The following is a 144,179-nucleotide window of genomic DNA, read 5'->3' as shown; positions in this document are numbered from 1 at the left end:
AATGGTCATAAATGCCGTTTAAAGCTGATTGTCAGAACTCAGGTACTGGAAAGTTGTATCTACATTTTCGAATTTATTCATTTATTTGGTTTTGTAAAATTTACATCGCAAATACATTTAAAAGCTTGTTTCAAATCTTAATACATTCTTAGTCTGAACGGGACATGAAACTTGAATTTTCCTAATAATTTAGAACGATTCTTGTATCTTGAGTTACGTGTTAGCTACTATGAGTTTGAATACGATGAGATGAGTGTGTAAGTAGTGTGGGCTATAGGGCATGAGGAGCAGAATAAAGTTGAAAGTGAAGGCCGCTAACGATATGTTTCCACAACAAGTACGCCATCGCACGACATCACATTGAAAATATCACGCGTTTTTTTTTTTTTTTTGAGAACGGCCAATAAGCCATCCATCAACATTGACTTTGAAGTGTAATTTCGAAAGACTCGGCACTAGCTGAGAGTAAGTCATAATAGTAAACGGCAGAGAAAAGTTTTCTCTTTCGTCTGATGTAAAATTTAATACACTATCTTTCATAGCTCGCTTGCAATTTCTTTCAAAACTTTAAGTTGACAGGTGGCTTATTGGCCGTTCTAGAAAAATACGCGTGATATCATGTCAATTGTATGGGAGCGCAGTGGTGCTATTTTGGCGCGCACGAGTTTGACATTTCTCTCACCTGCTTGTATGTACAAGATTCGATGCAGATTTGCCTGTGGGCGCCGTGCTCGCAAAAAAATGTCGCTTACGATTTGTTCGTAAAATGTAAGAGCAGGATATCTTGATAATATAATGTTATTGGATATGGAGAATACCACATAGATTTTATTAACTAACACTCTCGATTATTCTAAGGTGCTGTTAGGTATATTTTGTAGTCGAGATCAGTTGAACGACGTAAACGAGAATATGAGAAAACACTAGGCCATCAGGGCAGTAGTAGCTTAGGACATTTTAACGCTTTGACAGTGGATCAGGATGACTTTCTTGAAAGCACTGGTTTCAGGCTAGTATGTCTAAATCCATTTTTTGAAGCTTCTAAATCTTTTTTTTCGATTGAATTAAAGATATACCTTATGATCAAAAAAGAACCGGAATTTTAATTTTGAAATTCCCGCGCTTGTCCAATCGGTAAACTTTTATTCTCTCAACGTTGGCAACACTTTTATACACATTCTGTCAAATTTTGACGCATATCGTACGATTAGTTTTTGTTTGGCGTCTATACAAAGAAGTTGAAAAATTTTCGTGTGGCGATTTTTATAATGGATGAAAATTTAGAACAACGTGCGTGCATCAAATTTTGTGTTGCAAATGGTTTTAAGTGTTCCGAAACGTTGAAAATGTTAGAAAAGGCCTTTGGTGAATCGTGTCTAGGAAAAACACAGGCATACGAGTGGTATAAACGCTTCAAAGGTGGTCGTACAAGCTTGGATCATGATGAGATCCCTGGCCGCCCAACAACATCTGTTACTGAAGAAAACATTGAATCGGCGAAGCAAATCGTGTTTCAAAATCGTTCTGTACCGATTAGAGAGATTGCTGTGTTGTTGGGCATCTCTTATGGATCAGCCGAGCACATTTTAACTGATGTTTTGGGTTTTACTTTGAAAATAAATGAACGACTTTCAAAAAAATTGGACGGTTCTGACGACCAAATGTACATCAAATTTAAGTGTTTTTTTTTGAATTGATGATTCATATTTCCAAAACATTTGCTCAACAATTACCTTACAAAAGTGTAATTTTTTGATTCCATTAAAAAAACGTCAAAGATAATTGTTTCAATAACCAACGTAACATAAAGATAGTCGAAGTATTCCTCACAAAAAAGCGATATGAAACAGCAGCCCACGAGAAATAAAGAAAATAGCGAAAATTTTGCGAATGAAATTTCGTCTATTAGTACTAAACTTGAATAGGTTTGAGTTGCATGTTCAAGTTTGTTGTGAAATTATGCATTAAAACTACTGTTTAGTTTCAATACCATCCCCTCCGAGACCTTTAAGCGGAACTGTAATCGTTCGTATTTACCGTCTTTCAATGGAAAATAAAAAAAATATGAGGCATTCTTAGATGTGATAAAATTTATTACGAAAAAATAAGTGTTTTCGAATTTTTGAAAATATTCTGGGAAGAATCCAAATAATATAATACACCGAAACCTCCATTTACGAACAAAACGGGGTTTCGTAAATGGAGGTAGTTCGTAAAAAAAGTTTACGTTATTTGGGATTTGGTTCGTAAAAAAAGTTTACGTTATTTGGAATTTGGTTCGTAAAAAAAGTTTACGTTATTTGGAATTTACTTCGTAAAACAAGTTTGAAGTGGTTCGGAAATCCAAGATGACGTCTTTCGGTTTGACGATATTCCTTAAAAACCTTTACAATGTAGATTTTTTGGACCGGCATTGATGAGTAGATGACGAAAAACGATGTTTGAGGTGATTCGGAAATCCAAGATGGCGACTTCCGGTTTGTCGATATTCCTTAAAAAAAACTTTACAATGTGGGTATTTTCGAAACGGGATTTATGAGTAGATGACGGAAAACGATGTTTGAAGTAGTTAAGAAATCCAAGATGGGGCGACTTCCGGTTTCTTCGATATTCCTTAAAAACCTTTAAAATGTGGGTATTTTCGAACCGGAATTGATGAGTAGATGACGGAAAACGATGTTTGAAGTGGTTAGTTACGGTTTTAAATTTCGACATTCTAAAAATTAACATTGAGTCGAAAAGGTTCCTTTATCAGGAAGAAGCGATTGCCATACTGAAGAGGTGTACATTGTTTCATCCGATTCGTAGAAAGTTGATCCTGCCAGTTTATCTGCTATTTATTTCTAGAATTGCTCATAAATGTTAGAAATTCAGTGTCATGTGGTTGTCTAACTGACTCTTATCACTTGAGCCAAATAATATCCCATTTTCTCAATGGCTTACAAAATGTTAAATCATATTCCGACGAGCCAGTTGACATGAGATTTTGACAAGTTTAAATAAAAACAAATGTGTCGTGATGAGAATAACAGTACTTTTTTCGACTTTATCACGTACACCAAAACAACTGAAATTCTAAGTGTAACACTGAAAATAATAAAAAAATGAAGAACACGGTCTTTAATTTGAAACCAAATTTTAATGTTTGCTTCCAAATATTAGATTGATATTTCGAGTTGTTCAATAAAATATTGAAGGCATACAAAATAACTATAACAATATAAAATTATTATAGCTGTTCAGACGTCTACTTGTTATGGTCATTTCGAAAATATAGTACAATATTCAAACAATAATGATTAGCAGGAAACACCTTTGTCAGAAGCATAACTTTTTTTTAAACTATATATAGTCATATCGTAATGATCGTCAAAGAATACCGATACAACTGAATCCACCATTTTGATTTTTGAAGCGCTTTCAAACATAATTTCCCGGTATATACTCATTAATCCCGTTCCGAAAATACCCATATTGTAAGGGTTTTTAAACAAGTCGCCATCTTGTATTTCCGAACCATCTTAAACATCGTTTTCCGTCATCTACTCATCAATTCCGGTCCAAAAATATCTACATTGTAAAGGTTTTTAAGGAATATCGACAAACCGAAAGTAACTATCTTGGATTTCCGAACCACTTCAAACATCGATTTCCGTCATCCACTCATCAATCCCGTTCCGAAAATAGCCATATTGTAGTAATTTCCATGGAGCCGGAAATTGTTTTCATTGGATGCAAAAACCTCTTTTTACGATGTTGGTTCGTAAAAAAGTTTACGTTATTTGGGATTTGGTTCGTAAAAAAAGATTACGTTATTTGGGATTTAGTTCGTAAAAAGAGTTACGTAAAAAGAGGTAACGTAAAAAAAGTGTTCGTAAACGGAGGTTTGGGTGTAATGGTTTGTGTCAATATAATACTCAAGTTGTCGTTTTCCAAACTTATGTGTCCTTACTTCCGTGGATACTATACAATTTTAAAAAATAGAGTGTAAATATATTTTCAGCGAACAAAATCAATTTTAAAGGAGAAGATCCGCGGAGTGATATAAAAAGATTGTGAATTACCGATCTAGATAATACGTGACGAATTAATATAATTTAAACTCACATTAATAAAATTAAGTAAATAAGTAAGATTTACATAACGAAGACCAATGAATAGAATCAAGATTAATGAAAATGTTATCTGTTACTCAATAGTTGCACTATTTATGTACCATTTAATTCTACTATTTCACTGTCACGTTATTACACTTTCACAAAGTCACTATACTTTAATGAAGCTTAACAAACGTTACAATACAGATACGCGTATTTCGGAATGTTATTTACATCATTCTTCAGTGTATCGGTTTTATAAGTTTGTTTAATATTAATAGTATCTGTTACTGTTATCCGAACCGAGTTGAAACCTTTCCTACAAGCTTTTAGAAATTTGCGTTCAAAACAAATTTTAATTGCGCGAAAATCAACACAAAAGTTTTTCTGATTTTTTTATGGTATCATAAATTGAAGAACATCAATCGGAAAGGTGAGTGGATTAAATATTTATGAGGTGAAATCGATCTATTTCGTGATTTTATACCGGATGCTATCAAAATTTTCGCAACCAAAGATTGTTCTTGTCATTTTCAAAATGTCTACCGATTTCGGTTACCGGCACACCAAGGTTTTCGGTTACCGGCACTCCATTTTTTTCATCAAATCGTGAAAAATTGTCAGTGGTTTGCAGGCTGCTGTCGAGACAAAGTAACTCAAAGTTTTGGACAAACACCTAGCTGCTCATACAGCAGATGGATCGGCTAAGAAAAAACGTGGAACCTTACAAATCATCGACCAAGAGAGCCAAGGCGAAGTCACCATCGGACAATGAAGACTTTTGTCCAAAACGATTCCAAAAAGAAAAAAATCTGTTTTTTCTTTGAATAACTGCAGTCTTTACTTATACTTTTTCCATTTTTAGTGAAATTTCGTGAGGTGCCGGTAACCGAACATTTTTTTGGAATGGCCAAAATTTATCGCTTTACTAAATTACTAATTTACTGCTTTACTACTTTACTAATTACATTTATCAGGATTTCTGTGATTTCTTCGATTATGTGCAAGATAATTTATTTGAAATGTAGAGTAAAGAGTAAGTTCTATGGTATTCAGAAAATATGTTAAGTTCGACAATTGTGTAATACTGCTGTTATAGCGACGTGAAAACTTGAAGCGAAATCACCAATTTCCATCTTACCCTCAGAGTCGAAAAGATGCAGCATATGGTTTTAGTATATGAGATGAATAGTGGAGCTGAGATGACTGGGAGTACACAGGCCCGTACCCAGGATTTCGTTTCGGGAGGGGCCCAAAGATTAAAAAAATAATGTTACTGAAAATTGCTTATGTACCTAATTCTCGGTGTGCCTTTTACGGGTGTTTTTAACAGACACTTTAAACTTTCCCACTGGAACTGTTATTGTATTACATTTTTTTACGTTCCTGTCTTGTTATATCTGTAACACATGTCTGAGACCTTCTAAATAATTATATATCTGTTTTTGATTTCGAGAGGAGCCAGGGCCCCTCGGGCCTCCCTCTGGGTACGTGACGTAAGCTGAATGTGATCCAATAATTTCATGTTCACCCTTTAAGTATCTCGTAACTCTTACTGGAATATTTATCAATTATTAAGTCATTCCATTAAAAACTACGATAAAAATCACCAATTATTCTGAGGGGACGTGTCACTTGAATCAATCACATCACATGTGCAAACTCGACGAAATGTTTCGAATGATATGACACTCGACGGGTTTTTTCTATATTTTTGCTGCTATAGTTACTTAGAAATATTACGGTACCCTGGGAAGATGAAGAAGTTCAAACGATAAGAATCATTTCCGGCAACTCGTTTAACTTTACTCACTGCTCTGCCTGTCGCAGTATCTGTCGTAGTTTTCATTCGGATTAGCGCGAAAAAATATTGAAATCAAGCATTTTTCTGCTGATCAAGAACCGCCTACTTATTTAAGTTGCGTTCGTGCGTTTGACGCATCTAATTGAAATTAGTTTCATGTCATGGTGGCACAGCAAGGATCTGACGCAAATGAGGCGAAATCGTGTTTTTCCGGATTTCAATGAAAGTTCCAAATTTGTATTCAATAAAAGTAGTTTTTTTTCTTGTCCCAGGTGTGCCAAAAAAAAGACTGTGATATAGTTTGACTTGGATTAGAGGTAGAAAAGGGAAAACTTGAGAAAATTTATTATGGTCACGCTCATCCCTTCGTCGAGGTTTTCGATTTGTTTACTCTCACTTTAAACCTCCAATTCTGGGCACATGTAGGAAAGTTGGTCACGTCGCACGTAAAGTATATCGGTGATTGCAACAACGGCGACGGTCACTGACTTTGCCATCCATATTCCACTACTCTTCCGAAAAGTGCGACAAAACGCAACGAAATGCGCCCTAATGCGATACTGAAAAGGAAATCAGACGCCAGTCCTCGAGTTATGTCTACAGAAAGTAATTAAAATCCTAATAAATATTTGAGCCCGAGGTTTGTTGAATTATTCATGCTAAATCCATCCATCAGCCGGAGCCGGACGAACGGGCAAACAGCGACGGTATGCCGAAAGGTGTGGCAAATGCGACAGCAATCGAAGGCACCAATTAAAAACGCATAACGCTAACTACTGAAAAGTGCATCATCGATGTTGCCTATCTGCGATACGGATTCAAAGATTAAGACACATTAGTAGGAAATCGAAATTTGTGCTTCGTTATGGCTTAATTTTCAAATTCATTAATATCAAACGAATTATAGATTGAAGGTAGTGGCAAAAGGATACCTCGAGTTCCGGAGTATCGATTCGGCTAGAAAATTCTCATTTGAATGAAATTTTATTACATATCCGCTAAACCGCTTCTATTCGTAGGACTTGACAATTGGTGATTGAATAAAGTTCTGTGGGCCCCATCCATGAGGTGAATACTGATGCAACTTGTCGGTCATGGTCGAAGGTGTGCAAAACCTTCTGTTCAAAAACACCAAGGGGGTGTTGGTACTCCACGAGCATAGTGCAGATCTCGTAACCGTAGAGAACTACCGTTAATCAGCATATTGTAGATAGTCAACTTCGTGTAACGACGAATTTTGTTCGACCGGATTGTCCGCTGGATTCAAAACTGTGCCCGATTTCCCGCCATGATCCACATCTGAATTTCTCTACTGATATCATTGCCGGCAGTTAAGAGATCCGAACTTGGGAAAAGAGGTTGACATTTTCGTCTCTTGAACTTCTTCCACTCGTGTAATTTGTCTTCGAAATGTTGATGACAAGTCCAATCCTGCTGGCTTCAGTTTTCAGTCTGATGTTACGACTTCGTGTCAAAGTTCCGTGCAATTATGTCAATGCCGTCGTCGAAACCTAAAAGTTGGACGGACGTGCTACTCGTGTCCATCCCAGCTCTCCTTTTCTCACTTTCTAACGCAACGTTGAACTGCAGGCACGACAGACCATCACCTTGTTGTAAACCTCTTCGAGATTCAAAAGGGCTCGAGAGTGTCTCCGATACTCGAGCGACGCATATCGTCCGATCTATTGTCCCTTTATTAGTTTGCCCGGAAAGCCGTATCTGGTCTCGATCGTCGTCGACGAACAAGGTATGGACGCGTTGAAGTAGCGGAACCAGCCGAATTAAGAATATTTGGTCCGTAGTGGCGCGGGAGATCATGAATCTCGCTTGGTAATGTTTCACGAACTTGCTTGCGAAGCTAGGTGACTGTCGGCGGCAAAGAATTTGAGAGAGAACCTTGGAGTCGGCGCTTAATAGTGTGATCGCGAGGTCCCCTTCCACCTAAATCTTGGCAATAACCGAGTGCAGTGTGTGTAAGTATGAGCACTTTTCAGATTGTTTTACCGCTCATTTTCCTTGGAGTTGGCCTAACCGATTTCAAGAAGCTTAGGCTGGTTTGAAAGTGTATTGATCAAGTTCAAAGATCAAAGATTTATTCCGTATTTCAAAAATATGTCGTATTTCTACATGTCGGTTTTGTACGATACGCTTTGTGCGATGATTCGTTCAATTCAAGGGTTTGAAAATTTAGTGTGCCCTATTTTGGAACTGAATTTCACCTTACTGCTCGTTCATAAAAAAACTTTTCAGAAAACTTCGGAAATATATTAATAGCTCTAGGAAGAACCGATTTATAGAATTCAGGAACTGAACCCGAGACAGGCTCAAAATTCAGTAGCAATTTAATTCCAGAACTGAATTCTAAATTTAAATTTCAAAACTGAACTAAGCTCCGAAATCTAGTTCCAGAATCTAACTTCAGAAAATCAATTCCATCATGCAGGCTCTGAAATCTGGAACTAAATTCTGAAAGAATTTCGAAGCTAAATTCTAAAACTGAAATGAAGTTCAGAATTCATAATAACCAGTAAAGACTCGGAACCCAAATGTGAGCACGACCTGAGCGTTTCATGCTTTATACCTGGTTTGTTTTACTGATTTTTTTCAAGAAGAAAAGAAATCTTGACGTTTCATGCAATTCTAAGACTTGACATCAAACAATATTTTCGATTTCTGGACAGACATTATCACGCCACTAGGTGGATTAACAAGGATTTTTTACATATGAAATTGGTCCCTTTCTGAAAAAAGTGTTTGGGTAGATAAAACTGTGATTTGTCGCTTCCGTCACTTATACGATTATATCTCCGAAGGTGAGAGAGACAATCAATCTTAGGAAAAGTAGTTGCCATCACTAGGAGTGCGATGTGGTGCTGCACTCAAAAAAGTCTAATTTCGATGTGTTGTTTGATACGTATAGGTTGCAATATTTCAAAACCCTTGTGTGGAGCTTTCACAGACATTTTCATAGACACAAATTATACAAAGGCAAAGACATCATATTAACAAGATATCCAGCTCTCACATTTCCCGAACAAATCGTTGGCAACATCTTTTTTTGCGAGCATGGCGCCCTCAGGCCTCAATTGTTCAATGTGATGCCGTGCGATGGCGTTGCTGGACTGAAGATTGATTTCGCTCCAAGCTGACAGGGTCTGACAAAGGTTATATGCACATAGTTAGAATGAACGGTAATCGTAAAATGATTCTATCGCAATTATCAACTGCCTGTATAGAATCGGATCGCGAAACGAGAATAAGCGACCGTTTGTTGCTTCAGAGAGGATCCCCACAGCAGCGTGCTAACCTTTGATTCTCAGAAATGTCATCGAAAGAAATTCGCTCTCGCACTGGTGTCTATTCTATGTTAAATGAGCCAGGTCGGGTTTTTGTTGTTGCGATGATATCCGTCTCTCTTTGATGACACTGATTCAATCGTGTGGAGAGTTGCTGGTGAGCGTTCTTGGATACGATAAAAGCCATCCTTGGTGATAGGATTCCGACACAGGTGTGGCAAATATGTGGTTAGGAGTGAGAATGCTATCAATGGAATAGTGTTGATTCGCAAAAGTATAAATGATCAAGCGGCGGAAACTGAGAATTTACCGCTCCAGAATTCAACGGTATTAACCGATCGAGGCACCGTCTGCATATCATTGTCGGTGTTATCAGATTTCTATGGAATGTGTGAGGATTTACAGGTCAATTGGCACATTGTCGCAAAACTGAATTACCGGTAGTGACACCTGCAAATGAAAAATGGAACCAAGAAAAGTCCCAAAAAAAAGGTTCTTCCGAAAATGTTCGTATCGGCAGTAGTGATTTGCAATATATTTTTCGTTTATTTAATAGTACAAATAGATATCAGCAATAACTCGAAGTAGAAGAAAATCGATTTCAAAGTGATTACTACTACTTTTTTATGTAAACTACGATCAAACATGGGAAATCTTCAGAAGTTGTGAAATAGGGTAAGGTTAGTTTTTTTTCGGAACATTTTTTTAAATAGTAACCAGTGTAAGACTGATTCTCTGGCATTTGAAAAATGGTATTGAACCAAGTATAATGCTTCATTCTAAATATACGTTAGTCTTCGCACAAAAAATTAAGATCAACATTACCACCTCAGAGTAAAAACTTTTTCTTCAACTTCCACTATGATTTTTCAAATGAATTTGCCCGTTTTTATAAGAAATTGTTGAAAAGGTGAAGTAATTAAAAATTTTACTACCAATTTGACAGCTCTTGCTGAAATATCATCTCTAATCAAGCAGCGCCTCTAAATTTCATTTTTGCGTCATTGTGCCAATGTTATTCAGACTGAAGATCTATAGGATTGGTCTGCGGCAGGCCCATTTACGGGTGTTTATTGTTGAAAGGGGGGTTATGTGGATGGTATTTCAAAGAAATTATTGTTAGGGGACGTAGACCGAGCGGAGAGACAGAATTGCTTAAGGAATATCTCCTTCAAGCAATTCTTCTCGAAGCGGACAGTCTTCCAGTGAAATACTTCACCTGGAAGACTATTACCTCTTTCGGATAACCTGCTGGAGAAAACCTCCACAGCAGACCAGAAATGGGCTAGTTCGGTGTCAAAGTAAAATTACTACTGACACTAGATATCATATGGTATATTCACATATTGTAATCATAAAGGAAAGAATGATAACATTATAGGCATAACTGCTACCCTACTACCTATCGCGTACATACTACTCTAGCGATTGATATTCTATGTGTGTTTCGTTGTGACTTCTAAGCTGCGCGGTGTACCTAAGTATCATATCTGTTATGAAGTAACACGCTGCGACGGTGACTGACTACCTGCTATTTCTGTTCTCTCCCGCCTTCTAAAGGGTGATTTTTTAAGAGCTTGAGAACTTTTTTAAACAATAAAACGCATAAAATTTGCAAAATCTCATCGGTTCTTTATTTTAAACGTTAGATTGGTACATGACATTTACTTTTTGAAGATAATTTCATTTAAATGTTGACCGCGGCTGCGTCTTAGGTGGTCCATTCGGAAAGTCCAATTTTGGGCAACTTTTTCGAGCATTTCGGCCGGAATAGCCCGAATTTCTTCGGAAATGTTGTCTTCCAAAGCTGGAATAGTTACTGGCTTATTTCTGTAGACTTTAGACTTGACGTAGCCCCACAAAAAATAGTCTAAAGGCGTCAAATCGCATGATCTTGGTGGCCAACTTACCGGTCCATTTCTTGAGATGAATTGTTCTCCGAAGTTTTCCCTCAAAATGGCCATAGAATCGCGAGCTGTGTGGCATGTAGCGCCATCTTGTTGAAACCACATGTCTACCAAGTTCAGTTCTTCCATTTTTGGCAACAAAAAGTTTGTTAGCATCGAACGATAGCGATCGCCATTCACTGTAACGTTGCGTCCAACAGCATCTTTGAAAAAATACGGTCCAATGATTCCACCAGCGTACAAACCACACCAAACAGTGCATTTTTCGGGATGCATGGGCAGTTCTTGAACGGCTTCTGGTTGCTCTTCACTCCAAATGCGGCAATTTTGCTTATTTACGTAGCCATTCAACCAGAAATGAGCCTCATCGCTGAACAAAATTTGTCGATAAAAAAGCGGATTTTCCGAATGGACCACCTAAGACGCAGCCGCGGTCAACATTTAAATGAAATTATCTTCAAAAAGTAAATGTCATGTACCAATCTAACGTTTAAAATAAAGAACCGATGAGATTTTGCAAATTTTATGCGTTTTATTGTTTAAAAAAGTTCTCAAGCTCTTAAAAAATCACCCTTTAGAAATATCTCTGCGTGAGAGAGGCGTGTGGCAGTGCGCCCAGTTAGACGGGAAAATTGCTAATATTAACATTTATTTCATTTTATTTTTTCAGTAATCGTGTTTCATCTCGCGTTGTTAACAGCAATGCGAATGGAAGGGGAGGGATACTGGTGGGATCGTTCCAAAACATATCCGGATCTCTTTCCCTCCCTAGTAACACATCTCCTATCCCGTGATGCTCGTGGAGATACAGTGGTACCCGCGGTCTCTAGAAACAGCGAGTATCGGACTAACATTCCTATTCATCAGTAGCCTTTGGTCGGTGCCGGCGTCGTAATTGATCATTTCGGTAGTAACATGTGATTAGGGCATATCGTACGATAGGCCCTTGCGAATGTTACAAAATATAATGCTCATTGCTCGGCTCTACAACCACCATTTACACAATAATCGATATAATCTCGTAGATAGAAGGCCAATCTACGAAATTGTGCGCAATATGCTTGAATTTCATTTTTAAAACTTGAGTAATGAGCATTATTTTTCGTAACTTTCAAAAGGGCATACCGCACGATATGCCCTAATCACATGTTAGTACCGATTTAATGGAAAGTTAGGCATGGGTGGGTAAGTACAGTGAAAATGATTTGCTTCTCCCAAGCTTCGTCTTCTTGGTTCATTGTACATTTCCACTCATTCGGTCAATCACGAAGTGCAACTACGGGCGATCTACTTCAGCTCAGCTTAGGTGAGAGAGACACCCGAAACGACAGCCAATTGATCTTAGAATTCGATTCACAACCGAAAATAGCTTTATCTTTGAGATAATTGTGCGGAGAGAAAATCTTTGATAAGCGCACACACGGACATTTCACGATCTCTGGAGCTCTAATCAAAAGTCGGGATTTTCAGCAAGTCTATTACCATACTATAGAGAAAAGCCAAACGTTCGTTGCGTTGTCTTTGCATAGTAGAACAGGGATTTCATTTCGGCATAAATGTATTTAATCACCTTCGCCGAGTTTAGAGATTTTAAATACGATTTATATTACAAATAGCACTTTGCGAATGATACAATTTAAAACGAAGCTTAAAATAAGAAATAGAAAATCTTGTGATGCGTCACGATGCAGTGTCAGAACGAAAAAGAAACTATTGCAATACAACTAATAACTCGAACAGAAAAGATGTCGTTTGGTTGAAATGTACGTCACTATTGAGTTGATTGTCTTTCTTAATGGATAACTAAATAACCTATATCGCGCATGGTGCAAACCGTAGAATTGACTGATGAGAACCGTTGTGTTCGCTTGTATGAAAAACTGTACGGGGTCCTAATAATAATGGCATTAGCAAAAGGAGCACGGAAAACTAGTTGTGGGAAGCTTTATGGACCAATTCCAGAACTGGGTTAGTAATATCACATTTCCGTTTCCTCGTTTTAAATCCGTTCGATCTGTTCGAAGTAAAGATATGCAAAGCGTCAAGTAGGGAAGGGAAATTAGCATTAGAGTTGACTGTACATTTGGGGAGCTCGTGTCATCGATTAAAGTAGCACAAAATCGCTGATATTTTTCTTTGGTTGACACAGGTTCTCTGGAAGCAGGTCCACGAGTTTGTTGTACAATAGACAACGTCTAATTTTGAGCTCAAACAGTTGATCGTTTCCTTTTCCTGCGCGGGATGACAAGCTCGACGAACTTGACGGGATTGCTCGAGCCGTTTGCGAACTAGAACATTCACTACTGAGGGAGCTGATACTGGAAGCGTCTGCCTCGTCCGCACTTTTCGGTGACTCCACGCGCATCATTTTAGCACTCTCTTCATTCGGTTCATGCTCATTCGGGTGCTTTTGACTGTTTGGCTTTAAGTTTCCACCGAGCGGACAAGAGAGAAGACTAGTTGGTTCGGTTTCACAATCCATACTGTCTGATTTGAACAGAAGTGAGGCCAGTTTGTGAAACTCTTTCAGTTGTACCGGATCGTTGTGATCGATGATATCATACAGTTTTGTTTGCAGATAGGAAATAGCCGACAGTGGATTTGTTTTGGCTATTTCTTCGAACTCTTGTTTTCTGAGCAGGTATTTACAGTAGCGCAGTATGTGGTCCCTCGTTGGTTTCTCTAGCCGAAGCATCCAAAAATCATCCAACCGGAAGTGCGAGTTCATGCCAGGGTTTCCACCGAACAAGAAATGAACCTGATTCGCTGCGTCGTACACGATTTGATGTGCGTACCTTGGGCATGGTTCGGGGCAAGCATTCTGATTTTTCAGGTAGCAATTCTCACCGATCGAGTGATCGCTTTTATACACGCAGCACCATTCCTTCTTCGTAAGCGAAAACAACCAAAACGAATTGATGTTCAAATCGCGCCGTTCCTTTTCCTTACTCAAACTAGTCAGTACATAAATTTCGTCCTTCGTACAATCGATGGTTGCCCGCTGCGTGAAGCCCGACTGGGGAACATTTTTCGAATCCGTGCCGACGTTTTCCGGTGTCATGTTCGTTAGTTCCCCACTGTCCACGTCGTAGATCAGAAAATCCGTCATATAATCTTTGCCACGCTGACCGCCGAAGATGTACAACTTGCGGTGTTTCTGGGAAAGACAGAGAAATTATATTGACAGTGATGCCACACATGATTAGAAAAAAACAAATGTGCAAAAAATGAATGTATTTTCTATTAGTCGCACATTGATACAGTTAAATTTACGGATCAAAACTACTTTCGTACATCACGATCTAAAACTTCAATATTTTTTAAATAACGATAACATTTCCCTTATTTCCATTCCAAACATTGACTTTGACTGTTCTCTGGATGAGGTTACCTTCTTACCCGAACACGATGAATTTGTCGACAAAATCGAAAGTGCAGAATTTGTTGGTTTGTACTTTTTGAATAAGGGAGCAAATATCATTCAATTCTAAGGCTTCTGAGCAATATAAGGCTTTCAATCAATGCAGGACTTTTAATCTTTAACTGTTTTTGAAACTAAAACCAATTGACGTGAAGCTCTCATAATAACTAGCGACTGCTGGACATTGGAACGTCAGTTTATCATCCAGTTGTTCTCGAAGATTACACATCTGAGTCACTTTTAACAGAAATGTTCCCTCAATGTTATAGTCTACTATAATAGGGCTTGATATCCGGTGGAATGTGATAACTTGGAATTTGATTACATTGAAGGTAATCTTATTTTTCTTGTACCAATCCACGAACAATGTTAGCGAACATTACAGTAATCAACAATCCTCTATAGGTACTACGAATCACAATCTACAACCATCTTCCAAGTGCAAAGCAAAATCATTGAATAATAACACGTGTAAAAAGGTCCTAAGTTATTACCTTGTATATCACATGATTTATTTCATTCAGGTCGGATTTCTAATTGGTGAAAGTATTTCCGGTCACCGAGGTACATCGGCATACCTAGAAAAATGTTCGCCCGGAGCAAAATTTGATTTGCCGACCCCATCGTTGGTTTAGTGAGCAAAAAACTCCATATCTGGTTGGATTGGTTTGGTGATAGAAAAGGTCCCAAGAATTGCTTTGCCTTGCCATCTTCGCCCCATATTAAGGACGTTTTTTGTCGTGAATACGACTTACTTTACTATGGGGTGCCTTTTCAAAATTAGCCATATGGAAGAATGGGCAGAACTTAATCGTGAATATCTAGACTTGTATTAATGGTAGCAACATAATTCTTTCACCATTTCGTCAAAAATATGATATGAGATAACCACAAACAACTCAAAAATTAAGTTTTCTCAAAATTTGAAAAAAATGCGGAAAACTCTTCACTTTCGCTTGGGTTTTTCGCGCAAGGACGACGATTTTGAGGTAGTCAGGCACATATCTTCAACTGAATGCATATAAAAGGGGAACCGTGGTGAAAATCGATCATTTCTTTTCGTGCGTTCGATGGTAGCAGACGTAGTGGGAGTTAAACCTTCAACCAGCAGCGACGGAGAGTGCACCTTCTGCATGGGTAAAACCTCAAACGCTCAGGTAGCAACTCTCATTCGCTTGCTGGCCATCAAGGCGAGAAGACTGCCATCGCGAGAGTTAAATCATCAACCAGCAGCGACGGAGAGTGCACCTTCTGCGTGGTTAAAAGCTCAATCGCTCAGGACGCAACTCTCATTTGCTTCTCGGTAGTCGTAACGAGAAGTTCAAATTTCAGATATTAGTTCCGCAATATAGGTTTAGTATTCAGAGCCTGCGTGCTGAAACTGGATTCTGGAACTGTATTCCGGAACTAATTTCAGTATCGAAATTGCAGTTCTAGAATTAAAACTGGATTCTGAGTCTGTTATTGATTCTAAATTTAGTTCTTGAACTCAGGGTCCAGTTCTTTATTCCAGACTTCTTCTTTTCGGTTCTTTTTAGAACCATAATAACACACCTAATGAATCATGCGGAAATTTACTTTATTGTACTCTATACAACCCATTCTCGTAGTCATGGCGGTCTTCAAGTTTCAGAGCTTAGTTCCGGAATATGGGTTTAGAATTCAGAGTCTGCGTGCTCAACTCGTCACTCTTCATCACGAACACTTTCATAAAAAGTTCTTTTCAGAGCCACCATTTTTTATTATAAAGAACTATACTGCTTATTTCATAATATTTAATTGCGTTTCAGAATGTTTAATGTAACTAATCTGTAATTTAGTCTAGGCACATCGTTTAAATTTCTAGTAATGAAAGAGGGGAAAGTTGCACAATTCAAACAATCGATCAACTACAGTTCGAATTCGGAAGCATAAATAAAGCGTGTCATATTCGTATTCACGACATCCAGTTATGTCTCTGACATTACACACCCGTACTTTTTCTAATTTATGACCACCCCCTTAACATGTATTTGACCAAATACTTTGACCATAACATCAATAATATTATGTTATAATGACATAAATTGATAGATCATAACACTTACATGATGAAACAGCATCGAGTGAGTCACACGGGACTTTATACTTTGCACATGCGGGCTCGCCGCCGACGGATGGCCACAATCTACCAGGATGTGGTTCCACGTGTTAGTGTCGATGTGGTACGAATACAGACCCGAATACTTGTAGTCACCCGTTGTCTCTTCCTCATTTCTAAAGGAGAAAGAAAATCTGTAAGTTGCAAGGGAATGTGGATAAAAAGAAAACAAAGGAAACAATGATTATCGAACTAAACATCAAAGCCAACACAATGTCAGTAGGAACTCGAACTCACTTGGGCTCCAAAATGCGCCCGCCGAAAACATAAATTGTCTGTTTGTCGACATCGATGCACATCTGATGGTCGTAAACCAGCTGCGGTCCACCGACTTGGGCAGTGTCACTACAGATCAAGAACCAGGATTTAATTGTAGTGTGGTACAGATAGAAATCGCTGTTAGTGTTCTCCTCGGTTCGGGAAGCGCTGTCCAGATAACGTCCAATCATAAAAATCTGCGAATTCTGATCGTACACCATTTTGTGGCAAGCCCGAGGCGTCGGTCCATCTTTTAGTTCTGACTTCTCGTGAATTAATGTCCACCGGTTATTTTTCACGTCGTACGACCAAAGATCACTCAAATCTTCACTGCCATCCCATCCTCCGAACAAATAGATTGTGCTAGTCAACGGATCAATAATCAATTGGTGACCTCCACGCCGACCGGGTCGTGGCTCATGCTCTGGCGTCAACTGTAAATTCCAATGCGGTTTATAATCCTGTTTCGAGAGGTAGTCATCCATTAGACCAGCTATTTGGAGAAGAAAACAAAACATTCAGACAATTAAGATTGCATTTTACATCTTGTATGCGAAACACTTACTTTTAATAAACTCGACCAGCATTTCCTCAGTCTTCTTAAAATCTCCTTTACTGACCAAAATATCGTGTAAATCGGTCATCTTTTCGTCCTCTAGCCGGACGCCCGTTTCTTCCTGCAGAGCATTGAATGCTTTCACATATCCCTGCTGGCGGCAGTGCTTCATAAAAAGCCGTACAATTTCAACCTCACGTAGCATGTTGTATTTACGCAGATTGGAGAGTATAAATATCGAATCCTCAATACCAAGAAGCTCGATGTACCAGATGCAGAAATTGAAGCTCGGTCCCCAGGAAAGCAATGGAACGATTTGAACAAACTTGATTGGCAGTAGTTCACCCGAATTCGTTCGATGCTTTAAATTAAAAGTTTCCGGAATCGAGTCGTTTTTGAGACCGCTGTAAACGAACAACAAATTTTGATTTCAAATATCTTAAAAAAGAAACAGTAAATGACTACTAAACGACGACTATCTAAACTGAAAATTAGAAAGCATAAAAACTGCGGGTCGGATTAGCACAGTAAATTAGTTGCACGACTTTCACGTCACCTGTCTGTATCAAATTTTCAACCCACATACAAAGGGTTAGAAAGTTCTCCTGACCAGAGACGGTGAATGGCTTCAGGAGTTGTAAATTCTTCAACAGAAACAAAAAAAAAACACTTACCCTTCAAACAACAGCACCATCCTTTCCTCTTCCAATCCGCCAAGGATTTTAAACTTGCGCAGATTACAAACGTGAGTTTTCTCGTACTTTCCGAACTTGATCTTGGTGACGATTGCCGGTCGTTCCAGTTTCAGAATTAAAAATTGCGGCGGACTGTTCGTATTCGAGGACCATCGAGAAGTTTGGTTGGTGGGATTATCTTCGCGAATGTTCCTGTTAAGAATAAGTTGCCATATTTACTTTAGTAGAATAGAATTGAAATTGAAAAAAGACATTTTATTTACAAACGATACCACATCGTTGCCTCAAGGACGCCGACTACATTTTCGTTACTATTTGTATACCACTCAAGCGTGAATTTGTCTACAGTTTACAAAAGAACTGCCTAATGTCGAAATAATTTTTTTAACATAGATATTGTGAAACGCCGAACACAAGAAATGTCAACATTTGTAATGCAAATTCTCTTCAGTTAATCATCAAAACATGTTCACCATTCAATATGTTACTGCCTTTTTTCATCGGAATGCGGGAAGCAAGTAGCGAAAGTGCTAATTTTAAATTCTTTGCAAGCAATCTTAATGCGACATTTTTGACGATGAACAATATCTCTCGATATACGTTCGCGAACAGTACTATATTGAAGGTAAATTGATGTTCCATACCGAAATGCTTAAAAACAGTACTTACTCCGGCAAATATGATGATGAGTAGCTAGAATACTTGTAGATTTCATATTCGAGCTTCTTGATGTCGCTGATTCCTCCAGCCATTTTTGATCGACTCTGATTCTCTGCTGATGGAAGGATAGAAGGGATAGAAGAGTGTTGAGACATTTGCGGTGACAGCACTGTGACCAGGAGTGCCAGACGTTTTTAATGGTGCAAATGTTTCCACGAGGGGTCTACAAATGTTCACTGCTATTTCAAGAGTTTGATATAGTTTAAAGGGTTTGCTAAATAAAACAGCTTAATACAATTCAACTTATTTGATTTTCGACACCGCGTTATGTATCAAGCAAAGTTAATTGTGTAGACAATGTAAAAAGATCCAAATCAATGGTAGTTAGCAAACATCGAAGCCAGGCGCGACATCTAAGGGGGGGTATGCCCCCCTCCTATTATTTTGGCAACTGGAATAAATATTAGAAAGTTGCTAGAAATATTTGATGATATAACAATTTTTTTCCGTTATCCCTGTAGTTCGTCTCTGTAATCCTTCACATTTCTTAGCTGAGTTACAAAAATTTTCAAACTAATTTACTACAATGTGAAATGTGCTATACTTCACCACTTTTGAATATTGGTTATTACTGAAATAGTAGGGAAAATGTTTGTGGTTTTTACTTGGTTGCTTTTTATTTGCTTTAACCTCTCCGTTTCCTTCATTAAAATGCTTTATATATTGCAAAGTTCAATGATCTGTAGTAATGATTTCGTGTAGCTTCCCCCAATATTTCATAGAACTTGCCACCCCTGTATGAAGCGTTTTTGAACTTGAACGACTTAACTCATGTTTACAAATGAATGTGCTACCAAATACAAATAATACCCCTAAGTCCCATATAAACGAATCGTCAATGTTTGGTTCACAGGTGTATTTGGTGCTACTTTTTTATCCAGCCATCTCTTCTGCGATTGCTGCGCTGCCCAAGTGACAAGCCTAAATTTTTCTCTCATCAATCGTATGCTAATATACAAAATTTGGTAAAAAACTCGATCATTGATGTGGAGGATTCGAAGAAAGAAATATCAAATACGAAGAACTTTACGAAGCTGAGACATTTTTATTTTTTATTGTTGGATTCAGGAATTAATTGATAAATTATTATTGAAATTGATTTCATTCGTTTGCTTGAACATGTATTATCATAGAACTTATATTTGTATGCCTACTAGTAGTTGAAAATTTCATCCGAGATTTTAAAATATGTTTGGCAGGTTTTTAGTCATATGATAATACGTGAATAATCATTTTTACTAATATTTGTAAGGATCTATAATCAGTTATCGTTCAAACTCAAACTTCAAGAAAAATTGAAAAATTTTGCGCTATTTCGTGGTAAATACGCAGATTGCAGTCTTCCACTAAAACAAAAGGTTCGTTAAGATCGACGCCTATAAGGTTAAACCACAGACTAACAGACATGACAGTATGAGTAAATTCTTATAAAAATAATTTTTCGTGATGCACTAGTTCCACCTATATTGTACTACGCGAACTATTTACTATCGGTACACCCCTTGTGTTATGTAAAAGTTAATTTACTAGTTGGTTCCCCCTCGTTTGTCAACACCGATCAGCTGCATGCAGGGATGCCTGATTTCATCATAATATTTGGAAATGAATCGTCACAGTAAATTATTATATTACGTTAATAATATATTAAACTTTTTAGCGATGTTGGAAGGTAACCATTTATTTTTCTCAACATTGTTCATCTAGACTATTTTTTATTGTGTTGGTAATTTTCACCCGAAATTAAGTGGCGGCAGATCAGAAGCAAGTAAATATTGCCACTAAACGGGTTCGATTTTGTATTGCGTTGAAGGATGAGAGGTAGGCACAATTTTGTATATAGTTTTGGCAATATGTATTAAATCTTTTTCCTGCATGAAATTCGCATACAAATGCAAATACATATCAATACATTACAGGTAATTCTGTATAAATGGCAACTCTGTTGGTAAATGAAAAAAATAAACACAGTCTAGATGACAGACAGGATGTTTTTGATAGGGTAACGTGGCGCCATCATGACACATGTGAGTACTGTCCCAAATAAAGGAATATTCGAAATGACAGTTAAAATGATTGAAGAATCTAATTTGAGTGTCCTGTCTGTTAGTCTGTGGTTAAACCCCTTTAGAACGTTTCTTAATCATTAAACAATCATTTTGATTCAATGTTTCAAATAAAACCATTTCAAAAAAAGAATGAATTGAAATGAAATAGCAGACCATTCTTGCTTTAGAACACGATTTGTGGAGCGAAATTTTTCAATTGAGTCGAGACTGGTGTTAGATACAAAATATCACATAGCAAGTGTAAGTTATGGTTGAAGATGATTTTAGAAGTGTTTGAATACTACAAGTATCAAGAAATTTCAATTAAAGCAACAATTTTAAACCCTGGTCTCATCGCAATTAGAAAATGTCCCAAAGAGTTATATCTGACTACTACAGAAAAGTCTTGAATAGTTCAGTAAGGAGATCGAACTAGAGCTCAGTTTTGCCGGATTAAGTCTCTTCAAACTACTCGCAAACTACAAAGTTAATAAAATTACTAAGTTCCACTTGGCTCATTTTTATTCAATATTCAGTTTCATGAAAAGTTATGTTGTTCAAAAGCGGTCATACAAATCCGATTGGTAGATTTCACAGCGTACAGAATCATTGCATGGCTAGTGCTACGATCCTACTGACACTGAGAATCCTTCCAGGTCGAGGCTTGAACATACAACTAGTTTGTGAGACCAAAGTCCTTTGCATTGAACCGCCAACCCGGCTTGTTTACGCAGGGTCTTTAAAACTACACTATTACCAAAGACATCATATTAACAAGATATCCAGCTCTCACATTTCCCGAACAAATCATTGGCAACATCCTTTCTTGCGAGCATGTCGCCCTCAGGTGAGTCCGCATCGAATCTCATACATATAAGTAGGGGAGAGAAATGTCAAATTCGTGCGCGCCAAAATAGCAGGGCTGCGCACCCATACAATTGACATGCTATGTTGAATGTGATGCCATGCGATGGCGTTGCTGAACTGAAGATTGATTTCACTCCAAGCTGACAGGGTCTGCTATTACTGAGCTCACTGGTTCACGATTACTGACCCAATGAAATGTTGAGTTTATCTTTGATGAAACAAGCAAAAATGTTGACATTTTGTTTCACTCGTGGATCACTTTTGGTCGAATCTTACAACACAATAAACCTAGCGCTCCACCAATTAATTTCCGTAGACACATGAATGTTTTCTTTTTTCATCTTTGGTAATTTTCTGTGTACTGTTACGTCCTGAAAACAATTTGTGCAGAATTTGTTAATTTTTGTTGAGCGTGTATATGTTTGTTGTGATTGGGCTTTTGAGTTCTACTGCTGATTTTTGTTTTAATTTTATGCAGTCTCGGAACCCGAATGCCGGACACTTAAGAGATGACCGTTTTCAATTTGGACCGATTTCCCAACGTTTGCCGGATGTGTGTGCAGTCGAAGCCTCGGGAGGAGCTGATATATATCGAAAGCAGTTCTCTGGATAACAGTAATTGCACTCTGCTTGAGCTGCTTAACGAGTTGACTTTTGAGGTTTCGAAGGTATGTACTTTTAATAGATTGAATTCGGAGACTAATTTGATTGCTACTTGTAGAATATAGCCGATTTACTGCCAAAAGCAATGTGTCCGGCTTGTTTTGCCGTGTTGGAGTTTGTATGGCAGTATAGGCAGAAAATCAATCTGCTGACCCAGTTTCTAGTTGCTCTGGCTCATCTCAAATCTGGAAATGAAACTGTAGTTTTAAATCTCTTTGCTACTGAATCTGCTGCTCTTACTGGCCTTATTAAGGAGTTGAATCTTTGCACCCAGGACGAGGTGAAGGTTGAAGACTTACTTAATGATTTCCGACAGATGAAAGTCGTTGAATTTGTTGAGCAAATCAAAGTTGAAGATAAAGGTATAACTGATTTACCCGGAAGTAGGAGTGAGTATGTTCAATATTACAATGTGGAATATATAGAAGATGATACCGAGCAAAAACTCAGCCAAGATGGCAAGCAGCAAGATGAATCTTTTACAGAATTTCTCGATGAAATTGTAGAAGAGGTTGACGAACCAATGGTTGAACCATGCAAGGCTATAACAAATGATCATAATATACCAACTAAAATGAAACCGAAAATTAGAATGCTCCAATGTCACTACTGTACGTATCGAACAACGTCCAAAGATATGTTTCAAAATCATGTTGATCGACACGAAAAACCGGATGATGATAATCCTTGGATCTGTTCATTCGCCAAGTGCAACGCAGTTTTTCCCACTAAAGAAGAACTGCTGAAGCACAAGAAAGAGATTCATTCCAAATATGTGTGCGACATTTGTGGCATGGTTTTGAAACATAAATATACCCTGGAGGTGCATCTGAGAAGACATACGGGCGAAAGCAAGTATCCTTGTCAGTATTGTTCGAATTCCTTTTTTACATCCAATGAGCTGAAGCTGCATATGTCGGTGGTGCACCTTAACGTTGCAGATTATCATTGTAATAACTGCGGTTTGGCGTTCAAAAGGTAAAAACGAATATTTCGTTAGAATTGATTTTCAACATATAATTTGTTGCAGTAAAAAATCTTTAGCTCTTCACGAGAAAACTCATTCCGAATTGCGAGGATTTATTTGTGACGAGTGTGCAATGACATTCAAAACATCAGCACATCTTCGTCGTCATCAAAACACGATTCACCGAGCGATCAAATTCAGTTGTTCGATGTGTTCTATGAGCTATGGCCGCAAAGACAAACTTAGGATGCACATTGAGAAAGCTCATAAGGTATGATCGGTCGTATTCCATGAGAATAAAAATTTTAATTCGATTTTATTTCACAGATTCAAACATATTTTCCATGTGACATTTGTTTGAAATCGTTTACGACAGCCGATGAATTGAGTGAGCACAACCAGCACCACAGACACCCTAGGAATTTGGAGTGCCCAACTTGCCTTGCGGCATTCACTAGTCAGCAAGAATTTGACAGCCATCTCTGCATAACCTACCGCAGTGATTACGTTTGCTGTAATCGTGATTTCAAGTACCATTTACACTTCAACAGGCATATGTTTCTCGAACATGGCTTGAAAACAAATGTTCGTGTGAAACCCGTTGCCAATCAGTTGCTGGGAGCGGCTAGAGCTTCTCGCAAGCCAGTTGAACGCTGTACCAAATGTCAACAGACATTTGCAACGAGGAAGATGAAGAAACAACACATGACAATCTGTGGGCTATCTCAACTTACCGGTTCATCGGATTTGCGGCAGCAGCATAACCTGGAAGGAGAAATAACAATATCGGTGGATGATGGGAGCGTCGCGATTGCTGACCAACTTTCGTACTCTGATGCGTGACAGTAGCTGTAGCATATACTTATTTAATTTATGCTGGTCATTTTTTCACATTATTGATTCATTTGATATGGTTCAAGACAGATCAATAAAAGCTTTTTACAAGATTGGATCACATCGTGTTTGTTGATACACACAAGGTCGTTGAAAGGTGAGTTAACAAAGTGCTCAATAGCTCCCATCTCATGCCTTGCCGTGTGTCAAAAATTATATTGGGCCAATTGAACGGCGTCAACTGGGTGCTATCGCCTTCTGCGTTAGTAGTAGAAAGAGAGGGTGCGAATTGGCTTGTACGTAATCACTCATTTTAAACGCAAAAAAAGAAAAATCATTCAATTAGGTTAAGTATTTTGGCTTGTTTTGTTAAAGTATATTTAAACCCCTTATTGTAGTTTTAAATTGCCTTCAAATTAACCACACTTTTAGTCCACTTGTTTTGATAAAAACCGTCTGTAACATTCCTTGCATTATTCATAGATTAGCATTTTTCATCTCATTTTTAAATAATTCGAAGTATAAAGAAAAAGAAAAGTTTTATGAGAAAGAGTAACTAGATAATTTGGGTATAAATAATTTTTCTATTCTCATTAATAGTTTTTCATGTAGGAGCGTCTGTGGGAAAAATATTCTGATGTGTACAATATCATACTATGTCCTAGGAGTGTAATATGTTGTTTCCGTTAAGTGAATATTTGGACACGATTGGTAAGAAATAGGACATCGGATGTACATTGGAGTATTGGTAAGGTCAGAAAATATTATTCGTACATACAAAACTGAAAACTAACTAAATACGCATCGATTACTTGCCATTTGCCAGAGTTCGAAGGTCTTTATGTAATATTGAATTCATTTGATGCAAACATCGCATTGAGGCGGGGCTGGTCGATGGACCCCAACCGCTTAAAAATTGAACAGAAGAAACCGAGTGTGAAAGAGACACTTTCTTTTCACTGGGCTACAGGCGAAAATTTCGCTGTGTGGCTACGTCGAGTCAAAGTTCGGATAATTTTTTTTCTTCGCGAAGTACTCAAATTTTATCCGCACGGTACAACGTGCTCACCCGTTGAGAAGTGTTTTCATTGTTCTTCTTCTTATTTCTTCTGGTTGGCGTCACCTCACTTTAGATGACGCCGATTGATGGCAAAGCAACTTAGGCTACAATGCTAATTAATTTTCGTTTATAGTCCAATGGATTTTCTTTTCCCTGGACTACAAGCTAAAATCTCGCCGTGTGGTTACGTCGAGTTACCAAAGTACGGATAAAAATTCTTTTTTTTCGTGAAGTAACAAAAGAACACTCGAAATCAAAATCTTCGTCGAAAATATCTGTTTGTCGAAAAGTCAAAAATTTAGCGAATAAAATGTATTTTGTTTTCATTGGCATTGGTTACAATGTCGGTTGATGATTGATTCATGTATTATCGAATAAAAAAATACCATTGAGAAATTAAAAAATCTGTTTTAATCCACCTACTGGTGTAATGATGCCTTTCTCATGCCAATTATACTATCATATATAATACTGTGGTTTTCTTCAAAATAATTGTCTTCGATTCCTAAAAAAAATAACCGAAATCGGTTTGTTTGACCGTCTACTGATCAAAAATAATAATTGGAGATGGCTGAACCGATTTTCACAAATTTTAGTTCAAATGAAAGGTCTTGAGGTCCCATACAAAATCCTGAATATTATTTGGATCCGGCTTCCGGTTCGGGAGTTATGGGGTAAAATGTGCAAAAAAAGAAAATATATGTTCTAACTTTTCTCATAGATGGCGAGACCGATTTTCACAAACTTAGGTTCAAATGAAAGGTCCTGTGATCCAATGCGTTATTCTTGAATTTCATACGGATCCGACTTCCGGATCCGGAAATATAGGGTAAAGTGGGTGAAAAATTGTATACCATCACTGAAAATGGGGAAAAACCTTAAAAAAATTTCTAAATCGACCTCAAATCTTTTCCAATTGATAGTTTTTATCAGTAGACGGTCAAACAAATCTATTTCGGTTATTCTTTTAAGAATCGAAGAAATATGAGAAAGGCATCATTACACCACTAGGTGGATTAAAACAAGTTTTCATTTTATATTTATCGAACAGAGACAGCAAATCTCACTCTTACTATTTCGTATATGCACAGATAACAGATATACAGGCTCAAATAAAAATTTTCAAAATCCTGTGTAAATTTCAAATTTGCTTTACGTTGGAAACTCTACTGCCACCTACTCGACTATTCGCCGCGATCTTTCAAAACGTTCCACTATGCTCCGGAACGATAACAAAATCCTCCTGTCTGTTACATAAATAATCGATCTATAACAATTTTAACACTTATCACAAGATTTCACTAAGTGTTAGAGACAAATTTATTCCTATGACGCATTAATCACACGAGAATTCGATCGGAATACATCCAAAATAAACTTGATATTTTAACCAACAGCAAAACAAAAATCTAGCATGAAGTGAATGTTGCACCCATAATTGTGGCTCATGTGAAAGCGGCACCCAAATCGTGGTGGCATCTCGGGTCGATCGAGGTGACATCTGCAAGTGTTCGCCACGCTGATTGAGCAAATTTTACACCCAGTTCATATGTGAGCCTGTATATCTCTTATCTGTGGTATATGATATGACTACTGAAGTCGTTACCGGTAAAGTTGTTTTCGAAAATTTCGAAGTAAATGGAAAGCTGAATATTGTAATTGGTGAAGATCATAATGTTTATTATATGGAGAATTTTTTAAGTGAGACAATGATTTTGACAATGAGGCAATTCTCGCATAAGCCAATATTATACAGCATTAAATTCCAGAATATGGTTTGGATTATATGTGGAATAATTTATTGCGCTGATCAACTGGTACTTTCACATGCGGGATGTGTCATAATATATTATTTTAGCTATTCCTTGGTAGCGGAGTTCTCCACATCTCAATTTGTGTTTGAGAATGCATTTTTTCAGTACTATCGACAAACATTGGTAAATAAGGATAAATTTAGACTAACTTCAAATTAAGGTACTAATTTACTTTTCATCAACACTATGGCATTGATGTAATATTGCAATTTAATTTCATTGAACTGTTATAATTTTGCCTGGCATCTCTACCAGGAGTTGGACAGTTGTTTTAACCCTTTCGCTGTCTGTTGTACTGAAGTGTACAGAATTTTTATATCAAGTGTTAGATTAAAGGCAATTACAGATTCAAATCGTAATATCGTCGGTAACCTTATTTAGCGACAAGAATTATTCGTTTGATCATTAAAAGCATTAACAAGTATGCATCTGTCAAAGACGACTGACGGTCCATTTAAAAAACGGTCCATTTAAAAAAAATCTGGTTTGTGGTCTCGAAAGGGTTTAATCGATGCGAATGACAGTTTCGCCAAATACAAATAATAATACCCCTAAGTCCCATACAAATGTATCGCTATTGTTTGGTTCACCGAATGATCGATTTAGCCTAGCCTGTTTTACAGTTTTGTGTTGACAGCTGTTAAGTTGTTGAAAAAGGTAAAACTGGCAACGTTAGCTGGGGTTGCTACACTGAGAAAAAAACCATAGTAACCGCAAACTGTTTTTCATTGTCATTTCTACTATACGCTAAAATAGTAGCAAAGACCATGATATATGACTATTCGCCATCTGTATTGTATAAATTACTAGACAACAAAGACTACGACTTGACTAAACTATTTGTATTTATGACTTTTCTGGCATGGTCATACTGACAATGGTAGTCATCTCAAATATAAGAACAAATAGTTAAACTCACAATTTCTAGTAAGGTGAAATTGCTCTTGAGCCTTGATATATGAAAAGCGAAATAGTTATTGCTACCATGTGAATATGTTCACAGTATAATAATGTTACCATAAATAGATACATGGTTTGATAGACGATTATGAAGTTTGAAAACACTATTCATGTAGTCCATATCAACAGAATTTATGTAGTAATCACATTATCGTGTATTTTTTGTTTTTTAACCGACTATGTATTTCATTTGTGCTGACTATACAAATTGTCAATAAACGAATGTTCTATGTTATTGTCACATAAAGTTACAATATAACAGAAAATTTCGTACGTGGCTAACACAACAGTGATTGATATGAAAAAAATATTTTATATTATGACTTTGTGTAATTTGGTAGGTCTTGCAGGTGAGTAAAGTTTGTAGCCTTAATAGTTTCCGTCATTGAAATTCAATTTTTCAACCATTTTCCCGGCAACGGCTACGTTTTCCAGTGAAATCAACGTCTCGTATACGATTTATTATTCATTATCGGTCGCTGTAGAAATAACATCCTCAGTGTCCACGTTGCTATTCAACATTTCACTAGGCATGTCATCATTTAATATGATGTGAAAATAAAATAAAATTCCATGAAACTATTTTGTTGTTCTTGTTCTAGAATTCAAATTCATAAAACTTTTTAACATTAGCTCATGTTCTGCTGATCTTCAGCATTGTTGAATCAACCACTGCCTTTAGTTTCGAAATAACTAGAAGTGAAATGTTAAAAATACCATGGCTCTGGTTATAGCGAAAACTACAATGTAAATAAAGATTCGGTCATGGTTAGCCTAACCATCTCAATCGTATTAGTTATTCATACAGTATACTGTTCAATATTACTATTCTAGAGCCGATACCATTTATAGTAAACATGAACTTGACTATTGTTGAAATCATCTGATTTAATAGTCGGCTGAAAACCACTATACTCGCATGGTCAGGTTGGCCCTCTATATAGTAACTGTTACCATAATATTTTTCTGAGTGTAGGTTTAAATTTGCTTGTTTATGTGGTCATAACAAAATTGAAAATATAATCTTACAAACAAGTGTTTCGGGCGATTTACGAGGTTTGCTTGACGAATCCGAAATTTTTTTTAAAAATCCGCCAAACAAGTACGTTTGTAAGTTCATTTAAAGTGTGTTCAACTTATTATAGCTTTCGAAATTCCTAGATTCGAAACATTGCGAACCTATAGAACAGTCATATGACTCGGACCTTAAGAATTTACCTAATATCACTGATCAAGTTTGCAGACCTCACTTTGGACCGCCCACTCGAAGCCAATCTTTCTAGACAATGTGTATACTTAAATAGAATGAAAGGAAGTACACCTCAACTGTATTGTTCAGGCTTATTGTAACTAACCATTCTGTTCCAGAGTCCAATAAATTGTCCATATGAAGTGATAAAATAACTTAATGCTATGTATTTCGAACGAAGCGTAAATTTAGTATCCGTTTCGAACCCGACAAACATTCTGTTTCTGAACCCGAACTTGAACCGTACCCATCAGATTATGGTCGGAGCTCGGATGCAAATACCTGAAACCCGACCATCTATAATGCAAAATATATGCTTCCCCGATCGTTCAATGTTTAACTTGTAACAAAGTTTTATTGATTGTAAATGTAGTTATGGAAAATATCGTTTTACATCATCTATTTATTTGACTTGGTTCAAACTCAACTACGTATTTTTACAATGAAATTTGGGTGGGATGTATCTCTTAATTTCAGCTATGGATTGGCCATACTGCTTTACGAAATAAAACTCGACCTTCGATTTTTTTCCTTCTTGGTGTATCTGGTCTGTATCTAGTACAATTCGAACTGCTTACGTACCCCCGAACTATTCGTTCATTTTGTCTGAACTTACCAAAGTGACTATCATTAAAGTCTTCGATTGTCAGCACACCAAAGCGTTCATTGATCACTCATTTACGGGAAATAGATAGTCCCCACAGGTAATGCATCATTTCGGTATTAAGAAGTTCTGCTCATGTAATTGATGAAATAACAAAGACCGAAGATTGATTGAACCATTTGACTGACCAATTGATTTGAATTTTCTGTGATCCGATGATTCTATACAAGTAGAAATTCTTGTAAGCTTCACGGAAATTGCTGCATCTTCGCTTTCCAACCTGAAGAATATTGCACGATATTTTGAGTATTAAACAAATCGTATCGTACCTACGCATTGTTTGTCGTGTCCAGTTTAATCTTTGTATCATCGATACCACCTGATATACGTATAAAACGTAATTTTCGGCGGTGGCATAAAACAGTAATGTATGGTTGTAGTAACTTTGTTTGTTTACAAATAATAAACAGTATCTATGGTAATACTGATTTTCTGCTTGAAGCGTTGCCAGTTTTAAGGATAATCATAAAAAGTACATTGTCACTTTGACAGTGTATCGTGACAGTGTACCATATATAGTAAAATGTGTCCTCGGAAATATGACGGAGTATTCCGTATTATAATTTGTATTTGGTTTCGCTATCTTTACGGCATTTTGTCGCTATCTTGTCGCATCGCAATTTTTGTTGACCGCCAGTGAAAATTACAATAATTGCTTCAAAATCATACAATTCGACGTAAACATTTCAAAAGGGTCTAAAATCCATTGAAAGATTCTGTTTTTTAACCTTCTCGTTCGACTATATCTGCGTTACCATACAAATGTTCGTTACATATCTGGTATTGTTAGAAAAATGGAAATATTATCTTTCATTCTCCATGAATATTTTGTAAGTAAACGTGAAAATTAAGGAGTTATTAACAGAAGAGAAAGTGAACAAATAGAAACTCTCATTGGTTTATGAGACCTTATGAAACGTTTACGTCGAATTATGCCTAAAAATTTGGATTCTACGAAAATCTCAATCTTAGTAATACAAAGAGTTATAAAGGGCGAAACTGTCATTCCATTTGTTTACGTAAGTTCCACTCTCCATGTTCCATGCCATCCTACAGGGCGCTACTTCAATTGCTAGATAAAAAGGGTGTAACTATTTATATTCGTTATTTTAGATGGTTTCCGAACTATTTACTACTGGAAATAGTAAATGAGACGAAAAAATTACCCGCAGATTTCTATTGGTCGCAGAAACCAACCAAATTCATGAAAAAATGTGCGAGGGCGTAACTTCATTAAAGGGCGAAGCTCTTTTTATGTTGATTTATTTAGTGGATATAGAAGCAAGGTGGAAAAAATTGAATACCTTTTAAAGATAAACCAACAGTTCATCGACTTATCAAAAATTGATCAGAGAACATATGATAATTTTTAAATGGGAATTGAAATCAAAGGCTCAACATTTATTGATGTTTTTCGCCATTTGCTGTCAATGTTATTTTAGCCGACGACACGACCTGCCACTCGCTTTTGAAACTGTATCGCAAATCGAGCTACCCCTCAGTAACTGCTAATGTCAAAATGATATCTTATGAAAAATGTTTAAAATTGGGAACGCGGTTAGAGAAATTGTTGTTTTCAAAATAACAGTTACAGTAACCCTAGTTACCATTGTTTACCTTTTCAAGGTAATCGTTCTCGGTTTCATTATTGTACATGCCCAATCTAGAGCATCTCAAAAGTTCTCATCATCGACTGCAGATCTAAATCGGAATTGAGAGTTTTTATGGCTTGCTAATTTTGTATTTAATTATATATTCTGTTCACTAATAATATTTATTCTTGTAGCCTCTCTTCAAAGTGTGTAAAGACCCGAAATTAATCGCTTTTGCGTTTATCTACGGCGTGATGCTTAGAGGGTAAAGAAAATCCCACCGTGAGACCAGAATGATCTTCAACCCATTGCATTGTAGTACTCAGATGAACAGTATGACCGCGAATGTCGGTGTTATGCTGCAATTTTGATGATGTTGCTACTTATTAGAATCATTTCGATCGCGATTGCATCAGCATTCACAAAATTTATATGACTTCTTCACCAATATTTCAATTATATAAAAGTCCTACAAAAAATAAATGTTTAGTTACCGGTGAAATATGCTGCGATTACAATTTCAGTCAACTGTGATCTGCGCTTCGCTCATATGAAGGAACCAAAATAAGTGGACGAAACCGTAAGTCGAGTGGCCTACGCTAAAATGCGGAAACGGAGTGTCCCTTATATCGAATTCATATAATGAGGCCCTTATTACAGGTATCACTACACGGTGAAAACCCTTATTATAGGTAGCACTTCACGTTGAAAATCAAGTGAAGTGAATGTAGGTATTTATCACGAAAGTCGCTTTAGAGGAAAAAGTAATTACTTTTTTGAGCTTGTGGTTATTAAGAACATCACCTCATTTTTTTTTGGAAAAATGATTTTTTTCACTACAGTGACTACTTCAGTGTGCGTGATACTGGTAACAGGGAAAATCAAGTGAAGTGATATAAGTGTGAAGTGAAAGTGGAAGTGAGAATGGTTATTAGGGCCTGAAACTCTTCTTAAACGCCAGTAGAAGACGATACAATCAGTGGGAACGACTTGACAGAGTATTTTGATTATTAGAATGAAACGCAAAATCGCGGTTCTGCACATTAAGGAAAAAAACCAACATCCCGAAACGACATTACCACTCCTGTTGTCATTCAAATATTGTTGATAGATACGTAGATTGCAAACGAAAAATTCAGTGGCAAATATATACGGATATGTTCCAATTTGCTCGATCACCATTACATCGCCGTATTGTTAGTGCCATGAAAACTGGTTTATTCCTGCAATCAATATAATTAGCCTAACTTGAACTGTTTTACTTATTATACTTATAATCTTTTAAAGTATTACCTGTTTGTTTATTATGCTGTGCATGGTGACTATTTCGTAGCAACCACAGCAGTGATGCTTGTAAAATATATTTTTATTATTACCTAGGGGTCTTTCAATACTTCGGTAATTGACAGTGATCGCGCATAAACAATTTTTATTGCGATTTTTCTTCGAAGTGCCTGGTCGTGTCGTCGTTTTAGCCGTCCTATATAAAAACGTATAGTTACTGTCCCCTCGTGTGAATAAATGGTATGCCCCTTTTTATTATTCAAACACCGTGCAGACGTCTCTGTTCTATAGAAATATAATCAAAGAAATGTCAAAACGTCACAAAATTATACAAAAGTGACGGGAAAGAAAAAGCAGAGAAAATTGCATTCCGGTTTTGTCTACGTGTTTTTCGCTACAACTCTTCTAGAGAAAGAAAAATAAACATCTAGCTAGTGAGAAAATAATTGAAATTTTTAGTTTCTCACTTTGCTAGCATTGCTATTTGTGTATATTGTTTGATATAGCATTAGGCATGTTTTAGTTGCTGGTGGACGATTCTTGGTCGACAAAAATCTTGCTGAAAAGGCTCTTGTCAAAATCTAACAATGAAATTTTCGATATTGGCTTCTGTATTGGCACTGGTGTTGTCCCGTACGAATGCCGACGAACATAGTCACACGGTGAGTGCGGTTATTGATACGATTCTGCGAAAATTGTTCCACACTAATGTGCATTTTGTTGTTACTCTACAGTATGAAGACCACGAAGAGGTGGTTCTATGGATGAATACGGTCGGACCGTACCACAATCGACAGGAAACGTACGCTTATTTCTCGTTGCCGTTCTGTGTTGGAACCAAACAGGCAATCAGTCACTACCATGAGACGATGAGCGAAGCCCTGCAGGGAGTGGAGTTCGAATTCAGTGGCTACGAAATCGACTTCAAGGGTAAAGCCAATCTGTTATTTACACAGCTTTAGCTAGAAAATCGCAGTTATGTGGCAAATATTGTGCATATTTTCAAGATGTGACACGTTTTTTAATCTAGTTTTAAGATCAATTTTCGAATGTTGTTTGTATAATTTGATGGAAGCTTTACTTACTAAAACTTTTATTTTCTGTACGTCACACTTCCAACAGACGACATCTCTCCAACCGAAATCTGTATGGTTGAGTTAACGGAGAAGAAGTACAAAGCGTTTGTGTATGCCGTTATGAATCAATACTGGTATCAGATGTACATTGACGATCTTCCTATTTGGGGGGTGGTCGGAAAGGAAGACGATAAGAAGTATTACATCTACACTCACAAAAAGTTCGATATCAGCTACAACGGAAAGCAGATTGTGGACGTTACGCTGACACCGGAAAAGAAGGAACTGCTGAAAGTCGGTGCCAGGATAAAGTTCACCTACGAAGTCAACTGGAAGCCTAGCAATGTAAAATTTGAGGATCGGTTCGATAAATATCTGGATCCGAACTTTTTCCAGCATCGTATCCATTGGTTCAGTATATTCAACAGTTTTATGATGGTCATTTTTCTGGTTGGATTGGTGTCGATGATTCTGATGCGCACGCTACGGAAGGATTATGCCAGATACAGTAAGGACGAAGAAGCTGATGATATGGTAAATGGGTCTAGGAGAATGATTGCAGAACACTTTTGTTGACGCATTGTTTCTTCCTAGGAACGTGATTTAGGTGACGAGTACGGATGGAAACAGATTCACGGTGATGTCTTTAGACCGGCTTCCAATGCAATGCTATTTTCGGCGCTGATAGGTGCGGGTTATCAACTTACTTCAGTTGTGCTATGTGTCATTACATTTGCTATTCTTGGAGAATTGTATACAGAGTAAGAGAAAAAATAATTTTGTTGGTTTTGGTGGATGAAGGAAGTATGCACCAATAATAATTGAACACGGTTTTTTTTCAGACGAGGATCTTTATTATCAACATCAATATTCGTGTACGCAGCCACGTCTCCCATCAATGGGTACTTCGGTGGATCTCTGTATGCCCGAATGGGGGGTAAATTGTGGATAAAACAAATGATGCTGTCTGCTTTTATCATCCCGGCTTTGGTGTGTGGAACGGCGTTCTTCATCAACTTCATTGCCATCTACTATCATGCATCGCGTGCGATTCCGTTCGGAACAATGGTTTGTGATGCACTAATTAATAGGTAATGAAAATTGTAACTCATTGTTTCAAAAACCCTTTCCTCAGGTGGCCGTCACTTGCATTTGTATCTTTGTGATACTGCCGCTCACGCTTATAGGCACCATTGTTGGCCGCAACCTTGACGGACAACCGGATTATCCATGTCGAGTTAATGCTGTTCCTCGACCCATCCCGGAGAAGAAATGGTTCATGGAACCGGCTGTGATTATTCTTCTCGGCGGAGTTCTTCCCTTTGGATCGATATTTATTGAAATGTAAACCGGCACCGACCATTGGGCCAGTGGTTGCGAGACTTCATTTTCTGCTCTGTTCTCAGGTACTTCATCTTCACCTCGTTCTGGGCCTACAAAATCTACTACGTGTACGGGTTTATGTTGCTCGTTTTTCTGATCCTGATTATCGTTACCGTGTGCGTGACGATCGTTTGCACATACTTTCTGCTCAACGCTGAAGACTACCGATGGCAATGGACCAGCTTCATGTCGGCGGCATCCACGTCGATCTACGTTTACATCTATTCGTTCTACTATTTCTTCTTTAAAACAAAGTAAGTATTACGTGGAAGAGCTCAGGTAATCTCACAACACTATATGAAAGCAACATATTACAAAAAAAAAACCACAAGTATTAGCCCCAAGGGGTTGTTTGAGCTATTGATGTGGAACAAGGCAACCCAAATTTTAAACGATTGTTGTTTTCTGTCAAACAGCTCCAACAATTGTAATCCTTCTGCATTATTGATGTGCAATGCTGCGTGCCGTGAATATGGAATCGCAAAGAAAAGCGTTTCATTTTCTTGTGTTAATTCGAAGAACATCGAACACGCGAACCAAGAACATAGACTCTATTTGCCTTGGTTTTATATTTGTCTTGCATCCGAAAAAAAATATCAATAACCCAGATGTATGCAATTATATGTATAATGCTTACAGGTTTGAAAAGTTCAATGTAGTGATTCGAGGTCACGGTAAAACCAAATGCAAACTTGTATTTAGTAAAACCTAGGACAGGATCTGACAACTGGCTTCTGTTTCTTGAAAAATATTTGTTTTCTTATTTCGGTATACTTTCCGACAAGCTTCTTCCCTTATAAAATTATCTATCATTTGAAAGCATTGAGAGAAATGTTACATACATTTATTTGCACTACATCACATTTAAGATAACACATAATCAACAATAGTGCGCCACAATACTCGGTTTGTGGCTGCCTCTCTCGATCCTCGATCACGCCCAATACTCGCCAGATCACGTTCTACTTGGTCCACCCATCTTGCCCGCCTTCTTGTTCCAAACGGATTTGTAGCAAACACCAGTTTCGCAGGGTTGTCCGGCATTCTTGCAACATGTCCTGCCCACCGCATTCTTCCGGCGTTGGCCACCTTCTGGATGCTGGGTTCGCCGTAGAGTGCAGCGAGCTCGTGGTTCATTCCTTGCCGCCTCACTCCGTTCTCCTGCACACCGCCGAAGATCGTCCTTAGCACGCGTCGCTCGAAAACTTCAAGTGTTTGCAGGTTCTCCTTAAGCATGATCCATGCTTCGTATCCGTAGAGGTTGAGCGTTTTGTACGTGGTACATTTGTGTGGAGATGAATCTTTTTCGACCGCAGATTTTTTTGGAGCACGTAGTAGGCACGACTTCCACTGATGATGCGTCTTTGTATTTCACGACTCACATTGTTGTCAGCCGTTAGTAAGGATCGGAGGTAAACAAATTCTTCCACTAGCTCGAAGGTATCTCCGTCTATCGTGACATTACTTCTTAGACGAATCCTGTCGTGCTCGGTTCCGCCTACTAGCATGTACTTTGTTTTCGACGCATTCACCACCAGTCCAACCTTTGCTGCTTCGCGTTTCAGGCGTGTGTACAAGTCTGCCACCGTTCCAAAGTTTCTCGCGATAATGTCCATGTCATCCGCAAAGTACACCAATTGACTGGATTTCGTGAAAGTCGTACCCGGCTCGTCGCATTACTCCTTCCAAGGCGATGTTGAATAGTAGGCATGATTCCGTCACTTTGTCGCAGTCCCCGGTAAGATCCGAATGAACTGGATAGTTCACCCGAGACTCTTACGTAGTTTTACACACCGTCCATCGTCGCTTTGATCATTCTAGTCAGCTTCCCAGGAAAGCTGTTCTCGTCCATAATTTTCCACAGCTCTATGCGGTCGATACTATCATATGTCGCTTTGAAGTCGATGAAGAGGGGATGCGTTGGAACCTGGTATTCACGGCATTTTTGGAAGATTTGCCGCACTGTAAAGATCTGGTCCGTTGTCGATCGACCATCGACGAAGCCGGCTTGATAACTTCCCAAGAACTCATTCGTTTTAGATGATAGACGACGGAAGATGATCTGGGATAGCACTTCGTATGCGGCATTCAGAATTGTGATCTTTCGGAAGTTCTCGCATTCCAAATGATCGCCTTTCATGTGAATGGGGCAAATTACCCCTTCCTTCCACTCCTCCGGTAGCTGTTCGGTTTCCCAGATCCTGACTATTAATCGGTGCAAACGGTGTTCTGGATTTATTTTGATCGGATGTATGCTTGAAAGAAATCGTTTAGTGTGACAAAATTATTAACTAAAGTATGCAGTAGGCAATTTGCAAAAAAAAAAACTTCAATCCACCTAGTTGTGTAATAAGGCTTTTCTCATATTACTTATATTTACAAAAATACCCCTAGAAGATTTTGCCAAGAATTTTTTTTTCAATCTTGAATAAATAAACTTTCTTTGAGTATGAATTAACATAACCTTTTCAATTTGTAAACAGTTATGTCAAGTTAATATGAATTTTTCTTTATTTTGCATCGTCGCACTAAATGATTAAACACATTTTACCCTATAGTTCTGGAACCGGAAGTCGGACCCGGATGAAATTAAACAGTAGCCTATGATACTTTTATTTGAGATTAAGTTTGTCGAAATCGATCAAATCATCTCTGAGAAAATTGAGTGAGTCTCGTTTTTGAGTTTTTGGCCACTATCTTCGGTACTTCTGGAACCGGAAACTTGGAATCAGTATAGCCGAAGTCGGTTCGTTTAGTAAGTATCTAATATAGCCTACAAATCGAATCAGTTTTGAGCTAAATCTAGAAGAATTTTACCCTCTTTTGCATTATCGCTCTAAATGACGGTGTGCAATTTTAAACCCCCTTTTACCCTATGAAAGTACACCTTAGTTTTACACGTTTTTTTCGCGCGGGTTTTATACACGGATTCCGGAATTAACGCGGTTTTCGCAATTAACACGTTTTCTGACGAGAGTTTAAAAAGCACTGTCATTTGTTTTTTGAGAAAAATTAAAAAAAAAGGAAAAGCACTGCAATGGGTCGTTACCAAGATCTAGGAGGACGAGATTTTACCGGAGGTATGGATAGAAGGAATCGTGTGTCCCATCTACAAAAAGGGCGACAAGCTGGATTGCTGCAATTACCGCGCGATCACTCTGTTGAACGCCGCCTATAAGGTACTCTCTCAAATCTTATGCCGTCGACTTTCACCGATTGCAAACGAATTCGTGGGACAATATCAGGCAGGATTTATGGGCGAACGCACTACCACGGACCAAATGTTCGCGATCCGCCAGGTGTTGCAAAAGTGCCGCGAATACAATGTTCCCACACATCACTTATTCATAGATTTCAAATCAGCCTACGACACAATCGATCGAGAACAGCTATGGAAAATCATGCACGACTACGGATTCCCGGACAAACTGATACGATTGGTCAAGGCTACGATGGATCGAGTGATGTGCGTTGTTCGAGTATCGGGGATAAACTCGAGTCCCTTCGAAACTCGCAGAGGACTACGGCAAGGTGATGGCCTTTCGTGTCTGCTATTCAACATTGCTTTGGAGGGTGTGATAAGAAGAGCGAGGATAGATACGAGTGGAACGATTTTTAGAAAGTCCGTCCAGTTACTTTATTTCGCTGATGATATTGATATTATAGCACGCAACTTTGAGAAGATGGAAGATACGTACATCGGACTAAAAGCTGAGGCCGAGCGGATCGGACTAGACATCAATGTGTCAAAGACAATGTACATGAAAGGCAGGGGCTCGAGAGAAGATAATGTCAGCCACCCATTACGAGTTCTGATTGGCGGTGATGAAATCTAAATGGTCGACGAGTTCGTGTACTTGGGCTCACTGGTGACTGCCGATAATGACACCAGCAGAGAAATTCAGAGACGCATATTGTCAGGAAATCGTGCTTACTTTGGACTGCGCAGGACGCTTCGATCGAGCAAAATTCGCCGTCGTACGAAGTTAACTATCTACAAACTGCTGATTAGATCGGTTATCCTCTACGGGTACGAGTCCTGGACAATGCTTGCGGAGGATCAACGCGCACTAGGTGTTTTTGAACGGACGGTGTTGCGAACCATCTTCGGGGGAGTGCGGATGGAAGACGGTACGTGGAGAAGGCGAATGAACCATGAACTGCACCAGTTGCTGGGAGGACCAACCCTCGTCCAAACGGCCAAGGCCGGGCGGTTACGGTGGGCCGGGCATGTTGTTAGAATGTCGGAGAACAACCCGGTTTGTATACAGCAGAGACCCGCTTGGTCTACGACTGAAAAAGTTAGAGTTAGTTTAAAAAAGGGAACAGATTGTCTGTAAGAAAACGATTATGAGAGTCATTTAGGGGTTAGCCGATGAAATGAGTTGCTTCAGTATGACACATAGTATCTTTTCTAATTTGATCCATATTCATCTATATGAATAGTATAGATCTTCATCTAATACCCATGGTAGCCAAGAGGGGAGGGGAAAAGGGAGGAATCCCCCCGAGTTCGGACTTTTTCAGGGAGTCCGGAAACTCAAAATTGTTTTTTTCATTCTTCATAACGAAACAGAATATCAAAACTCGAAACAATTTCAGCTTACAAATTATTTTGTTAAAATAATGTATTTAAAAATCTCTTGATACGATGATATTCTTATACTCAAAATGTTTCTTCATTTTCATGTTTAGGGTCCTGTTCGCGAAGAAATCGTTCGCTCTGGAAATTAATTATAATCAGTAACCATAGTATCAACATGAACAGCGATCCGTCCTATAAAAACAGCCTACATAGCATGTAAAAACTTTAGTATTAAATTAGACCTCGAAGCGTTAACATAATAAATAGCAAGATACAGCAAGAGTTTTTCTGTTTTCGTTGCTATGACGATGGCACTTGGTTGTTGATCGAGAAAATAATTATCGTCATTTACCGTTGGAAAAGTTCACCTCCTTGGCCCCGAAAAACGCGCCAACATATGGTCCTTCGAGCCGGATGTCCACCTATCAGATGCAAGTCATCAAGAACCAGTAATCAGAGAAAAGAAGGAGAATGCCACCGAAGGAGCACCATACTCCCAAGGCAGAGCCCATCATCAGCACTGAGAAGGTAGATTCCAAAGCATGTTTAATGCATCAACGTACCAAGATCCAGAATAGAGTAAGCACGATAAGCCGAACGCTGGAGGAAGCAAATAACGATCCCAGTAAAATAAGTGCATCACTGCTAAAAGTATTCGCGAAGAAACTAGAATTGCCCTATAACGAGTTTATTACGATTCACCAAGCAATTGTTGAGGTTACCCCTTCCGATGAAATTGAAGATGAAGATGAAGCCCTGGACATTTTCGACGCTCTTCATACGGACACGCTTTCTTTAATTGAGCACCTCGTCGAAAACCTTTCTCCTGCTGCTGTTCGAGATATAAGTTCTTCCGCAACCATTCAACAGCAATCACTTAGAGCTCCAGTTCCCACTTTCGATGGGAAGGTGGAAAATTGGCCGAAATTCCGAACAATGTTTGAAGACATTATCGGGCGTAGTTGTAATTCCGATGCAGTAAAGTTACATCACCTTGATAAGGCGCTGATAGATGATGCTTCTGGATTAATTACGGCAAAAATGATAGTTGAAATTTTCAACAAACATGGAAGCAGCTGAGCGACCAATTTGAAAACCCAAGAGTAATCGTCGATACTCATCTTGAAGGACTGCTCGAGATGAAACCGATGACCAAACGCAACCATAAGGATTTACTCGAGCTACTAAAAACATTTAACCGACATGTTGGTGGTCTCGAGTACCAAGGACTAGTAGTTGATGAACTTTCTGGTCTTATTCTCACGAAGATCCTTACCACGCGATTAGATGAACAAACTCTTCAACTGTGGGAGAGAACCCAGCAACATGCCAAATTGCCCAAATATGAAGAAACCGCACTGTTTTTACGAAACGAATGCCAAGTTTTGGAAAGGTTCCAAAATCGGCACCAGATTACACCAAGAGAAGCCGTACCAAAACAGCAATCCAGTTCAAGAACACTCAATCAAAAATCACATGCTGTAACTACTGTCACTGGTGCAAGTTCCTGTCAGGTATGTGGCGGCAACCATCGTCATTTTGAGTGCCCGGAGTTCAACAAACTGTCAACAACTCAACGAATTGAGAAAGTGAAGGAGCTGAACATTTGTTTCAATTGCCTTCGGCTCGGTCACAGGTCACTGGACTGCTCATCAAAAAAATCCTGCAATCGCTGCCATAAAAGACATCACACTCTACTACATGAAGAGAGTGTTTTTACAGAAGCCCCATCAACAAGCCAGACTCCAGATCCAATGAACAAAACCGGCAAGGACAGTTTGAAGTATCCGCGAACTGTTGTAGCTTGCAGCAATTCTAATTCCAAAACCGTGATGCTTATGACTGCTGTTGTGCTAATCAAGGATCAGTGTAAACGGACAATACCATGTCGAGTTCTATTAGATTGCGATTCGCAAGTGAATTTCATTTGCAAGATCTTGGCAGATCGTTTGAAGTTTGAAAAACAGGCTGTGTATGTTCCTATTGCTGGAATTGGAGGAGCCAAAGCTTGTGCCAACGAAAAACTAGTGGTGAAGGTGGAATCCAGATTATCCGATTTCACAACATGCATCGAATGCTTAGTGGTTCCCAAAATTACCGGACCTATTCCATCTGCAAAAATCGATATTTCTTCGTGGCCAATGGACCTATGGCAGATCCAAAATTTAACATCCCTTCTGATATCGACATGCTAATCGGTGCTTCACAGTTTTTGCGGTTGCTGGAAACAGGTCGAATGCAGTTAAAGAATAATTTGCCAGAACTTCAAGAAACACACTTCGGATGGGTAGTTGCAGGTGATTTCGACGGTGCAATTACTTCTCAGCAGTGCTTAGTATCCACAACCGACTCCATTTCCGATATTCTTCGCCAATTTTGGGAGCTGGAGGAAATTGCAGAGTCTGCTACTTTAAGTTTCGAGCAAGATGAGTGCGAAAAAATATTCCAATCCAGTCATGCTCGAGACGTGACCGGTCGTTATATGGTTAGTTTACCGTTTCGAGATTCTGTACAGGAGTTGGGAAACAATCGTAGCTTGGCTATGCGAAGATTCCTTGCGTTGGAAAGAAGATTTCGAAAAAAAACCTGTCTTAATGCAGGAATATTGCAAGTTTATCGAGGAATACGAGCAGCTAGGTCATTGCCAAGAAGTGGTTGAATCTGATGATGATATCAGTTGTAGCGGTTATTATCTGCCGCATCATGCCATTTTCCGCCTATCAAGTTCAACTACCAAAATTCGGGTTGTCTTTGACGCTTCTGCCAAATCATCGCGAGCTGAGAAGTCACTGAACGATGTTCTACAAGTCGGAGCAACACTTCAGAGTGACATTTTCAGCATTCTACTACGGTTTCGAAACCATCAAGTGGTGTTTACTGCCGACATTACAAAAATGTACCGGCAAATACGCGTTATACCTGAGCATACAAGGTTTCAACGAATATTTTGGCGTTCAAACCCAGACGACCCTCTTCGTATTTTGGAACTTACAACAGTTACCTATGGGACATCTGCAGCTCCTTATTTGGCTACCCGATGTTTAATGCAGCTTTGCGAAGATGAAGGCGATTCATTCCAACTCGCTGAACGAATTATCCGTCTAGATTGTTACGTAGATGACGTCATTTCAGGTGCGAATACTGTAAGAGAGGCGATTGAATGTCAATCTCAAATACAGCAACTACTCGAGCGAGGTAGTTTTCCTGTTCACAAATGGTGTTCCAATGCCATAGAAGTTCTCAACCAAATTCCCGAATCCGATCGTGAGAAATTAGTGCATCTTGATAACAGTTCAGTTAACGTAATGAAAACATTGGGTTTGATGTGGAGCCCACAACAGGACGAATTTGTGTTCAACGTCAATATTACCAACAGAGAAGAAAACCCACATACGAAGCGCTCGGTACTATCCGAGATTAGCAGGCTGTTCGACCCGCTTGGTCTCATATCTCCAGTTACCATTATTGCCAAAATAATTATGCAGAGGATTTGGAAAGCTGGACTCGCTTGGGATGATCCATTAAAAGAAGAGTTACTTGCGTCATGGCTGCAATTTCGTAAATCGTTATTCCATGTTAACAGTATAAAGATTCCCCGATGTACTATAACTAATGGTGTCAAAAATATCGAATTTCATGGTTTCTCAGATGCATCTGCTGCTGCATATGGTGCAGTCATCTATACTCGTTGCATCCTGTCTGATGGTACAATTCGACTGAATATGCTGTGCAGTAAATCCAAGGTATCTCCGATTGCAGAAATGACTATTCCACGTAAAGAATTGCTTGGTGCTCGATTACTGTCTCGTCTATTGGTGAAAGTCCTGGATTCCTTCCAATTAAAAATATAAGATGTGATTCTGTGGAGTGACAGTCAGGTAGTTCTAGCATGGCTTAAAAACCTTTACCATCACTTGAATTGTTCGTTCGAAACCGAGTAATGGAAATTGTAAAAAACACTCAAGGTTGCACATGCAATTACATCAGATCTAAACAAAATCCTGCCGATATTATCGCCCTTATTCTGAATAACGTCGTATCGTTTTTTCGCTCGTATTTCATTTGTATTCCCCATAACGCTAGCAAAATCAAAGGTAGCTATGATTCGATCGAACCACATTCGATCGAAAAATCAATACGTCGTTATTCAGAATAAGGGCGTATATCCAGAGGTCAACTGCCACTCGCTTTGAGTACAAATGAGCTTTGGTGGAACGCGCCGAAGTTTCTAAGCAAAGCCGATTACAATTTGGAGATTCCTGATGATATTCCAGATGAAGATCTTCCAGAATTAAGAAAGGTTCACCTTATTGTGGCCCCTGTTGTCAACGAAGAAAGGTTACCTGTGTTCTCCAAGTTCAGTTCATTCAGGAAAATGCAGAGGGTTCTCGCGTTGGTGCTGCGATTCATCAGTAATTGTAAATTGAAATCATCGAATGAACGAAGTTTGTATCACTATCTTACAATCCAAGAATTTCGCTCAGCACTACATTTGATTATCAAGGTGATTCAACACGAAGCTCTTGGTGACGAGATTCATCGTATGATGTCCAGAAGGCCGTACAAAAACATTTCTTCTCTTGATCCGATCAGAACTCTCGTTTGCCTTTCGATATGAAGCACCCAATCATACTTCCAAAACATCCAATTACTGATCAACTCATCCTTACATACCATGAAGAAAATATGCATATAGGTCCTACTACTCTGTTAACAACTTTAAATTTACGTTTCTGGCTGCTAAAGGGAAGATCATCTGTCAGAAAAATAACCAGGAGCTGCATCACATGTTTCCGTTCCAACCCTAGAAGTTCCAGTCAATTGATGGGAAATCTGCCGTCTTGTCGAGTTACACCCGCAGCACCGTTTCTGAAAACAGGTATTGATTACGCCGGACCAGTATTTGTCAAAGAAGGTCGACATAAACTAAAAATAGTGAAAGCCTACATAGCAGTATTTATTTGTATGGCAACCAAAGCAGCCCACTTGGAATTGGTTTCAGAAACATCAACCACCGCATTTCTTGCAGCATTGAAGCGTTTCGTCAGCCGAAGAGGTTTTTGTCAAGAAATTTACTCCGACAACGGTTCCAATTTCAAGGGAGCTAAGTCTGAATTACACGAGCTATACCTCCAATTTCAAACCAGTAGTGCTATCAATGAGATTTCATCATTCTGCCAGCCCAAAGAGATTTCTTGGAAATTCATTCCACCGGAAGCACCGAACTTTGGGGGCTTGTGGGAAAGTGCCGTAAAAACCGCAAAATATCATCTCAAGAGAACATTGAAAGCTGCTCATCTGACATTTGAAGAATATGCTACAGTTCTTAGCCAAGTTGAGGCTATAATGAATTCTCGACCGTTATGCGCAACATCCGATCCAGAAATAAATATATTAACTCCGGGCCATTTTTTTAATGGTCGTTCCCTCATAGCTACCCCAGAGCCTTGTTACAATGAAATACCAATCAATCGTCAATCAAGATGGCAATACCGACGACACGACCAGGCACTCCGAAGAAAAATCAGCATTAAAACTGTTCGCTAACGATTCACCGCCAGTTACCACAAATCTAGCGACCCCTTGTAAATGATAAAAATAATCTTCTCGAGCAACACTGTTTAAGTTGCTATGGACTAGTTACCAAGGAACCCCAAAACAAATAAACATGTTTTGAAAGCGGTGGAATATTTCTATTAGTGTTAAACTTTGTCCAAATCAAGCAGAAATGCATTCAAATGAACTCGATTTTCGGAATTTAATCGAATCTATGGATGAAACCAACGAACGAGGACAATGATCTGCTTCCAGCGATTCATTCGTACACTTCAACTGCTAGCTTTTCTGGGCAGTAGGATTCGGTGTAATATGCCGGTGTCATAATTGTTTTGTGTCGGTTGATTGCGCAGTAGTGGAAACAGTATTTAACCTTGTTGACCACTATTCGAGGATTACTAGCGGAACTCCACAAAGAAATCATTTTACCGTACGTTATGCAGGTATCGCAGAGCACTAGCCTCGCTCAGCTCGTTGTCGGTCATTTCCATGTCTTCCTTCTCACACAACGGTTTCATGTCAAGACCTGAATTTTGAACTTGGCTTTATAAAAGACATAACTCATACTCCTCAATTTTTACATTCCGCTCGAGTCAGGTAAATCCATTAAAATGTTCCGTAATATAATAACCGATCTGAAATTTATTTTGTTTACATTCATCTTGCCTTCGATATGCAGTAACCAAAGTTATGGTGACTGTTATTCAAAATCAATAAATATATCAACTTGTGCTGCCAGTTTAAAAAAAATCATTGGCGTTTCCGATTTGACATTTCCAGTTACTGAGGGGTAGTTAAATTTACGATACAGTTTTGATAGACGAGTGGCAGGTCGTGTCGTCGGCAATACCTTCAACATCTCCGTGAGCAGTTCTGGAAGCAATGGAGTCGGGATTATTTGCTGAGTTTGCAGCCAAGAGGAAAAAATCTTCAAAGACAGCCAAACATTCAACCCGGTATGATCGTTTTACTTGAGCAAAGGGATATGCCACCCCAATGTTGGAAAATGGGAAAAATCGTGCAAGTCTATCCAGGTGCAGATAATATGGTGCGAACAGTGGATGTATGTATCGGTGGTTCTATTTACAGACGAGCAGTATCAAAATTATCAGTTCTACCGATTGAAGACAACAAAGATACTTCCTTAGTTCAGTGAATTCTTCACAGCCGTGGGGAGTATGTTCGCGAAGAAATCGTTCGCTCTGGAAATTAATTATAATCAGTAACCATAGGATCAACATGAACAGCGATCCGTCCTATAAAAACAGCCTACATAGCATGTAAAAACTTTAGTATTAAATTAGACCTCGAAGCGTTAACATAATAAATAGCAAGATACAGCAAGAGTTTTTCTGTTTTCGTTGCTATGACGATGGCACTTGGTTGTTGATCGAGAAAATAATTATCGTCATTTACCGTTGGAAAAGTTCACCTCCTTGGCCCCGAAAAACGCGCCAACAGGGCCTGTAATGTTGCAGTCTCCCCGGGCGCGAATTTTCTCTCTGCGGCCCTGCCAATACCCATGTCTTCCCACTCAGTTTAGTTGAAAATTACTATTAAGATCGTTAGTGTTTACTACACATCGCACCTTTGGAATACAAAACAACTTATTCTCAAGCTTTATTTGTAGTGAAAGTGTTTATAGGTGGTATTACTAGCAAATACAAATTATAATACGGAATACTTCGACAAATTTTCAAGGACACATTTTGCATCGTGCGGTACACTGTCATGATACACTGTCAGAGTGACAATGTACTTTAACGAGTTTTCTATAAAACTAGCAACACTGAAGGGTAAGAACAAATTCACCATGGTTACTGTTTATTGTAGTGAAAAATAAACTTGAACTATGTTGTTGTGTATGAGATATGGTTATTCTATATCGGATTTTGTTTTTTGTCCTCCTTGGCTTTTCAGAAATTTGCTCCTTGGCTTTTCGGAAATGGCTCAGTATTATATGTTAGAATGTCTCGGCACTGTTCACCGAATCGTTATGGTAGCCACCCGTTCTTCTCATTGCAAATCACTCCCGTCAGAGGAGTAGGAATTTTTCCAACATCTGCTAAATGCGGGGAACCTTTACGTCATAATACTAATAGAAAATAATTCAATTAATAAGTTTATCCATCGTGAGAGAAAAACTGCTGTGTCTGCCACCGTTCGGGCTATAATCAATTTGTCTGGGTCACGCATAGATGAGTGACTATTGGGAAAACGCATACACAGCTTGCATTTGTTTCTCTTTCAACTTTTATTTTATCGTGTAGAGCGCTAATCGCTGTTTCCGTGGTACGTATACGAATTGTACCCATGTTCCACGCAAGGCCCGTTTATGAAATAAACTCCCATCACTGCCAAAATATATCGTAATTCTTCATCCATCGATTAGCTGGAGTGTACCTTTGAATTTGTTGCAATACAGCAACGGAAAACATAAACAAACAAACTTGTTTTGCGCCGTAGCAACTAGCATAAAGCGTTGCCAGAAACGATCTCCTTCCACATTTTCAAACTATCGCAACAAAAGGGAGTAATTTGCTAGGCTTGCTTGTTCAGGCTGTGAACCAAACATTGGCGGTTCGGTTGTATGGGACTTAGGGGTATTATTATTTGTATTTGTTACTAGTACTTCTTCAGTTGAACGTTCTACGTATTATTGTTCTTTTGAAAACTGAATGCATTATACAGAAGGCATGAGCCATTTAGATTAATTTGCGTTACCTAAGTGTTCTAATGTTAATTTGTCATCCAATGTGTTTTTTCAAGTATGACTAGACGCTTCTCGTAACCCCAGGCTGGTTTAAGATTTCCATTTTTAATGTGAAATAACAGTTACATTTTCACAGTTATGGGCCCCTTGCATAAATTCGGGGGTTAAACAAAAGCTTTTTTCACCTTCAAATTACGAAGAGTTACATTTTACAAACAAATAATCAAATCTATGGTTTTTGGAATTATTACGTCAAATTTCCTACGCGGTTTCCGCAATTAACACGGTTTTGTTTTACACGAATTATTTAACACGGTAAAAAGAGACCCGTGTAAAAAGAGACCTTAGTGTATGTGAAATTCATTAGCAATCTATGGGACTATGAGAATTTTTATTTTTTGAGTGACATTATTTGACACATACACACACACATACGTTGCTCAGCTCGATGAAGTGTGTCAAATGATACAGAACACTTACAGATTTCAAGTGATTGTATAAACTTTCTATATGAGAAAGGCAATAAGTGCACTTTTATAGAAAAGCATCGTCATCATGAGTTTGTGATAATACTAACAATACTAATTTGTATCTAAATTGAAGAAAAGATTTTCAAATTACATATTCTGCACCTGAAAAATGGCAACCCTGCATGCTATACGAAATTGAACAGAGCACGCTGCGAACGGATCAAAGCCGGTGGTGTTTCTTTCTTCCGGTATCGCACGTACTGACACGTACCAGTTTTGCATCGTCATTTTGAATATCTTGACACTCATTGCCCTATAATTTCGGAACCGGAAGTCGGATCTGGATGAAAGTGCGCAGTATCTTTTAAGACAATGAGAACTTGAATTTGAATCGAGATTCATGAAAATCGGGTTCACTGTTGCAGATCGAATCGAAGTGAGTTCCGTTTTTGGAGCTTTTCTTCACTATTATCGGTGCTTTCGGAAGCGAAAATCGGGGACTAGTAGTCTCAAAGTAGTTTTATATATTCACTAACTAGATGAATTTAGCAGTAAGTTTTATAAAAATGTGCACCTCGTTTCGCCATCGCTTGTGAAAAAATACTCATGAAATAGAAAATTTTCACTAATCGCACTGTAATACCATAATACCAGAAATCGGATCTGGATCAACTTTTTGGGGACTTTTTTTAAGAAGACCTTTTATTCACTTCTTCGTTTGTGAAAATCGGTTAAAATTTTCCGAGAAAACTGAGTGCGCATTTATTTTTATGAATTTGCACATATTTCCTTGTAATTCCGGAACGGGAAGACGGATCCAACAGAAATTCAGGAAAATTGTATGAGGTCATAACCTTTCATTTGAATCTAAGGTAGTGAAAATTGGTTCAGCCAGGAACCGAAAGCCGGATCGGAATTAAAATTAATGGCAGTCTATGTGACCATAAGACCTTTCACTCGAATCTGAGTTTGTTGAAAATGGTTCAGCCATATATGAGAAAATTGAGAATGGAGTGTAACCAATCGAATGACACGGAATCCGGAAAGATCAATCATTACTTTTTTCACGGACGAAACCATCTTTCAAGTTCAATTATCATATTGGAGGTTCGGCAACATGTAGTCCGACATGCGTCAACTATCTAGAAGCCTTTCTCCCTGAAAAATTGATGTTAAAACAGCATATAAACATCATATATTTTCAACTAGTGACTGAAGCACGATATATATTTTGATTGAGTGTTGATATTCTTCCACCTATAACATCTGCAACCACCTCGAACATAAATAAAACTTGTTATGAATGGCAACATGAACTTAATTAATATATTAGTGACACAAAGTGATGGAGAGATTAAACGTTTCCAAGAAATTTCTGATCGTTTACACATCATAGGAATGATTTAGAAGGTGGGAAAATGGGTTTCTCATTAGCTGAATGATAGACACCGGGAAATGCGAAACACGGTGAGCGATATTTTCCATTCTCGGCATAGATCAAACGGTTTTCTCCACCGGATTGTGATGGGAGCTAAATGAATTAATTTGGAGAATTCATAGCGTAGAAAATCATGGATTGACCCAAGCCATACATCAACATCAACTGCAAAATTTTATTGCTTCGAAAATAAAACAATGCTGTGCATTTGCTGTGATCGGAAAAGTGTCTTGTACAACAAGCTCCATAAACCAAGGAAGACTGTAAATACTAATCGCTACAGACAGCAAATGATAAAACTGAATCAAGCTTTGCTCGAAAAACAACCAGAATGCTCCACAAGACTTGAGAAAGTCAATTCTCAGCTCGTGATGCACCCGCACATGCAGCGCAAGTGGCCAAACACATCAATTTTGAACTGACTTTTGCCCCACACACCATGTTCTCCAGACTTAACTCCTTCCGGATGTTATTGGCTTTCATCGATGTCTTAGACACTTACTGAACAGCACTTTACAGTTCTTTTGACCTGGTATTCGTGAGTTTGTGGAAAGCTCCATAGCTTTCGGTGGCAACTACTTTGAATGTCTGACTACATCAGTTTATTTGTGCAATTAAAAAAACATGCTTCTCTTCTATTCTTGATAGAATGTATTTTATTATTATTATTTCCGTCGGTGTCTAAGAGGTAATAAATTTAGTAGAAGTTACTGAAGCCGTGGATCATCTCGCGAATAATTTTAAATTTTAGGACAAATTTAACTGTAGAGAAGTTAGTTTTCATCGAGTAGTTAAATTTAACCAAAAATTCGGCTCATTTCAAAGTTTGACGGATTGAAAATTATTTGGTTTTATTTCGCACTGAAAATAAAATTATATTAAGTGAGAAGAAACTTTACTATTGAAACTTTTCATTGGACTATTTTTTTTGACTGAAAGTATAAAAAGAAATTACACAGAAGAGATTTTGCTAAGGATCTGAAATTGGTATTATTTTCTCAGTTTACATCATTTTTCTCATTGTCGAAAAATAACTATCGAACTGTCAAAAATAACCATGCTTCTGAGCAGGGTTATTTTTGACAACGTCAAAATCATTGCTCAACTGTGAAATTTTTACCAAAACATCAAATAATTCGCGAGATGGTCCACAACTGAGACCACTAATTATGAACAGTTCTTCATTGACTGCCAATACCAGATGTACAGGGGTGCGCAAAGAAACCTGACATATTTTGTTCTCTGGTTACAATGTAATCAAACAAGGGAGGGAGAAACCGAACACGGAATCAAAAAGTGAAAGAATGAAGGTTTATTTTCGTCTAGTAGTTTTCCACTATAGTGTCGCTCACCGCGTCTGTATTTATAACTCGTTTTAGAAGAATCAGTCGTACATTACAACTATTCGTGAGATCAAAGAACGTTGGAAACTGGACTAGGGAAAAAAATATTAAAATTTTAATTTTGAAACTTACTTCTGAACTTGAATCGAAATCCTTCGAAAATGAAGAACGTGGATCGAAAATGAAGAACGTGGATTGTAAAATTCAAAGAAGGAAATTTCAACCTTAACGATGTTGCTCGCTCCGGCAATCGAAAATTGTTTGTAAATCATCATTTGATCGTGACGAACTTGTTCAAGCCATGGGAATGGTTCAGAAGTGTGGAAAGTGGATGCCACATGAACTGACCAAGAGGCAAACGGATAACAGAAAAGTGACATGTTGAATGCTGTTTAAACGGTACAAAGGAAAGTCTTTCCTGCATCATATTGTCACTGGTGATAGAAATTGATTTTTTCGAGAACCAGAATCGACAACGTCGACTGAACAGGCAAATCGGTATGATCGGAAGGTCATGCTATGTGTGTAGTGAAATTGCGATATATTGACCAGAATATAAAAACAGACAGAAAATGGTGACTTTGCTCTACGGGAATGCATTATTGCACAAGTCGAATGGGGTTCGAGACACACTGAAAAGTTTCCAGTGGGAAGTGTTTGAGCATGCGGCTTACTCACCAGAGCTAGCCCCATCCGACTACCATATGTTTGCTACGTTAGGCTAGTGGCTAAACCTCTCCCCCCCTCACTCCTCAAAGGCAGTCTATTCTTCTAGCAAGACATCCACGAATTACCAGAAATATGACTAAAATATGGAGGAAGTGATGGGAAATATTTCGAATGAATTAGCTATAATTGTTTTGAGTAAAAACAGTCACCAGTCAAAACTGCGCTTCTTCAGTCAGTCAAGTAACTCAACTGTAACTAATACCGTTTTCGTTTTTGAACCTACACGCGACTCTGACTCCGAGTAAATAGAACACGTGGTACGCGCCCTAAACAACAACTCATAAAAAAATGTAAAAAATAAACAAACTCGTATGGATGCGTGGTGCGACCTGAGAAAATTTTCAGAGCGAAACTACGCGATTGGATACCGATCTAGAGCGACCCCAGGTTGCTAAAACAAACATATCAAAAGTTGTTTGGGTTACTATGGGTCAGCTCGAAATAAACGGTAGAATGGTATACTACCAAAAATGTCACTTTCGTCCCAAAAGACATGAATCCACCAAATTGCCCACAACTTCGACCAATTGAGGAATTTTGGGCATTAACGAAGGCACATCTTAGGAGACTTTCTTGGCAGCCGAAACCATTCAACAGTTCGAAAAAGATTGGACAAAAGTGTCAAAACTTGACGCCAAGAAGTCTGTACGGAATTTAATGAGGAACGTTCGCAAGAAGGTTCGCCAGCTAGTCTACAATGGCTAAGTAACAAATGTTGAGAATAGTATTCTGTTGTTGTAGTCTAATATTATCGAATAAAATTTGAATAGCTAACACTTGTGAACTATTTACAGCGAAATCAAAGTGCGCCCATACTTTTTGGGACAGTCTTTAAGTAACAATCACTCAATTTTGTTGTTGCAAATTTATTAACAACAAAATACGGAAGCGATAATTTTTATCAGCATTATTTCTAAATCGACAAGATTAAATTATTTAGAAACATCAATATTATTTGTTATTCTGGGGTTCTGTTATAAACAATTCACTAGTACTAAGGATACAACACAATTGAAAAAAATATGTTTAGGTTTCGTCTTCTACTGCCCAATGTATAGCAGTTCAAATTGAGCTACTAGTGATGCATTGTGGTTCCACTTGAACCGCTAGGCACGCGTAACAATAAATCAATAGTACTAATGTTCGATTTTTCTAATTTATTTTTCACCCAATCCTCCATTGCAGAATGTATGGACTGTTCCAGACGGCGTTCTATTTCGGATATATGGCGCTATTCTCCGGAGCTCTCGGTATTATCTGCGGTACGGTTGGCTACATCGGCACGAATATTTTCGTGCGGAAAATTTATTCCAATGTAAAAATTGACTAATTTTATGGCATCAATTGACTTCATGCAAGCCGTGCTGTGCTGAGCGCTTTCCGATTTAGTGTTTATTCTACTTTTGTTTCCCGTTGACAGTTCGACCCGATTAACTAATCTAATAACTATTAATTGTATTAGCCACAACAGCCGAAACAACTGATCAGAACGCTACAAAGTAAAGGAACCCTTTATATGCAACTACCACAAACTACAAGTAATGCAAATTGTTTATCTAAGCAATGAAGTTCTGTGTTTTTAAGTTTAAGTGTAAATGAGTAGCTGAAGGAGAAATAATTATGTTCCAGATTTTTTCAAACCTCGTAGGCTTCAGAAACATTTCTGTTTTGAAAGAAGACTTATGGTGATCCTTGACATGAGTGAATCCATTTGAACTGACGAATGCCGATAGCCAGATAGATGTAATAAAAGTAGATAATCGATGGATGATACGACGCAGCCGATCCCAATCATGAATCGTGAAATTAATATTTAACGATACGGTTGCAACAAGTGAATATATATAGTTGAATAATTGTACTCTAAACCAGCTTCTTCTGTATGTGCTTACTACGGCAAAGAAAAGTTTTTATTTGAGTAATAGAGAACGAGTAAACACAAAAGAATGAACTGAACTAAATGTTATTTTTTAAGGAAGAAAAACTTGAGAAATCCCATTTATTTCGCGAAGACTTTTGACGTTTGTTAATCTTTAAATTTAACATTTGGATCTCATTGAAAAAAAAAACAACATAATATTTTTTGCTAATAAACAACATAATGGCCCTTATTACCGTTCTCACTCCACTTTCACATTCACTTCACTTACATGTCACCTCACTTGATATTACCTATTACCAGTATCACGCATAGTGAAGTGATCACTGTGGTGGAAAAAAAAACTAATTTTTCCAACAAAATGTTGGTGGCGTGATGTTCATAATGACATCCGGTTCATTCAAGTAATTACTTTTATCACAGAAGCGACTTTCGTAATAAGGATCTACATTCACTTCACTTGATTTCCACCGTGAAGTGATACTCATAATAAGGGTCAATATTTCTAGTTCGAAATATCGATTCCGAAAGCACCACCAAACAACAGCGCAAGAAGTAGGAATTAAGTAATTGAAAAATCACTACATTTCGTAATCAATCACGCGATCAAATGATTTATTGCGGTTAATCCCTCGGTAACCAGTTAGCATCAAGTCCGCGCTGCTTACTTAATGTGAGCCGTGCGAGTATCTGTATGTCTAAATTGATCGTACCGAGGCGTGAATTAAATCCATTTGTAGCGACTATAGAGTAAATAGCATGTGCAGTCAACATCGTTGCAATGTTGGTAGAATCTCAAAAGGGGTGATAGTGGCATTCGGGGCTAGATTGTATAAAGCGATTTGAGCAATTTTATAGTGATGTAAAATATTCATTATATCGTGCGTATGCAATCAACTAACAAGACAATTAAAAAATTCAAATAAAAACGCAGAATTCAGATAAGTCGTAGGTTTAATTCACATTTCCCGGTTTACTCAAATGCCCCATCATCCCCAACTAACGAAGCTCAAATATTTTGCGGTCAGATTTGAGAATACGTGATGGCCTATACAGGCTGGACGGTGTCTAGTTACTCTTTTTGCAATTAGAATGTGGGTGTTGATGATTGTGCCGAAAAGTGGTAACTTCCTATTAAAATATCTCCTGTCCACTCGTTAATGCGTGTCGCTCTGATTTAGAGAAAAACCAATCTCAATGTTTAAGTTTCGAATGAATGTTGTTTAGATTTCCAATTGTGAAAAAAATGATGACATGTGTGAAACATTCTTCGAACAATAGTTCCAACTTACCCGGAACATCCTTCTTACATGTAGCAAATATCAATAGTTTGGCACGGGGTTTGTTTAACAGATTTGTACAATCGTGAATCTATACTTTTTTTTCGATAGGCGTTTGTACTAATGTGTTTCACATATTTGCCTAAGAGTTGAATGATCGCAAGGTTAAACCTGTGTAATAAAGACAAAACACCAAATTGGGTTTAAGAGTTTAAGGGTTAGAAGGTGTCTTCTGGTGGGTCTCAAAAAATTAAAACAACTGGAAGTGATGGCAAAATCCGGAGAAAAAAGCTCCAGGTCTTGGAAATTAAATTTTGAGCAATAATTTTCACCACTCCCTACGACTTAAGAACCCCCGAAAGTCCCTAAAGAGCAATCAGAAAATTTACCAGATATTGCAGTTGTCGCATGTTATGTTACCATTAAAGGCAAGGATCTTTGAATTGCTTCCACCAATACTCAAGTTCCTCGGTTGGACATCGGCGGCTCAGTGATATCATAGATCTCCTCCCCGCACCGACGTTGGTTTTGAGAGACTTTAACTCACACGATATGGGATGGGGTTGCCTTCACAACGATAAAAGATCAGATAAATTCGCTGAATTTATCTGATATTTGCGAAAACTTCAATATAACAATTTTTGAATACGGGAGAAATGACAAGGATTCCTGCACCACCAGCAAGACCAAGTGCGCTGAATTTATCCCTTTGCTCGACATCGCTACGGTTGGATTGCACGTGGAATGTGATCCCTGATCCTCATGGTAGCAATTATCACCCTATCGTAAATTGTTCAATTGTCTGCGGATTAAGATCATCGGATACAATCAATGTTTCGTATGACCTCACACGAAATATTGATTGGATGAAATTTTAATTCGATGTCTAAGAAACTAGAAACAATTCAAGAACTTACTATGAAGGAAGATTACACGTTTTTGGCTGGTTTGATTCTCGATACCGCGATTCAAGCTCAGACGAAACATGACCCGGCGCCAAAACTAACATCCGTCCTCCCAACCCGTGGTGGGACAACTAGTGCTCATAACAGAACGCGGAAAGAACTTCAGCGTTCAAAAAGTTTAGACAAAATGGGACACCGGAATTACACGGCAGTAGACATGCAAATGAAGAACTTAATGAAAGCAAAGAAACGCTGTGACTGGCGCCAGTTTGTTGACGGATTAACAAAAGAAACATCGATCTTTGGAACACAGCTCGACGAATGCGCAACAAAAACACCACGAACGAAAGAGAGGAATATTCTAACCGCTGGGTATTCGATTTCGCTATAAAAAATTTCCCGACTCTGTTCTGGACCAGAAGATCTCCCACGTCGCGACCTCGAATACAAACGAAACACTTGCACTTTTGTCGTGTAACAATAAAGCTCCGGGACTAGACAAACAAATACAACTTGTTGAAAAATCTGGCTGACCCTGTCAAAAGGCGCTTGTTGAATTTATTCAACAAGTTCCTTTAGGGTAATTTTGTCCCACACGACTGGAGACACGTGAAAGTGGTCACCATTCAAATGATTCTCTCTCGTCTAGACAACTGGGTCGAGACTAATGGCTTGCTTTCAGATACACAATTTGGTTTCCGTAGGGGCAAAGAAACGAACGTCTTGCGTTGCTCTCAACAGAAATTCAATGGAATTTGCTCGTAAAGAACAAATGGTATCAGTTTTTCTAGATATCAAGGGGGCTTTTGATACAGTTCCTATGAATATCCTATCTGAGAAGCAGCATCAGCATGGTCTTTCGCCATGCTACGTTCCGGTAAAGAAAGTATCAAACTAATTATGATTGAAGCTAACGTTCCGGTGACGGTGACGGAAGAAGACGGACCGTCTGAATAGTACATTATAGCGTATTGATGTTTGATGAAAGCTCTACCCTTGTCGGGATTGACAATTGGTTTAAGCCACACCTCCAATAGTAAACTGGTTAATCTTGAAGTTTATATTGAACAGGCATCGTTCAGACATTTCAAGTCCAATTATTATGCTTAAAGGATTATATTTTAAAATAGATGTATTCATAATGATCTTTCTTTTGATGTTTGAATAAAATATGTTCTGTATGAATAACGAGTCAATTTATTAATATATAATTTGAATATATATATAGCTAGGCTAAGAATCAGTGCCGTAGTGAGGTGAGGCGACCGGGAAAACTATTTAAATTAGATTAAGTTTCAGATTAGTATTATACTGCTACAAAAATCCGATGAAATCTTGCCATAATCATTATCATTGATATACATGAAAATGCAATTTTACAGTCATTTTGAATACGGCGGTTTAGCGACGACTGTTTGTTACTTGTTTCACGATTGTGGATGTACACTTGGACCTACCAAAGATCTAATTCTCCGAGAGCAAACCTGCGAATCTCTTAAAGAGTAAAAATTAGATTTTCTAAAAGCCATTGGGAAGGTTTCCCTGCAGTGCGTAGATATTTGTACGTAGAACACTGCACTGATATCGCACGTTTTGACGTAGGACTACTGTTTGAATTCTATATGGGATTGCGAATTCAAAATACAAAAAAATGTGTCAACAGTGGTTAGGTTGCATCGATTCGAATAGATAAAACTATATTTTTGAGATAGTAGGTGGTCGAAACTTTAATAAATAACGAACAATGTATAATTTTCCAAAATCCCTATGCAAAACTTGAGCTAAATCGCATATGCCCGGCGGTTAAAGTCTGAAAATTTCCGATCTTGAAAAATAACTTTTACGTTTTTTAATGCCAATTGTCGTAGAATTGTCTGAAACATCGAGATCTAGTGTTATCTCGAAAAATATATTTTTGAAAAAAATCGACTTGACTTTGAAATTTCCGAAATCGTAAATTTTTTTTTGTTGTTAAATATCTTAAAATTGCCTTAAACTTTGGGATATCTCTAGATCTCGATATTTTATGCAATTCTAAGACATTTGGAATCCAAAAAACAAATGTTCGGTATCGAAGTTTCAAATTAAAAAAAAAAAAATTTTTTTTTGGAGACAATAGATTTCGAAATTTAAAAAATTAAAAAAAAACAATTTTTTTTGGAGACAATAGATTTCGAAATTTAAGAAAATACAATAGATTTCGAAATTTAAGACAATAGATTTCGAAATTTAAGAAAAATTTAAGAAAATTCAAATCTCGAAGCTTCAGACAATTCTAAGACATTTGGCATTAATTTTTTTTTCGATTTCGGAAACTTCATGCATTCCATCCTATATTTCACGATAGCTATAATCAATTTCTCTTTCTAAAAGTAATATAATTGTTTTAAAATCGTTTTGAAGCTTTTGTGTCATTTCCGAGTTCCTGGAATCACCAACATTTGTGTGATTTCTAAATTCCTGGAAAGTCCTACACGAAAATGTTCTTTCTCGACTGAGTCCAATAATGATAATGATGAAGATGTCAACCGTCGCAAACGTTTGCTGTGATGGAGATGCACTGGTATCTAAGGTTGATGCCAGAGTGAGCGCGGAACGCGGACCGAAGCGAAGCGATTCAATGCGATGTATTGTTTTCGCATCGCATTCACTCTGACAGGTTTGCTTTGATCAAATGCATCTAGCTCGCACGCGCGTCTAGACGCTTCGCGTGACGCTTTCACTCTGACAGCAACCTAATGATCACGGAATGAGGCGAAACGTGGTAACTAATGTCGTTTTCGCTTGAGAAAACTGAAACTGACCCAGGGTAGTTTCATCAAACAAACACTCTTCACGAAACTGTTTTGATTTCGCACTTAGCAACGAGGGTTTGAGCAAACCTGATATAAAAACCAGGTTCGAAAATGACTCGATTTTCAGTGCAACAACGTTGAAACTAGGTTCGAAACTGGCTTCAAACAAACGGTTTAACAGCAGTTAGAGTGGAAAGGTTTGGCATCAAGCGAAAACGACATGAGTTGTGGTCTAGAACCGCACAGCTTTCATAAAACCTTTTGTATGGTCTAACAGCTTAGCAAGAACAACTCATCAAAAATAAAATAACTAGAGCGAGAATTAAACAATTAAACATTGTTAATTCAATTCTCTCACAAAACTACTTTCGTGTCAATGTGTGATTAAAAGTATATTTATGATATATTCCTAGTGGGCTCAAAGATAAATAACAAAGACATGTATGTGCTTACAAATATTTAAAAAAAATCTGGTTCGTTCCCGGTACCTTCTAAAATGACCGCATTCACCGCTTGGTGGAGCGCGAGATTAATTTCATTGTTATCATTTCGACCAAAGTGTGCCATGAAATTTCAATATATACAATTAATGAGCTAACGTATCAAAAAGGTTCTCACGGTTTGACATTTGCATTATGAATGCGATGATGGGAACTCAGCAGTGCAACCAATTTATCACCATTGGTGCCAGTTTCACGGAGGACCGTAGATGTGCGCTAAAAAAAGATCGTGACTGTCATGTCTGGAAATTCGTTTGTGGTGGGCTATAGGATTTATAACTTTTTATGTTAAGGATCAAGAGTAAACCAAGTTAACTTGTGTTGGTAATTTGTGTATTACGTATATTTTATTTGGTACGTATGTCATACACTCATATAAAAATTCACGTTCGATTCACTTGAAAAATCACGTAAAATGGTTTCAAATGTCAAGTTGAATATTTTACGTGACGAAAATGAATGTTATACGAACATCCCCTAAAATGAATAGAGTCATCACATAAGGTTTACGTGAATTGATCAAACGTCAAACAATCTACGTGAATTTCCATTGTGAAAAACTCGATTTTGAAAATGGCGAACAGTGGCCCTCAAAGTGTAAGTAGTGTAAATATTTGCGAGAAATGTTATTTAATTACAATTTTTCACTACATCGTCCGGATCATTCCAGTATGAAAGTTTCCATGTGTTCAACTGGACCGAGTGCCTGCGTGAGTCCGGAAGTTTGCGCGCTCCTGCCGAATGCTTCAAATGCCGCTGGTCCGCCGAAAAACGAGTTCAAAATCGGCATGAAGCTAGAGACACTGGAACCGTGTAATGAACCATCAAACTGCATTGGTAGTGTTGGGGGAGTTCTCGGATCTCGATTTCGGCTTCGGTTGGATGGCGATGACAACAAAAACGATTTCTGGAGGCTTTTCGATTTGAGATACCACGACGTTATTAGTTGCTTTTTAAGCTATTGAAAATATATGCTAATTTTCTGAAATAAATGTTTTATTTTTCATGGTATTTTTCATTTCATAGATTAAAAATCTGAAATCTCCCTTTTGACTTCAACCAATATATAAAATAGTGATTATCTGGTATCTAAATTTGATATGAACTGATAGGTAAATGTGATATGAACAGTACATTACATTTTACCTATGAAACACGTAACTTTTACTGGATTAGGCATTAAACAGCTTTTAAATGCCAGTCCATTAAAACCTACGTGAAAAGTAGGGTGGAAAATATTCACATAACTTTTCACGTAACTATAACATGATTATTATTTTGAGTGTAGATGTATGTATTCATGTATGCAGTGCAACCAGTTTATCAAAGTGGCTTGCACGATTGAGTTTCATACAATCTTTGTTAACAATAATTTATTCGCAAATGAATGTAAAGCCAGACTTTTTGGATGATATATCAGTTTTGATCAACTTTTCACCAACGTACGTTTGATGGAAAATTGCTTACATTTTATGAATGTAGAATTCAATTCCCTAACAAAAAAGTTAGCAACACTGCTTCAATGCATTTGTATTAGATTCAGCTACACAAAATAAACAAAACTAAATATTTTCTTTTTACGACAACATGCCATATCCATTGCCTTTCGCGTGTTAAATTAAAGGTTCCTATTTTGCTGGTTTACTTATAGAAGGTACGTGAATCTTTATATCGCAATAATTTCTGCAAGGGGAAATCAATTTAGGAATGTGTTAGTTGCTAATCAAATGTGTTAGTGAAAGTAAGCTGAAACTGAAATAATTTTTCTCGAGCAGTTTTAAGGAAAACGGAAGTGTTTTAGACTAAGATTTTCGCTTCTTTTGCATTGCAATTTTAGGCAGAAAAAATGATTGGTTTATTTTTCAATCATACGGAAGATTTATTGATTAAAATGAGGAAAAGAAGCACCGGAATTTGTTTTTACGCACACATTGTTGACATTACTCATACGCATGCAAGGAGTCTTGCTCCTTAAGTGTAATTTGCATCAAGAAATCCGCCATTTTGATAATCTACCGTGGCATTTATTTATATCAAATAAATTTCAAAATACAAACAAAAGGACGAAATACAATTGATTTTTATGTAAAGCAGGTTTTAAAACTTTCTTGAATTTTGAATTATTACGAAGCAGGTTTAACTCAGTAGTACGTACATAAATTGATAAAGTTCATTGTTCTTTTCAAAAAGTCATCGGACTTCGGAGTTTATTTTTGTTAGTGACAGGAGAAATGAAGATAATATCAATCGCATCGGCAATCAATGAGCGTCATGGTGAGTGTAATATTAGGAGAATTTAAGTTATGACAGATCGGCTTCAAGACACTCAATATATCACGCCATTTTTTAGAACGGCCAATAAGCCATCCATCAACATTCACTTTGAAGAGTAATTTCGAGTGATTTGGCACTCGCTGAGAGTAAGTCATAATAGTAAACGGCAGAGAAAAGATTTCTCTTTCGTCTGGTGTTACATGTAATACTTTATCTTTCATAGCTCGCTTGCAATTTCTTTCGAAAGTGGAAGTTGACAGGTGCCTTATTGGCCGTTCTCAAAAAAGGCGTGATATGATGATTGGTAGAGCCTAGTTGGCAGCAGTCCAGTGACATAAGCTTTCCAATCTTCGTCGTGCGAAGTTGCTAGTTGATAGTGACATTTAGCAGCTCTTCTCTGACAGCAACCTGGGTGATTCTCGGAACCTTAATTCATTGATTCACGAGCGATACAGTAAGAACGTGGATTTCTCGCAGTGGATTTGGTGACGGTCGAAATAATCGTCTTGATGGCCGACAGCTTGTGTTATTGATGCCGGACAACTTGAGATATTAGTTGTTGCCATGTCTCCGGTGAAATACATTTGGATACAATTCTAGCCCTGTATTCCGCCAACACCAACTTAAAGCCGGTTATAACAATTTTAATCATATTCGATTTATTACTCGCGCGCACTTCAGCATTTCGCTGAAGGTTGTACGGAAAAGAGCCCCAAATGCTCGATACTGAACATATTAAAGCTTGATTAACTCGGCGAAACCTATTATTTCGCTACGGAACTCCCGGATATTGACCATACATCTGTCAAACATTGGCAGCCCATCTGTGGGTGACAACAATAACTGACAGCATGTGGCGCGACATATTCCTCACACTGCTGCACTATGTGCTCTTCCGTAATGAGTGACCCACCCGTCTGAGACGTGAATCTACACACCTAAAAAAAACCCTGTGATTTTACATCTTATTAGATGCACATAAATGGAGCGTCGCAGTTCACACAAATTTACGTCGAAGAACATTTAATATTGTGTCTAAAACTCCATGCCATGAAATTCATTGAAATAAAAAAAAAAAGAATACTGATAGCAACCGCCGCGACTTGAGCCGAGAATCATTGGATCGCAAGTACGTCTGTTAATCGACTGAGCCACAGAAGCATGCATCTGCTTGGCCGGTAAAAGGTGCATTTGAATTCATACAGTCGCACCTTCTAGCAGAACGCAAGTTACAGTCGAAACCAGTAAAATTCAAGCTCATCTAACATTAAGTCATTACAAATAAATTTTTCTGTCATTTGACAAATTAGGTCTTTATGAATTACATCGTATGATGGATTAAGTCACCTGTAAAATTCAAATTTTTTGTAGACTTGGACATTACTCACACACCGGGGGAACACCGTCATGGAATTTGGGAATAGGATGAGCCATTTACAGCTATACTTTGAAATTGTGGCGAAGCCAACAATAAACTCTTGTAACCAAAGGTTACAGATCTTTTTCGTTCTTAGACATTTCGTTCCCATACCCCCTTTTTCCACAACATGTACTCTTCTATGTTTCTTTCATTCTGTTCGGCAACATCACCCTCACCGCCCACGAAAAAGCCACTCCTTTTGATGACCTGGGACAATACTTACCCATGTAGTTCACATTGACCAAACATAGTTGATTCCTTTTTAACGAATTTTATTATAATTTTCTTTATTCCAAACTTATTCCCAAGTACACATTCGCAAAATCGAAAACGTTGTATCCAAGGAGTGATCCGCTATGTTTTAAACCTTAGAGCTTTCGGATATTGGAAGTGAACTAACGTTGCCTTCTTGATGCTTAAAACATTTTTGTATTTAACAGTGGTACTAAATTTTTCTACGGTCAATTCAACTGAATAAAATTGCATTCGACTTTATGCTCATCGTCAAGGTAAAATAATAAACATATTTACACAATTATAAAAACCTACACAGCGCAAGTAAATGGAAATGCTGTTTTAAAAACAATGTTTTGTAGCGTATCATCAGTTTCGTAGTATTTGAACAAGTGCTAACTGCTGTTCTATAATGTTTTGTTTCCTATCACTGTGTACGTACGTACAGGTGAGAGAACACCTGACAGCGTACACATCGTCTGCGGAATGCTAGTACAATTGAAAAATCTCCTAAATACGATTAAAATATGTTGCATAAAACCAAAATCAGTAAAACGACGGACCTGGTGCCACTCACACGTAGACCTCACTGTGCTTGGGTTTCCGCTTGCTTAGTGTGGATGTGGCGGATGACGACGGTTCGGAGCCTGGTGGTCCTTTTTTCTCATTGTTCAGTGTCACGGTGCTGACCCCGACACTGTCGTCACATGGCAACTCGGTGATGATGGTACCGGTATTGGCACTGACCTCGGCTACCGGCGTCACGGTAAACGTGAGCGGTATCGACGTGATCGCAATGGGGATGGCATCGGAAACGGCCGGGACCGTTGTAGGTCCACTGTCCGTGCTGTCACTCATGCCACTGGCACTGGTGGTGGGTAGCATGATGACCGTGTTGGCACTTAGTGCGTTGGTTTTTCTTGTCGGTGACATTTTGCCGTCTTTGGCAAAGGTGGATACTGAATTTGAGGAGAAAACAAAAAAAGAAAAGCTGTTAGTGTTCTGAGGAGGAACCTGACATTAAGTACAAAATTCTTACCGGAACTTTTGATGTTGGATGGCAAAATCGACTTGGCCAGAGCCGCCGTCGCTGATTGACCAGCGTGTAGAGTATTGGTGACTGAGCTGGAATCAAGTTCCTTTATGGGAGCCAGCAGGAGCGTTCCCACTACTGGTAGGTCGCTATTGTTCAGCGTGGTAGCTGTCGTCGCTGGATAAATGGACGGATTATTGGCCAGCTGTAGAGAAACGAGTTTTGAACAGTTATTGGATGGTAGACAATGTAATGATGTAATGTGAATCGTACCTGTGTAGCCATCAAGGCTACTCCTGATGCGATGTTGGAGGTTTTCTCCAACTGTGCAGAGTTAGTAGTGATCCCAGCTAGTGGATGCGTTTTGCTGTCTTTAGCAACGTCGGGTGTGGGAATGCGAGGACGAGCCTTCGGTGGCACATTTGAAATCACGGATCCATTTAGGCTAATCTTTGAATCTATTTGAAATTGAAGAAAAATACCTTTCGATACACACTACACATGACACATACATGATAAACTTACTTTGTTTAACAATTTGCCTTGGATTGCGACCAGATTTTCGGTTGACAAACTTATCGTAGAAACTGATCTTCTGCATGGGTGCACCGGCGGTGATCGGTTGCGTAAGACCAGCTTCGGGACTAGAATAAACCGAGTTGTGTCGATTACGGCTGAACAAACCACCAGACGAGTACGCAGTGGATGAGCTACGCATCGAGATTCTTGTGATTTGTCGTCCGAACCATCCTTTGCGTCGTTCAGCCATCGGAGTATCCACGCTTTCCTGTAATACAGAAACAATTTGAGCCGTCACTCTCGCTGGCGCTTTCTGAAACCTATGAACTTACATAATCAGCATAAACCTCTTCGTTCGGAGCTCGCTTCCCTCCACCGATGTTAGCATAAACTGCTTCCGACTCCTTAACGACATAGTGCTCGGCCGAGCCTTTCGGTTCTTCTCGCCGGTAGTGTTCGGACGCTACCGTGTAGGGCAAATCTTTCGGTACTACCTCTTCCCAGTATTGATCTTTCAGCAACTCCGGATGTTCGTCATGCATTTCATCCACGATCATGTATGAAGCTTTGATGTGTCTGTCTATCAACCAATTCAGTTCGATGTCGTCATCATCCTCGCCAAATGGATTGATCAGTACTTCGGCAACCTTCAACCAACCAACGTAGAATACGAACTGCAGAGCGGTAAACAGTGGAAAATACACGTCCAGCTCCATGTACGTGTGGGTCTTCTCGTCGTACGTGGGAATCATTTGGCTGCCCATAATGGCGGCCGTGAAGTAGGAATACAACACCAGCGTCACCACTTGCGTGTACACCAGCGGCACACATACCGTATCGTAACCGATAAGACCTCCCAGACGTCGACGGATGTCGGACAGTTCCATGAGCAGCGTTTGCACAATATGATCGGACGGAATCAGTTCTTCCTTTCGGGCACGGTTAATGATATTGGTTGCCCAAACCAGGGGCATCCAGTACTTGGACATCGGACTCTTAGAGTCCATAATTTCGAAAATTTTGCGTTCACTTTCCAACATTAGACCAGCATCCACCAGGTGCTGCCAGGTCGGAAAGCGTCGTTTCACACGCAGCGAGATTTTCTGCAATGTGATTACGTATGCGAGGACCATGTAGCGCATGATGTTTCGTCGCATCAGTCGGCCGGTTTCGTCCTGCAGGAGAAGAAAAGAAATCATTGGGTGTCACTTCAGAGTCAATTAATTAGACTTAGTTTTTATTTCTGTTCTTGGTTGAATTACAGATTGTTTCCAAAGAATACGTTTCGGTAAAAGGTTAAACAAGTAGATCAAGCTCAAGCTCAAATAAAACATGCCGTTAATCAGCTTAGTATTTTATATCTTATTCGTAATTTTGCTATATTTCAGTGCATCAATTCATTTCTTTCCAATTTATTCATATCTACACAGACACCGAGCCATGACAAAATCTTGATATGTTAATCTACTTTTCAAATGGTAAAACAAAGACTGCCACCGACAGTTATAAGATTCGTGTTTAGAATAATATTGATTATGCGATTGCATTCGATATCAATCGCTGGGCATGGGACTAAATCATATTCCTTATTACACTCATGTAGAGTATTTTTCACCGCTTAAGTATAATTCCTACTTGACGCTGTCGGCTATAAAAAGGACCCTCTTTACAGCGGTCGAACGAGGTCATGAATCAGATCACCATAGTACAGTAAAATTGTAAAAGTATCATCACACAAGTAACTTCTTTTAGAGTATGTCTAACTAACACGGGACGCATTCTCACACGGAACGACCGAAATTAGCTCTGCGGCTAATTCGTATTACTGTTTTTGAATTAGTTGATTTTAACAACAAATTTTCCAAAATAACTTCGAAATTAGTTAAAATTGAGAATTTACTTTGCTGAAAAAAACTCTTATTTTTAGAGAATGTGTTTAGTTGGCGAATATCCTGGACACTAACCAGCAATATTTCAATCAAACACGAAATTCTCATTGACAACTAATTTTGTTATTAAAATAAAAAAAAAAAATGTTTCTATTTATCTATCACCATCATTACTGAAGGACAGTATAAAGAAAACAAAAATGAAATTGGTTTTAACAACAAGTTTGTTAGCCAAAAACTCATGAGAAGTGTCAAAGCAAAACAATCCATTAAAATGCTAAAAAGGACAGCTTTGTTGAAACTGCTTGCAAATTATTCTGATGTTTTTCGCATGTGTTACGATATATCCACATTTAAATTTCTAAACCGATGTACAAAAATGCCGTAAACTCTTAGTGGAAAGTGTATTTATTCATAATTTGTGCACATTTGATGCAATTGTGCGTAATAATGTTTTTACGCGGAACAGTGAAGTGAGTTTCGAATGTTGCACTTTAATTGTATACAGGGTCCGGCACTCGAAGTGTAACCAATTAAAAAGGCCATAAATTCAGTTTGGAAAATTACTTTTACTTAATTCAAAGTACAAAATGTGTTAAAATAATACAAAATTCAGAATCAATTCACTTTTGCTCGATATGACCACCTTTTGCCTTGACTATGGCCTTGAGACGGAAAAAAAACGAATCGCAAGCTGCCCGAATGTGACTTGCAGGTATTTTGGCCCACTCGCGGACAATAACTTTTTTCAGCGCCTCGAGACTGGTGTATCTTTTAGTTCGGACTTTGCTCTCCAAAATGGCCCAAAGAAAATAATCAATTGGATTCGCATCTGGTGAATTCGAGAGCCATTGTGTGGACGTGATGAAGTTCGGAACGTTGTTTTTCAGCCATTCTTGGTTCACTCGAGCTTTGTGAGACGGTGCCGAGTCCTGCTGAAACGTCCATGGTCTGCCACCGAAATGTTTGTCTGCCCACGGCTTCAAAGCAACCTCCAGAATACTTTCCCGATAATATGTCGCATTTACCTTGACGCCAGGCTCGATGAAAACGATTGGAAAGCGCCCATCTGCGGTTACAGCGGCCCAAACCATTATCTGTTGCGGATGCTGCCTCCTGGTGGCCTATCGATGACTCAAATTCTCGTATGAACGGTCGGTCAAGTAAACCCTATCGTTTTGAGAGTTTACGAATTGCTCAATTGGAAAAATTTTCTCGTCAGAAAATACAATGTTCGGAAATTGACCGCTTTCGGCCAAACGAAGCAACTCCTTCGCTCTCTCAAGTCTAACTTGTTGCTGTCTAACTTGTTGTGAGATCATGCACCTTTTGGATCTTGTAAGGCTTGACCTTCAGATCATTTTTCAGTATGCGGCGGATGCTACGGTCGGATATTTTCAGTTCCTTTGCTATTTGATTGGCACTTCGTCGAGGATTTCGTTCAAGTCGCTTCTTCACTTTTTGAACCATCTCACGTGACTTTGCAGTCTTTTGATGACCACCTCCATGATGTTTTGCGATGCTACCAGTATTATTGTAACGAGTTATGGTGCGATAAACAAAAAATTTATTCACTTTAAGGTGTTTGAGCTCACGAACAATCGCTGGTTGTGATTTTCCATCTAAATATAAAGCAATCACACTATTACGTTTTAAATCCATCACTGTTTTTTTTCGCGTTCACTTTTGGCAAAATGCTTTCTTGCGCTTGTAAACAATACAACTCCGAACTGTCATTTAGCAAATTTCTAGAGAGCTGATGCCCGTGCGTCAGCTGCGCGAGCGGTCTGAAGTTGGTTACACTTCGAGTGCCGGACCCTGTATGTCAAATTATGTTTTTTGTATCTTCCAACCTTCCGGGCTACGCCGTCCGGCTTACTACTTGTATTCGGTTTTTGTTTTCCGAGTGCTTTAGAGGAAAAAATTTCAAAAAGAATTTTATGTTTCGTTTATGTCTTTTTCTCCAATACAACAACGTATTTATACCTGCCAATATAGAAAAGACAACCGCGACACAATTTTTTTTCGGTAGTAGTGTGCCATCTAGTGGCTAGTAGTCATTACGGTGTTATCGTTTTTTCGGTGACAGTGCGCCATATAGCTGCAGATTTCAGAAGCCAATTCATCCAACCATTTATGATGGTTGAAAACAACGTTTTATTTCTCTAATTCAACTAAAAAATTAGTTGAATGTATATGAAGTGTGCCTTAGCTAAGAAATGACAGCACGTTGAATTGGTGAATTCAACTAAAAAAATAGTCATTTCAACAAAAAAAAATTTTATTATTAAGAGAATGAGAATTAAAAAATCTAAATTAGCAAACATAAGATTTATTTAGTTATCTCAAAAAATAACTAACTAAAATCAAAAAATCAACTAATTTTTTCGCCAAAAAGCTGATTTCGGTCTTTCCGTGCATTGTACGAAACTTGGGTAAATAAAAATTATAAAAGTTACCGTGTGTTTCAGTCCCTTAGCTACCGTAATTTCAACTTTGCTCGGTAGCAGGTACTAAAGATGTCACATGTCAAGTCACAATGCAAGGCATGGTAAACATTGCATTGTTCCAGTCTACATTCATATAGTGGCCAGAAACTGGATAAAAAAATCAAAAGTTTTTACTGGTCTTCAGTGACCAGACATAATTTACCCTATAAATCCGGAAGTCAGAACTGGATGAAATTCAATAGCAACCTATGGTCAAGCCATTCCTGAGAAAAATGAGTGACATTATTTGACACATAGACATACATACATACATACATACATACATACATACGCAAACATACAGGCATTGCTCAGTTCGGCGAACATGAACGAGAACTGTCCTAGAATACATTACTCTCAGATGAAATAAAATCATTTATACTGTAGGAATATCTATTTAACACATGGAAAACTTGTTTTACAATTAACTGATATATTCTTCTGCATACTTTCACTTACATAAAACGACCACTACGTAACTAACATAAATGACGTTCATTTACCATTGAAAATTTTCAATATGAAACGCTTCTGGTGAAATGAAGAGGTTTTTTGTTCTGCGTTTTGCTGTCTTCGTTATCCGCCAAGTGACAGCATTTGAATACAACAATTTCGGTTACATGAATGGTATATGTTAGTTAAGTCAACAACATTTTAGTTGAAACAACCAGGGCGTGAAACAACAATTGCAATATTGTAATTTTGTGATCTGCGGGTTCTCCGTGCGGTTCGTTTAGTAAGTATCTAATATATCCTACAAATCGAATCAGTTTCGATCCAAATCTAGAAGAATTTTACCCTTTTTGCATCGTCGCTGTAAATGACGGTCTGCAATTTTAAACCCCATTTCATGAAAGCATGATGAAATTCAATAGCCTATGGGACTATGAGATATTTTTTTTTGAGTGACATTATTTGACACATACTCACACACATACATACACACATCGCTCAGTTCGCTTTCACATCTCATCCAAGCCAGTCGATAAAACAAAACCGCTTACGTTCGGGACGGAAGAAACCAAGTACAGTATTGTGTAGTGAATAATAGAACGATCTCGAAATGAGTGAACCAAACGAACAAATGCTACCGCCGCTACGAAAAAATACAATTGTAGTTGATTTCAGGCAGTGCAAAATTCGACCTTTGATACGAGAACTTGAAGGTTTGTTTAAGGAGTAAATGCATCTTGACATTAAACGTGTGCATTTAGTTCAATGCAATAAGACAAATAATGTTGTTTATATCCAGTTTTATAAAGAGTTGGATGCAATTCAATTAGCAAAAGACAAGAACAATGTGCACTATGTGGAGCACGAAAACATTAAGTACACATTCCAGTATATATGGAAGATAGTACTAGAGAAGTGCGTGTGCATGATCTCCCCTCAAGCGTCACCGATCCTTATATTCGCAAAACTATGTCCCAATACGGAGAGATTCTCTCTATCGAAAAAGAAAAGTGGAAGAACTTTTTCCCCAGTATTCGAAATGGTGTACGTAACAAACGCATGCGCTTGAAGAGGGTTATACCTTCTCATGTGACTTTCGGTCAGGATACAAGAATCCCGTGCAAATCACTTGTTACCTATGACAATCAGATGGCCACATGTCAATATTGCCAAAAAGCTGTTAACTACGGTAAGCCGTGTGATAAAGTGGACAAGGAGACTGCTACACCAAATCACAACGGTGCTTCCATCACACTAACCTCAAGAAACCCCAGTACACCTGTGACAGCCACCAACAACAATGAAGCATCCCCTTCAACGATATCATCAGTATCCCCTATAGAACAAAGTACACCAGCTGCAGTTAACAGCTTACCCTCCAACCAACCAGCAACTGCATCCAATGTACAACTAGGCGCATCTACAGCAACTAGCAATGAACTCAAGACTGCGAACAATGAGGAAAACAAAAAGAAGACGGAAACCAACAACAATATCACCGATGCGGTATGAATTCAATGCGACAATGACATTAAACGTGTGCATTTACTTCAATGTAGTAAGACGAATGATGTTGTTTACATCCAGTTTCATAAAGAGTTGGATGCAATTCAATTTGCAAAAGACAATAACAATGTGCACTATGTGGAGCACGAGATGTGACAACGATGCACGCTATACGAAATTGAACAAAGCACGCGGCGAACGTATCAAAGCCGATCGTATTTTCTTCTTCAGTACAGCACAAACCGACGCGTACCAGTTTTGCATCGTCATTTTGAATGACGATTTGATTATTTTGACACTCATCGCCCTAATGTTTCGGAACCGGAAATTGGATCTGGTTGGTATTGCACCGTATCTTTCAAGACAACAAGCGCTTTAACTTGAATCATGAAAATCGATTGAACCGTTGCTGAGAAATCAGAAGCGGAAACCGGGAACTGGTGGTTCCAATATATTTACTAACTAACAAGATCTGCCTACTAGATGAATTCAGCAGTAAGTTTTTTTTATAAATGTGCACCTCGTTTCGCCATCGCTTATGTAAAAATACTCATGAAATTGAAAATTTTCTTTAATCGCACTGTAATACCGTAACCGGAAGTCGGAGCTGGATACAATTTTTGTAGACTGTTTTTTAAAGATCTTCGAAACCTTTTAGTTGCATCTTAGTTTGTGAAAATCGGTTCAGCCATTTCTGAGAAAATTGAGTCACATTATTTGTTACATACACATATATACACCCACATACACACACGGTCTTCTGTGATCTCGACAAACTAAATCAAATTGTCAAATTGAGTCGGTTGTTAAGTCAGTTTTCATAGCGAATGCATAGTCTTTCTATATGAGAAAGGCAAAAACAGTTCGAGAAGCTGTACATATATCTGTATTTCTAAAAAAATATTTTTGTGTGATATCGTTTTTTTTACAAAACCTTTTCCTAATTAGATTTTTTGAATGACTGAGTGGAAACATATAGTGGAGAAGCCAAATGAATGAGAAACTCACAGAAAAGATGATTTTTTGGAAAAAGATACGCTCAGAGACAGGACTCGAACCTGCGTGTTTCTGCAATCCGTGCATATGCGCTACCATTTCGCCACCCTAAGCCTTGTGATAGACACGGCTATACCACACGACTGGGTTTGGTAAAGCGAACATGGTCTAAATCCTAGCGCCTCACGATCGGTATCATATATCCAAACATCTTTTCTGTTTATCAGATAGCACTAGTCTTCTCGCTCCATACCTGTTTTTCCGCTCAAGCGTGTGTATCCGTGCGCTTCCGTCTGTGTGTGTATGTGTGCATGTAACGTTTTTTTGCACTAACTTTTCTCGAATATGGCTGAACAAATTTTCACAAACTTAGATTCAAATGAAAGGTCTTGTAGTCCCATACAAAATTCCTGAACATCATTGCATCCGACTTCCGGTTGCTTCGCCGATTCAATGTTTTCTTCAGTAACAGATGTTGTTGGGCGGCCAGGGATCTCATCATGATCCAAGCTTGTACGACCACCTTTGAAGCGTTTATACCACTCGTATGCCTGTGTTTTTCCTAGATACGATTCACCAAAGGTCTTTTCTAACATTTTCAACGTTTCGGAACACTTAAATCCATTTGAAACACAAAATTTGATGCACGCACGTTGTTCTAAATTTTCATTCATTATAAAAATCGCGAAAATTTTTCAACTTCTTTGTATAGACGCCAAACAAAAACTGATCGTACGATATGCGTCAAAATTTGACAGAATGTGTATAAAAGTGTTGCCAACGTTGAGAGAATAAAAGTTTACCGATTGGACAAGCGCGGGAATTTTAAAATGAAAATTCCGGTTCTTTTTTGATCATAAGGTATGTGCACCAATTTTGCTCGGAGATGGCTAAACCTATTTTCACAAACTTTAATTCAAATGAAAACTCTTATGGTTTCATACAAAATTCCTGAATTTGGTTTGGATCTGGCTTCCGGTTTCGGAGTTATGGGGTAAAATGTATAAAAAAAGGAAATATGTGTACTAACTTTTCTCAGAGATGGCGAAACCGATTTTTAAAAACTTGGATTCAAATGAGTGGTCCTATAATCTTTTACCAAATTTCTGAGTTGCATCTGGATCCGACTTCTGATCTCGGAAATATAGGGTAAAGTGTGCTAAAAATGCTATACCATCACTTAAGGTGAAATGTAGCGAAATGAGCGTCAAGTTTTTGATCAATTATTCAAAAACTAGACCGATTTTCGAAAAACCAAAAACTCCTAAATTTTCACAATAAAATTTATAACACCTAAGTATTATAAGAATTTTGAAATTTTGCTTTGACGAGCCGTAATTGGTTTTTGAAACGTATAAACGGTTACTATTCGGTTCCACGGGCATGGTTTTTAACTGAAAAATAGTGTTTGTAGCAGAATTTCACAAAGAATCTGAAAATGCAACACAAAATTGTAAAACTTTACAATAAAATGGGTATTGTAAGAAATCGTTCATTTTCCAAGTAACTGTCATTTGTAATGCCAGTAATGTCCAAGTCTGTTGAGTTCAATGCATTGATGTTGCTGAAGCAAGAATGCATGCCTGTGTAATATCATAATAGGTATTACTTCAAATTGTAGAAATTCATTATAGCAAAACTAAAAATTCAACCTTGATAGGGTACTGCATGAAATGAATACAAGCCAAGTATTATCGCTGATGTAGAACATTTAAAATTATAACATTTATATAACTTTGTGTCAGAACCAGAATTTAAAAATATATATGTTCATGTAAAATGTATCATTATACTGAACAGTGGATCAGACTATAATTTATTTGACACAATCTCCATATAATTGTATACGATAATAAAAAAATTCGAATAAAAATCGTCAAGCAAAAAAAAAAATCGACCGCGCTCTATCATGCTACTATGCTTGCTAGTAAAGTCAGGCATACACATTGTAAGCAATCAAAATTACTCATGATTCATAGTTTAACTAACAATAACGATTGAATTAGGATATGTTCAAAGTGTGAAGAATTCAAAGATCCGTTACGAGTCACTGAGTTTTTTTTACAAGCCAACAAAATGAGTGGTAAGTCTACTGCGCTCAATCACCGGAAATATTCCGGGTTTCTATGTGTCGGTTTTTCTTGTTATGCTTTGTGCGACGATTCGGTCAACTCAACGACGATTCGGTCAACTCAAACGGTTGAAATTTTGCGCACCTTTTTGCCTTTCTCATATAGAAAGGTTATGCAATCACTTGAAAAACCGATTAGTGAAAATTGTGAAAAAGTGTCATATACCATTCGACTCAGTTCATCGAGCTGAGCAATGTCTGTGTGTGTGTGTGTGTGTGTGTGTGTGTGTGTGTGTGTGTGTGTGTGTGTGTGTGTGTGTGTGTGTGTGTGTGTGTGTGTGTGTGTGTGTGTGTGTGTGTGTGTGTGTGTGTGTGTGTGTGTGTGTGTGTGTGTGTGTGTGTGTGTGTGTGTGTGTGTGTGTGTGTGTGTGTGTGTATGTATGTGTCAAATAATCTCACTAGGTTTTCTCGGAGATGGTTGAACCGATTTTGACAAACTTAGATTCAAATGAAAGGTCTCGAGGTCCCATACGGAGTTCCTGAATTTCATCCGGATCCGACTTCCGGTTCCGGAATTATAGGATAAAGTGTGTTCAATATTGTACACCGTCACTTAAACCGGCGAAACAAAAAACGAAAAAAAAATTCTAAACTGGTCTAAAAACTACACAAATCGATAGTCATTATCAGTGGGCAACTAAACAAACCGATTCCGGCTATCCTGGTTCCCGGTATCTGGTTCCGGAAGCACCGGAAATAGTTTTCGTATATACCAAAATAGATCTCGCTCACTTTTCTCAGCGATGGTTTGACCGATTTCCACAAACTTAGATTCAAATGAAAGGTCTCGTGGTCCCATACGGAATTTCTGAATTTTATCCCCATCCGACTTCCGGTTCCGGAATTATAGGGTGAAGTGTGTTCAATATTGTACACCGTCACTTAAGCCGGCGAAACAAAAAACGTAAAAATATTTCTAAACTGGTCTCAAAATTACACAAATCGATAGTCATTATCAGTAGGCAACTAAACAAACCGATTCCGGCTGTCCTGGTTCCCGGTATCCGGTTCCGGAAGTACCGGAAATAGTGGTCATAGATACCAAAATAGATCTCACTCACTTTTCTCAGCGATGGTTTGACCGATTTCCACAAACTTAGATTCAAATGAAAGGTCTTTCGGTCCCATACGGAATTCCTGAATTTCATCCGGATCCGACTTCCGGTTCCGGAACTATAGGGTAAAGTGTTTTCAATATTGTACACCGTCAGATAAAATATTTTCGGATGCAACAAACATTTAAATCGTAGTTTAGAGTGCGTACTAATAGAGTTTGTATGTCATGTTAGTTGGTGGCCGTACGAACCGTCTTTGATTATAACAGTTCTTGGGTTCCGGTGCCGGAAGTGCATTTAATAGTGAACCCACTTCGTTTTTTAAGGATGACTTACGCGACCAGAGCACTGTTTTATTCTGTATGTTATGCGCAAACAATCTCTTGGTTTCTTTCAAAAATCGAAAAGAAAAATTTTGAATAGAATACCACAATATTATATTTACATGAGAAAGGCATCATTACACCACTAGGTGGATTAAAACAGGTTTTTGAGACTACATTTCACCCTAAAGATACAAAACAAACCACCTACAAAAATTTCTAAATCGGCCTCAAAAGTACTCCAATCGGTAGTTATTATCAGTAGACGGCGAAACAAACCGATTTCAGTTATTCTTTCAATAATAGAAGTAAATTATTTTGAAGAATATCGCTGTATATATGATGGTATGATTGTTATGAGAAAGGCAACATTACACCACTAGGTGGATTAAAACAGGTTTTGTTGATATAATTCCTAGCACTAATTTGAGTAATTCACGAAAGCACGATTCAGTGTTTATGTCGCATATTCGGCCACATTTCTCAGACCAAGAGTCATTTTTTTAGAGTAGAGGTAGGCAAAACAGTGCATTTCAAAGAGCCGTTCAGACCCTAAAAAGAGAGGCTTTTGAATATTTCTGCAAAAACCTAACGAGAGCATATAATTATATTTCGTTGGTAACAAACTCTTTGATGGAAATGCAGTAATACCTGTTGATACATGTTATTTAAATTCCAATACCAATACCAATTCTAATACTTATATCAACATTTGTTGCTGAATATATTTTCCGTTATAAACTTGTTATAGCTTGATGATCGGGATATAATGCATGTGCTAAAGTGATGACATATGATAGGTTCACTATGTCACTACACGAAATATTGACGGATGAATAATACCATTTTCCACCGTTATTGGATGTTTCTCGCTACAATTATTATGATAACACGTAGATCCCAATAAATCTGAACAATCTAGAACCAATTGTATTGACTCCCAGGGGGTTTTGAAAATGTCATGACAAAACGACGTAATTAACTGATACCTGTGACTCATCGTACCCCTTGAGGGGGTTTAACCAGACCATTGCGTCCGTCCTTAGCGAATAATACTTACATGACCTTGGATGGCAGCGCTAACGAAGAGGGCAAGCGTGTCGGGCCAGGGAAGTAATCGGTATTGCTCCCACCATCTCTTCACCACTAGACTGACGTAGAAGCCCAGCACGAAGGAAAGTGGAACATTTTCTCGCTGTTGACCGCAGTAGTTTCGTATCCGTTCGAATACTCTATCGAAAATAAACAACAATCAGGGAATAATTAATTAGGATGCGTTGTCACTGTTCCATACGCCGCTACTGTAGGTGACTAAGGATGTTTTTGCTTGTCGGAGTCGTGAGTAAGCGAAACAGATGTAAATTAGCGTTTTTTAAATGTTGTTTGCATGATTGAGTGACCATTTGAGATGAATGGGATTTCCAGTAAGCATCGACCGAAAATAATGATTCTGCAGTTGTAAACGAAGCGTGGTACGCAAAGTGCTGACTTACCTTCTGCCTTCTTCGCTTAGACCGTACCGATAGGTCAGATTCAGTGTGTAATATACACATAGATATGCTAATAGTTCTCGCCAGATTGCTTTGTACACGCTGCCTCGCCATCTAAAAGTGGAAATATTTGTGAATTAGAATCGAGTGAAAATGTAGATTAAAACCTAAAACTAAATCAACGAAAGAGTGATGGAAAATCCACGATTCTATTTTGTCTAAATTAATGATAATGAATTGTTAACATTTTCGAACTATAAATATTGATGGCGCACAAGATTGCTGACAGTTCTGGACTAATCAGTAATAAAAGTTATAAAAATTTCAGACATAACATGCTGTTCTTAAAAGTGCCAGAACACAAAAACGGCTGTTAGCAAAACCCCTAAATAATCAAAATCTGTGGGTGGTCAGTCGAGTTGCTTATTCGTTTCCTTCGGAAGGTCAGGAAAGACAAGTATTTCGCAAGTAGCCTTAACTTTACGTCTGCTTAACGGTTCAAATTGAATTGTTTAAGTTGGCACTAAGGCACTAAGTTCAATTTGAACTGCTCTGCACTGACGAGTCGAAGACGAAACGTAAAGAATAGTGAAAATGGTTATGTGCTAAAGCATAAAAACGGCTTTTAGACAAACCCCTAAAAACCCTTAATAAAATTCTCACTTCTCTCTGGAACATATTTATATGATCATTGGTTGCCTGTTGTTACGAACCAGTCCGATATGATGCAATCGATTTGACGCTGTTCTAAAACTGTTTTAACTAACGGGCGCCGAAAATGGATAACGCGGATGCACAAGAATTTAGTTTTTTACCTTTTTTACAAATATATCTATCATGTGAGATAATCACTCATTGATAGGCGTCAGTCAATTATTTGAATTGCCTAAACGGAGGAACAAACTGAGAACAGTTATGGCTTTATGGCTGCGTTCTGTTGTTTACACTCTTCTCTAACCACTTGTGCAGTTGTTTATTCGTTTTCATCAGTTCGTTTCGAAATGCGTGGACTTTCAGCAGAACAACGTCGAAAAATTGTGTACAAATGGTGCACAGAACGCGGACTGTTACTGATAAAGATAGCAAAAATGGAAGGAGTAAGTGAAAAAGCCGTGCAAAATGCAATCAGAAAGTTCGGTGAGGATAACACCTTCGAGGATAAACAGAAAACGGATCGAAAAAAAGGTCCTGCTAACCCTCAGTTGGATAAACGTATACTGAAGGCGTTCCAGCAAAAGAAGGAGGTTTCAGTTCGGGATGTGGCCAAAAAAGTGGACACTTCGACGTCAAATGTTCTTCGTGCTAAAGAACGTTTAAATCTTCGAACCTATAAGAAGCAGAAACAACCAAAACGAAGTCCGAAACAAGAAGCATCGATCAGGCCGAGGGTTCGAAAGCTGTACAATACGATTCTTGCTGGAAATTTGAACTGCATATTCATGGACGACGAAACCTACGTGAAACTCGATTACAAAACCTTGCCGGGACTACAATATTATACGATGCGAGAAGGGCAAGTGTTAAACCAGTCAGAGACATCGATTAAAGTCGAAAAATTTGGTATGGTCTGGCAAGCAATTTGTAGCTGCGGTAAGATTTCGAAACGCTTCATCACCAATGAACAGCGAAATATACATCAAGGAATGTTTACAAAAACGACTTCTACCCATGATTCGAAGGCACAAGAATCCTGTTGTCTTCTGGCCAGATCTTGTTTCTTGCCACTACTCGAAATCAACGGTAGAATGGTATACTACCAAAAATGTCACTTTCGTCCCAAAAGACATGAAGCCACCAAATTGGCCACAACTTCGACCAATTGAGGAATTTTGGGTATTAACGAAGACACATCTTAAACATGTCTCGGCAGCCGAAACCATTCAACAGTTCGAAAAAGATTGGAAAAAAGTGTCAAAACTTGTCGCTAAGAAGTCTGTACGGAATTTAATGAGGAACGTTCGCAAGAAGGTGCGCCAGCTAGTGTACAATGGCTAAGTAGCAAATGTTGAGAATAATATTCTGTTGTTGTAGTCTAATATTATCAGTATATCGAATAAAATTTGAATGTCTCACACTTGTGAATTATTTACAGCGAAATCAAAGTGCGTCCATTCTTTCTGGGACAGTCTTTAGTTGCGGTCGTTCGCCGGATTTTTAAGAATAATTTTACGGTTTCATACCATTTCTATTGGTTACAGTCAACTGCAGAAATAAAAGGTCCTCTATGGAAGCTAGCACATTTCAGCTTTGTTTATAAATTTAGCTAAAATTTATTGCTCATACGATCACGTGACTGTGAGAAAATACTGTATCGAAGCATGCATTGAATCAAAATCCGAATACAAAATACCTATGTTCGTGATCAAGACACGAGGTCAGCTCATTCGGTTGACTCTGTGGAGTCAGTTACCTAAATCGGATTCGTTTTTATCTTCCGGTTGGTTGACGTTGAAACCGTTCAGTTTCATCAGAGATGAATATACATAATACAGATCGGTCCAACGCCGGACGTCCTTGGGTTTGACATGCTTACGCACCCTTAGCAAGCCAGCAAAATTTTTCTGAATGTCAAGTTCGTACAGATCTTGTTTCAAATCGAGAAACACGTTTTTGGTTTAATTCTCTAAGCTGCTGAACGATTGCGAAGATAGAAACAATATATATTATTCAAGTAACATGTGAGGCGGTGCAATTCGAAACGGTCAATTTATTTGGTCATAAAACGCGCTATGGACTGTTGCGTGCCGTTCCATTTGGTGAAGCATTCGAATGTTTTATCCATTAGGCATTTATTTTGAAATCTTACAAACGTCAAAGATTCGCCTAATTTGAAAATGATAGCACACTTCACTTGATTATGAGTGATGACATTATCAAGTTGAAAATAGTCGGCCACGGCAATTCATTGACAATGGCCAGATGCATGCTCACCTCACAGGTGCAAAGCTTTGCACACTGTTATCACACATCAATGAACAGTCAGAATGATGGCGTGTCGCAAACCACTTATTCGTGTGTGGAAAATCATTGCCGGTATGCAAACACATCATTCGATTGGTATGTATTAGAGCAATCACAGCTGAGAGGCGGCCCATCAACGATCAATTATATTGTGTTTGTTTTCCACCGACTGACGCTACTGACTGCGCAGTGCAACTGTTTGATTCGCGCTAAAGTCACGTAACGAACTTCCCAGCAGCATCGATGCTTGCTTACTTGTATAGCGAGTAGGAGAAGCGGCAATTAATTTCTTGCGGTGAAGCTAAAATTTACAATTTATCAATGTAGTTTTACTAGCGCTTTCACGTACCGGATTTGAATGAAGATAATCTGTAAATAAATTTTGCTATTTTTCTTTATTATATTGCTTTACTTATATAGACATTTACTCAATTGTGCGTACGTTGACAATACTCATTCAACTATGGGTTCAGTTTATTTTCGAACACGAGGAGAATTTATTTACCAATCCTAAAAATAATGATTATTGCATTTGATGTAAATTGCATTGGACCCATTATATTGTTTTGATAAACAAACGAGCATATTTTCAATAACACGTATCGTGATAAAAAATTGACCAACTTTATCTTGATGCATATTTGAAATCCCTCCTTCTAAAGATAAGTGTGTGTGTGGATAGCATCATACCGACTGTTTGACATTTGAACGACTGAATGCAAAAATCGAACAAGTGCAACTTAGTTTAGAACATCCATTTAAGTATTTTGGAATACAAAAACCGGATAAATACATTAAGTGCGAAGCCGAACACTGACAATGCAAAAAACGTTTGAAAACATCTTTTCTAAAAGAAACAGACAAAAATTACTTTGAATGGCAGAACCGAATAAAAAGATTTGTTTCCGATGAACCGGTTAAGTATTTGCCCGGTTTTTGCACTCATAATCACTTATCACAGGCTACCCAAACTAGGTTGCACTTATCCGATTTTAGCATTTAGTTATAAAAATGACTTGCTCAAGCAACTCGTCAAAATGTTGCTCGCACAACGGGAAAACCCGAACTACTCGCACGCCAAGTTAGCCCCATATTCAATGTGCCCAAATATATTGTCACCAATATGAAAAAGTGATTTGAAATATTTGTTAAAAGTTAGAAACACTGGATTAGGTAGAAATGAAACGCCGAAAGCCGTGAAAATGTCGAAACGAGAATAGTTTCAAGTGAAACTCCAATTTCTTCATCCGAGCAAAACATTAGGGCCATCGTCGAGAGGAACCTCAAGAAGCCACGGAAAAAGTTATCCGTGGCTTCTTAAGTTATGACTCTCGCTACAAAGGAGGCTTGAATCGGTATTTTCTGTATTTTGTATAAATTGGACTTGAAAAGGCAAATTATTAGATTTTTTAATAAAAAGTTCGACTGATATACTATCATTCCTGCTTGACAATTATTTTATTCTCTCAACCTCCTGATACCTTCGTGAAAAGTCGGTTAAATACATTTGTGGCTATTAAGAAATAGAATAGAATAGAATAGAATAGAATAGAATAGAATAGAATAGAATAGAATAGAATAGAATAGAATAGAATAGAATAGAATAGAATAGAATAGAATAGAATAGAATAGAATAGAATAGAATAGAATAGAATAGAATAGAATAGAATAGAATAGAATAGAATAGAATAGAATAGAATAGAATAGAATAGAATAGAATAGAATAGAATAGAATAGAATAGAATAGAATAGAATAGAATAGAATAGAATAGAATAGAATAGAATAGAATAGAATAGAATAGAATAGAATAGAATAGAATAGAATAGAATAGAATAGAATAGAATAGAATAGAATAGAATAGAATAGAATAGAATAGAATAGAATAGAATAGAATAGAATAGAATAGAATAGAATAGAATAGAATAGAATAGAATAGAATAGAATAGAATAGAATAGAATAGAATAGAATAGAATAGAATAGAATAGAATAGAATAGAATAGAATAGAATAGAATAGAATAGAATAGAATAGAATAGAATAGAATAGAATAGAATAGAATAGAATAGAATAGAATAGAATAGAATAGAATAGAATAGAATAGAATAGAATAGAATAGAATAGAATAGAATAGAATAGAATAGAATAGAATAGAATAGAATAGAATAGAATAGAATAGAATAGAATAGAATAGAATAGAATAGAATAGAATAGAATAGAATAGAATAGAATAGAATAGAATAGAATAGAATAGAATAGAATAGAATAGAATAGAATAGAATAGAATAGAATAGAATAGAATAGAATAGAATAGAATAGAATAGAATAGAATAGAATAGAATAGAATAGAATAGAATAGAATAGAATAGAATAGAATAGAATAGAATAGAATAGAATAGAATAGAATAGAATAGAATAGAATAGAATAGAATAGAATAGAATAGAATAGAATAGAATAGAATAGAATAGAATAGAATAGAATAGAATAGAATAGAATAGAATAGAATAGAATAGAATAGAATAGAATAGAATAGAATAGAATAGAATAGAATAGAATAGAATAGAATAGAATAGAATAGAATAGAATAGAATAGAATAGAATAGAATAGAATAGAATAGAATAGAATAGAATAGAATAGAATAGAATAGAATAGAATAGAATAGAATAGAATAGAATAGAATAGAATAGAATAGAATAGAATAGAATAGAATAGAATAGAATAGAATAGAATAGAATAGAATAGAATAGAATAGAATAGAATAGAATAGAATAGAATAGAATAGAATAGAATAGAATAGAATAGAATAGAATAGAATAGAATAGAATAGAATAGAATAGAATAGAATAGAATAGAATAGAATAGAATAGAATAGAATAGAATAGAATAGAATAGAATAGAATAGAATAGAATAGAATAGAATAGAATAGAATAGAATAGAATAGAATAGAATAGAATAGAATAGAATAGAATAGAATAGAATAGAATAGAATAGAATAGAATAGAATAGAATAGAATAGAATAGAATAGAATAGAATAGAATAGAATAGAATAGAATAGAATAGAATAGAATAGAATAGAATAGAATAGAATAGAATAGAATAGAATAGAATAGAATAGAATAGAATAGAATAGAATAGAATAGAATAGAATAGAATAGAATAGAATAGAATAGAATAGAATAGAATAGAATAGAATAGAATAGAATAGAATAGAATAGAATAGAATAGAATAGAATAGAATAGAATAGAATAGAATAGAATAGAATAGAATAGAATAGAATAGAATAGAATAGAATAGAATAGAATAGAATAGAATAGAATAGAATAGAATAGAATAGAATAGAATAGAATAGAATAGAATAGAATAGAATAGAATAGAATAGAATAGAATAGAATAGAATAGAATAGAATAGAATAGAATAGAATATAATAGAATAGAATAGAATAGAATAGAATAGAATAGAATAGAATAGAATAGAATAGAATAGAATAGAATAGAATAGAATAGAATAGAATAGAATAGAATAGAATAGAATAGAATAGAATAGAATAGAATAGAATAGAATAGAATAGAATAGAATAGAATAGAATAGAATAGAATAGAATAGAATAGAATAGAATAGAATAGAATAGAATAGAATAGAATAGAATAGAATAGAATAGAATAGAATAGAATAGAATAGAATAGAATAGAATAGAATAGAATAGAATAGAATAGAATAGAATAGAATAGAATAGAATAGAATAGAATAGAATAGAATAGAATAGAATAGAATAGAATAGAATAGAATAGAATAGAATAGAATAGAATAGAATAGAATAGAATAGAATAGAATAGAATAGAATAGAATAGAATAGAATAGAATAGAATAGAATAGAATAGAATAGAATAGAATAGAATAGAATAGAATAGAATAGAATAGAATAGAATAGAATAGAATAGAATAGAATAGAATAGAATAGAATAGAATAGAATAGAATAGAATAGAATAGAATAGAATAGAATAGAATAGAATAGAATAGAATAGAATAGAATAGAATAGAATAGAATAGAATAGAATAGAATAGAATAGAATAGAATAGAATAGAATAGAATAGAATAGAATAGAATAGAATAGAATAGAATAGAATAGAATAGAATAGAATAGAATAGAATAGAATAGAATAGAATAGAATAGAATAGAATAGAATAGAATAGAATAGAATAGAATAGAATAGAATAGAATAGAATAGAATAGAATAGAATAGAATAGAATAGAATAGAATAGAATAGAATAGAATAGAATAGAATAGAATAGAATAGAATAGAATAGAATAGAATAGAATAGAATAGAATAGAATAGAATAGAATAGAATAGAATAGAATAGAATAGAATAGAATAGAACAGCTGTTTTATGAAATGAGCAAAAATTCATCAAAAAATCAATCGTCATTACATTGTGTTTGTAACACTTAAACAAAACAACTCAAATTGATGATAAAATAACGCCAAGCGCATTGTCGTAGAAAGCCAAACAGCAAAAAGTAACGAACTCTGTCAAGTACGCAGCAATGAGGAACCATCACACTGCAGGGCTGACCAGGAAACCCCGAATAACCTGCTTCTCTAGCCGGTCACTGGTTTCGCGAATCGTTTCACTCGGTCGCAGCACTGGCGTATTTACCGTCTGTCCATCAGTCGTCACATCGGCAGTGCAAAAATGCAAAACCTGATTCCGACTCGATTCCACCTTGCGTAACCTTGATCGGCGTGGAGACTGGGTGATTCTTTTACGTCGTTTGAGTCCATTTGCTTTGGTGAAGGATTTTTTTATTGCTATAAAACGAGTGGCAACGTCCCGATAATGGGTCCACTCTAAGGATCCTCTGCTGATTCGAGTCGATCCGTGATTTATGAAGTGGTTTTACGATGCTAAAGAATACCATAAACGGATCTTTTTAAATTGGATTCAAGACAATATTTTGAAACAACTAATCTGATAAACAATACATATATTAAAATATTTAACAGCCCGGTGTTTCCGATCTGATCTGGTTTATCCAAAGTACGGGTCAGTCTTATTAAGCCTCTACATTTATCGTTCGTTTGATTTCTGAAAGATAACATAATAAGTCGAATATATGGAATTTTTATTTTATTTTATTTATGATAAAATAAAAAAAAACTTCAAAAGTTTTCGTCCTATGCTAATAAATTAGCATATGACCTTTCATATGAATATCTAAGTTTGTAGAAATCGGTTATATATTAGATATTTTTTCATTTGCACTCAGATAGAGGAAAATGACACAAATATTTGCCTGGTAAATACACCAAAGCAGATGATTTGATAAATATGTGAATGCAATTATGTAATGAAACCGCGAAAATGTTACCGCAGAGACGGGACTCGAACCTGTAGCTAACTCCTAACCGGAGAATTTTTTTTACCAGTTAGACTACTCTGCATATTAAAACACATGAAGAGAAAGTCCAATTGACTGAACGGAAACCAGGCATGCTTCGATGTACCTGTTCACAACGACATTCAACTTACAGTCATATATCTACAGCTTTCGGCCGTTTTGCGTGTTCAAAGTCGGATACACCCGTTCCAGCAACTACAATATCTTGGCATTGTCAGTAGGATCGTAGCACCAGCCATGCAATGGTTCTGTACACTCTGAATCGACTGCGAAGTCTGTTGAGATAGAAGGTCAAATTCCACTACAGGAATGTAATACCAAGGCTTTGCTTTTATTAGACAACATTTAGAAAGGCCGATTCCGGACGGCCGACGACCCTAAGCGACAAGAAGCTCCAAAGAAAGCTTTAGAGGAAGATCGAGGGAAAAATGGATAGATCACTGCGTGCGCTTGGTCAGGAGGTGTAACCGTGAAGATAATGAATTTTGTTATGTGCCCTAGCTCAAAATAAGGCTAAACCCTAAATGTAAATATAATTGAATAGCTCATAAATCCACCGAACTGCTCTGAGCAACTTACAATCAAAACCTACTGTGAAATTATGAATTGGACCATAGAACAACCAAGAAGACAATAAAAGATGTACCAGCCGCTACCTAATTTTGGGTCAAAACCTACCTAAAATCAACTAATGTGCCTCTCCCCAATTTTAGGTAACAAGTGATGACAGCAAAATTTAGGAAAATGTAAGTTTACCCAAAGTGTTATGCCATAACAAACCATGCTACCCATTTTTTATGATCAAGTCAAAGTTTGAGTAAATAACGACCTGGGTAGCTTATAGAAGAGCTCGAAAATGAGTGAAAAAATTAGGTAAAATTGATTTTCAGTGTAAATAAAATGTCTTGGAAGCTCATATAAATCAGCTACTAGAATCAATGTCTTTTATAATAATATCTAGTATATGTTCAGAACTTGCCTACAAAATCGGATGTGATCCGATAAATACAATACATACAATTTCATAGTAAATTTACTGCATTGCAATAATTTCGTGTTCGCTATCTGATATATGCTTTTTAGTTATTTCCAACTTTTTTAGTAAACACGGCTTGAGTAACCAATACGGTTTTGTTCGTAAACTGCAGGTTCGTGTTTTATCGTGCATTCAAATTGTTCGAACAACTGCTGACAATACATCTATAAAGTAACATAATTAAATAATTATTTTTTCGGTTACGATCTGTAAAACATTATTTTCACTGAATGATACGTAAAGTTTACCCAACTTACCGTCATCTGTCAAAGAACTACTGACTGTCGGCGAATTTTAAGTAAAAGTTGCGAAACATTAGTGACACGGTAAGTAGTAAGTAACTATCCAGAGTAAGTAACTATCCCTAAAAATTCCGCAGAAACACAGATTTGTCAAATAACATCATTTTCGGAAGTGCAGATGAAAAATTTTCAATAATTATAAAGTACAAATTAGTTATTGTGCAATAAATAGATAATACTGATTTCTGATGATAAGTTGTCTCTGATTGAATATATTCAATAAGACTTTCACATCTTTTGATTTCAGTTCTCTCATAAAATGATTGATGATCCCATAATCTACTGAAATTTAACCATGATTGCCGAAAGATATATGATCATTATATTTGTATAAACTATTTTTAGGTAGTCAGTGTAAACCATCATTCATCGTGCGTAAGTAGATTATTAAATTGGAAGAAATTATCTTTTAATTTAAATATAAATAGTTCCTACCTTTAACAGATTCAATCCAGACCCAGATGCAATAAAATTTACCAAAAAACAATAATACTTTAGGGATTATTTTGTTCCGCACAACATGAAGTGATGAACAAGTCTGTAGAATTATGACTGATCGGAATTCAGCGCAACCGAAAGTTTGTAAAACTTTCCCGACAAACATAAAAATAATTTTGTGTGTAATTTATAAAAATATATTTGTAATATTTTTGTAATCTCTAAATTCTCTTTATTTAAATAACAAGTTTCTGCTATTCTCATGTGGAAAGGTTATGCAATCACTGTGAAACCGACTTTTGGACCAAGCCTTCTTCATACACCATTCGCCTCGGTTTGCTGAGTATGCAATGTCTGTGTGTATGTGTGAATGTAACGTTTTTGTGCATTAACTTTTCTGAATGGTTGAACCGATTTCTACATATTTAAATTAAAATGAAAGGTTTTTTAGCCCCATACTAAATTACTTAATTTTATCTGATCTGACTTTATGTTCCGGAGTTATGGCGTCAATTGTGCAAAAAAGGAGAAAATATGCACTATTTTGCTCTGAGATTGCTAAACCGATTTCCACGAACTTAGATTCTAATGAAAGATATAGGAGTCCGTTAAAAAAGTTCTGAATTTTATTGAGATCCGACTTGAGATTCCGGAATCACATGATACAAATATGCAAAACGCGAAAGAATTTTAAAACTTGGCTCAAATCAATTCCAATCGAAGGGACGGGTATAGAATGATAGGTTAGTCGATGCCTTTCATGCAGCTCATCTGGGTTCGATTCCCAACCCCGGACATAGATTCAGAAAGTATTTCTGTTCCGAAGAGGCGAATCGCGAATTAAGGTTAAAATATCTATAACCGAAAAAAAAATCCAAACGATTGGTCTTACTAGTTGACGGCTAAACGAACCGACTTCGCAATGACAGTTCTCCGGCTTCCGGTTCCGTAACGTAACGTAACGAGTAACGAGTGTTCAAAATTTTATACCATGCTTTAAAGCGGCGCAGTAAAAAACGTGAAAAATTTTCAAACTTGTTCACTTGTTAGTCATTGTCAGTAGACGGTCAAACAAACCGATTTCGGTTATACTGGTTCCCAGTTTCCGATTCCGGAAACACCAGAAGTAGTGGTCATATAGTTTAAAATGGAACACATTCAGTTCTTTTCAGAAATGGTTTGACCGATTTTCACGAACTTAAATTCAAATGAAGGATACTTTCACTTTCATACTTAATTATCAAAATTTAGCTCTAATCCGACCTACGGTTCCGGAACTGCAGGTTGTTTCGATTTGTAGGTTATGCTAGTTTACGACCGAACAATGGTTCCGGTTCCTAATCAATGGAGATTTTTTGTGTATGTAATATTCATGACAGTATGAGTAATTTGAGAGAGGTTTCATTACACCACTAGGTGGATCAAAACAGGTTTTCAGATTGCACGCTTTAATAAAGTTTGCTTCATTTAGAATTGGAACAAACTTTTGCTCATATTGTGAAAATTTATGATTTGGCAGGGCATTTGCAGCTGTGGCAAAAAACGAACGTTTTCGTTACAAATTAGACAATGTCATCGGAACTATACCAAAAAGAGTGTCTCTAAAAACGAATTTGGCATTCATTCGATCCCACGACCATCCCGTAATGTTTTGGCCAGATTTGGCAAGCTGTCATTACAGCAAAGTCGTTCAAGAATGGTATGCAGAGAAAGGGGTCCAGTTTGTTCCGAAAAACTTTAACCCACCCGCACTATTAAGGAATACTGGACAATCATGAAGAGGAGACTCAAGGCAAAGGGAAAGGTTGTCAAAGACATCAATCAAATGACGACCTGGTGGAATAAGATAGCTAAAACGATGGACGAAGAAGGTGTGCGCCGCCTAATGAGCCGTGTTACAGGAAAAATTCGAGAATTCATTCGAAACCGAGAGGAATAATTTTATCCGTATTTTTTCTCAAAAGTATGAAGACAACGCTACATTTGTATAAAAAAGATCGTGAATTCAATAATAAATAACTGAAATACAGGCAATTGTCCTTGTTATAATTTTATTTGGTCATTTCATAGAATATTTGTAGTAATTCAAGAGCTAATACATTTTTGAAAGGGTATTGGACATCATTTATTGGAACTCTTATCCTATTCTTTTTCTATTTAGCAACATTCAGAGAGTATATTTATTGATGATCAGTTTGATGTATCATTTGCAAAAATTTGACAAAAATTGCGGAAACTGTGTTATATTTTCGTAAATTGAAAATATGACCTAGCATCATGGTTTCAGACCGTTTTCGCTTTTCGTTCCTATTTCTATAAACAAAATCAAAAATTAATCCAAAGTTTTAGAACAAACTAAGTAAACCGAGCTTATTCATTTTTATATCAATTTATTTTTTTGTTTTCACAATTTTTGGAAATGCTTACTGGAACTTCATTGTCTAAGAAAAGAATCGTTCGTTTCTCGTTTGAGTTCTATACTTTTGGCGCGAAAAAGCTGTTCAACGAATACCTTTTCCCGAAATGACAATTATCCATGCTCTTCATTGCTCATTCCGCCTGATTAAATTTTTCAGTAAACACGTGCTTAATCCACCTAGCTGTGAGATAATACTTTTTTATCAATCAGCTTGTGTATTTCGCGTGAATATTCTTCGTTGTGTTTAGTTTTCATGAAATTATTTGAATGATCGTCGTCTTAAATGAATTGTAATTAAAATTTTGGAACTGCAGGGTGAATCGAAGATAGAAATTGTATGATACCTTAAAATTATTCCTTTCAATCTAAACGTGTGACAATCGATTAAGCATTCCACGAGATGTAGAAGTGAGTTCCTCTTTAAAATTTATGTTATTATGTATGGTAATTCCAGATACGGTATTTCAGAGACCAGTATAACCAAAAATAGTTCGTATGTCAATGAATTAGTATGACGAATAATTTGAAATAGTTTTGAGCCCAACTTTGAAGATATTTTGGTATCGTCATCGTCTATGACGGTTTGAATTTCAATAACTCATCATCCTGTAATTTTAAAATTAGAAGTCAGAATCGGATAAAATTCACCAATGGGACCATAAGTTTGTTTTAATTTGAGTTTTTGTTTATTAAATTCGTTTTAGCCTTTTTTCTCTATTCTCGATACTTTCTGAAACAGAATTCGAAAATAGGTGAAGCCGAAGTTTGTTAAATTCGCCTAATGGATTGTTAACTATTTGAAAATTAAAATTCAGTGTAGCCATCTTAGAGAGATTGTACTGCATTCCACATAAAACTTTTGGGTACCTTCCGGGATCGAAAACCAAATACCGGTAAAACTGAAATAAAGTTATTTGGTCGTCGACTCTCAAAATCTGTGAACCCGATAAACCCGTTGAATTTATGTGAAATTTTTACATTAATTACCTTGTATCTTCTGAGCCGGAAGTCGGATCTGATTAAAAAACAAGCAGTTTTTATAAGACCTTCTATTTGAATGTTAGATGGACGAAATCGGTTCAGCCATCTACTAGCAAAATGAGTGACATTGTATTAAATTTCATTACATATATCATCCTGTAGTTCCGGAACCAGAAGTCGGATCCAAATGAAATTCAGAAACATTATATGGGAGCATATGACTGTTCATTCAAATTTGCTTATCTTGACGAACTTCATCGAATGGTATAAGAGTGTAAAAAGTTGTGTTCTTCCAGCAATTATTCTTGCAAGCAGTATAAATCAATAAAGACTATCCCAGAAAGTATGGACGCACTTTGATTTCGCTGTAAATAATTCACAAGTGTTGGATATTCGAATTTTATTCGATATAATGATAATATTAGACTACAACAACATAATATCATTCTCAACATTTGCTACTTAGCCATTGTAGACTAGCTTGAGACTTTTTTCCGATCTTTTTCGAACTGTTGAATGGTTTCGGCTGGTCGAACTTGTGGGCAATTTGGTGGATTCATGACTTTTGGGACGAAAGTGACACGAAAAAGGGACGAAAGTAGTATACCATTCTACCGTTGATTTCGAGTAGTGGCAAGAAGCAAGATCTGGCCAGAATACAACAGGATCCTTGTGGCTTTGAATCATGGGTAGAAGTCGTTTTTGTAAACATTCCTTGATGTATATTTCACTGTTCATTGAACCAGTGGTGATGAAGGGTTTCGAAATCTCACCACACCTACAAATTGCTTGCCAAACCATAGCTTTCTTACCAAATTTTTCGACTTCAATCGATGTCTCGGTCTGGTTTAACACTTGCCCTTCTCGCACCGTATAATATTGTGGTCACGGCAAGGATTTGTGATCGAGTTTCACGTAGGTTTCGTCGTCCATGATTATGGAGTTCAAATTTCCAGCAAGAATCGTATTGTACAGCTTTCGAACCCTCGGCCTGATCGATGCTTCTTGTTTCAAACTACGTTTTGGTTGTTTCTGCTTCTTATAGGTTTGAAGATTCAAACGTTCTTTAGCACGAAGAACATTTGACTTCGAAGTGCCCACTTTTTGGCCACATCCCGAACTGAAACCTCCTTTCTTTTGCTCGAACGCCTTCAGTATACGTTTATCCAACGGTTTGCCCTCAAAGGTGTTATCCTCGCCGATCTTCCTGATTGCACAAGGATAATTTTTTTAAATATTACCATTTAATTCTGTTATAAGTATATCACGTCACTATACAAATTCACTATGTATCTCACGACACTATAAATCTTGTATAATAAACGTCACATCACATCCTGATTGCATTTCGCACGGCTTTTTCACTTACTCCTTCCATTTTTGCTATCTTTCTCAGTGACAGTCCGCGTTCTGTGCACCATTTGTACATAATTTTTCGACGTCTGTTGAAAGTCCACGCATTTCGAAACAAACTAATGAAAACGAATAAACAACTGCACAAGTGGTTGGAGAAGAGTGTAACCAACAGGACGCAGCCATTAAAATTGACAGATTCTGATACAATGCGAAATGGTAGTGGTTTTTGGTTGCGTCCATACTTTCTGGGACAGTCTATCAATATGAAATTGTTCTGAATTTGAAAATACTGCCATCTTTCTAATACATATGTCATGTTCCAACGATTATGTTACCAAAAACGACCCGTGCCAAAATCAAAACGTCATCAAAAAGGGTGCATAAAAATGGACGGATTTTAACAATCTATGGCTTGTTGAATAGCTTTTACATATTCTGTTTCTGTCAATTGTGACAGATATTGTAAAAAAATTGAAAAATTTTACATAACTAAAAAGGAAAACGAATCGATTGGTATATGAGACTCGGCCTTCCGAGCCTCGGAAATTTTTTCTAAAGTTTGAGCGAATTCTATATGTACTTTTTACATATATTTAAAAAAAACGTAAAAAGGTACATTGACATTGCACTCCGTTGCAAAACAAAAAGTGTTCTGTGAGTAGCAGAAGCTTTACGTCTGCTAAGCGGTTCAAATTGAACTGCCGAGTTTAGCACTAAGCAGTTCAATTTGAACTGCTTTGCAGTGATGAGTCAAAGACGGAACGTAAAAATAATAAAAACGCCCTAGCACAAAGTTTGGCTAACCCTAAAATGGCGTAATAAGGTATTTGTTGGACAACAAATTCGAAAATCATGAATGATGCTGGAATGTAGAATGTCCCTCAAAATTCAACAAATTTTGGCAGATTACTGTTGGTCGCTCTAACGAGAAACGGCAGTCCATTTTACAAAACGGCGTAAAGTGTCTGCAACTATATATGAGTTTGATCATCAATAGTTACTCTCTCAATACAATAGAAAAAATACTTGGATGGATACAGCGTGATAGGTAAACCTTTTATGAAGTCCGCCTGGGTTCGATTTCTAACTCCGCTCATAGGGTCAGAAAGTTTTTCTGGATCGAAGAGGCGAATGATACTAAGTTTATAACCCCTCTCATCGAAACATTAAAAAAATATGTAGTAATAGTCCGATTTTTGATTCTTGAATCAGGAAACCTTCCTGATCTCATATGCGGGGTTGAGAACCGAACACAGGCAGGCTTAGTAACATGTGTGCCGGCCCCCCAATCCATTCGAACTGGTTGACTTGATAATGCATGGGAAATTTGAAAAACAAATTCCTGGAATGTAACACTGCAATCCAATTTAATCTACTAAATTCTTCAACATTTGATAAAGTCCAACATAATATGAGTAGTTTTTAGCTATTCATATTCAATATGTGAAGTAATTTTATTTAGAGAATATACTCTGTGTAACAAGTCAGAAGTCAGGTGTTTAAATGCAGGTTTGAACTAATTTCAGTTGTCAGTAGGAGGATCATGGCATAAGCCGTGCAATAGCTTTGTGCATTAGAAGCCGACGGAGAACTAGCTGAACCTTACATTCTGCTTAATTTAATACAATATTACAGAAACTTCAACGGTAGGTAAAAGCGAGAAGCCGAGTCGTAATCTTAAGCTATATTGTACATTGTGTAGACGTACGATATGGCGTTCAGGTGTGATCAATTGAATTCGAAACAAATTGCTTAATTAGTATTTTTCTATCGTTAAGGCTATCATCACGAACGATCCGTATCGATTATGGGTATTGAAAATAGCATAGCGAGTTACCACTTCGCTCAGGCTAAACGAATGCTGAAACGTTTCCCGGCCAGTGTGGATTGTGGATTACATCGCATAAGCGGCCTTTAAATTGTGGTGAATTACGCGATTCGGTATTTGCCATGGGTGGGTAACTGGGGGAAGAAGACACGTTTCCCGCGGCCATTTCAATATCAGGGCTAAGTAATCGAACTGATGGTCAAATACTTACTTCCACAAAATACGCCAAAAACATCCGAAATTACTGCCGTTAGGTACCTCAGCGGAATATGAAATAGTCATTTCGGTGCTGTTGGAATGTTACTATGGCAGCTCGTTTCCTTGATCGGTGTTTGCTGTTTCAACTGACAACTCCAACGATCCTGGCTTCGATCGGGTCGATCGAACAATTGCACTTCACTTTACCAATTTATCACTAGACACAGCCACTACGACGTCAATGTGACGTTATTGCTGTCACGCGGACCTGCCTCGCCTTCGTTCGTGCAGCTCGGTAGCTTGCGGAACGTTGCTTGGTTCGGATTTCAAATGGCTTTGAATATTTATTTTTAGCTGACTTGGAAAAATTTCACTTCAACACCAAACGAACACTTGTTGACGGCGTCGGTTTTGGCATGCTGGCATGACACTGCTGTTCGAAGGTGGTTTTCTTCACCGCAGAATATCTCCCGAGGCTGTTGTTGTTGGTGCCGCCGGCGGCGGCGTTCCTCTTGACGGAGTTGGGCCCAGGGTTTCTTCGCAGTTTGGGCCAAATGGTAACTTCATATTATCTCACTTCTTCGTTTCACATTGATATTTTGCTTTTTGCTCACTTTATTTTTTTTTTGGTGCGTTATTTTCCTCCACGAATAATGATTGATGATCATCACATCATCATTCACATGTTAATGTTGAACGTTAATTGCTTCTTTTTATTATTAGGAACACTTCAATTTTTTCATTTTTCAATTCACTCTATTCTTTCGATATGTATGACACTATTTCAATTTATCAGTGTTGGTTCGGAGAATGAGGATGAAATCTGTTGAATAGAAGAAAAAGTTTATTAGTGGGTTTTTGTTAGATCATAAACAAATGTTATACAACATATTTTTAACTAATGTTTTACCGCAATATGTTAAGAAAATTTGTTTTCACAATTTGTTTAAAATGTTATCACAGAATCCAGATGGATGAAAGCGAAAAAGAAGCAAAAGTTTGCGCAATATACAGTTATTCCCAACAAAACAGCAACTAATCATGGTAGGTAAAAAAAACAAAAAAAAAACGCAGAACGCATAGCAAAACAAAAACTGCCTAACCTGATATCGCCTCCATGTGCCATCATCACATATGATGGTAATTTGAAGTATAATTGAGTTGGCATTATGGAGCGACTCGAACAGACACCGCCTGCTACCGCTCAATATCGCACCCAGACAGGGCGAATGTGCAGCGCACCGCGATGAGCTAATCGAGACACTTTTTCCCACTAGTCACAGGTCTAGGCACTGCCAGCATTATTGTTGCAATGCGGTTTGCGAGGCCAATGAACTGTCGTCGGTTTTCTGTTTCGTTTCGATTTGGACAGATCTTGATCACAGTTGTATTGCGTAGGCGAGTCAAACTGCAAAACATTGGATGCCAAACGGTTTGCTTTCTTCGGCGAAGTTATATAAATGACGATGAGCAAATTTTATCTCACTGTTTGAGTTGGTCGATTGATGTCTACATAATAACGAAATAGGGGATATTTATCGTTCCATTGTATTTCTCCGAATAAAACCAGCCTGGAAACCGTTTGGCATCCGGTGAAATAAATATCTTGGTCAAAGGTCTGTTTCTATGTTGCAAGATATACTATTGATAGTTTACCTCAAGCACTCGTTAAAATCCCATCGAATTCAACGACATCATTCATGAATTCTGTTATAAAACTACATAATGCGAACGTCAGTAAAAACATGTCATAGTAAAGTCAAACTTGTACTTCTGCTTAACGGTTCAAATTGAGCAACTATAGTACACTAGAAGTTCAATTTGTACTGCTAGGCACGGACGAATCGAAGTCGCACCTTGAACTTTAGTCTTTATTCTGTTCATTTCCTAAACAATGGTTATCTTTCATTGGATCAGGGTCATTTCACCGAAAGCCATTTCGCCGAAAGTCATTTTGCCGAAAGATTATTTCGCCGAATTCTTCATTAGTCTTAATATCGTGATTGGAATTGATAGAAAAAGACAAAAAAATGATTAGGTTAACTCCCGTTTTGTTGATCTACAATCGTACTTCTGATATGATCCAGACACTCGAAAAACTTTTCTAGGTTTATTTATGATCCTCTTAATAGAATTCCCAGAATAACTTTTGACTTTATTAGTATATCTATCAGGCAATTGTTCGCGGTATTTTCCGATAACTGAGTGCAGATGAAAAAATACCTAATGTTTTGTTCGTATGCTTTCCGACCTCGCTACCACTCGTTCGGACCTAACTGAAGCAAAGAAACCTAGCTTTGAGTAAAGAGTGTATCGAAAATAAGCTATCCACATACATTTGTGTTGTACGCATGTATTTGTGATGGTTTTTTATGCTCAGATCACAGCATGCGGTGCGTTTGGCTGTCAGTTTTCGTTTGTTTACTTGTTTGTGCGGTTGAAATTCTGCGTTTTAAAAATATCGTGTATTGAAAAGCAAGTGAAAATTAAGGTTCTGGACACAGGGCTAAGTGAGAAGGGTATTACTCTGCGAAAATTGGCGAAGCGGTTTGGAATTCATCATGCCGGTTCTTCCAGCCCGAAACTGGACAAGAGAGTGGTATCTCTAATCACGAAGAACAAGTTAATGTCAATACGTGATTTGGCCAAAAAAGCAGAAACTAGTGTCGGAATGATCCAGCGTGTCAAGAGGCGAAATCACCTAAAGACCTACAAGAAGCAGAAAATCTCGAAACAAAGAATAGAACAGAAGAAGCAACAAGGGCCCGGAAATTGTATTCCCGTCTTTTGCAGTATCCTGATGCATGCATTTTGATGGACAATGAGACTTATGTAAAGGAGGAATCAAAAACCCTTCCAGGTCCACAATACTTTACTGTCGTCGTTGGGGAGGATGTGAGCGATGCGGACAGGTCGATTCAAGTGGAGAAATTCGGTCGAAAGATGCTGGTATGGCAAGTAATATGTTCCTGTGGTTTGAAGTCAACCATTTTTTACACTACCGGGACTATAAAAGCAGAAATCTATTGATCTGAGTGTCTCCAGAAGAGATTGCTGCCTTTATATAAGAAGCATAGTACACCTCCACTGTTTCGGCCGGATTTAGCGTCGGCTCACTGTGCCAAAACCACTCTCAATTGACTTGCGGAAAAGGGTATAAATTTCGTTGAGAAAAATATCAACCCAGAAAATTGTCCTCAGCTTCGAACCATCGAACGTTACTGGGCAATCGTGAAGAGGGTCTTCAAAAGGACTGGTAAGGCAGTTGGCGTCGCCTCGGCGGTTTTGTGCCATCTTGGCTTCGGGTATGTGGCTGGGCCACATCAATTATCCAGGAGATATAAAAACAAAAATATATTTTTAATTCTAAAAAAATGACTCTTTCGGCAAAATGACCCTTTCGGAGAAATAACCCTTTCGGCGAAATGACCCATTCGGCGAAACAACTTTCGGCGAAATGACACGCTCCCCTTTTATTTCCTAAAGCGGTTGATCTTTCATTTTTCTAATTTGAGATCATCCATTCGTCCATAATATTAGATAAATTTGTCCTTTTGGTAAAATGGCATTCGACAAACGGCATTCGGTGACCGTGATTCGTTTATATTCTTCTGCTCGTAAATACGGCCATATTACAACGCATCAACGCCGAAGTCAATTCTAGGCTAATTTTGTTTCTGCTTCTCTGAGCGCCATTGGGGATATCAAATAAAAAATGTTTCCTCATTTCCTGCTTTCGATGGAAGAATTACTCCGTGCTAGTTATTCGAATATATTCACTGTTCGCGACTGAGTGCACATCTAAACCACAATCTTCTACATACACTGATATGTTGGACTTGATGTTTTCATGTTCCGCATAGTACATGTAGTTGATTTTAAATAATTTACACTCCTTATAGAAATGAATGTTGATAACACTTTTCATTTGATTTAGTTACCGCAAATGCACATGCTTTAGACCTATGTGCATTTGCTCCTTAGACAAAGTTTCAATTCCTAGTCCGGGTCGAAAACAAGCCCGTTTGTAGTTAACAATAACGGTTTCACCAGTGAATGACCGAGAAGGTTAAAGCTGGGTGTAAATAAACGACATTAATAATAATAATAATAATAATAATAATAATAATAATAATAATAATAATAATAATAATAATAATAATAATAATAATAATAATAATAATAATAATAATAATAATAATAATAATAATAAATATAATAATAATAATAATAATAATAATAATAATAATAATAATAATAATAAATATAATAAAAATAATAATAAAAATATTAATAATAACGACTGGTGAGCAGCTTAATTTTCTCGGTACAGTTTTTTTGCAGATTCTTCAGCACAAATAATGTTTCCATTGCTTCAACTTTTTTTTATTTAAAATATATTTTATTCAGGCCTATTTGCGTACAAGCTTTACGTGCCCGATTTAGCTGAGTTTTTAGATAATTTTTTTTGTATTGGATCTCGTTGTCACCCTTTTTCTATCCTCCTGCGAGGATTGAGGGGCAGTTTGTTCGTGGTTCGTCTCGTCATCCATTGCCGTGGTATTGTTGTTGATTTCGTTGCTAGTTGCTGTAGATGCGCCTTGTTGTACATTGTTTGCAGTTGCTGGTTGGTTGAATGGTAAGCTGTTAACTGCAGCTGGTGTACTTTGTTCTATAGGGGTTACGTTGGATGGTTTCGTTGAAGGGGATGCTTCACTGTTGTTGGTGACTGTCACAGGTGTACTGGGGTTGCTTGGGGTTGGTGTAAAGGAAGCACCGTTGTCCTTTGGTGTAGCAGTCTCCTTGTCCAGTTTATCACATGGCTTACCGTAGTGAACAGCTTTTTGGCAATATTGACATGTGGCCATCTGATTGTCATTGGTAACAAGTGATTTGCACGGGATTCTTGTATCCTGACCGAATGGCACCTAAGAAGGTATAGGCCTCCTCAAGCGCATGCGTAACAAACGTACGCCATTTAGAATACCGGGGAAAAAAATTTTCCACTTTTCTTTTTCGATAGAGAGAATCTCTCCGTATTGGGACATAGTTTTGCGAATATAAGGATAGATGACGCTTGAGGGAAGATCATGCACACGCACTTCTATAGCACTATCTTCCATATATACTGGAATGTTGAACTTGATATTTTCATGCTCCACATAGTGCACATTATTATTGTCTTTAGCGAATTGAATTGCATCCAACTCTTTATAGAACTGGATATAAACAACATTATTGGTCTTATTACATTGAAGTAAATTCACACGTTTAATGTCAAGATGTATTTGCTCCTTAAGCAAACCTTCAAGTTCTCGTATCGAAGGTCGAATTTTGCACTCTCTGAAGTCAACAATAATTGTATTCTTTCGTACCGGCGGTAGCTTTTGTTCGTTTGGTTCACTCATTTCGAGATCGTTCTATTGTTCACTACACAATACTGTACTTGGTTTCTTCTGTCCCGAACGTAAGCGGTTTTGGTTTATCGACTGACTTGGATGAGATGTGAAACCGAACTGATTGCTTCAACTTAATAGATTTTTAATAAATTTGATCACCAAAACAATTGTTTTTCAGAAGATTTTCGCAAAAACATAGAAGTGAAAATATTTTCCACTTTCTTTTTCAAGTGTACTTCAAGTTCTTGAGCTTCTTGACTTCTTCCAAATAAGAAAATTGGCAAAATCTCTCTGTAATTTTCTTTTCCTTCAAGTTTCCATTATCACACCTGTAAGTGGATTAAAACATGTTTTTTACACAATGAATCAATTCTTGTTAATACGACATAGTAATTTCAATAAGTTCTATAATCGTATTTTCCAGTTTTTAATGCTGCACTTATAGTATGATCGATAAGGGTGGGACAAGATTGTATGGGGGAAAAATTACTGGTTTATTTACTCGCTCGATCACACTTTTCGTGTTTCTTTTGGGTACTATAGGAAATAAATATGCAAAATTTTAGTTCGAACGGTGAAATTGTATTTCCGCGCCCGTAGTTTAAAGTTTTTATGGGATTGACTCAGAGGTGTACCGAGGAAATTGGCGCCCGTTGAAAAATAGCAAAATAAGAGATTTTGCCGCCACCATCGTTGGTTTTGTGAGTGACAGCTGAACTCCATCTCCGGAAAGATGGCTTGGGCGAGCAAAAAAAAAGGTCCCAAGGATTGATTCGCCGCCCCTAAAACATTGCGCCCGGTGCGAGTGCCCCCTTTGTGTCGAATATGAAACTGAAATAAGTCAAATTTCAATTATTAAAAGAAAATTTCGTTTAAGAGGTAACTTACAATCCTAAAAAACGACCATTATTGCAAAACGCAAAAGCCGGTTTCCTCGCACTCGTTGAGCGGAAATCTAAAAGAGAAATATCAGTTTATTTAGGACATTTTTCTAAACAAACATATGTTTTTTTTCTTGAAAATTCAGCAAGCAGTAACGGAGGGAACTGCTTTAGCGATTTCCAACAATGACTGTTTTCCTGAGATTGCAAGTAGAATCTCAAACGAACTTGTTGAGATTTAGAGCCATATGTAAGAAAATTCAACGCACTTTCATATTTCGTGCTGTCACAATTCCAGAAGTTTCTCTTTTCCTAATTTTGAATACATACCAGATTGTTTAGTGTTTCAACTTTGGTTGTTTTTTTCACTAAAATATTCATTCGTTCAACATGAATATTTTGATGTGGAACACATCTTTATTTTCGATATAGGGGTGCAAATCAGAGAAACTCAAGCAAAATACACGTAAGTTTATCGCTTCAACCGAAATCGCAGAATGGTAGAGAAACTTAACGCTATAAAAACAACTGCTTGCGTACAAAATTTGAACACAAGCTTGGCGAAGAGAAGCTTAAATATTGAAATCCGTATCGCAAGTATGTACAAAGATATAATTGCATACATTTGGGATATTGGTGTAATTTCGTCGGCTATAAAACAAATACAAAACAAGACAAACAATGTTCGGTGTTGGTTCCTAATCAAGATCAATCTAAGCAGACTTTTGTGCAATTGCGGATTCAAAAGTGTGACGATTGATTGAACTGTTTCATTGTAGATCATTAAAAATTTTGGTTGCCTTGTTCCCTTTCAATGACTCGAACAACCCCATGGGGCTGATCCTTGCAGTTTTAAAATATTTATTCGTAACTTTTCGAGACTTATCAATTTCTTTAAGCTTCTAAGAATAGTTCTAAGTTACTAAGTTCGTTTTCCTGTTTCAAATTATTTCTCGCAAAAATCCATTAAAATCGCATTAATAATGTAAATAATCGTCCCGGGTTGGCGGTTCAATGCATAGGAGCCGGTCTTACAAGCCAGTTGTCGTATGTTCGAGCCCCTATCTGGAAGGATTTTTAGTGTCAGTAGGATCCATAGTACTAGTCATGCAATGATTATGTACACTAAGAATCGGCTGCAAAGTCTGTTGAAACAGAAAGGCCAAATTCCACAAAAGGAATGTAATGCCAAGACTTTTCTTTTATGTAAGTAAATCTTCTTGATTGCTTTTGTGTTATGTTGAATAAACAAAAGGAAAATATTTGATATGATTTTCTCACTCCTGATGGGAGCGGGTCATATCGCCGAAAGCCATTTCGCCGAAAGTCGTTTCGCCGAATGCCAAAGCCGCCGAGCCGACGCCAGCTGAGTCGGCCGCCGACCCGCCGTCGGAAGCGGCGGCCTCTTGCATACAAACCTGTAACCGCCTCGTTTGCCCGGTTTACTCAAAGCTAGGTTTCTTTGCTTTAGTTAGGTCCGAACGAGCGCTAGCGAGGTCGGACAGCACATGAACCAAAACGATGTGGCGTAGCCGCATTAGTATTTTTTCATTTTCACTTTAAAAACGGAAAATACCACCTACATTTGCCTAGTAGATACACCTATGCAATTGCTTTGATGCTTACTAGCTAATAGTCAACAAGTTTTCTTGGGAACTACTTTCTGAGGTTCATGAATCAATCTTTATTCAAGAGTACAACAATCAATCATTATTCAAGAAGTACAATGGTAGGTTAACAAAACGGGCGTTAACGCTATCATCCTTCGTTTGTCTGTAAATTGAATCAATTCCAATTACGATTTCAGGACGATTTTTGGATTCGGCGAAATGACCCTTTTCGGCGAAATGGCATTCGGCGAAGTGACCCATTCGGCGAAATGTCATTCGGCGAAATAACCCTTTCGGCGAAACGGCTTTCGGCGAAATGGCTTTCGGCGAAATGACCCTGATCCCTCCTGATAACCGATAGTAGATAGTATTACAAGGAAAACCAATGATTTTTCCTGGTAACCAGCTTCCCTGACAAATTTATTTGAATATATTGGTCTTAGAGCAGGTTTCAAAGCAGTTTTTGATGGCGCTTTTTGTTCTGCTTTTGTTCTATAATAGTTCAATCGGTCGGCATATTACGAATTACTTAATCATCGTAAAGACAAAAGTAGAAAAATTTACCAATGAATGATGTGCCAGATCTCCTGACAGCTGCCTGTAGTTCTACGAATTCTGGAAGTTTATCGTTTCGTACACCGTATTTTCTATCGAGATCGTTTTGTTTATCAAGGCATATCCCATATCTTCTCCCATCCCTACTAATACATCCTATCTTGTGATACTCGTGGAGACATTCCTTCCCTTTCTCAGTAGTATAGCCATTGTCGTGACCGGTGTCGTTGTTTTTTTCTACGCTCATATAACTACTAACGTTACATGATTTTGGTTATTATTTAAGGAAGTTTCCTAATTCGTTTTTCTAAGTTCATGTAATTAGGCGTTGCATATTCAATTTCTTTAGAGCGAATGTGCCATATGCAATTTCACTTACTGATAATCAAATATACGAAATTGATTAGCATATTGGACAATTTGCACAGTTGTTATTCGTTACAACTAAAGAGTTTAAAGACTAGTTGCAAAACATAGAAAAAGTGAGCTTTTTCAGTAATACAATAATAAGTTGGAGAATAATTAAAAATCGTCTGATAAATTCGCATGATGAGTAGATATAAAAATACCAATCTGGATTATATTACCATTTGGCACTGAAAAGTAAAGTATACTTGAATTTCATCTTCCGCTTCAACATTGCATTATTAGTGCTATGATCCTACTAACGTTAAGAATTCTTTTGACAACAGGCTGGAAAAACTAGCGCCTTGTGCATTGAGCCAACGACCGTTGCCTTCATATTAGGTCTGCTCTAAATGAAATATGTTTTCATCTGCACAAGATTTTGTTTTCATTTACCCAACAATCGGTTGTTTTTGTCGTGTCGACTTACTTTACTATGGGGTGCCTTTTCAAAATTTACCCTCTGAGAGAGTGATAAGTTTTTGATCGTGAATTTCTCTTGTTGTATCTAACGAATCAACTTAATTTTTGCTACATGCCATCGGAAATATGATCACAATTTTATGATAAAATATTCAGTTGTATGACATAATCTCAAATAATTAAAAATTAAACTTTTCTGAAATGTTTGGTAAAACGAGTATCAAAGAGGATAATGCATAAGGCGCGTTTGCCTTTCTCGTATTTTTAAAGCTCATAGCTCAGTGATCTGTGAAAGGATTTATATAATCTAACTACCAATAGAATCGAAATAACTTAAACGAGTATAGCAACACCATTGAAGTATTTTAATAGTACACTATTGAAAAACCTGTCTCATGTGACCTATGTCAACACCAGCCAATCAGAACGCGTTCTGAGGAAGAGAACAAAATATCTGTTGCTGTACAACAAATCGTTCGAGAAAAATGTTCCGAACTGTGCTTAATATCGCAGTGAGTTCCACAATTTGACCCTTCTGAATGCTAGAAACGAGTCCCTACAGCATATTGATAGTTTCTTTCAATAAATTATGCAAATCCGAAATGAAATAATCGACATTCAAATTCTGTATGCGGCTATTTTTATAGCCGTTAGGGCCGCCCATTAGTGAAAAAGCTACAAACGAAATCACGTAGAAAGAAACCTCTCAACAAAAATTGGATCAATTTGGATTCTATCGCCATTGCGAGCAGATGTATTTTATGTCGTTTGCAAAGCTAGTTTCGCTTTCGGCAAGAGAGATTACGTCACAGCTGCCAGTCATTTGCATTGGTGAAAAACAGCGGTAGAGAGCATTACACCAAATCAGCCGTTCTGATGGCTCTACAAGTTTCCTAAAGAACTATTAGGATTTGTTGTACGCAAATCGAAGGTAAATATCCTCAGTTTAGTGCAAATCTAGTAGGGTTTAGTTAGATTTGTGCACTTTTCGCTGTGTGAAATTCACAGTAATCGAGATCAAGTGATGCCTTCTTTGTAATTGATATTCGGAAGTGTTAAGAAACATGTCAGTTGTTTTCGTATTCACGATATCCAGTTATGTCTCTGACATTACCCACCCGCCTTTTTATGTTTACCGAAAGTTTTCATCTGTAAAATTGCCGAACTGCTAAACCAAATCTTGGTGTGCACTACCCCGTTCCACATTTTGCCTGCTGTAGGCACTCTAAAACCGCCACCATAACAATGTATGTATTTCTAAGTCAGGTGAAATGTGACTGTGGCTGTTTTGCCAAGACAGAAACTTGCGTATCGGCTGGAAACAACCTTCCATACGTATTTTGCAACTTAATGTGCACGTATCTATGATTTACGCACATCAAGCAAACACACTTTGTGCTCGACTCAGCTGACCGGTTGGCTCTGGTTCGCGGCTTTCCAAGGTGCAAGGCCACCTCGTGTGCTAACACACAACATTACCTACCGGACCGCGCGTCTGCTCCATTGTTTGTTTAGATTCGTTCGCTGGCATTGCAGGGTATAGACGAGGCAGAGTCCCATGCCTTAACGAATGCACACGAGCCATCAATCAGCACAAATTTTCTCATGAATTGAATAGGCCTATTAAATTACTCCATATATCAACTCTTATTTAGTACACCGGATACAGATAGAAAGAGCAACCAGGATACGGAAGACCGAGCTAAGTGAGTGATGATTTGTTGAATTAGGTCTTCGATTTGTCTCAATAATCCATTGACAGAAAAGCTACGGGAGACGAGGTTTACGCTCGAGTAATTCTGGATTCATTACAATTGCAGTTATTCTGAAGAAACATCGTTCGGTCGTTCGTTCGTTCATTGGTAATCCGTGACTAGTAAAACCGGTTTCAATGGCGATGATGGATGTAGGGTCTGATAGAGTCTCTTCCATTTGACTTGGTAAACAAAAGGCTAGATTATTTTCGTTCTCAAAGATGCTTATCACTCCGTTGGTGTGGTATTACCACAGACTAACAGACATGACAGTATGAGTAAATTCTTATAGAAATAATTATTCGTGATGCACTAGTTCCACCTATATTATACTGCGCGAACTATTTACTATCGGTACACCCCTTGTGTTATGTAAAAGTTAATTTACTAGTTGGTTCCCCCTCGTTTGTCAACACCGATCAGCTGCTTGCAGGGATGCCGGATTTTATCATAATATTTGGAAATGAATCGTCACAGTAAATTATTATATTACGTTAATAATATATTAAACTTTTTAGCGATGTTGGAAGGTAACCATTTATTTTTCTCAACATTGTTCATCTAGACTATTTTTTATTGTGTTGGTAATTTTCACCCGAAATTAAGTGGCGGCAGATCAGAAGCAAGTAAATATTGCCACTAAACGGGTTCGATTTTGTATTGCGTTGAAGGATGAGAGGTAGGCACAATTTTGTATATAGTTTTGGCAATATGTATTAAATCTGTATCCTGCATGAAATTCGCATACAAATGCAAATACATATCAATACATTACAGGTAATTCTGTATAAATGGCAACTCTGTTGGTAAATGAAAAAAATAAACACAGTCTAGATGACAGACAGGATGTTTTTGATAGGGTAACGTGGCGCCATCATGACACATGTGAGTACTGTCCCAAATAAAGGAATATTCGAAATGACAGTTAAAATGATTGAAGAATCTAATTTGAGTGTCCTGTCTGTTAGTCTGTGGTATTACTTCCAGATGAGGCGAGGCATGAAAACAATGAATAATAGCGCCTTTACTTGGGATGCAAACACACAGGGCCAACGATGGATGAAGAGAAAAAGTGTCTAACTGGCAAATGGTGTCACGTTTCTTTAGAAAAATATTAATTACCAATTAGCTGTTTAGATTACGTAAATCATGAACACGGAAGCGGGTCACGTTTTATTACTTTCGAAGCAGTAACAAGGTCTAATTGGTAGGATTATCCATATTAGTATGCAAAAATTTTCACCGCAGACTTGGTTTTACCCTTTATCGGTGTTACAATGCGATCCAAGAAAGACTGATTGTCTCAATTCGCAATCTGTTGAGAATCTTGAAACTAAAACTTGTTTGGCTTCGAATCGATTAATATTTTAATAGAATTTATCAAAAAGAAATTTGAACTCGAAAAACAGCTGGTGAAAATTTTAACTAATAAAAACTAAAAGCAATAATGAAAATATTTCCCCTTTCGGGTGAATAATTTGTAATATATTGTTCAGCAGAGATTTGTCGTGTTTGCATTAGAGATGGTCGGGTTTCGGGTATTCAGAAAAAAATATGTTTATCGGGTTCGGGACGGGTACGGGTGACGATTTTATCATTTAAGGGTCGGGTTCGGAATAAAAAATTTCCCTCTTAGAAAAAAACGTTCAACGGTGGTCCTTTGTTGGTCCAATACGTTGGATCATTGCACAGTGGTACAAAACGGGAAATTAGCGTGACAAAAATATTTTCACTATTAAATATTAGTTTTTTTAGTTGGCGTCTTCACAAAAGTTGTTTGTAACCAAATGGAGCTCCTTTTGTTGAAAAATGTTACTAGGGTGGTCCTTATTTAGATTTTTTTTATTATAGAGGTTTTAACCTTAAGGTCATTCGCCTCTTCGGGCCAGAAAAATTTTCTGACCCTATGTGCGGGGTTGGGAATCGAACCCAGGTGGGCTGCGTGAAAGGGCATCGACTTACCCATCACGCTATACCCGTCCCCTTATTTAGATTGAAATCTGAAATCTAACTTTTCTAATAGAATTCAAAAACGATTTTATTGTACAATAAAGTTGTAGGAAATATTATTTATTAGTTTGTGAACATAAAAAAAAACATGAAACCTTTGACAAAAAACATGTATTTTGATAATTTAAATATAATTGTAGAACATCCGAAAATTCTAAAAATTCATTGAAAAAAGTTATGATGGAAAAACTTGATCTTGGTGGTCTCTAAAAAACAATGCATCATATCTCGACACCAATGCATTGTAAAGTGATCATGTCGTCGGCATGTTTTTTTGTTTCAATATGATCTACAACTTTTTCAAAGACATAAATATTCTATCTCGTATTGTATGCAAAATAATTTTTTAAATCACTTGTAGGTTAATTAATGACAACTTTGATTATATTAAAAGAAGCGGACTATTTCAAACAGGAATTCTTTTGAAGACATGAAAGCTCCAAAATTAACCTCTGAAACGCAAATAAAAAAACCCGTGTTTTGACATGTTTGGGGCCACTGTGCACTGTGCGTGGTTCGAAAGTAGGTTTTTCCACCAATTCTATCATCTTTCTATAGAGAAAGGCAAGAACCATTTAAAATATGCGCACTATCCCCTGCTCCCACTCGACGGACCTGGGCTTGATACGACATTCATGCACTCAAATTTTATTCAAAATATTTTGAATTGTATTGATACCCAATGCAACTATATGAACTGTGAAATCAAGAACAAAACATGCTCTGCAATGAGATTTCAAGTAAATCTTTGTAAATGTAAAGTCACAATATTGATGCGATATGAGTAGATTTTTATTAGTTCATTGATAAGAAGTTTTCTGATTTACATAAAAAGTACCAAATGGTAGTAAACAATAAACTTTAAATTTGTTCTGCTCAAGTGTTACGATTTTCTACAAACACAACTTTCAAGTTACAATTGTATTCTAAAGCGCTGTTTTGATGAATTAACACTATCAGAATCGTGTGCTAAAACGGCATACTTCCGACCCGCTTCGTGTGTTGTTGATATGCTGAAAAAGGTATTGTTTTATTACATGTGTTTGTCTCACGTGGCAGCTACTGTGGTTCTTGCTACGCAAATGGTAGCAAAGTTTTAATTGTCACATCATTATTACACATTTCAATGCGCTTCATAAACATTACTACTATCACGAACGCAGCTATACAATAAAAAAGATGGTGCAATTAAATCGGCAAAACCTGCTGTCAGAAATAGGACACGTGAAGTTTGTTATACGTTGCTGTTGCAATTCATTTCATGTTGCAGTCTACTGCATCTTTGACACGGCAATTTGATCTTGATGTCAGTGAAAATCTTTACGGCATGTCTATCGAATGTCACATAAATTCCAAGAAAGGCTCTTCCTATTCCACATACGGCTACTTTGGGTGCGGAAATTTTTAACTATTAATTGTATTGTTCGGTGGCATAAAACGAACCGACTGTCCGTTGCGCAACGATTGGAACCTTGACCTGGCCGCTTCTGGCCAAGCAAAAACAGCAGTAAACACGGGGCTTATCTGCCGAAGATACAGCAATTATCTGCATGAAGCCCAAAGCATCATCTCGCAAATGCGAATGGGCTTCAATTAGTCTCGAGCCAATCGCCATCCCAAGGCCACGTGGATTTCATTACGGTTGCCAACACTGAATACAGATGTTGCTGAGCGAGTCATTTTTTTGGGATCGGAGAATGGTTTTGGAAGGTGAACCGGAACCTGCTCGATCAACTGGAACTGATGCTCTTGTTTGGGTACGACCTCTAACTAACACCGCATGGAATTTATACTAATGGCATTGGATTATACGATTTGGATAAATGAAAATTTAGTTGGAATACACTAACTAAACAGATAATTAATGTAAGGATTTATAATATTGAGGGTTGCGTGTTTATCAAGTTTTTAACATAAGATTCTTGGATTTGGTTAATGATTCTGGGACTGAGGAGCACTGTTGACTTTGAATTCGGAACAGACCTATGAAATTCTAAGGTGGCTTCTCAGTTTAACCCAAATCCGAATCGTTCCGATGACACGAACACCCTTCGATGAAGTGTGCTCGTCGTCTGGTCATCATATTGTGCAAACAACTCTCAAGGAAGTCTACGCGGCACCCGAAGACACTAATACATCAACGAGAAAATTTACCAACGGCTGAATGTCGGTCACTACTTCTTCTGTTGGCCTGTCAGTCATGCGGTTCATGGTAGTTGCGCTGTCGTTAATTTGCAGAAATCTTCGACCGTCCCTACTTCATTGCCTCGACCGGCGAACTTCCAGTCAGTAGTGGTTTTATGGTCGCATGCCCAGTCAAACTGGAAGGGTGTTATTACATCGTTACTACTTGAGGTTTACCAGTCCCTTTCGGAAAGATGGATTTTCCTTCTCCTATCATTGTTGTTTTGTTGTTAGAAAAATCGCTCTAGTTTATAGATGGATTTTTTATCCCATAAATAGTTTCCATCTTTTAAGATTAGTTGTACACAATTTTTTTTAATAAACGAAACAAAAATATGTGTGCTTAACGATAATAATAAATGCACAGCGTTGTTTATTATTCTGCAGCCGTATAAAACAGCGGAGTAGTTTTCGATGTAAATTTACTTTCATTTTGTCGTTCAGTGGCCCTGCAATAAATCTGTGGAAGGATTGCAAAACCTGCATTTTATGGCGTAACGAAAAACCAAGCCAGCTACGAGACTGGCACTAACCGGTGTTCAAATTTTTGCTTGTAATAATCGGTCTTGTAGGTATTAATTCGGATAATTTTAACCGCTACTTCCGGGGCTTCCATTGACCATAGAGTCATCAATCATTTAAATAGGTTGGTATTGTAGTGCTTAACTTACAAATTTCGAGTAATTTCAAATTTTTCGCCTGAATTTTTTTTTCAATTTTGTTCAGTTTTTGTATAGATAACATGTAAAATCCATATGATATATACATACGCAAAAATATCTGTGTATGTTTTGAGACTATGAAAAACCGTATAAGATGTTCCAACATTCATGAATTACTTGGAATGTTGCCCTTAGGGTCTATACTGCTCCACAGCAATAATTACAATCGCTTATGTATACACACTTCGAAACAACCTTGTGGTTTTACATCTTATAAGGTGCACCTAAATGGAGCGTCTCAGTTCACGCAAATTTACGTGGAAGAACATTTTATATTGTGTCTAAAATTTCTTGACATGAAATTTCTTGAAATAACAAAAAAATGAATACTCATAGCGACCGCCGCGACTTGAACCGAGAATCATCGGATCACAAAGTACGTCTGTTAAACGACTGAGTCACAGAAGCACACATCTGTTTGGTTGGTAAATGTGCATATAACGGAATGAAAATTACAGTCGAAACCAGTAAAATTTAGTTTAATCCAATATTATGTAATTGAAAATGAAATTTTTCGTCTGTTGATAATTTAGGTATTTATGATTTGCGTCATTTGAGGGATTTCCTTAGCCTTGGTATTACATTCCTATAGTGGAATTTGACCTTCTGTTTCAACAGACTTCTTAACCAATTCAGAGTGTACAGAACCATTCCAAGGCTGGTGCTACGATTCTACTGACACTACGAATCCTGCTAGGTCGGTGCTTTAGAACATACGACAACTGCTTTGTAAGACCAGTGCCCTATGCATTGAACCGTCAACCCGGGACGATCGCCATCATTGAGTATTCAAATAAAATTGGGGACTGAAATCGTGAATGTACAGTTTCGACTCGAACTGAAGCACTACGATCTGTAAGATACGAAAGAATCCAGTTTGTTATACAGTCTGGGAATACGTTTCGTCTCAATTTTTCAACAGTGAGTACATAAGGAACACAATCGAAAGCTTTAGAAAAATCAAAATACACCACATCAACTTGTTGTCGTTTTTCAAGTTTGTCAATCAGAGCAGAAACGTAGCTCATTAGATTTGTAGCAGTTGTTCGTTATTTGACAAAGCCGTGCTGATCGGTTGTGAAGATGTGCTTTACTGACGTGTAAATAATATCCATACGCTCGAATACTTTTGGGAGGCAGCTAAGGATAGTTATAAACTTTTTATTGATGTTTATAGTCAAGGAGCTGCATGTGCATGTGCATAGAATGTGATCACAAATTTCGTTCGGGTTGGTGGTACAATGTATAGGGAGTTGCTCTTACAAGCCAGTTGTCGTATGTTCGAGCATCGACATGGAAGGATTCTTAGCGTCAGTAGGACGATGTCCAGCCAGCGACTGGCACCATTTAAGAAGGAGACAAGCGATTATAAATACACTCTTCTACTCAATACTTGAGCGTAGAAATAGGTATAAAGCGAGAAGACTAGTGTTTGAGGACAGAAAAGATGTTTGGATGTAAGGTATCGGTCGGGTGACGACCAGGATGTAGCCCATGTTCGATGTACGTTCTACCATGTCTGACTGGCGTTTTAGAGTGACTATAACAAGATTCAGAGTGGCGAAATGGTAGCGCGTATTCACGGAATGCATAAGAACGCAGGTTCGAGTCCTGTCTCTGAGCGTATCTTTTTCCAATAAATCATCTTTTTTGTTAGTTTTTCATTCATTTGGCTTCTCCAATATATGTTTCCGCTCAGTCATTGCACAACTTTCTCATCGCCGTGTCAGTGACAGTTGTTCTTGTTTTCGTATTATTCACGCTCGAAAATGTCTGTTTATGTGCCTATTTCTCGCCATTTGCGGGAAGTTTTACTTTTCTGTTACAGTTCGAAAAAAAATGCAGCTGGAGCGCATCGAATGCTCTCAGAAACTTACGGTGATGCTGCTCTGAGTAAAGGTACGTGTCGGGAGTGGTTTCAACGTTTTAAAAATGGTGATTTCGATGTCGAAGACAAACATGGTGATGGAAGAGAAAAAAACCTTCAAAGATGAACAACTAGAAGCATTGCTTGATGAAGATTCGTGCCAAACCCAAAAAGAGCTTACCAAATCGTTGGGAGTGAGTCAGCAAGCCATTTCAAAAAGTCTCGCTAAAAGAAAGCGGCCACAATATCAAGAGCGACATGACAAAGTCATCCTCCAACACGACAATGCTCGGCCTCACGTCGCAAATGTGGTCAAAAAGTACCTGGAAACGCTGAAATGGGAAGTCTTGCCCCACCCGCCGTGTTCCCCAAATGTCGCCCCTTCTGACTTCCACCTATTCCGTTCGATGGCACACGGCCTGGCAGATCAACATTTTCAATCCTTCTAAGAGTTGGAAAAATGGATTGCTTCATGAATAGCGTCTCCTTTTTTCGAGCCGGGATCCGAAAATTGCCGGAAAGATGGGAGAAAGTTGTTGCTAGCGACGGACAATACTTTGAATAATACATCTGTAAGCAGTTTTTCGCAATAAAGCTTTAATTTTGGAAAAGAACGGCGGAAGCAAAGTTGTACACATGATTTCACGTAGCTTTGCCCAAAACGCCATTGTGGTATCTCTAACGGTTTTAGTGTTACGGCTATTTTAATAGCGCAGTTCAGTGTGTTCCTAAAACAATCAGATTTTTTGCTCTAGCTTTTTTATTTTTCTCTTCTCGTTTTTCGTGTATGATTATTGTTGTCGATACTATTTCACATCTCTACGTGTGGGTATTTTGAAATGGGGTCGACGAGAATGTTTCAAATATTGATGTTTCAAATCACAATTAAACTACATTCGGCAACTTCCACTTTACCGAGGTTATTGCAAATTCTTACAATATTATTTTTGATACGGGTATGGCGAATTGATGTCAAAAAGTAATGTTTTGAGCTATTTTCAAATCATAAGATTGCGATTTTCTGTGTAGGATTTGATAAATGTTGTTGGGTAATCGGCCTAATCATAAGGCTAATGAGATTACTAAAAGCAAAGTAAAGCAAAGCAAAGTCTTGGCATTACATTCCTTTTGTGGAATTTGGCCTTTCTGTTTCAACAGACTTCGCAGCCGATTCTTAGTGTACAGAATCATTGCATGGCTAGTACTATGGATCCTACTGACACTAAGAATCCTTCCAGGTCGGGGCTCGAACATACGACAACTGGCTTGTAAGACCAGCGTCCTATGCATTGAACCGCCAACCCGGGCGAATGAGATTACTATTGGTATAATTTTCCTGTATAAAATCTGTTCAAAATATATTCATTATTCAACAACAATATTTCCAAATTTCAACAACATTCTACATTTCTAAGAATCATCATTATAATCAATCTCAATTGAGGGAATATTTATTTGTTTTCTAGATTATTTTCTGTACATCTCAGAACAAAGCAAAGCCTTGGTATTGCAATCCTTTTGTGGAATTTGACTTTCTGTTTCAACAGACTTCGCAGCCGATTATTTGCGTACAGAACCATAGCATGACTGTAAAGTGGTTTGAATAGATCAAAACGTGAACTTATTTCTCTAGCTAAACCGTTGATCCGATATGCATTGTTCCTTTGGAGAACTCATTGACAAAAACATACCTCGTAATTTAATCACAATAAAAAATGTGCAAAGCCTACTATGATAAAAGTTCATTTCAACAACTTTTTTCCTTTAAGAGATGGAAAAATGATGTCTTGTACAAAGTTTTAGAACTTCTGACGAGAAAAACCTTTGCCGAAAAAACTATAGGTCTAACGCAAACAGTTTCGGATATATGAAGCTTTTCCGTTTGAAACCCCTTAAAATCATTTTTATACATAACTTTTTTCGTAATGTTTTCGTTTCGTTTTCAATGTCTACTATGTTCGAGACAATCACTAAAAATATAAAATTACACATTTTTGTTGAAGACTGTGTACGGTTTGTCCTTTTCCGTACAAAGTTATTTACATTTTAACGTTTATATACATTTACTTGTACTACTTACAGAAAGCAGGGTCGCAGACCAAACATATACTTTTTGGAAAGCTCAAATCAAGTAATGTAAAGTAAATTTAAACAATGTGTTTAGACGTACTGTTAATGGTGTAAGATATCATCTATTAATGGAATTGAATTCCGGATCTTATAAAAATGAATCTGTAATCTTTAAACCATAGTAAATAAAAATTAATAGAACGCATAAATAATATTATATTAAAGGAGTAAGTAAAACTTGTCGAATTTTATGAGCGCCTTAACGTGCTTCTTTTGTTTGATCAATTGCATACAATAATGCATCATGGAAATATATTATTAATCATTACACCATTACACTAAAGCTACACTAATGACTGATTCCAATTTTTAAACATTTCTTACAGAACTGGTACAAAAGGAATCTATATTTCGTTATCTTATTTACACAATTTAAAAGGGCCACGTAACGCATTTCGCAACTTTACATTACTTAATTTAAACTTTCCAAAAACTATATTCATGTACCTTTTGGTCTGCGACCCTGCTTTCTATAAGTTGTTAAAGTTATTGTATAAAAAAGTTAAAATTGTCAATAACTTTTCAAAAAAAAGGAAAAATCGTACACAGTCTTCAACAAAAATGTGTAATTCTATGTTTTTAGTAATTGTCTCGAACATAGTAGACATTAAAAACAATTGCGAAAAAAGTTATATACAAAAAATTGATTTCAAGAGGTTTCAAACGGAAATGCTTCATATATCCGAAATTGTTTGCGTTAGACCTATAGTTTTTTCGGCAAAGGTTTTTCTCGTTAGAAGTTCTGAAACTTTATAGAATACATTGTTTTTCCATTTCTTAAGGGAAAAAAGTTGTTGAAATGAACTTCTATCATAGTAGGCTTTGCACAATTTTTATTATGATCAAATTATGAGGTATATTTTTGTGAATGAGTTTTTCAAAGGAACCATGTATATCGGATGAATGGTTCAGCAACTAGAGAATTAAGTACACGTTTTTATCGATTCAAACCACTGTAGACTGGTGCTACGATCCTAAAATGCTGCCGAAGTGCCAGTCAGTATAACAGATCGGCTGAAAAGTTCGTATCGTTTCTATGAAAGGGCGCCACTAGAATTAAATCCATACCATTTTCAGTTAGTACCAACCTTCAAAAGATACGTGTATAAATTTGACAGCTGTCTGATTATTAGCTTGTGAGATATTGCATTTTGAGTGAAACTACTTTTGTTATTGTGAAAAAAATGGAAAAAAGGAATTTCGTGTGTTGATGAAACACTACTTTTTGATGAAAAAAAGTGCCGCCGATACCAAAAAATGGCTTGATGAGTGTTATCCAGACTCTGCACAGGGCGAAGCAACAATTCGTAAGTGGTTTGCAAAATTTCGTACTGGTCATATGAGCACCGAATACGATGAACGCAGTGGACGTCCAAAAGAGGCTGTTACCGATGAAAACGTGAAAAAAATCCACAAAATGATTTTCAATGACCGTAAAGTGAAGTTGATCGAGATAGCTGACACCCTAAAGATATCAAAGCAAAGTGTTGGACATATTATTCACGAATATTTGGATATGAGAAAGCTTTGTGCAAAATGGGTGCCGCGTAAGCTCACAATCGATCAAAAACAACAACGAATTGATGATTCTGAGCAGTGTTTGGAGATGTTTTATCGAAATAAAACCGATTTTTCTCGTCGATATATAACAATGGACGAAACATGGCTCCATCACTTCACTCCGGAGTCCAATCGACAGTCAGCTGAGTGGACTGCACGCGATGAACCGAACCCAATGCGTGGAAAGACTCAACAATCGGCCGGTAAGGTTATGGAGTCTGTATTTTGGGATTCGCATGGTATAATTTTCATAGACTACCTTGAAAAGGGAAAACCATCAACAGTGACTATTATATAGCGTTATTAGAGCGTTTGAAGAACGAAATTTCAAAAAAACGGCCTCATTTGAAGAAAAAAAAGTTTTGTTTCATCAAGACAATGCACCGTGTCACAAGTCGAAGAAAACCATGCTGAAATTGAACGAATTGGGCTTCGAATTGCTCCCTCATCCACCATATTCTCCAGATTTGGCCCCCAGTGACTTTTTCCTGTTCTCAGACCTCAAGAGAATGCTCGCTGGTAAAAAATTTAGAAGCAATGAAGAGGTAATCGCTGAAACTGAGGCCTATTTTGAGGCAAAGGACAAATCGTACTACAAAAATGGTATCGAAAAGTTGGAAGATCGCTATAATCGCTGTATCGCCTCTGATGGCAATTATGTTGAATAATAAAAACGAATTTTGGCAAAAAAATGTGTGTTTCTAATAAACGATACGAACTTTTCAGCCGATATAGAGTTGATAAAATGCTGCGGAATGCCTATCAAACGGTATATTCTTTACTAAGCTTTACTTTGGTAATGGTAAAAGTTTTGTTACGATTCACGATAATTTGAAAAGACAGATGGAGCCCGAAAGAAGACACAAAATTGTAATTGAAAACCTTACGTTATCAGGGTATAACTTAACGGAATATATAAAAATTGCTAATTCTATCATTTATATGTATCAATTATGCTTAATCAATTGAAGAATTTCTCTACTGTAATCTCGATCTCTACAAAATGTTTTATGAAGTATAGTATCCATAATCCATAATTGTTCTTTTCACTAAAGATATAATTTGTGATATAAATAATCTACCAAGTTAACACTATTTTTTCTGTCATAAACAAAGTTTTGAGTTATTTTTACTTCGAGTAGTTCGAAAGATTCGGTTAATCTTGCTTTGTTTTCAAACTCTCTTAATAATGTGAAAAACATTTTGCAAATAAAATATTGAAATTATTTCTTGCTGTTCATACAAATCATGGAAATTTGATCAGCACGAACATCACGAACACCGTTTCAACGAAATGTTTTCTGGCTCCTTTCTGAAGTAACCAATGTTCGCAACGGCGAACACTTTCCGATACTCAAAGAATTTTTGTGGCCACTCCCCACATCCTAAATCTTGTGGAATTCGCAGCCGTCAATCCAGTCTCCGAAGCGAAACTAACTCCGAAAGAGCAGATGGAACGGAATTTCAATTACTGAAAACCTTTGTATGTTTGGACCGGATCAGCCAGTTCTGCTGCGTGCCTATCACCGGCTTCACCAACCTCCAACCTTTTAAATTTAAGTCACACATGGACGGCATGGACGAGCACCACAGATGGATCAACTGATCGTTCATCTCTCCACCGGCGTGCGCTGTTTTGCGGTCCGCAACCGTCGACCTCTTGGCAATCGATCGAGGCAATCAACAAGAATGACGTGCTGGAAAACACGGCTTTGGGGTGCTCTGCCACTGCCGAAAACAGAACAACGGTGACCTTGCGACTATCGTGGTTTCTATTTCACCCGAAAACAACGGTGCCAATCGATGGGTTAAAAGACGGCACTAACTGCTAGTATGTTGAAAACAAAATGATGGATGAGTTGTTTGTGTTGCTGCTCATAATAAAAGCTCATTAATTTGCCACATAGCAAAACGAATGCGCGTCCTTTGTTTCGAGAATGAGGAAGTGTACTGTTTTTTTTTTTCTGTACAGGTGTTTCGAAGGATAGTTTGGTTTTGGGGAATTTTCGATTCTGAATGGGTTTTTTGAGCTTGGAAAATTTGATACCCGCTATGAGTATAAAGCAGCGGATATTTATTAAGATACAGTAACAGTAATTTCCACGTTCAAGTTTTTTTGTGAGCTTGAGGCCTAAGATTCGTTGGAGTCACGTTGTGATTGCACGTGCAATTTATTTCGGAAAACCCGTTCCTGGAATTCAAAAACCGGTTAAAAACTAGTTTCATTAAAATTTTAAATGAAAAAAAAAAAATACGAATAAAACGTTTACATTCAAAGAATCGTCTCGGTTGATATCCGAATTGTGCGTCCAAGATTCACTCTTAGGTTGCTGTCAGAGTGAACGCGTCACGCGAAGCGTTCAGGCGCGCGTGCGAGCTAGTTGCATTCGATCAAAGCAAACCTGTCAGAGTGAATGCGATGCGAAAACAGTACATCGCATTGAATCGCTTTGCTTCGGTCCGTGTTCCGCGCTCACTCTGACATCAACCTTAGGTTGCTGCCAGAGGTAGCGCGAAAAGTGATGCGAGGCGAAGCGTTATGATGCGATGCACTGTTATCGCATCGCGTTCACAGTGAAATGCTTGCTTTGATTGAATGTAAAAAACTTGCACGCACATGTGGACGTTTCTCAAATCGCGTTCACTCTGACAGCAACCTTAGGGTGAAGCCAGAGAGAAAGTGATAACCGACGCGAAGCGAAACTTGACAGATCGCACGGAGTCGGAGTCCACTCAAGTTCAACAGAAAAATGGCAAGTATGTCAGAGTGAACTCGATGCGTTGCGAAGCGGCTACTGATCGATCGCATCGCACTCACTCTGACATACATTTTTCTGCTAAACTTGAAGGGACGAGCAATGCCGCGCGGCTCCGTGCGTTCTGTCAACTTTCGCGTGTCGCTTTTTCTCTGGCTTCACACTTAGAAATGATGTAAATTCAAGCTTGCCGTATTCTCTCGGGTACTGACAGAATATTATATCTATAAATAAGTAAAATTTAATATTACGCCTTTTCCGGTGTCAAAACCAGGTGAATGAGCTGTAAAGTTGATGGCATAGTTTATTTTTACATGCACATGCCAAGTTACGGTGCTGCTACGAGGGGTCTATCCCCACAACGCACACAAAAACAGTAAATTTACGAGGTGAATGATCACTGTGTTAAAACCATTCCAATCGAATCAAAAAAGTACAAACATTTGTTCAAACAGACCGCGTGGACTCTTAAACCGTTATAAACGACTGATGTAGCTAAATTGAGTGCGCTAAAGATGGGTTTAACCAGAACGATAACTATAAATTGAGATCAAATCAGTCCGTTAACTAACAAATCCTACTAATTGAAACAGCTTCTAACTCAGTTACGAAGATGTTTTTGTGCGTTTTTTGCATCGTCAATTTAAATCACGGTTTGAACTTAAAGGTATCGAACATAAACTCCAGACCTGAATAAAACTCAAAAGCAACCCATAGGACAATGGCACCTTTTATTTAATTTTAATTTTGTGAAAATTGGTCTGAATTTTTTAAAAAAATCGAAGTTTCGGTATCATTTGACCTTGGTTAAATCAGGGATCGGTACTGCAAAAGTGGACCGGGCAAGTTCTGCAAAGCGAGAAGAATTTGCTTTTTAGTTTCAAGGAATTTGCTGCATTTTACATCGTCACGAAAAACAAAAAATCCTGAAATCGAAAATTTTCTGCTTATCGCTCTGTAATTCCGGAACTGGAAGTCGGATTCAGATTAAATACAAACTATTGGTATATATGAACGATACCGCAAGTGAAATTTTCGCAAGTGAAATTTTTTCGCAAGCGAAATTTTTATTGGAGTAAAAATGTTTTAATTGTGCTATGATCAACTGCCGTGAGATCTGTTAAAACAGAAAGAAATGATATTGAATAAAGAGCGCACTGTGTGTTTATGAAAGTTTAGAAAGAAGAAAAAAAATTTTGAATGAATGATCAGAATGTTATTTCGGAGAAAGAAATGCTATTTATGGTGATTTCGCCGAATCAGCAGAGCCTACATTTGCAGGGAAGTTGTCATTCCACAGTTTCTTCTAAAGATTTCGTCGAAATCAAATTCATCAAATTTCGAAGTAGCGAACCATTCCTGATTACTAGTTGTTAGGAGAAATCTTAATTGTTATGTTCTCTCTTCGATTCATCAGTGCGTTAGCTGTTCATGTTGCTGTTTCAATTTAGCAGTTCAACATAAACCTCTAAGAATCGTCTTTATAGAACCGCTAAGCTTCATTAGTAGTTAAATATTATTTGCTAATGCACTGATGAGCAGAAGACGAAACATATTTTTTTAAGCTCAGTTTAAATCTCGTATAATGCAGACACACACACACACACACACAAACTAGACACACAAAAATACTGGTGTTGGAAGGCCGATCAATCGTGGTAGATTACAGTGGGCTGGACATGTAGCATGTATGCCAGGAGAGCAAATCGACTTCGTTTCGCACCTGTTGTAAGTGTGTAATTGAAGAAGATGCGCATGCGACGGGAGTGCGAAAACTGGAGAACGGTAGTCCAGGATCTAGTGTCCTGAAAATGTATACTTCGTTCCGGAAACGGGATGTGCGCCTTTAGGGTGATGTGAATAAGTAATAATCGAAATAAAACATTAATGGAATCGAGATATTTCTCATATAAAAAGGTTATGCAATCACTTCAAAAACCGACTAGTAAAAATGTCAAGAGTCATATACCATTCGACTCAGTTCATCGAGCTGAGCGATGACTGTGTGTGCATGTATGTGTGTGTATGTGTCAAATAATCTCACTAGATTTTCTTAGAGATGGCTGAACCGATTTTGACAAATGTAGATTCAAATGAAAGGTCTCACGGTCTCATAAGGAATTCCTGAATTTCATCTAGATCCGTTATAGGGTAAAGTGTGTTAAATATTGTGCACCGGCACTAGAACCGGCGAAACAAAATACGCGAAAAAAATCTGAACTTGTCTCAAAACTACACAAATCGATAAATGCTAATTCGCGAAACTAAAAAAATGTTCAAGCGACGGATACTGCGAATTCATCGCCCAAAATTAAACTATGTCAACCGACCGAAGCGCCATCTGCATATCATTGTCGGTGTAAGCAGATTTATGTTAATTTAATTTTTATATTAGTTTACAAGTTAATCGTGTTATTCTAGCATAAAATCTAAAATTGGTTTTCATATCGTTCCTTAGAGATATTTCACATTTTTCTTATTTTATTATATTTCTCCTTACTAAAAATCGGGCTAAACTAAACTCCGTCGATTATTCGGGGAACGTTTGATCAATGGAACTATTTTTCTTCGTATTAAATGCTAAGCTTATGACGCGCGTGTGAAGTTTATAATCGTGCACATGTTTTTTTTGCGACCGTGCTTAACTAGGACGTATGTAAATAAAGTTTAGACTGCGAGGAGGATCCATTTGGTATTTTATTATTTTGGTTAGAGAGTAGATATCAATATTACTTTGTATCGCGTAAGATGATGTTATTCGATTAATGATGATCGTGTGATTTTGTCAGTATTATGGCTGTCTATTAAAAAAAACAGAACACAATGAAATGTATAAATTCTTAACGAACCACCCGACTGTCCGCAGTTTTACGAGTTTCGGAAGAAATTTTGAAGTTTAGTAGGATGCACATAATAATAAAAAACGCGTAACGTGCAACGTATTCTCGGTAGCCGGCTGCCCAGATCAATAAACACATGATAATATTATTCGAAAATTTACTAGCAAACAACCCCTTCCTGTTATGCATGTAGAAATGCAGATGATTCCTCGGTTTCTAGTAGCAACATGTATTGAACTAACAATCCATACTTCCCAAGTAAATCTGCATTCGAACGTGGCTGGCGTCGGTATTGATCAGTATGCAGGGATCAATGCAGTTTACATAATGTGAAACAATTCCCAAACAAGTTGTTTCAGAGAAATTGGTTCTGATCAATAACGAAGTAGCAACACTCGGGCGGTCTCTAATGCTAATGATAATGTTCAAGGTAATGTAAGTTTGACTATTTCAGTTATGACCAAGAAACTGCCCACTAACAAGAGCCTATAACACATGGACTGAAAGGTCCCGAGCCTTACACATAGATGGCGCTAGTTTTATTGCAGTCACCTTTTTTCAGTTAATACTAACCTTTAAAAGACAACTGTTGAAATGTCATGATATTTTATTTATTAATTTGTGAGTTATTGTGCTAAGAACGTATTGACTTTATATTGCATGAGTATTTGAGAATGAGAAAGCTCTGTTCAAAGTGGGTGACCCGTTTGCTCCCTGTTGACCAAAAACGAGAACGTGTTGATAATTCTGAGCAGTGTTTGGTCATGTTTAAACGTAACAAACCGGAATTTTTGCGTCGTAATGTTACAATGGATGAAACATGGATTTATCACTTCTTTCCGGAATCAACACGATCGTCATCTGAGTGGACAGCAATAGAGATGGTCGGGTATAGAAATTCTTATACCCGTACCCGAGTGAGCAGTAAAATTTTTTACCCGTACCCGACCAAAAACCCGTCGGGTACGGGTCGGGCTTCGGGTAAAATACCCGAGACCGGACCATCTCCAGACAGCAATTAGTGAACCTCGTTCAAAGCTCTCGAGAGCAAAGCAATCAACTGGAAATGTTATGTCCTCGGTATTTTGAAATGTGCGTGGTGTAATATTTATCGATTATCTTGAGAAAAGTAACAGTGAATATTATATAGCGTTATTTGAGTGTTTGCAAAGAAACGACCGCATATGGCAAAGAAAATTTTTTTTGTTTCATCAAGACAACGCACCGTGTCACAAGTCAATGAAAATAATGGCAAAGCTACATAAATTGAACTTCCAATTGTTCCCGCATCCACCGTATTCGCCCGATTTGGCTCCCAACGACTACTGGCTGTTCGCAGACCTGAAAAAATGCTTGCCTGTAAGCAATTTCACACGAATGAAGGAAAATGATTCAAATAATAACTAATCTCTCATAAAAATGTTCCTGATTCAAATAATTTTGCTCATAATTAATCATTTACGAGTTTCATGATTTCCATGATTTACTAATCATGGTACCGGAATTGGATTTTTATCCGTGTATATTCTAACAATTTATATTAAGTGTCGGAAATGTAACTGCTTATTTACATATTTATTCTATATTATATACTCACTTTCATTGTTTTGCCCTACGCTGTTAAACAATACTGGCTGAAAAAATAACAAACATTCCTAAACTGTATAGCATAAAGCAAAGCCAATGCACGGTACTACATCCCAACACGGAAATTGACTTCTTGTTTCAACAAACTTTGGAACCGACTAATCAGTGAACAGAATAATTGCAAGGTTTTTGGCGCGGTCCTACTGAAACTAAGAAACCTTCCATATTGAGACACGAACATACAATAACTGACTTGCAACACCGGCACTTCATACGTTTAACCGTGTGTCTTGATAATAACCTGATTACAGTGCTCTTAGACTGCTGGGTTGATTTACAGCATTTCTCGATCCCCATGTGGTTTGGCATTTGGAAGAAAAAACACTGCTTATATATTTGCGCCTGCTTAGATTAACTCAATTCGTTTGAGTAATTTTACAATTATACACTCACAGCAGTATCTTTATGCAACATGCTTCCTGTGTTGATTTGTCGGTTTCGATTTGGCGGGTTTTCAGCTTTTAAGACTCGTACCCAACTGCAGGGCATCATCTCTACCAGTGATGCTACATTCATATCATTTTGAAACAAATAACGAGGATCTCCGTGAAACAGCTCATCTATTTTCAATTGATGTACTTTATCACGTTTACGCTTAGAAAATATATTTACACGATTAATTATTTATATATTACGTAGTCTCAAGCAATCATGCAGATTGATATTTGAACTTTGATATAAAAAGGATTAAATGTGATGCAATAGATCACTGAAAAGCAATTACTAATCAAGGATTGCGCAACTGCGTCAACGAAAACCTATCGTTACTTTTAAATTACTAACTCGAAATGACAATCCGGCAAGTTGTCTTTATACAGTTAATTGAGCTATTTGTGGCAAACCAAGTAACTAATAAACTATAACACTGTTATATGCGGGGCGTCGCAGTTCTACATCATTTCTCATCAAATATTCGTTGAACTAAGTTCGTATTTTTTGCAGATATATCTATATTCCTATTATTTAGTTTACAGCACATAAGAAACAAGTTTCATTACACTCTTGGGTCCGAAATCAAAATTGATCGAAGTTATGATTCTCTGCATTTCTGTAAGTTTGTTTTTTGAATTATGAAATAATCTGTTGCAGAATCTTGAATGCCTTTCCTACGCTATATCGAACGACGCAAGTTGCGCATTTGGTCGCCACTTCCCTTGTACAATTTGTTGAAAGGAAAAACCGTCTACGAGATACGTTCGCTACATCCGTTGGTATGTGTTTTATTGAACACCTCGGTGCTCAGATCAAACGGATATCATGACAATCATGCAACTGCATTCATGAAAAAAATACCTAGAAGGTGCTAGTAGTGTATTTTTATATATAGTCGCAGATTGGAACTAACAACTTGGTTGTTGATTTTCCACTTAACATTGCTTAACGAAGCAACAAAATGAATGAGGTTAAGTTGAGAGTTTTTGTGGTACGCCTCTTGGAAAGTGTCGATGTTATTTTAAACGAACAGCTATCTTCTACTTCCACTCAAGTTGTTGACTAATCGTTTCTTTCATTCTCATTGTTTAGCTACTAAGAAATTGGCTGGGGAATGGAATGTTAAACGCAAATTAGAAGGTAAATTGAATTAGAAAGAAAAATTACCAGAGGTTCAAAATTCCTTCGATAAGGATGTAAGATAAGATAAGGATCAAGTGATATTTGTTTTTCAAAAATATAAAGACATATTTGACTCAAGACAGACTCAAAAGCCGTTACTTGTACAAAAATGGTGTTCAAAAAGAAGTTGTGCGGAAGGACGGACGGATTATGTTTCAGAAATAAATAATAACTAATATAAACGTAACGTTAGTTCAAAGTTCTCGATGTATAATATTTTCTTAAATAACATATCTTGCAATCTTAATTTTCATTGTTGAATCTTAGCGAAATGATTGCCGAGATTTGCACCACCGAGTGCACGGCAGAGATGGCATTTCACTAGAGTGATACACCAGGGCGTAGGTTTCAATTATACACTGCGGATACATTTGCTACGCTCCACACAAAGAGGAAAGCGCACTTCTTTTCAGCGTCCAGACAGACAGACTTTGAGTGCGTGCTTGTGTTGAAAGAAGCTGGTGCGAGAGAATAACATTCTTTTCGCGCGAATCGCTCTTACGTGCTCTCCCCTAAATACACCCAAGTGATCACTGGCGTGTGATGGTGTGCGAACACTTCTGTGAACTTCAATCAAAAGAGAGTAGATCTGGCCTTGCTAAGAAAAATTTGCAATGAAAATCGAAAATTTAATGATAAATTGTTTTATTTAGCTGATTTTGCGTGTCCCACGCTTCTTCTACGCAAACCATACACCAGAGTGCTAGAGATGGTCGGGTATAGAAATTCTTATACCCGAACCCGACCCGTACCCGAGTGATCAGCAAAAAAAATTACCCGTACCCGACCCGTACCCGATTAAAAATTTAAAAAATTACCCGTACCCGACCCGTACCCGATCAATAATAAAAAAAAATTACCCGTACCCGACCCGTACCCGATAAAAAATAAAAAAAATTACCCGTACCCGACCCGTACCCGATTAAAAATTACCTGTACCCGTACCCGACCCGAATGAGTAGTAAAAAGTTTACCAAAATTCAGGATGGAAAAAATAGTGTTTTAGATAGCGAGCTAGATAGAGCGTATCAGGCTCTAGTTTGTCAGTAAAATACATTAAAATGCTTGTTTTTATTTAAACATATAAATACACTGTGAAGCATGAATAGATTTCCAATGTCTTTGGTACTTTATACTCATTTACAAATGTCAACAAATAGGAGTGATATCTACTCAAATTTTTCGAGAAGCACATTTATCCAAAATGTCGTAATACCCATTGTATCCAATTTTGGGTAGGTATGGTTTTTACGAAACAGTGCGACTTTTGATCCAATTCTTTAGAACCACAAGTAAGCGTGCTTATTATCTTGACACACAAATAAAAATTCACATTAGAATCACTTGAAAAATCACGAACATCCCCTAAAATTAATAGAGTATCATCGGTTCGTTTACGTGAATTGACCAAACATCAAATAATTCACGTGTATTCCCAGTGTGAAAAATTCAATTTTGAAAATGGTGAACTGTGAGTCCTTCAAGTGTAAGTAGTTTGAACATTTGTGAGAAATTTTTTTTGGTTACATTTTTTTTTACTACAATGCAAAATGAATTATGATTTTGATTTAAATTAATCTGTCAAATATGCCCGTTTTGTAAGCCTCACAAACCCACACCAACGATGTTAACGGGAGCTGGTGGTTTTTACAGCCATTGAACTTCTGTTCCACCTCCCTTGGAACCCTCAACGAGTGAACACGGTGAAAATTTGAGCATTTCGCGTGAAAAGATTTTCACCCGTACTTTTGCGACTGTCACGCATCGAGATTTTCAGTGAAAAGAAACGTAAATTAACTCGACGTCAACATTTCAAAAGGGCCTAAAAACAATTGACAGATTTTCTTTGTTTACTTTCTCTTTCGACTATATCTGCGTTATTATACAAAAATTCGTTACATATTTGGTAATGTTGGAAACATGGAGATATTATCTTTCATTCTACACGAACACTTTGTAGGTACACGTGAAAATTAAGGAGATATTCACAAAAGAGAAAGTAAACAAAGAGAAACTCTCATTGGTTTATGTGCCCTTATGAAATGTTGACATCGAACTGGCAATATAGCTCAACTTGCTGTGCCATCAATCGGTGTCATTTCAAGTGAGGTGACACCATCCAGAAGTGAAGAATAAGAAGAACTTCTATGCAGATTTTCTGAAATAAATGTTCATGTTTTTATGGTTAGAATCCTAATGATTTATATGTAAATTTTGAAAATCTCCAACCAATATTTAAAATAACAATTTTCTGGCATCTGAATGTGATATGAGTACTACACTACATTTTATATATTAATCAAATAATTTTTACTGGATTGTGCATTAAACAGCTTTAAAATGGCAGTCCATTAAAACCTACGTGGAAAGTAGGGTCTGACCGCAACATCTTAGAGCTAAGGCAGTGTATCTTATTAAATATGTTATAAAAAAGTAGGGTGGAAAATATTCACATAACGTTTCACGTAACTATGATTGATCGTTTTTTTTTAAATGAAGAAAAGAAATGTTTTTTTCTGGAAAAAGATGCCAGTTTTCAGGTCTGGTTCTAGGCGCGAATGTCAAAACCCCTTGAATCAAATTGTTTATTTTTCGGAACAACTGTTTTGCTATAAAAAATTCTCGTCAACGTGTAAACATATTTATGTGAAGTACAAATGGTCGGGTAATCGATCAGAAAAAAAAATTTACCCGTACCCGACCCGTACCCGAGTGAGTAGTAAATTTTTTTACCCGACCCGACCCGTACCCGAGTAAGCAGTAAATTTTTTTTACCCGTACCCGACCCGTACCCGATTGAAAATAAAAATTTTTACCCGTACCCGACCAAAAACCCGTCGGGTACGGGTACGGGTCGGGTTTCGGGTAAAATACCCGATACCCGACCATCTCTACAGAGTGCTCACCACACCTCTGTGAAAGTATCTGCATCCACCTCAGAGAATTTATTAGCTCTGCTCTAGCACTATGGTGCGATTCAGTGGAGGAGGTAAAAGGAGATAAACAAACGCACGCATGATGCGTGCACACTTTATACAACAGTGGTGCAGAGATGTCCATCTCCTCTGTGTGACGAAGAGCAAGCAAAATTTCTCCCTTCGCACTGACAACTTCAACGAGAGCTCTTCTCTTTCACATATGTACACCACTGTTGTATAAAGTGTGCACGCATCATGAGTGCGTTTGTTTATTTCCTTTTACCTCCTCCATTGAATTGCACCTAAGTGCTAGAGCATTAGCTAATAAATTCTCTGAGGTGGATGGAGATACTTTCACAGAGGTATGGTGAGCACTCTGGTGTATGGTTTGCGTAGAAGAAGCGTGGGACACGAAAAATCAGCAAAATAAAACAATTTATCGTAATATTTTCGGTTTTCCTTGCAAATTTTTCATCGCAAGGCCAGATCTACTCTCTATTGATTGAAGTTCACAAAAGTGTTCGCTCACCATCACGCGCCAGTGGTCACTTGGGTGTATTTAGACGAGAGCGCGTGAGAGCGATTCATGCGAAGAGAATGTGTTTCACTCGCGCCAGCTGCTTTAACCACAAGCACACACTCAAATGCTGTCTATTCGACACTGAAAAGAAGTGCGCTTTCCTCTTTGTGCGATGCTTCGTTTTTTGCATCCTCGGTGTGGACATGAATCTGACGCCAGCGTGTATCACTCTGGTGAAATGCCATCTCTGCAGTGGTGTATATATGTGAAAGAGAAAAGCTCTCGTTGAAGTTGTCAGTGCGAGGGGAGAAATTTTGTTTGTTCTTCGTCACACAGAGAAGATGGACATCTCTGGTGCACGGCAATGCTAAATTGGTTATTACCGAAATTGTCTGCAAAAACATCACTTTTTAGCTCTGCAAAAACGGCAAAAACACCCGGAAATAACCCATGAATTGGGCAGTCCTTCGATTTTCAGCATTAAAAGAATTTTGCTTTACTATTGTATAAAATAATGAACACAAAACCTAGGGTTGGTGAGTGTTTTAATAATTATCATTTTAATTTTAAATATAAACACCTGTTTTAATCTACCTAGTGGTGTAATGATGCCCTTCTCATATTACTCATAACATCATAAAAATTGCGGTGGAATTCTAAACACAACTGTTCATTAAATAGAAACAGGAAAGTTTCTTCGAACGGAATCTAGCAAAATCAACAAATCAAAACACCCTATAGTTCCGGCATCGTAAGACTTTAAGTTTGTGAGAATCGATTTGGCCATCTTGAAAAGAGTGAGTAAGTTTCATTTTGCAGTTTTTGACCACTATTTCCAATACTTTCCAATCCGGATTCAGCGTGGCGATATAAAATTTATAACGCTTAATCCAGTAGTTCGAGTCCAGTTTAGATTTTTTCTTATGATTTTTGCTTCGACCTTTGAATTGATCCTTTCTGAGGAGAGTAAGTAGTTCAAAATTGAAATACTAAAGCCAAATACACTCGTCAACCTGTAATTCCGGAACCGGAAGTAGGATGGATTTGAAATTCAAAAATTTTGTATGGCATCTTAAGACTTTTTATTTGAATCTAAATTTGTGAAAACCAGTTTAGCCATCTGCACAAAACTGCTACACACGCATACATTTTGCGTACTCAACGAACTGATTCGAATAGTATATGACACACGGTCCTTCGAGCCTTGTAGCAAAAATTGATTTTCAAAGTGATTATATAACCTTTCCATATGAGAAAAGAAGTATCTTCTGAATATTTATGATTGTGACAAAGACTTTGCTTAAATTCCAATTGGTTGACTTATTACTCATGCTCTATATTGAATAAACTAATTAAACGAAATCTAACAAAACAAGCGAAACAGCGTTTATGTTACTTTTTTATATGTAATTCGAGCTAAACAAATTAGGATTATTATTATTGTTATAATTTTTATCATTGTACATAATTTTCATAACAGTATGTTATGTATGTTAATATTATTTACTGTTCTCATTGACATCAAGAATCACCGGCCCAGTATTACTGCACTACCTGCTCTGAAAATTACATTAAATTACCGGAATTCCGGAATTCCGATGTATGGTATTTTTTTCAAATAAATTTTTGTTCATTGATATTCTTTTATTCTTTCGGTCGCACTTATCATAAAATAGCTATGATTTTTCTCAATCGTAGCACTCACCTATCAATAGCAGACATTCATCACCGTTTCGTTTTAATTAAGGGCTGAGGCCAGTAGGTCGCGTAAAACCACGTGGCTCGCTGTGCGTATTACATTTCTCTCCATGCTCTCTCGCAAATGTGCAAAATTACTCTCGATGTGGCCGGGTGGCTAAGAAAGTTTTGATATTTTTGGTTACAAGTTTGACTACATCACATAAAATCAAAAAAAGCTACCGCTTGTTTGGCAGCCTTTTTGATCCGATTTTATTTCTCTCTCATGTTTCGTTACGTTACCAGGGAACTAAAATGGCGCCGACATAGAAATCGAATTACATTTACCAAAATAACATTCACTTCATTTTTATCGTGACAACATATATGTTTTTATGCACTAATCGCGTCTAAATTAAGTTATCTAGACATTGTCAGGATAGATTTTTGATCCATACTTTTGAAGGCGAGATATTCAATGAACAAGTTGAAAGACAGCGTTTTCAGCTATGCAATTCTTCCTTCAGGAAAAAGACTTTCCCGGCCGCTAAAGTCAATGAATAGTTCTGAAATTTTCACAGAATAATCTAAACTAATTTTATAAGAGATTGTCAGTTGGTTTTTTTTTATATTCGTCACCGTTTCTGAGAAAATCAGATTTGAAGCGTGGCCCGTAGCCCTCTAAATCACCCTTAAACACACTGGCCTCAGTCTTTAAAGTGACAAGACCTGGTGAACGACCATAATGGTTGAAACCGGGCTTAAATAAACGATATAGAAATTGAATAAAGCCTTGTTGTGTTTTCTTCTTCCGTGCCAGCACGTAGCATTGCAAGCAGGGTTTATCTCATCATTTTATATGGCAGTTTCCAAGCTTTGACACTCATCGCCCTGTACTTGCGGAACCGGAAGTCGGATCTGGATGAAATTTTACGGTAGCATTTGAGACAATATGAGCTTTAATTTAAACCAAGATTTGTGAAATCGGTTCAAGCATCGTTGAGAAATCGAAATGAGTTCTATTTTTGGAGTTTTCCTTCACTACTTTCGGTGCTTCCGAAACAGGAAAAGGGGGGACCAGTACTGACGAATTAAGTTTATATGCCCACAAATTAACAAATTCTGCAAACTAGAAGCATTTTTCAGTCAATTTTAGGGCGTTTGTACCTGTTTTTATCATTGTTGGTGAAAAAACACTCCTGAAATGGAAAACTTTTCACTTATCCCGCTTATGTTTCGAAACCGGAAGTTGTATCGAGATTAAATGTTCTAGCAATTTTTAAAGAACTATAAGACATTTCATTGTGAAAATCGGTTATACCATTTCCGAGAAATTCGAGCGCACATTTTTTCATAAATTTCCACATATTACCCTGTAACTCCGGAACTGAAACTAGGATCCAAATGAAATTCAATGGCAGGCTATACTGCCCATACTCGCATATCAGTCCCATATCAGTTTTACGTTTCGTCTTTGACTCATCAGTGCAGAGCAGTTCAAATTGAACTGCTTAGTGCTAAACTCGGCAGCTCAATTTGAACCGCTAAGCAGATGTAAAGTTTCTGCTACTTACAGAACACTTTTTGTTTTGCAACGGAGTGCAATGTCTTTTCTGACGTGCCGAACGAAAACGTGTTTTCGACTATTTCTGGCCGATGCAGGTATGGTCATTTAGGGGTTAGCCAAATTTTGTGCTAGGGCACATAACCGTTTTTATTAGTTTTACGTTTCGTCTTTGACTCATCAGTGCAGAGCAGTTCAAATTGAACTGCTTAGTGCTAAACTCGGCAGTTCAATTTGAACCGCTAAGCAGACGTAAAGTTTCTGCTACTTACAGAACACTTTTTGTTTTGCAACGGAGTGCAATGTCTTTTCTGACGTGCCGAACGAAAACGTGTTTTCGACTATTTCTGGCCGATGCAGGTATGGTCATTTAGGGGTTAGCCAAATTTTGTGCTAGGGCACATAACCGTTTTTATTAGTTTTACGTTTCGTCTTTGACTCATCAGTGCAGAGCAGTTCAAATTGAACTGCTTAGTGCTAAACTCGGCAGTTCAATTTGAACCGCTAAGCAGACGTAAAGTTTCTGCTACTTACAGAACACTTTTTGTTTTGCAACGGAGTGCAATGTCTTTTCTGACGTGCCGAACGAAAACGTGTTTTCGACTATTTCTGGCCGATGCAGGTATGGTCATTTAGGGGTTAGCCAAATTTTCGTTCGGCACGTCAGAAAAGACATTGCACTCCGTTGCAAAACAAAAAGTGTTCTGTAAGTAGCAGAAACTTTACGTCTGCTTAGCGGTTCAAATTGAACTGCCGAGTTTAGCACTAAGCAGTTCAATTTGAACTGCTCTGCACTGATGAGTCAAAGACGAAACGTAAAACTAATAAAAACGGTTATGTGCCCTAGCACAAAATTTGGCTAACCCCTAAATGACCATACCTGCATCGGCCAGAAATAGTCGAAAACACGTTTTCGTTCGGCACGTCAGAAAAGACATTGCACTCCGTTGCAAAACAAAAAGTGTTCTGTAAGTAGCAGAAACTTTACGTCTGCTTAGCGGTTCAAATTGAACTGCCGAGTTTAGCACTAAGCAGTTCAATTTGAACTGCTCTGCACTGATGAGTCAAAGACGAAACGTAAAACTAATAAAAACGGTTATGTGCCCTAGCACAAAATTTGGCTAACCCCTAAATGAGTCCCATATCGATTTTCGCCAATTTTAAGTTAGCTTGAGAAATGAAATCTATCCTCAGTATACTCTCAGGAATTGAAATAAAAGTTGAGGGTTTGTTCACTAAAACGTGGAAAAATATCAACTTATGTCTGTCTTATATTGCTAAGTACCCGCGTATCAGTCCCATTCAGTGCCAATTTCAATAATTTCATTTGTTGCAATATTGGAATAGCAAAGGTATATTACCGATATTTTATGTAATAATACCTTGATTTAGCATTAGGTAGCACAATAAATAAAAAAAAATCGAAAATAAAATTTGGATCGCCTTTTTCTCGACATGCCGATTTTCCATATGGGACTGATATACAAGTATGTGCAGTATAGATTTGAGTATGTGCAGTATAGATATAGACTTTTGAAAAAGAGAAGGTGCATATTTTTTCCATTATTTATGTGCATAACACTCCGACATTCCGGAACGGGATGTCGGATTGGGATGAAATTTAATTGCAGATTATGGGACCAACCATTTGAATGTGTGAAAATCGGTTCAGCTGTCTCCGAGAATTGCTCAGTTCATCGAGCTGAATAAATTGGTATATGACATTCGGCCCTCCGGGTTTCGGTCAAAAAGTTGGTTTTCACAGTGATTGCATAGTCTTTCTATGTAAGAAAGGTAAAAAGAAAAACAAACATAAAAATTATACGACTAAAAGCATTTGATTCTAGTAGGGAAGACCGGGGCTAGACCGGACACGGGGTTAAACCGGATGGCGTAAGTATCTTATAAACCAGCAACTAATTCGATGCATGATTGATTTTGTAAACACGGATTCTTGAAACATACATAAATTTTTATATCTACATTTCTATTCTTCTTCTTATCACCAAATCAATTCATAGTAATCTAGATTTACTATAAATTTAAGTTAAAGGTGCATTCTATGTATCGAAACAATAACATAGACTCAGCTTCAATATCAATTATCAATTACCACATTGAGTTATCTTATGATTTGGCGCTCTACTGTATTAGTTCTTCATTTTAGTGTGAAACTTTATAGTCTGGTGGTTGGTCCCTTTATCGTGACTTGGTACAAAAGCGACATGTTTTTCCAAGACACAAATTGAGAATGGTAGCTGAAGGTTGGAGCTACACAACGGTTTAATGAGTGTTTTTCTAATTTCCAAAAAGTATCCGGCATAGGGGGTCCGGTTTAGTTACGCAGTTTCTTAGATTTTGAATTGGTTATTTTATCGCTACTTTCTAAAGAAACTAATGCATAGTTTTTCAAACCACAAATTGGGAAATGAAGTTACATAACTGTATAGATAGCTTGGGTAAAAACCTAGTTGCAATGGATACTTTTTTCAATGTCCCATTAGAGTCCGGCTTAGCCCTGGTCTCCCCTACACCTTAACGCCTCATCATGGAAATAAATAAAACAAATAATGTTTGGAAAATAGATCCATAGAATTAGTTTTGAATTTTTAACTATTCGATAGGTCATAGAACCTTCTTTTCCAATTGTTCCGCTGAATATCATTTTATTCAATCTGTAGTTCGATGTGATGCGATACTAAATCGACAAAAGGCATTAGATGACAAGTGTGTCGCCGAATTTTTTTCTGCAACAAGATGCGCTTTAGCGAGACTTCATAATATTATTCAAACGAATATCTGAAAAGAATGTTTATTTTTACCCGGACTGGGCCGATCCGAGCTTTCCGGTACCGACATTTTTCTGCTTCGGCTATGGCTGAGCAGCACATGCAGCTTTGAGTATGCAAGGATTTTTATATCATTTTCACTTGAAAAAACTATAACTGAGCCAGGGTAGTTTCATAAAATAAACACTTTTTATGAGCAGTTAGGGTGGAAACTGTGTTATGTTTGGCATCAAGCGAAAACGACATTAGATTCTTAAGAACGTAGCACTAATTGAAAAATAGAATTCAATGGTTCTGTATGCCGAAAATCGACAGCAACTTCTGTGAAAACAGAACGGTCAATTTTCCGGTTTGGGGTAGGCCTTTTTCATGGAATATGAAGTCTATCTCTTGTTATCAAAAAATCGATTTCTGATGCTACGTTGTCAATTAAATTTTACTTGTTCTAATATTGATTAAACAACGCTAAATAAAGCTAAAGCTTCAGACATAGACGAATTAACTATAAACGATAGACTTTATTTTTCTTAGAAAATGTTTACATCAAAGGTCGATACGTTTTCTTGAAAAAAATATAGCAATAAGTAATAATAAACTAAGTCGTATGACGCCGTCGATCATTCAAGCAAACGGCGGCACACGCCGCCGCTGCTGGTAAAAACCGCAAACCCGGGGTTACAAGCATTCACAAAACTTTGTTGATAGAACATATAGCAAATTAAACAGATATATGATAGAACATATAGCCAATTCGTATGGGTCACAAAACGCCCTCGCCAACGACGGGCTCGAGTTCTGTCATTGTGATAATTTTTTCGCAAATTTTCACTTCTACTATTGCATTCCATCAGCCTTTTTCGGTTCGTTTTTTTCGTTAGATACTGCTAATAGTTGAAAAAAAATCGTTTTTTGCTTCTAGATAAGACAACTCTGCTGAATATATAGTTTTACGTGCGCAGGAAGTCTACTATTATTTTTATTTAAAAGCATACCTTACTCAATCCTAAAATATTTCTATCAAAGAAACATGAAAGCAATTCGTTGTCAGAATACGCATTCGTGACACTGATGCAGTTTGGATTGTACCCGAACATCAAATTTTACTTCATTATTTCACTTCGTTCGTACACGAATTTGATGTCAAACTTCAACCTTCTAAAGTTCAAGTTTTATCTCAAACAACATTGTTAACGCGAGCTGTTTTCAACCGTTTCGTTCCAACCTGTTGCTACACTTCCAGCTGACACACGTTAGCCTTCGTTGGCCGTACAATTCCGAAGCCTGGCGTTTCTCGTCAACTGGCAGTACGATCACCTTTTTCCCAGTGAATCAGTGAGATCAGTTCGGTCGCAAGATGTGTCACTGTCACTATCACTGCCATTAGTAACGGTTAACATAAGCACTCCCCCTTTACGGTCAGCATAAGCTTTCCCCGAGACAATCGGGTCACCAACAAACAACACATGACATTGATGAGCAGCAAAATAAAATAAAATCATCATCACCAGCCCAACGACATTCTACTATTGCCGCGAACACTAGAAGCACCAGGCACGTGCATGACGAAGATGGAAAATGGATCGCGACATTTTCTATCGTTTTGAATTACGCGTAAAAACCACGTTCGCTGCTGTCGCTGCCTCCGGTGCTACTGGTAGTGTTATTGTTCGCCATCAATGGAAGTTTCGAAAATCGCGTTTAGGTCACCACTAGTCGTGTGCCTGTGCAGAAACTTATTCACTTACAAACACACCGGCAGCGTAGCGCAACAATCGGCCCAGCGCTGCACTCATCGAACAGGTAGGAAAACAACGAAAATGGCTATTGCAAATTCTAATTATTTTAAAGTAGATTTCGATAAAAGCTGGTACAGAACCTGATTAGTTTCCTATAGGAGCGACGAGGATGGCGGATGGAATGGAAAGCACCGATCGCGGGTCGCGTTGAGCTACATAGAAAACCACCACCGCAACACAACACTACCACTCGGTCAGCTCAAATTTCCAGCGAATCGATCGAATCGGCTCGAGTGCACTTTGAATACTGACATGACTGCCGACGATCGTCGCTGGTAGCCTTTGTTCGATCGACGAGGGCTTCGTGGGCTCCGTTCACTGCTTTGCGTCGTTCATGAGCAGCTTAGCCGGTAAACGATTCGAATGTGTGTTTGTATCACTGTAAAACCGAACGACCGCTTCCAGACTGCCTGTGATTCTGTTACCTGGTGCAGCCGAAAGGTGTGCGACCATAATGTGTATGTGAACGCGATGTGTGACGTCTGGGCTAATTGTAGTCAAATGTATGCGCACTACTCGCCCAGCCGCCGGTGCTTCCATGTGAGCGGCCAATCCGAGTGTGGTTGTCAGCTGATTGTTTAACTTCTTGCCACTAGGGTGGATACTATTCGTTAGAATGCGATGAGTTGAGCTAAGGTCTAATAAGGTCATTCACCCTCGCAACACCTATCTATGCGAGGGGTACTCGATAAGTTTTTATATTAGTTTTTACCTTTTTTCATTAATATAAAAAATAAGTATAGAATTCGCTCAAACTTTAGAAAAATTTTCCGAGGCCCGGAGGGCCCAGTGTTATATACCAATAGATTCATCTCGACGAACTGAGCAAAATTTTCAGTTTTTTGACAATAACTGTCACAATTGACCTTGAAAACAGAATATTATTTTAGAGATTTCACACGATAATAGCTATCCAACAAGCCATTGAATGTCAAAATCCGTCCATTTTAACGAAGATATCGATATTATTGTGTAAGCGACTTTTCACCATATTCCAGTAGTAAGAGCGCTGAATGACAAAATAATGTCTGGGACCAACGTGGAACACGATATTTTATAGAATTGTTTCTAATGACCTAAAAGATTGTTAACAGTATACTTTTTCGTGAAATTTTGCCTCGGACCGGTTCGTTTTTGGCAACATAATTGTTCGAATGTGACATATGTTAACCAGATGATGACAACTTTTTCGAGTTGAAAGCAATTCCATAATTATATTGATTTAAACTACTTACAGAAATAAATGCTGGAAGAGCATAACACGCATATACCATTCGAATCAGTTCGTCGAGATCAGCAAATGCTTGTGTGATAAATAATTTCACACAATTTTCTCGGAGATGACTGAACCGTGTTCTACAAACTCTGATTCATATGAAAAGTCGTATTCTCCCAAACAAGGTTCCTGAATTACGTTTGGATCCGAATTCTGGTTCCGGAACTACAGGGTGACATGTGAAACGAAATTGAAATAGTGTTACTCATTTTTCTCGTAGATGGTTAAACCGATGTAAGATTCAAATGAAATCTAGCAACCATAAAAGATTAAAATGAAAGGTCTTAAGATCCTATAGAGGTAAGATCAAACTTCTGGCTTAGGGGATTCAGTATAATTTGTATGAAAATGTCCATTTCACATAAATGTATTAGGTTTATCGGGTTTGTAGATTTGGATAGTCGATAAACAATAAATTTATTTCAGTTTTACCGGTATTCAGTTTTCGATTCGGAAGGTACCCAAAAATTTAATTCGCACTACAATTTCTCAAAGATGTCTATACTGATTTTCAAACAATTTGAATCAAATGTAAACACCGGTTTTAGAATTCCGGTTCCAGTGTCGGATAGTTTCGCAAAGCTCAATTGTTTTCTCAAAAAAGGCCAAATCGAATTTAAAAAACGTGATTAATCCACCTAGCAGTGAGATGATACCTTTTTTTTTTTATCAATCCGCATGTGTTTTTTGCATGAATATTCTTCGGTGTTTAAGTTTTCATTACATTATTTTAATGACCGTCGTTTTAAGCGACAATTTGAGATTGTAATCACTCATTACTCTGTAATGTCGAAACTGCAAATACAATCGAATTTAAATCTAGAAGTGTGATAATCGATTAAACATGCCATGATATGTAAGTTCCACTTTAGAGTTTACGGTAATTTAAGGTACTTCCTCCAGAGCCGGTATTCAGGAACCAGCATAACCCAAACTGATTCGTATGGCCATATGACGAATAAATTACAGTTTTGAGTACAACTTTGAAGCTTAATTGGATAAAATTAATTAATTTTTGTATGTATGTATACAACTAATTAATTTTGTATATAAGTTTAATTCAATTTGAATTTTTGTTTCTGAAATTTGATTAGGCTTTTTTGAGAAAACGATTGAGCTTTGAGAAACGATTTTATACTGGAACCGGAATTCTAAAATCGGTATGGCCGAAGTCAGATAAATTCACCTGAGAAGCTGTATAGTTCACATTTGTTTCAAAATATTTGAAAATCAGTGAAGACATCTTTGAGAAATCATAGCACGAATTAAATTTTTAGGTGCCTTCTGAATCGACAACTGAATACCACTAAAACTGAAAAAAGTTAATTTTTTTTATCGACTATCCAAATCTGCTAACCCGATAAACCTGATTAATTTATGTGGAATAGACATTTTTATACTAATCACCCTGTATCCCCGAAACCGGAAGTTGGATCTGACTGAAAAGGAAGATGTTTTAAAGAATCTTGAAACTTTTCATTTGCATCTTAGATGATTCTTAGATTTCATTTGAATCTTAGATCGGTTCAGCCATCTACGAGAAGAATGAGTTACACAATTTTGATTTCGTTTCATATATCATCCTGCAGTTCCGGAACCAGAGGTCGGAACCAAACATAATTCAGGAACTTTGTTTGGGAGCGTACGAATTTTCGTATGAATCTGAATTTGTAGAAAAGAAATTTTCAGAGAAAATTGAGTGAAATTATTTGTCACACACGCATTTGCTGATCTCGACGAACTGATTCGAATGGTATATGGATGTTATGTTCTTCCAGCATTTATTGCTGTAAGTAGTTTTAAACAATATAATTAAAAAAAATCTGCCATCATCTGGTTTATATATGTCATATTCGAACGATTATGTTGCCAAAAACGAGCCGTGCTAAAATCGTTCCGAGGCAAATTGTCATAAAAAAGGATGCTGCACACAGTCTTTTTGGTACTTAGAAACAATTGTATGTAACAGAATAAATAATCGTGTTTTCCGTTGCTCCCAAGCATTGCTTTGTCATACAGCGCTCAAAACTCCTACTGCTGGAATAGGGGGAAAAGTCGTTTACACAAAAATTTCGATATCTCTGTTAAAAATGGACGGATTTTAACAATCTATGGCTTGTTGAATAGGTATTATCGTGCGGAATCTAAGTCTAAAAACATATTCTGTTCTCAAGGTCAATTGTGACAGATACTGTCAAAAAACTGAAAATTTTGACATAAAACTACTGGTTTTTATATGTCATATTCGAACGATTATGTTGCCAAAAACGAGCCGTGCTAAAATCGTTCCGAGGCAAATTGTCATAAAAAAGGATGCTGCACACAGTATTTTTGGTACTTAGAAACAATTGTATGTAACAGAATAAATAATCGTGTTTTCCGTTGCGCCCAAGCATTGCTTTGTCATACAGCGCTCAAAACTCCTACTGCTGGAATAGGGGGAAAAGTCGTTTACACAAAAATTTCGATATCTCCGTTAAAAATGGACGGATTTTAACAATCTATGGCTTATTGAATAGGTATTATCGTACGGAATCTAAGTCTGAAAACATATTCTGTTCTCAAGGTCAATTGTGACAGATACTGTCAAAAACTGAAAATTTTGACATAAAACTTCGAATAACTCAAAAAGTAAACATCCGATCTCAAAACCATTCAATAGCGTTTTGGGTGACGGGGAGACCTTTCATTTGCGATTAGTTTGATCAAAATCGGTCCAGCCATCTCTGAGATCTCGACCTCTTAGTTGACAACACACATACAGACACACACATACACACACACACACACACACACACACACACACACACACACACACACACACACACACACACACACACACACACACAGACATTTGCTCAGTTCGTCGAGCTGAATCGATTGGTATATGTCATTCGGCCCTCCGGGCCTCGGAAAAATTTTCGAAAGTTTGAGCGAATTCTATACCTATTTTTTATATATATAAAAAAAGGTAAAAAAACATAAATTAAAATTAAAGGATTTATGATCCCATACAAAATTAATAAATTTTATCCAATTCTGGAATTACAGGGTGATGAGTTTTTAAAATTCATAGCGATATAGAAGATGACAATCCAAAAAAGCTTCAAAGTTGAACTCAAAACTATTGCAATTTTTTCGTCATATTAATTTATGGCCATACGAATCGCTTTCGGTTATGCTGGTTCCGGTTCTGGTAGTACCGTAAATAACTGTAAACTCTAAAGTGGAGCTTACTACGACATCTCATGGAATGTTCAATCGATTGTCACACGTTTAGATTCAAATTCGATCCGATTTGCTGTTTCGACATTACAAAGTAATGAGTGATTAAAATATTAAATTGCCACTTAAAACGACGATCATTGAAATAATTACATAAGAACTAAAACACCGAAAAATAGTCATGCTCAAAACACATTCGAATGATAAAAAAAGGTATCATCTCACTGCTAGGTGGATTAAGCACGTTTTTTTAACAAGGCTCGGAATCTGGGAGATCTATTAGAACACACTTTTTTACTACTATTATTGTCGTTGGAAGCATCTTCGATTTTTTCTGTTTTGATTTCGTTTCACTGTAGTAGTTGAAGGTAAACAAATTGTACGCTAGCAAAACACATACTCGAAATCAATAAATGTCACTTCAGGTGTTCCCCAAGGTTCACATTTAGGCCCTCTTCTTTTTATCTTGTACACGGAAAGAAATCCGTTACTGCTGTCATGATTAGAAAATCAAGAAATCAATCATTTTAACTTCTCATGAAACCATGAGCAAAAAGTCTTCTGCCATGAAAATTAATCATGGTCCGAAAATGCGTTTCTTGAGGAATGTATTTCTGTTAAAGCTCGTAACTCCAATTTTCTAGCCGGATATCACTTTAAACCCTCTGCCTCAAATGATGTGACGGATTGCTTAATAGATTAAGGCAAAAAGCAGAAATCGAAAAGCAAGAACTACTGAAAATGTTTACATAAAGATAATGAACCGAAAATTTACATTATTAGAGACTAAACACGTTACATGTCGTATGAATATATCTGAATGTATTCTAACATATTTGATGTGATTGTTGTTAGAATAATATTCCGAGAGCTAGTGTAAACCGAAAAATAAATTCGACTATAAATTTGGAACCATCTAACGAAAATAAGAAAAAAATTTTTTTCAACAACTTTGAAAAATTTGTTTCATAGATGTAACAACACTAGCTGTATTGATTCACGTAAATATTTTAAATAAGACGATTTTGCAAATGATGTTTCGAAGAAAAAAAAGCAAAATCATTCCGCGGTATTTGCAAGAATTTTGTTTGTTTTTAAGAGTGTTGATTCACTCGTGTTTTTTCATGCAGTTCGTTTAAGTGATTAAATTCTGAAACAAAAAATCAAAACTGAAGTAATGAACGCAAGTGAACACGTTATTTTAGGCGTCGTCGTTTTTCAAAAGCATAATGTTTTAATTGTTATTGATTCTGATTAGAAGAAATTTGTCGTGCTTTTCACTGTTTGGTTCTTCAAACGTATATCATTTGAGACATTAGTTAAAATCGCCCAACAAATTCGTTCATCATCCCATTCCATTTAAAATTTTCATATTTCAAAACATAACGCCTGAATTTATGTTACAAAGATTACCATCGTAGCAGAAACACGCCTGAAGTTATACCTATCAACGTCAAATGCGTTACGCTTAAATTTCAGCGAAATCAGTCCCAATGGATCATGATCCGAGAACTTTTAATCATGGTGTATTATCATAACATGAAAATATACTCTTTTCCCCAAATCACGACAAATGACGTAAACGACATTTCCTTCTTGCTCAAACATCTAAAAGTACTTGTATATGCAGACGACATGAAGCTCTTTATGGAAATAAAAAATGCTGTAGATGCTGAAGTATTCCAATATGAAATTAACGTATTCAACATTTGGTGCAATAAAAGCTTACTCCAACTAAACGTTAAGAAATGCAGTTCAGCAACGTTTGGTAGAAAAAACATGTCTCCTTCTATTAACATATATTTAGGAAACCAACCTGTAGAAAAATGCAAAATTATTAGAGACCTAGGCGTAATTTTAGACTCAAGACTTACTTTCGTGGAGCATTATAATACAATTGTCAATAAAGCAAATAGTATGTTAGGCTTCATTAAATGTTTCAGTCATAATTTTCAGGACCCTTACACAATAAAATTATTATATAAAACTTACGTCAGGCCAATTTTTGCAGCATACTATGGAACCCATGTACCTCCGTACACGTAGAACGCATCAAATCTGTCCAAAAACAATTTCTACTGTATGCGCTTCGTACACTAAACTGGACTACATTTCCTCTTCCATCATATAAAGCGCGTTGTATGCTCATAAACTTACAAACACTCGAAGAACGCCGCAAAGCTACAATTCTTTATTTTATCAACGACATTATTTTTCAACGAGTACAATCTAAATCATTGCTTTCACAACTAAAATTTCATGCTTCTAGTCGCCATCTCTGAAGTCGTCAAATATTCTTGGAAAAAAAAAAATAATGTCAAAAATATTCCTGCCGAAAACTGCCAAAAATAGATCAAACTATGTCCAGGAAACAAATAAAAGAAAAATTGAAACCAAATCGTAGAAATAATGTAAAGCATATAAAAAACCATTGTAACTTTTTTTTGTCTGTAGTCTACAATTGTTTGACGTATAAATAAATAAATAAAATGGCAGCCACTACGGAGAACGCGTTTGAAGGTTCGGCCAACGAAAGCAGATCGTCGTGATAAAACAGAACTGAATTCATGTGAAAAATTCAATTTTGGTTTGCACGAAAGGGGGGGAGGGGTCTATGCAAGGGTAGTAAATAAAAGAGATGAAGGTTTATCTGATGAAAGTGTTTGGCTGTTTTTGAGTTTCGAAGAACTGGGATTATTCGTAAAAGACTGGGGTCCAATAGAATAGTGATATTGTCTTTCTCTAGACAGGAGCAGCCTAGAGGCCCAGTGGGATCCGGCGGCAAAAAAAGATAATGTAGCCAAGAGTATATCCGCTAAGTTTCAACTAGCATGTCATAAAAGGCCACAATTGAAGGAATTTTTCTTTTCCTATATTTAGTTACAAGAACTCTTTCTTACCCGACTAGCACTTCGATCAACAAAGTGGTTTTTATTTATTCTTAATTATTCGAGAGAATTTGCTCTTATACAGGGCATGTCCTTACAATTTTTTTGGACTAGTTTTAGAAAACAATATCAATTAAGTGACCACCTTTATTAGCAATTCAAAATGATTCTTTCTTCTGCGTTTGACCTTTTCGAGCATCTCGGGTGTTACAGTGTCGATTTCAGCACGAATATTTGCCTTGAGCTCGTTAATAGTTTGAGGCTGGTTTGCGTAAACCTTGCTTTTCAGATAACCCCACGAAAAGAAGTCCACGGATAGTATCATCAGATGGTGCTGAACACAATGGAACGACTATTTTCGATTTAAAGTGTCACTATTTCTATTTATTTATTTCGTCAAGCAAATGTAGACTACATATAAATTGTTTATAATGTTCACTTACACACTACCCATTATTTCTACGACAAAGCTGAGATTTTATTTGATTTTTTGACATAGTAAAGTCAAGATGTTCACAGTATTGATTGTAATGGCGCGTTATTCGATTGACTGGACTGTATTTTGCATAATTTGTTCTAGTATGTTTTTACAAAAACAATTTCCTGGAACGTAGTTTACGGCTAGGTATATAAAAATTTAATTGCGATAATAATGGAGCTGGTTGAATGCGTTGAGAAATTATGTCGCTGATAAAATGAAGCTTTGAAAAGTCGCGGCGTTCTTTAAGTGTTTGTATATTGATGGGCATGTAGCGTGCTTCATATGATGGTAGAGGAAATGCTGTCCAGTTGAATTTACGAAATGCATATAAAAGAAATTGTTTTTGTTTCGCTTCAATGCGTTCTTCCTGAATAATGTTATATGGATTCCACACTAGGCTGCAATA

At 37.3% G+C, this 144,179-nt stretch overlaps 4 protein-coding genes across 8 annotated transcripts; 2 read left to right on the top strand and 2 right to left on the bottom strand.

Annotated features, from left to right (window-relative positions):
- Window positions 1-12,684: 12,684 nt before the first annotated feature.
- On the bottom strand, window positions 12,685-18,953 carry LOC131436617 (muskelin). 3 transcript variants are annotated; one of them, XM_058605438.1, is made up of 7 exons: window positions 18,844-18,953; window positions 18,154-18,366; window positions 17,489-17,883; window positions 16,903-17,416; window positions 16,613-16,799; window positions 13,186-14,261; window positions 12,685-13,118 (listed from the first exon to the last, which is right to left on the bottom strand). In XM_058605438.1, exons 1-6 carry the CDS (start codon window positions 18,924-18,926, stop codon window positions 13,209-13,211), a joined length of 2,445 nt encoding a protein of 814 aa, XP_058461421.1. In that variant the 5' UTR covers window positions 18,927-18,953; the 3' UTR covers window positions 12,685-13,118; window positions 13,186-13,208. The 3 variants fall into 3 exon arrangements, with proteins under 3 accessions (XP_058461421.1, XP_058461420.1, XP_058461422.1); XM_058605437.1 differs by having other exon boundaries at window positions 12,685-14,261; XM_058605439.1 differs by having other exon boundaries at window positions 12,685-14,261; window positions 16,613-16,781.
- Window positions 18,954-22,222: 3,269 nt separating this feature from the next.
- LOC131438531 (zinc finger protein 19-like) lies at window positions 22,223-24,386 on the top strand. Its single transcript, XM_058608623.1, has 4 exons — window positions 22,223-22,474; window positions 22,528-23,447; window positions 23,500-23,707; window positions 23,764-24,386. The coding sequence occupies exons 1-4, from the start codon at window positions 22,316-22,318 to the stop codon at window positions 24,277-24,279; spliced, it is 1,803 nt and encodes a 600-aa protein (XP_058464606.1). The 5' UTR covers window positions 22,223-22,315; the 3' UTR covers window positions 24,280-24,386.
- An 8,841-nt stretch (window positions 24,387-33,227) lies between these two features.
- LOC131435912 (transmembrane 9 superfamily member 3) lies at window positions 33,228-54,137 on the top strand. Its single transcript, XM_058604183.1, has 8 exons — window positions 33,228-33,555; window positions 33,628-33,823; window positions 34,016-34,503; window positions 34,564-34,730; window positions 34,812-35,037; window positions 35,105-35,313; window positions 35,376-35,606; window positions 53,372-54,137. Exons 1-8 carry the CDS (start codon window positions 33,481-33,483, stop codon window positions 53,514-53,516), a joined length of 1,737 nt encoding a protein of 578 aa, XP_058460166.1. The 5' UTR covers window positions 33,228-33,480; the 3' UTR covers window positions 53,517-54,137.
- Window positions 54,138-63,645: 9,508 nt separating this feature from the next.
- LOC131435133 (bestrophin-4) lies at window positions 63,646-136,157 on the bottom strand. 3 transcript variants are annotated; one of them, XM_058602691.1, is made up of 9 exons: window positions 135,100-136,157; window positions 94,296-95,105; window positions 77,361-77,471; window positions 76,928-77,099; window positions 65,358-66,200; window positions 65,032-65,293; window positions 64,780-64,964; window positions 64,513-64,711; window positions 63,646-64,432 (listed from the first exon to the last, which is right to left on the bottom strand). In XM_058602691.1, the coding sequence occupies exons 2-9, from the start codon at window positions 94,364-94,366 to the stop codon at window positions 64,047-64,049; spliced, it is 2,229 nt and encodes a 742-aa protein (XP_058458674.1). In that variant the 5' UTR covers window positions 94,367-95,105; window positions 135,100-136,157; the 3' UTR covers window positions 63,646-64,046. The 3 variants fall into 3 exon arrangements, with proteins under 3 accessions (XP_058458674.1, XP_058458673.1, XP_058458675.1); XM_058602690.1 differs by having other exon boundaries at window positions 135,984-136,157; XM_058602692.1 differs by lacking the exon at window positions 135,100-136,157 and adding an exon at window positions 95,386-95,402.
- Between the last annotated feature and the right edge of the window lie 8,022 nt (window positions 136,158-144,179).

The sequence above is a fragment of the Malaya genurostris genome, chromosome 3, assembly GCF_030247185.1.
Source record: "Malaya genurostris strain Urasoe2022 chromosome 3, Malgen_1.1, whole genome shotgun sequence".
In the NCBI taxonomy this organism is placed as follows: Eukaryota; Metazoa; Arthropoda; class Insecta; order Diptera; family Culicidae; genus Malaya; species Malaya genurostris.
The sequence above is the reverse complement of the archived record's forward strand: the minus strand, read 5'-3'. Positions and strand labels throughout refer to the sequence as shown.

Excerpts from the sequence above, each read along its gene's own strand:
- LOC131436617 (XM_058605437.1), bottom strand. The coding sequence starts at position 18,926 with ATGGCTGGAGGAATCAGCGACATCAAGAAGCTCGAATATGAAATCTAC. Across the intron at positions 17,884-18,153 it reads ATGGTGCTGTTGTTTGAAGG|CGGTCTCAAAAACGACTCGA; the intron begins GTAAGTGTTTTT and ends GTTCGTTTACAG. Across the intron at positions 16,800-16,902 it reads GGGCGCATTTTGGAGCCCAA|ATTTTCTTTCTCCTTTAGAA; the intron begins GTGAGTTCGAGT and ends TGCAACTTACAG.
- LOC131438531 (XM_058608623.1), top strand. The coding sequence starts at position 22,316 with ATGACCGTTTTCAATTTGGACCGATTTCCCAACGTTTGCCGGATGTGT. Across the intron at positions 23,448-23,499 it reads TGCGGTTTGGCGTTCAAAAG|TAAAAAATCTTTAGCTCTTC; the intron begins GTAAAAACGAAT and ends AATTTGTTGCAG. Across the intron at positions 23,708-23,763 it reads ACATTGAGAAAGCTCATAAG|ATTCAAACATATTTTCCATG; the intron begins GTATGATCGGTC and ends TTTATTTCACAG.
- LOC131435912 (XM_058604183.1), top strand. The coding sequence starts at position 33,481 with ATGAAATTTTCGATATTGGCTTCTGTATTGGCACTGGTGTTGTCCCGT. Across the intron at positions 34,504-34,563 it reads ACGAAGAAGCTGATGATATG|GAACGTGATTTAGGTGACGA; the intron begins GTAAATGGGTCT and ends GTTTCTTCCTAG. Across the intron at positions 35,607-53,371 it reads TATTTCTTCTTTAAAACAAA|AATGTATGGACTGTTCCAGA; the intron begins GTAAGTATTACG and ends CCTCCATTGCAG.
- LOC131435133 (XM_058602691.1), bottom strand. The coding sequence starts at position 94,366 with ATGACTATTTCATATTCCGCTGAGGTACCTAACGGCAGTAATTTCGGA. Across the intron at positions 77,100-77,360 it reads CTAAGCGAAGAAGGCAGAAG|AGTATTCGAACGGATACGAA; the intron begins GTAAGTCAGCAC and ends TATTTTCGATAG. Across the intron at positions 66,201-76,927 it reads GCGCTGCCATCCAAGGTCAT|GACGAAACCGGCCGACTGAT; the intron begins GTAAGTATTATT and ends CTTCTCCTGCAG.